At 46.2% G+C, this 144,179-nt stretch overlaps 3 protein-coding genes across 3 annotated transcripts in view; all 3 read right to left on the bottom strand.

Annotated features, from left to right (window-relative positions):
- LOC8039608 (dual specificity tyrosine-phosphorylation-regulated kinase 1B) overlaps nucleotides 1-49,625 on the bottom strand; it is a 161,128-nt gene extending 111,503 nt beyond the window's left edge. The window contains exon 1 of the mRNA XM_042293046.1: nucleotides 49,425-49,625. The gene's annotated coding sequence lies outside the window, so the exon portion shown is untranslated. The remainder of the gene's footprint in view (nucleotides 1-49,424) is intronic.
- A 270-nt stretch (nucleotides 49,626-49,895) lies between these two features.
- LOC115322203 (rRNA 2'-O-methyltransferase fibrillarin) lies at nucleotides 49,896-75,130 on the bottom strand. Its single transcript, XM_040208215.3, has 10 exons — nucleotides 75,025-75,130; nucleotides 71,187-71,375; nucleotides 69,002-69,157; nucleotides 66,449-66,499; nucleotides 66,246-66,340; nucleotides 65,329-65,499; nucleotides 64,417-64,549; nucleotides 60,186-60,298; nucleotides 58,447-58,592; nucleotides 49,896-50,039 (listed from the first exon to the last, which is right to left on the bottom strand). The coding sequence occupies exons 1-10, from the start codon at nucleotides 75,035-75,037 to the stop codon at nucleotides 50,015-50,017; spliced, it is 1,092 nt and encodes a 363-aa protein (XP_040064149.1). The 5' UTR covers nucleotides 75,038-75,130; the 3' UTR covers nucleotides 49,896-50,014.
- A 2,895-nt stretch (nucleotides 75,131-78,025) lies between these two features.
- LOC8034069 (transducin beta-like protein 3) lies at nucleotides 78,026-132,975 on the bottom strand. Its single transcript, XM_040208214.3, has 22 exons — nucleotides 132,828-132,975; nucleotides 132,162-132,213; nucleotides 130,991-131,086; nucleotides 125,767-125,892; nucleotides 123,242-123,390; nucleotides 122,522-122,692; nucleotides 120,704-120,779; nucleotides 120,527-120,593; nucleotides 118,823-119,004; nucleotides 113,743-113,946; nucleotides 113,016-113,119; nucleotides 110,960-111,179; nucleotides 108,812-108,901; nucleotides 107,346-107,414; nucleotides 99,428-99,498; nucleotides 91,282-91,438; nucleotides 89,647-89,705; nucleotides 88,589-88,692; nucleotides 84,163-84,234; nucleotides 82,644-82,802; nucleotides 79,112-79,205; nucleotides 78,026-78,130 (listed from the first exon to the last, which is right to left on the bottom strand). Exons 1-22 carry the CDS (start codon nucleotides 132,854-132,856, stop codon nucleotides 78,109-78,111), a joined length of 2,373 nt encoding a protein of 790 aa, XP_040064148.2. The 5' UTR covers nucleotides 132,857-132,975; the 3' UTR covers nucleotides 78,026-78,108.
- Nucleotides 132,976-144,179: the final 11,204 nt, after the last annotated feature.

Raw genomic sequence — 144,179 nt, 5'->3', positions numbered from 1 at the left:
ACTTCAACAGAGCAAACTCCAACGCCGAAGTAGAGGTCAGCAAAGGTAGCACTGTCCCTAAGAACAGCACACTGGAGAGTTATTATAATCGCCACAATTGCACTCATATTTGTTTTCTTTTAACAAATTCGTTTAAAACGGGATAGCCAAATGGACCATTCCAACTATACAGTCCAATGACTCGTCATTTTTCGCCCGGGGTGACAAGCGCTGGCAAGGTGTACGGAACAATTCATGCTACTTGTAATTTGGCCCTTTCAAAAGACTGCCCTCGCGTAGGCAGCCCCTGCACCAAGGTGGACTAAAAGCGCAACGTCACGGCACACTTTACGCGTTTGTTTGGATTAGAAAGCAAGAAACACACCCAGAGGAAAAGGTGATGGTCGCAGCGACGCTCCACTTTCGACGCTGTTTCATTGGCTCGTCGACTCCTATCGTTGACCGGGCTCCGACGTTCGCTGACTTATAGAGTGACATGCACGTTCCACGATGGTCAGTTGTTCCGCCATTGTGCAGTGGTTCTGACCTTCTAAATGATCGGCACGCGACTTTTGAAAGAGGTTTATTGCTGTAAATGACACGCGGCTTTTGTTCCCGTTTTCGCAAATTGTTCACGGTGTCCCTATCAACACCTCCGTAGTGCTGGATTCTCTGCGTACCTGGGAGCCAGCGCGCGCGGGGGGTGGTGGGGGGGGGGGGGGGGGGGGGGGGCAAATTGTATGACTGCCGCTTCAGCGTTCAGCACTATACGGCCTAACTATACCGAGACCTTTGCATCGCTTATCACCCGGGCGAAAAATGCTGAGTCACTGAGCTGTGGACGCACGCGCACCGCCTGATATACAGCAGAGCAGACGAACAGCGCGCTCATAAGGCGTTCCACAGCCTAGCAGACAAAGATGGCGACAGGCAAGAGATTTTTTTTGCAAAGGTCTATCGGTTCAACGAGGGCGCAGCCAAGGGCTAGAAGACGCCGTATACAAGCAGAGAGACACAGACAAGAAGCGCGAGTTCACGGCGCATACATTGCCTATGTCTGTCTCAGCCGCGGTCACAGCTTACACGCAGACGACAAACGCCGCGACGTTGCTCTTTTCATGCCGCTCGGCTGAGCCTCGTCGGTTATTGGTAGCATCTCGGACTCTCGGGAAAATGAAATATGCCGGGTCCGATGCTCAACAAAACAAAACATGGCGGAAAACAAAACAACGTGTTCGTTTGTTCGGTTTTTGTCTTTTTTCTTTTTTTTCGGCGGGATTTTTTGTTTGTATTTTGGCGGGGCAGCGTCAGACTCGGCCACCAAGCGCACGCGGCGTCAAAGAACAGGTCGGCGCGGGCGAGGTCCGGTAGCCCGAAGCAGCAGCAGCAGCAGCGGGACGGGGACTGTAAAAAAGGCGGCCCACTTACGGGCGACTGTAAAAAAAGGCGGCACGACGCGGTCGGTCTCGCCTCGGCGGACCCGATCAAGCACCGCTCTTCGCGTTTCCACGCCGAGACCAATTGATGAAGAACGAGCGACGGCACTCCCCGCCGTATTTTTGTTCCCCCCCCCCCCCTTTTTTTTTTTATGTTTTGGTTCAGGGACGACAGCAACAACAACAACAAGAAAGAGGCGGCCGTTCCCGATCCGCCTGGTCCGGAGAATTCGCTCGCACCGACGAACACGTTACCCGTGTCTGCGTAATGCCGAGGGTGCCGTCCTCCAGCCTAGAGCTGCTGCAGACGCCGGGGTCAGCGTTTCCGACTGCCCCAGACTCTTCGTTGGAAACCGAAGGAAAACAAAAGAAACACACAACGGCATCCGCCGATCGCTGGAATCCGAGAAGCCCCAGTTTCTTGAGGTGCTCCAGCGTTCTCGTGTCCAAATTGAGCAGAATGTTACGATCACAGCAATATATATACTGTATATATAAAAAAAAAAAAAAAAAAAAAGCACACCGAAAAGCAGCGTCACTCGACGAGACCGTAGCCAGTGCCAAGCATCACCCACAAGGCTGAAACGTAAAAGAAGACTACGTGCTAATCTAAATTAAAAAAAAAAAAAAAAAGAAAGTGTCTGATACGGTCGAACTCAGGGCAGTTTCAAGTTCGCGTGAACTCCTCTATAAACTGCAGTGCCGAAGGACTCAAAGTTTCGGAAAATCTGGAAACGCGTATTTGAAAAGCGTACAGGTAATAATCACCAGCAACCTTTATCTCCAAGGTCCTATATAATGCATTGAACGCGGTGTTTAAGGACAGATCGTCTAGACATATTTACGGGGCATTATAATTAAGCAGCAGTCGTCTCGAGGAGAGGAAGAACATGTCGTTTATGAATTTCCCCGCTAACTATATAGGGAAAATTAGCATCGCCTGACCTGACGTCACGTGCGAGATGATATCACGTGACTTTCACACCGTGAAATCACACCGGCACCTGACGTCAACTTCACCGCTAAATCTAGCGAAAAAATGTACAAACAAGCAAATTTCCGGAAAAAAAAAAAAAAAGTTTCCGATTCAAAAAAAAAAAAAAAAAAAAAGCGTCCTATGCTTTAATATTCATTTCATTCGTTCGCTTCATTTTCAGTGCAACACAAACAGCTGTACGCCTTTTTAGAGTCGCACTACGTCGAAATAATAGGAATTTACATGTCAAGAACAAATGTTGACATGTCAAACCGAAAAGAAGACGTCAGTGCAGCATCTGTTCACCTAGAAAAATATTTATATTATATTTATCTAGACTTTGATTCGAATTGGTTAAAACCCAGTTGCAGACAAGTAATAAGATCAGGTTTTTGTAAAACAGAAGGATTAAACAATGAGCGTACACGACTATACTTCGCCTCACCCTACGATGGACTAAAGGCAAAACCTACGGACCGCCAGATCCAATCACGAGCCACTTAGGAATTGCGTGCTATTTCGCTCCGATGCACGCATCGGTGCCCGCGTCTCGGATCACTGATGGGATGGGCGGACAGTGGTTCAAATCGAACAGCAGTGAATGACTAAACAATTTAAAAAAAAAAAAAAAAAAAAGCCACGACGTACAGGTTTTCTGCAGCTAATCGGAATCCGATTAGCTGCACTGTTAAATACGAAAAACAATTCATTCCATGCAAAGAGAAGAAAATTTACTCCATCCCCTTGGGAGATGCGGCCATCAATACACAGGACAGACCGGCAGATGCACCAATCACAGACTCCGCGAACATCACAACGAAGTTTCTAAGGCCTCTCCAGATTCGGTGTAAGATACGGGTAACTATAGCCCTCATATTTTCGGTGTAAGATACGGGTAACTGTAGCCATCAATAGCGCGACTGACCCACGTACAGGCCTGTTCCGTGTAACCGGAGCCGAGGTCTAAAAATATTGCGGGTGCATTTTAGGAAGACGAAACCGAAGGAATACGTTTGTTCAATGCTTGAAGCAAGTCACGCTATTTTATTTTGTTTGACCAATGAACTAATTAACATTATTTCATGGATTCCTGAAATATTATATTTAGAGCAAACGTTCCAACTATGAAGCTGACAGTGCCCCCGGAAACATTCAATTCAGTGGTTTCTCTCAAGAAACCTCTAACACAATTCGTTTTTCCAACCCTAAAAAAAAAATTCCCGCAAATTACGAAAAAAAAAAAAAAAACACGGCTTCGCACGACTTGTATTGTAGTGATTGTATGAAATTGTTTGTGTCCCATTCTTGTCCTTGCCTTTTGCGCTGAATTTGCTGTCAAGATTACCAACTAGGTCAATTATCAACCCTAGTCAGCTCCAAGCAATGAACAAACTTTTTGTTCAAATTTTGAGACGTTGTGTTGTGTTCGTCCCCTTCTGTGTTCCTGAGTCTCGGGTTTTATTACCATGAACAAACTCATTCCTTTGATTTTGTCTTCCTAAAAATGCATCAAAACATCTTTTAAACCTTGGCTTAAGTTACGGGAAATACCTCGTACATGTTCATCTGCTTCTATCCACGAACACACCTTCATTCATATTCAAACAAAAAAAACAAAAAAACGACGTGTTGTTTTAGCCGTTTTCTTCTTCGGGAAATTGGGCCACGTCGCTCACGGCAAGAAGACCGACGGGCAGACGTCGTCGTGGTGGGCTCGAGCGCCGCCAGCGCCGGTAAGTGGCCGCTGCGAACGGAGAGCTCAAGTCTGCGCAGAACTGCCAGAACCGCAGGACTGGCGGCGAGACCCGCAGAGCCGCGCAGAGCTCCCGAGCCGTCGCCGGCACTCGTCTGCACCGTCTCTCTCTCTCTGTAGGTCGGCGGCGGCGGCGGCGGGAGGCGGCACCGACACCGAAAATACCGCGCGAGCCTCAGTGATCAACTTTCGCCTCGGCTATTTTTAGCGCGCTGAGGAAGAGCGCGAGCGGAGCGAGCGAACGAACGAACCACAGGATGACGCCAGAGACAACGACGAAAACGAGCGTCGGACGCGGCACAAACGCGCCCCCTAAAAGAAACCCGAAACAAAGGGAAGACCTCGTGAGCGGCAGTCAAGGCCGCCGAATCACCAACGCCGCCGCGTGCTCGCTCCACGACTCGACACGCACGGATAGCGCGAGCGCGAGCGTGCCCGCTGACGACTCGCTCCCTGCCCGTGTCCCCCAGGCCCCAGCCCAACAGAGAAAAAGAAAAAGAAAAAAAAAAAAAAAACAATCAGGGGAGTTTGACGCCAAGAGCCGTGTGGCTTCGCCGATCGGGGTCGACATGCACCTCGGGTTCGACCCCCGGGCCACCCCGCAGCACGCCGAGACGGCGTCTTTCCGCGGCCGCTTTGGGAACACAACAACCGCAACAACGCAGCGACGGGGCGCGCGAGGAAAGGGAGGGACGACACCGGGCCGGAACAGACCACCACCAACGGCGGCGGCGGCAGAGAGAAGCGCCAGCGGGAACACCGGGAGCACCACCGTCGCAGTCCCGAGCAGAAACAACAAGGCGCAAAATAGCAGCAATCATTACCGCGGCGCGCTGGCGGCCCCGACTCCACTGTGTCTAGATTTCAGGGTGTTTCGCACTGTTCCATCCGGGTCACGTGGTTTACGGGCCTTATTTGCGCTAGAAGCCACTAACAGGGGACGAAAGCGTTGGTCGCATACGTCTGTCTCTGCCTCCGCTTTCTTCCTGGCCAAGCGACAATGCAACGAACGCGCACTTGCGATCCATCTGCGTGGTAAGCGTCCGCCATTAAATTGCAAACGCTCTCCGCGGTTGGAGTTGCCCCCTCTCCTAAATCTGGGATCCCTTTCCGACTCAAACGCCGCCGCCGCCGCCGCCAACGTCGTCGTCCCTTGACGTGTTCCCTCCGTCGCAGTCTGGGCCGGCCGGCGGCTCTGGCGGCGGGGCCAAACGAGCTCTCAGCGTGGCGTAGCGTGGCTGGCGGCGGCGAAGAGCCAGCCACGCGGTTGCCATGGCAACGAAAAAAAACTTCCGTTGCCACGGAAACCGCGCATGCCCGCTGAGGCACGCCGAGCCAGCCAAGCCGCAAGCCAGCGTCGTCGGCTGTCCGGCGGCGGAGCCAGGTATCGCGTTACGTTCCGATCCCCCTGTCCGGTGAGAGAGTCACCAAGGCGGTTCAAGGGCAGAGTGCAGGAGACAACGCGTCCCAGATAACGTGGGGGGGGGGGGGGGGGGGGGGGTCTGTGGACTCCGGCGAGGTTGAACAGGGCGCCGGAAGTTTAATCGGAGGCCACTCAGTGCCCTCTTGATAAGCGGGTAATGGTGACGACGCGACAGCGGTCACGGTAGTAACGGAGCCCCGCGTTGTCTCGGTGATGTGAGCCTTGCATCACGTCACAAAGGTCACAAAGGCCATCGTGGTCTTTCGACGATACAAACATACAGGAAATGATGACGGGAGTCCGCAAAGAAAAGACGGCTGAGAATGATAGATATAATGCAGAACATGCAGGCGAGCTGATGACCTTGGAACATCTAGAAAATACGAGACCTGGGAACAAAAGAGTGGACAACACGCTGATGTTGCTGTCCACGACTGAGGAGGCGCTTTTTTTTTTTTTTTTCGACACTTCGAGCGGGTATTTGGTACTGCCGGAAGCTGGATATGCTTCAGCTATAGGATAAATAAGAGAGGAAACAGACATCTTCATTCAGCCCTTTTCGATAATCTTGGGTGCTCCACGAATCCTCGAGTGGTAACAACCCGACACGAGCCGAAGAACCTGACGACTTACAGCCTATCGGGAGATGGCGATAAGGCAAGGAGGCGCCGTGCGACGATTCCTGCATTGTCGGAGAACGTTCGGACTGTCAAGACTCTACCGCCGAGATCAGACTCAGCCAAAAATGGGCGCGTCGCAATTTTCGATCACGCTGAGCAATATACAGGGATAATTTCACCTCGTCCGGTAAATTTCTTAATAAAAAGTACGAATTAAGATCGGTATTTTGATCCAAACACATGTTTAGTTATAATTATTACTACAGGAAAACGGGCCGCGCATGCTCGCAATTTTGGAGAATGCAGGACGCTCGAGGGCGCGGATCGAGTTATTGTCTCGAAGGCCAACGTCGAGCGTAGCAAACGCGGCGTAGTGCAACGCACACAGATACTGATTGGTCGCGAATATCGAGTTCCTGCCCGCCGGCCAATGAAACGAGCGCGCGTCCTGCGCTACGCTACTTCCGAGGTCCGCGTTCTGGCACGCAGGCAGACTCCCTGTTTATAAACACAGGCGTATTCCCACGGAAACCGTAGCTATTGCGCACGCGCAGAGGAGCCAATTCTCAAAGACTGAAGCAGACGCGCGGCCGGCACTGCCGCCATCACGTGACGTCAGAGTTAGCGAAGGAATGCCGAGAGGGCCCTGCTTTCCGCGGAGGAAGGTGGATGGAGGTTCGCTCTCGTCACTGCGAGGGATCACCGTTCGACCACGGAAAGCACGTCGGGCTCGAAACGTGGACTGGTGGACACACATACGACGCGACTACTTTCCGGCATGGAAGCTTTCTCGAAACCCGAAGTGTATTTTTCCTTTCGCTCATTTATCTACTGGCTTAGGCACTATACCAAAAGAACGTCGCAAGAATAATTAATGCAGCGATGGGGAAAAATAAAAATAATAACAACATTAAAAACTTTTTTTTTCTTTTTTTACCAGATTGGGTTAGGGTGCCTCAACATCCTTCTGTTTAGGGTGATGCCACCCTTTGTTTACTCTGTTTCATACTTAGCGTGCAACGCTGTCAAAGCTACTCGCGCGAGCGCGTGGCTTCATCTATGGTTTTGTTTGAGCGAGATCGCGTGCAAATGATCAAAGATATCGAGCCCCACGCTCGCGCCAGTAGCTCTGAAAGCGTTGCACGCTAAGTATGAAACAGAGTATAGTAGCCGATGCCGACAGCACGCGCTCAGAGGTAAAACACAAAGCACAGTCAGCGCCACAAACGCATGCAGGGACTAGACTGCCTCAATGCCCTTCTGTTTTTAGGGTGATGCCATCGTTTGTAGTACCCGATGCCGACAGCACGCGCTCACAGGGAAAATACAAAGAAATCGTAGGAAACAAAATGTCACCGTAACACAGTCAGCGCCACGAGCGCGTGCAGGGACACGCTTTTTCACGCGCTTCGGAACAAAACTAAAAATAAGCGTTCGAAACAAAATGGCCAGATGTCATCACCCCAAGCAAAGCGCACATGAAGGCGCCCTAGCAGGGACACGCTCTTTCACGCGCTTCCGAACAAAAAAAAAAAAAAAAGAAAAAGTGTGAGACAAAATGGCCAGATGTCTCCACTCTAAGCAAAGCGAACATGAAGGCACCCTAGAATGTTTCGATATTAAACTTCGCCTCCAGCGCGGAGTTTTCCACCTTTGCTAGAACTATGGCTGCTCGCGAACACGCGCTGCCAAAAAACGACAAAAGGCAAAGTGTGCGTCCTCGAATCACAACTCAACAACGTCGAAGTAAAGGGAAACCTAAAATCTGATTTAAAAGTACAGGCAGCCAACCTACTTGCCCAAGCCGGCCCCCTCCCTCCTCATCCCTTTTTTTCTAATTATTAAACGATGTATATGTGCAGCGAAAACAAAAACAAAAATTGGTAAACGCTCACGCTACCCGTAAGGTAGCGTGAGCGTTTCAATGAATTGAATGAATTTCGTTTCAATGAATTTCAACATTTCGACTGTGACGGCTGAGGCGTGACGTCGGAGAAGGTGCCATCCCGAAGCAGATGGACTGAAGGAACGGTAAAGGTGCGAGCCCGCAAGATTGAGTCCGCATAGGCGTTTCGTATTATACTCCGTTTCAAACATCGCGTGCAACGCTGGGAAAGCTACTGAAGTAGTGCGCATGAAAAAACACACAAAATTGTGTTACTCCGCGAGATTTTGTGGACGAGCGGTACAAGGCGCTGCTCCGGCGATACCGACATCTCGGTGGCGGTGGTTCGAATCCACTTAGGGCGCAAAGGTTTGTTTTTGTTTTGTTTTTTTTTCCTCGACCGATTTTTTGTGCAAGATTGTGCGTATTGCGGAAGTGCACATTTCAATTCCTCTTTTCTTGTTGATTTTTATTTATAAGAAGGTAGACTAGGGGCTGGTGTTCCGCTCGAACTTGCGCCGGCCTCGTCAAAACGGAAGAACGGTCGAGATCGAGGGCGTCTCTACTTAAAGCCGTTTATTTACATGGTAGCGTGAAAATCAGAGAGTACCTTGAGAGTGTGGTGGACGGTCTTTTATATAACGAATATTGTGATTAGGAGACCGCACTGCCATTGTTCAGACGGCTTGGCATTCTCTCACGTGATGTGACTTCATGGAAGTTTCCTTCAGAGTCAGAATACTCGCCGGTGTATGGAAGAAGTCATCCAGACGGCAGTATCTCGGTGCTCTGGTGCCGGCGCCCCCATGAAGCGGGAGTGATTCACAATAGACGCGTACACAACACACGGCACTCGAGATCAGGATCGAGTGTTGTTTCCTTTTCGAGGAAAGCAGGGGCCTCGGAATACAGGCACGGGCATGTGCGTCGTTTACTTAGCCGACCAAGGTTAAGGTGCCTCAGGCAGACGGAGCCGACCATGGTTACGGTCCCGCAGGCAGAAAAACCCAGACGCTTCGGAATGCAATCACGGGCACCGCCTGCTGTAAGGTCCCGCAAGCAGACGGAGCCGTAGGCACGATTCATCACCGACACAGTTCCTTCTTGAGGCTTGTTTCACTTTGAAGCCATAAGGCCGATTTCAACACCAGAAATAACAGGTGGCAGTTCACAACACTGTCCGCGTGCTCGGAACTTTCACGTTGCGAGGTCTTCGCTTCGGGGACGCCACCTTTCCAGACACTCCGGTGTCGTTACTGACCGTCTCCAGGACCTCACGGACCGACGTCTCCGGGAAACACGTTCTTGAACTCGCGTACACGTTGGCGATCACCTGCTTGCACTTTTGCGAGATCTTCACACTACGAATCTTCGAAAATATCCGAGCAGGAAAAGAAAGCTTCCCGCGTAAGACGCCATCTTCACGAAACCGGCGAGGCAGGGGCAGCCGCACAACCCGAAAACCCGAAGCGAGTGCGAGTGCCGCACGAACGAAAACAGAAAATAATTTGGAGTAGTTTACATTATCTTTTCCTTTCTATTGAAAAAGAATCGGTGTTCCCTCGAAATCATAACGCCACTATTAGTTACTAGCTACAAAGATGTATACTTTTCGACTTTTTTTTTTTTTTTTTTTTCAGGGGCCGTACTATTTTGTGGAGCGAACGTAGTCGCGGTCGGCTGTGCAAACCGGCGCGCTAGCTTTGACTACGTTGCACGCTATGTTTGAAACGGAGTATAGTTCGAGTAACACACCGGACGAAAATTCCCTAGAGTTTTGGAACCATTGAGATTGTGTTAAGTGCTCCGTGGACCTGTTAAACTATTTTGTTGGACACAAACTAGGACTTCTTCGAAGTAATTGAGGAATACTTCAAAAATCGCGCGCCCAAGTTTGAGATCCAGGAAACGACGAAAGTGCATGTGAAGCGACCCCTGTCGTCGGTGTGGCTGCCTGAACGTCTTACGCGATGTTATTGGACACAAACTAACACCGCCTTGTGGTTCCTCAAGAACAATTCCAAAATCGCGCACTCAAGTTTCGAGCGTGCAGCTTCACCTAATTTGACGACCGCGGTTTCGTCTGCTCAACACCCACCTGGCTTTATTCGTTTTGTCGCCCGATAACCTTTCTGGCATAATTAGCGAAAACGCTTCGTTTTTATTGTTTCCATTATCAGCAGCCTCGTGTTTATGTTTCTACGTGAAGTCATGGTATCACGTGACTCACAGTGTCCCCCGACGTCATTAAATCGCGTGACGTCACTCTGCAGACGTGACTTGACATGACAACGTCACGTCATGGTGCCAGCTGACGTCAGGTAACAGGCGACGTGATGCGCGGCGTGACGTTAATGCGTAACCTTTTGGCGGAGTGCTGAAAATGGCCCGCGTCGATCGTGGAGCGCGGTCGGCGGCGCCAAACCCGCCCAGTGTCCCACTAAATGCTGACGCAGTGAAAACGGACGCAGTCAGCGGCCAAAGCGTGACACGAGGGAGTGGGGATGGAATGCACGAGTTTGGGGTTGCAACTATACTCGGTGAATAAGGGGGACACACTTTCAGAACCTCGCTCTCGTGGAACAATCAAAAGTACCGTCTGACCACGCGCTTTTCTCCGTGGTGCGCAAGGCACGCGGCAGAGAGTGAAACCAGTCAAAGACGTCGCCGATCAGTTTTATATAAGTGCTCATGAAGGAGCAAACGCTCGCGCTGCACAGCCCAGCTGTCGTTCCTGGGTTCGATCTCGATGAACTTGGCACCGGCGTGCGGTCGTGTAATTGCGACTGCGTGAGGCCCGAGCTTACAAGTCGCACTACCCTGACCAAGTCGCCCACCTGCGGCGGACGCACCATTCTAGCTTCCAGCTGCCTTGGTCAACTTCCTGTTTGTGCCGCCTTTTTGTTTTCTGTTTCAATCACACAACTGACTTTTGGGTCATCCCGTTTTCGTGGCTTCGTGCGTGCGACCAACTATGGGTTCGCTCTGTGCTTTCTTTTTCTCTCCCTTCTTTTCTTTTCACAACGTACAAATGAGCTGGTATACGCTTTATGTTTGCTCTTGGACTGCAGGTATTCAAAAATAGTTCGTCTCAGAAACAAATCATTGCTTTCTCCTTTCGTGAACCGTTAAAGGCGCATTCACACCGGCGATGTAAGCAGTCGCGCGAAGCGACTAAATCGCATCGCAAAAAAAAAAAAAAAAAAAAAAAAAAATTTAGATGGTCACATTGGCGTGCGCGGTGAGCGAGTCGAACGCCTTCGTTGGCGAGTCGTTTCTCAAAAACTCTCGATCCGAACGCCGTTCATTGGCTTACAGCTCCACGACTAGATCGCATCGCAAAAAGTCGGGTCGGCAAGCGACTGCTCAAATCGCGTCGCTTTTTGCCCGCGATGGTCGCTTTTGCGATGAAAGTCATCGCGCGACTATGTCGCATCGCCGGTGTGAACTTGCCTTATGGCCTGTTCACACATGCAGCCCGTGCTGACGGGAGCGTTCACCAGCTATGTATCGCACTGTCAAAAATGTTGCTTATGGCAGACGATAAGCGGCTGACAACACGTGAGCAGCTCTAGATCAGCACATCGCTGCATGTGAAAACAAGACTTTAATCGCAAAAAAACAAACAAAAAAAACGTTAACTTTTTTTTTTTTTTTTTTAATTTGGAGTTGTTATTGGAAAAACGAGACCCGTTGAACATGGTAAAAGAGTTCCACTCGCCTCCGGAAATTAACGTTTAAAATTAAAAGGACTCTTAAACCGGAGCCAACGCAACGTAAACACGGCTTGCCCAATACGCTCTTGGCGCCAGGCAAAGCGCTCACATCCTGGCGTTCTTCCCTTCTTTTCTTGTCCCGCTGGAACACAGCGAAAACACAACTAGAGTGCCAGGATGCCTCAACGTCCTTCTCTTTAGGGTGGCGCCATTCTTTAGAATCACTTAATGCCCGACACTCCCAACGCGCTCCCTAGAAAAAAAAAAAAAAAAAAACACGAAGAAATGGCCCGTAATAGAATGCCGCCGCGCTGCCAACGCCAAGAGCTCGTGCCGGCCGGAAACGCGCTTCACGTGCTCCGGAATAAAAACCCAAATGATCAGGTGTCATCACCCTAAGCAAAGCGCAAATGTAGGCACCCTAAGGGTGACTACAAGTCCGCCTGTCACAGGGTGAAGACGCCCTTTGTTGCACCGAGTGGGCGAGCGCGCGTGACGCGCTAGCGCACCCACTGCGCGACTTGCACGATAAAATGGCGTCTAAGCATTAGCCGAGGCTACGCGCTCCAGCTGAGTCACACCGGTCTGGGCGCCAATACATGCTCAGGGTACGTGTCCAAACAACGGCCGACTCGGATAATTGGCGCAGCAGCTACTAGATGGCGCGACCCACCACCCGATTTGCCGGGTTCACCCGCATCCATCCATTCATCCGAACGAATTCACACAACGCGCGTGAACAGACCGACTCTCCAGCCATCCACACTGCGTGCGGTACGCGTTCATTCTCAAACGCGTTTGCAAGCAGAAGTTGATACGCGAAAAGAGCAGAAGCACTAAAGACGAAAGTGTGAAAGAAAGAAGAGGGAAAAAGGAAGCATGGAGCAGGAGGTCGTGCGGCTGGCCGGTGGCGAACGTCCTTGTGCGGGCAGCCAGGTGATCGATGAGGGTCCGTTGGCCCCCGGGTCCCCGGCCGCCAGTCGCGCCGAGGAGACCGCAGACGTGCCTCCGGGAGCATCGGACACTTGCCCGGCATTGCGCCATTCCCCGTTCGCACGAGAGAGCGCCCAAGACGGAAAGAACGGACACTCGGATGGCGTATTTCTCATGTGCGAAAAGAGGTTTCCAAACGATCTCTCGCTCTCTCTCTCCCAACACGAGATAGGGGAAGTCTGTTTTCTCTCTCCTCGCGCCGCGTGCTACACAAAGGGTCTCATCGATACGCGTCATGCGGGATTTTTGTCTTTTTTTTCGAAGCTGAGTGAATTTGGTTAGAATGGACGCGCGCCGGTGATCACAGCGTGCTCCCAGTTGTGCTTGACCAGGTTACCTTGAGATAAGAAGGGCAATTAGCTTTCGTGTCCTATTTGTGCCAGACACACACACACAAAATAAATAAATAAATAAACTGTTGTCACGTTACGAGTACTAGCTTCAGGGTTTGGGTTGATAGACGAATGGATTCTGGTTTTCCGTCTGCGTTGTGGCAACCATTTCTTAATAATAAAAAAAAAACGGTTTATAAGAAAAACATTGTGGTTATTCTGTAATCTTAACAGGCAGTTCACAAGCTTTAAAAAAAAAAAAAAAAAAAACGTAGAAAAGTTTATACGGGATTTCGGTAATGTTGCTTTATATGGAAAGGGAGGGGGGGGGGGGGGGGGCACGTCCCTAACCCCCCCCCCCCCCCCCCCACGCACACACACATAAAATAACTAAGTTTTATTTTTACCAGACATTAACAGGAAGGCTAAGGCTTCCAAGAGGCAAGTGCGTCAAAAAGCACGCCGAGCCATTTGTACCTCGCACATCAGAGGATGCGCGCGGAAAGTGTTAGTTTGACGAAAAGAGACGTCTGAACGACAGACTCGGAGAAGAATTTGAAGCCGGTGTCCAGCTCCCGCCTGTCCGAACCTTGCTTCCGCCACGTCACGGTTATGGACAGGCACTGAGATAAAATGACAACTCACGAGGAATGTTCTCGAGGCCTTTTATATCGATAGCCCGGGACAACGACGCGTCAGTGAGGCGTCGGTCCGTGGCATTATCGGATAAGAAATTCGCTTTTCTGCGATGGACTACGAGCGGCTTTCCAGACCCAAGTCGATGTCCCAACCCTTGCTATCCCTGTGCCGCTCGGCCGGCGCACATCGGGAAGCGAACGTCCACGAGGTGCCGCCGGCAACTACAATCAAAAGGTTTAGCTCTCGGTGACTGAAAACTTTGTGCATGTGATGTTTCAGTCGCGCCAATATTCAAGTGTAGAATAAACGAACGTGCGCTCCAAATCAGGGCCGACTTGCTATACTTCGTTTCAGCTTCGGTCCAGACGCAGCCGATGCTACAAGCGTGAGCATGTGGCCCAGAACAGTGCTTGCACTGCACGAGCGCGCGTGCTTGGCAGGGATGCTGAAAGCCCGGAGCTCGCGCTTGTAGCTTTGGCTGCGTCTGCACCGAAGCTGAAACGAAGTATAGAAACAGCGTCTCAACCGAGACGGGGAAAGAAAGCACTGCCAAAGCCAGCTAACGAGCCGAGCGGGGCTTCGCGCCTCAAAACGCTCGCGCACCCCACCACTGTTTTTTTTGTTTTTTGTTTAGCCAGTCTCAGCTTAGACCGCAGTTCTAGCAAGCCGGCCCAGAGCACCGTGGCCCAGAGAGAACTGTCACCTACACTGTAAAAAATTTCCGTAATTTTACAAACAATTTGTCGTAATTCTGACGGACAGTGTGTCCGTTTCTTACTTAACGGACATAAAACCCGTTTTTCGTTAGGTTGAATAAAATAGTACAGTTGTGTGCCAAAGAGTACCATAGTAGAGGATAAAAGCGTTAGAAGTGCTTTTATCGTCTAATCCTGCTAAGAGCAATTCGTTATAGTAAAGAGGCCAAAGACTATACCAAGAAACCCGCAGTACCCTGCAAAAGGAACAAATAAAAGTGGGGGAAACATAAAATAGAAATTAAGTAAAAGTCTGCAATTCACGTTAAAGCACATAGGCACTCCTCTACCTCAGTGGGAGTGAAGTTAGCGAGTTTCCTGTCTACAGATGTTTTCGAGCTTGTGATGATTGTTAGGGGGGTTCTGCGTGAGTGCAAATAAAGGGATTGCCAGAACAGTGAAGACCACACCAAGAAGGAAGGCTGTTGCTCTAAAGTATGAAACGGTTGAAAGGCACCAGCCCAATTCTTGCAAACAACTCCCTTCAGTGCTGTCTCATGAACTTGCAGTTCCACAACGCTGTTTAGGAGGCATAATAAGACAACCCGCTGGAGGGCCACACTTGAGATCAACTCTGGTCGTCCATTGAAGGGCCAGAATTCTAGCCAATGTCAAAGCAGTGAGTGATCCGGAGTGAGCTTGGCTGCCGAAGAATAGTGTATAGTTGCCCTTCGATGAACACTTTCAACTGATCTTACAAGATCAACCTCACAGGAGTCTCATATGGAGCTGCAATACTTTAGGTGTGGCAGGACCAGGGCTGTGAAAGGCATGGGCGTACCAACCGCTTGTCCCCCAGTTCTTAGAGTGTGGGGGGGGGGGGGGGGGGGGGGGCAAGTCATGTGTTTTGCCCCCCCCCCCCCCCTCCCTAAAACAGCCACCACTGGGCAGGGCAAACACTGGCTGGCAGCGCCCAAGGGATACCAAGGGCACCGCTCCTCGGTCCCGGGGGGGGGAGGAGGGGAGGGGAAGGGGGTTTAGTTTGCCCCCCCCCCCACTCAAAACCAAGTTGGTACGCCACTGGTGAAAGGCACGTAAGTCTGTTATGGCCTGGTCTACTGGACACGCTAAGTACAAAACCCAGTGTTCCGCACGTTTGAACAAAACTGTCGTCAGGCTGTGCGAAGAAGCATAGCTGGCTGTTTATAGTAGACCTTGTCGACGTTGTTCTGCAAACCCTGGTGGTTTCTTGGGCCACCTGATAAGCGGCACCAGTATCAGGTCGTTCGTAACAGCAGTGGAGTTGATTGCAGGGATCACAATTAATAAACATGTTGAGAACAAGTGGACTGAGCACACTGTACCGTCGAACTGTCGAGTATTTGGGGCCACTGGAAATGGTTCCATGGTATACACTGCACTCCGAGCGACTCAACTTGAAGACGTCTAGTATGCACACATTTAATTAAATCGTGTTAATGAGCACCAGTGGCTCGCTGGGCAGGTCATAGGACTCAGCTTTCACGGAAGCCAGGTAGCATGCACTGTATAGCAGCCCCTTGCCATGCTTGTGAGAGGTTCCAGCTCCAGGTCGTGGCGTCGCCAAAAGAGTAGTAGAAAAGGTACCACGACCAGCACACCCCTATAGTTCTTAGCACGATCCTTTCTGTAAGCAGTGTGCTCCACTGCAGCAATTGTCAAGGTGACTGCCATAAACCGAATCCTGCATTCACGCTTTACATGCCGCTAGAAGTGTTCAGGGATGCGTCTCATGGAGTGAGTGAAGGTGTAGCAGCTTATTCGGGACCAAGTGCCCTGCTTGAGAACCACACTGCGAGTTGAAGCAACGCAAACCAGGGAGTACAGGGTTGGGGTTCGTCTGGGCGGGCCAGGGTGGTGGAACACGGGGGGCAGCGTCGCTGGTTGCCCGGGCAGGCCAGAGTGCGGTGTCCGTACTCGACACAGCTGTTGCAATGATGGGCTCGAGGTTTGTGGGGACGGCAGCGAAATTCAAGGCGGCGGTAGTACACTGTGTAAGGGACATGGGTTCCGATGAAAGTGATGATGGCTGAACCTGTTGTGCCTACTCGCCTTGCGTGAAGGATGTCACCTTGATAAGACTCCAGATCATTGATGATCTCGTCGGGGGTAGGTAGGAGTGGACGGGAGGGGAAATGTTTTGTAAGGTGATATTGGTGATGCGAAGTAGCCAGTTGACGATCGCTTCGTGATGGGTGCGGAGGACGGTTATTTTGCCGGAGGTGGAGCGACACGTCGGTACATGTATGAGCAAGGAGCTGTGCGGCTTGCAAGAACGCCGGCAAACTGTCAAGAGGCAGCGCAGCTGCGCCAGCAGGACGGACTGGGAGATGCACTATAACTACGTGAAGTTCGGGGTCAAAGTCGGCCGGAAGACGAGATTTGCGGGGCTTTCCAGGGGTGATCCATTTCCCACCTTGGTCGTCTCGCTCTAGAGAGATTTTCATGTCCTGTCTCAGGATGGACGCAGAGATATTGGTGAGCTGCGAAGCGGCGATGTCGGCTGTAGCCATATTCGAAGCAGAAACGGGCGTGCCGCTCGCAGAACGAGACTCGAGCGAACCGATCTCTCGGCGGACGTGCTGCGGCGGGCCGACGGAGCGCGGCGATGTTTATACCAGGACCACGTACAGTCGCGTACAGTTCTCTGGGCTTTGCGGAGCCCGGAGAAGACGTCCGCTCTCGTCGGAGGTTTGCAGCAGTCTCCGGACACTGAAGGTAAGGGCGCTCACATCGCAGAGTTCACTATTGAAGGGGGGCTACTGAGGTTTTAAGAGCCACTGATCGTAGCAATCGCATTCCAAAGACACCGCGTTGTCGTAGATTGTTTTTCACCCGCTACGTCCCGTAGGGCTGAGGCCAGGGCTGGGGGATCCATCGCCGGAAACGCGGAGGAACCAAGCAACGACGTGAGGCTTGCCGAGTCGGTTCGTGGGTGCCGACGACATTCGAGCAACGCTTCCAAGAAGACTGGATATTCTTTCCGGCGAGGACACAATACTTAGACAGCATGCTTGGGGCTGATGAGGATCGCAAGAGGTGGATAACAGGACAACCAATGCACAGCAAATAGGTCGAGCACGGTACACGGCACAATAGTGGTCGCCGCCATGTCAAATTGAAACGAAGCTGACGAAGCCAAGCTCCAGTTTAGTACACATTGCGCTTCAACATGCTTTATTACAAATAATTTTATAAATCTTAAAACAATTTTTTTATATCTTAAAGTTTTAATTTAAGTCGAATAAAACAAGCAAATTCACTTTGCGTCAAATAAACTTGGTCGGAACTCGAAACCAACGAGCATCGCCGCGTCGCCATCGCCATCGTAACAAAACGCAAAAACTTTCAAAAACGAAGCGAGTTTCAAAACTTTCGCAACTTTCGGGCGCTTTCAGACTCTAGGAACAAACATCGAAGAACGTTCTTGGAAAAAGGAAGTGTCCTAGGTGCCGGCGTGCCCATAAAACCAGCTGTGGATATGAGTCTAATTGGTGAGTGCTCGCTCACTCGTTTTACTTTTTGAGTCCTTTCTGTTCGGAGCGTTTATAACGTGATCCTTTTGTGTGCAGTCGGCGTGAAAGCGAACGTGTGCGGTTCCTTGTCGCACAGGTGCTTTCCGCATTGGATGACCCTCGAGCTTTTGCCAAGGAAGCCACGGAACCGACCTGTCACTGCACGGGCACTCAGATTGCGGGAACGCAACCAAAGGCAAAGGTCCCACCGGAGGCAAGGGGGGCCAAGCGAGACACTTGGTGAGTGTATCAGGGAGCTTGATTTCTGCAAATCGGGTGGCGGCTTGGTACCAGACAGCTAGGCGGTGTGTTTTGCGGAACCCATGACTGCTAAAGGTACCCGTTAGTGTGATGGCGCTTGTATTCGCTTCCACTGTGCGAGGTTAGATTCAAGTTCGATTTTCGTCCTCGGAAACTACTCGAAACATTGCGTGACGTGCGCCTTTAGAAGTAAGGTCTGTATTGATGATGTTGCTTGCGAAGAGTATAAACGAGTTCTCTCTCGACTGGGGCACTGACTTCTTATGAAAAAAATTCTGTGTATGGTGCACTTATTTACTAACCCTCTGGCAGTACTTCACTGTAAAGATTAGGAGAGAAAAAAAAAACGCGCATTGACTAGTGTCAAAAGAAACAGAAAAAAAAGTGTTTTAAACTACTTCCTCCTCAGCTCATAAGCAAAGGGAGAAATCACGTGGTCGTATTTCACTGGAACCCAAAGTTATCCCAGCAGTCTGAGAGTCAGCAAGGGCAAAGCCCTGAATAAAATGCATGCTTCACATTTTGGCAAGTGCCAACAACTATAAAGCATAAAACGCATGTAAGCAATTTAGCGAGCAACAAGAAAAGTGATGGCGACCCTTTTTGCTATCGCTCGATCAGCTGCACGACGAGGCAAGCCACATGAAAGCGACAGGAGCAAGCGATTGAGGCGATGAGCAAAGCTTTCTAGAAATCCAAAAACCGAGCAATGAGAGCTCTCCATCGCTCATTGCCGTCGCTCGCTAAATCGCATACATACGGTTCAGCTTGAATTGTATGAACGCGAGAGACACATGCAACTCACTTCCAAATGCCTTTCATTTCAGGGCTACACTTCCATTTGCGTCCAAGTGCTGCACGGGCCTCGTGCACTGGCACTTTGACACCACTTAAGAAACTAACACAAACATATCCAGGGGTTTTAGGTTGGGTTAGCCATCCTACAGAAAGGTGCTGCTCAGTTAATAGACGATTCGCTATTTTCCCGAGCGCCCCGGCCCGCCCGCGAGGAATTGTGGGAGAGATTGTCCTCGCCTGGCCGCTCTGCCTTGAGATCGCATTGCCTTGTCGCTTGCCTTCTCTTAATCCTGTTTTTCGATTCCATTACATATTTTTATCTATTCCAGTGTATTTTTTATCGCTTCCAAGGGTTTCTATTCTCTTCTGTGCACAATATTTCTTGTATATATATAGTATTTGTGTCTTTATTTTGCCTTTTTCGATGGGAGTGCCGACGGACAACACGCCGCTTCGCGCGTCGTTTCCCGGTATGAGTACTACCATTGCTACAGATTCCTATCGCACTGTTAGCTGTTTGTGTTGGTTCAATTAGACCCGCGTACAGTCGAGAGAAGCCGTTTATGAACAGCCGCGCACATGTCATAGGGATAGGCACAGCTCTGAATCAACTATCGTGATGCGAGAGCCGAGCGCGCTGTGATTTGGCCACCCACGCTCGCTCCATTTACTCGCACTGTAGCGTATGCCTTCGACTGCCGCTTACTTAACTGAGATACAGCACACCGCTGTATCTTAGGGGGGCAGGGCCCGAGGGTAAGGCCCTGCCCTGCCCCCCTCTCCCCCCTGCGGATCTCACCAGGGGGGGCACGAGCCTCGATGCCCCCCCGAAGTCTACGCCTATGCTTAGAAGCAATAAAATATACATTGGAATAGATAAGGACAGGTAATGGAATCGAAAAACAGAGGATTAAGAGGAGGCAAGCGACAAGGCAATGCAATCTCAAGGCAGAGCGGCTAGGCGAGGGACAGTCTCGCACAAATCTTCGTGCTTGGGGGATTTTGCAAAAGGGCTATTTATATCAAGTTCAAAATGAACAGCACTCTTCATTGATGGCTGATTCACACGACGAACTGATCCACAGACGGATTGATCATGTCCGCGGTTCGTCCGTCTCCCAAGCGCATCCACACGAAGGAGCAGACACGCAAATGACAGCCAGGACGAGCCGAACATGTTTGTGACCACACTGTGGCACTGTTGTCCAAGATCGAAATCGACATTTGCTGCTTTGAACAAGAACTGTGTGCCACTGTTACGTGCGGAGTGAGACATAACACCATGATAGGCTTAGTGCGAAGCGCCACTAGCCTTACTAAACCAAACCATGGCAGAGACAGAAGCATGGTTCTGCTCGAGGAGACTTTGGCGTAGAGGCGGTGAAGTCCTGGGCCCGCTAAGTGGCATTTGGAGATGCCTTCACTCACTTTGCACTTGCGCTTTCAGTACACCACAGCCACAAGAAAGGGCTTGCTGGGTGAAAGCTTGATTGGAGATTCAAAGTGATTGCGGCGTGGTACACGCGTCTTTACAGAAGCTTTTCGACGCAGATGAGTACCAGATTCTGCGTCGTGTCAGTTGGGCAAAGTTCCTCATGCCAACCTTTTCGGTATGAGAAATGAAAGAATATTTTGTTGCAATAGTTTGGGTCATTTTTCTTTAAAAGTCTTACTTGCAACTTTCAGGAAAGCACAAGCATTACAGACCAGCTGCCCTCACAATCATGACCCCCCCCCTTTCTCTTCCTGGTAGTTGCTGTCGGTGAGTAACCTGATAGCCTTGGGCTTTTCCGCTTTTCTAATAGAAATTAGCGGTTCTTGTACATGTGCAAAAGTGAAAAGTATGCTACTGCCATGTTTGTCAGTTTTGTAACTCTTTATTCCCTCACACCGCAAATTTGCCTTCAGCTTGGTTCACATGCACAGCACATTCATGGCATCTTGTATCCAAAAATATCTATTGTGGGTTGGATGTGTGTTGGGGGGGGGGGGGCATTACTTTGCTGGTTGAGTTGGTAGGCAGGAGATTGCGAGAAACAAAAGGGTAGATAAAATACAACCGTCACTTTTACTATGAAAACCTTTTAATACAGGACTGGCGAAAAAATGAGAACATGAAAAGGTATGACGTCCCGTCCTCCTCTTACTCTTTACTTTCTGTAACCTAGTCTGGTAATTTAGGATCATATACTAATACATAAGATTCAACAACGTGGAAGGTGTTGGTGCACCTTAACCCATTTTGGACGAGCCTCGCTCGTCCACCTAGGGTTGTTCCTAAACCGTTTAGGATGGGTGTAGCTCATCCGCGCACTATACCTCGCCCCTTGGCTCTTTTTGGACATCCCAGGCTTGTTCCGAGCATAGTTTGCGGTGCTGCTCAGAGGTGGTGGCATGTATTTTTTTTATTGTACACATTTTTAAGGATGGCGACTGATTGTGGAGACATGTGCAGCTTGGGCTGTACGTGCAATAAATATAGAAAAAACAACTTAGGATCAAAAACTGAAGAAAAAAGAAACGGTTAAGGTAAACAGTGTGCGACATTATTATGCAGTTTCCTCGTTCCTTCGACAATGTCTAATTGGATACGAGACACACTTTTATGACGTGCAGGCAACGTCAACGAAAACGTTTGGCGTGAAATGACACGCCAAAAATACAATATAAGATAGCTATACTGCGCTGGAGGCTGGCTTTGTAGCCAGCCTCCAGCGCGATGTCTCCTTGCACGCACTGACAGATTTGGCTATTTTGGCGTCTCGAGCTTCAGTTTTCTCGTTTACCTTCCACGTTTCGAGCATGCGGTTTGTGATGATTACGTCTACGACATCGCTCGCCTTGTCAGAGTGTTCGACATTGATTGCAGCAGCGATGAGCATAATTGCTATCAAGAGATGTTGAAAGCTGTTCATTTTGACTGCGACCCGCTGGCGACAAACTCCAGTGACGGCGAGTTACGGACGAACTCGTTGTGGTCACTGTCGCCCGGGAATATCTCGCAGGCGCATGCAGGGTGGAAGGTCAACGGGCCGGCGGCGAGAGCGAGAAAAGCATTTGGGTTACCGAGTTGCGCGAGCGGTTTTGATCGTACCGCGGCGAGGGGAGCTTGGGCGATCATGGGGGCCCCTAGAATGAAAGAGCGTTCATGGTCACATGCTTTATGGGCACCATGATGTGACTAACTTGGGCAGTGTTGCCTGGTCGCCGGATGGAAATGATACAAATTCGTAAATTGAATAGTGGAATTACCAGAGCTCTGAAATTGCGTAACTTGGTGTATATACTACGTAGTCTATGAGCAATCCATTTCAAGAATAATAGATCCGTTTAATTTTCGTGTTATAACCCCTTTAAGTCACCGCAGACTCCGCTGTCCACTTATTGCCGATTCACATGAACTTATCCGCAGATAAATTGATCAAGTGACAAGACGTCCACGGAACATCAGTCCTCCAAGCACATCCATACGGAGGAGACGAGCAGATGACAGCGAGGACAAACTGAACCTATTCCTGGCCCTGCATTTCCGCAAAATGCCAACATCGCACTGTGACACAGTTTTCCAAGGTCAGAAGTGATGTTTGCGACTACGATCACTGTGCTATTATGAAAAAGTATTGTGTGCTGCTGTTATATACCGAGCAAGACAAAGCATCATGACAGGCTTAGCGTGAAGCGCTACTAGCTTTACTAACCATATGACACAAGTATCGTCCTGCTCCAGGAGGCTTCAGCGTCTAAGTGATGAAGTCCTGGTGTTGCGGAGGGGCATTTGGAAATACCTTCACGCACTGCTTGCTTGTGCACCACTCTTCAGCACACTACAGCCGTAAGAAAGGTCTTGGCTGGGTTGAAAACTGGGTGGACATGCAGGGAAGCTTGCAGCTTGCTAGGCAAGTTTTCACTGAAGCTTCTTGACACCAACCCGGAGGAGTACCAGAACTTGCGGCTTGTCGGCTGGGCAAAGTTCTGGCAGCTTCTTTCACAAGTGGAAAATAAGAATGGTTCGACAAAATGAAACAGCGAATGGACAAAGTACAGTGCACTATCTTTGTTTGGTTCATTCGAAAACCAAAAATATTGCTCTGCTGTTGGTGCTCTACCGTAAACGCTTTTACTGTTAAGGCCCGTTCACACTCTTGCGACTGACTTCGACCGAGAGAGACCAGACCGGTTTTTAAGCCTTTTGCGACTTCTTAGGACCGGATGCGATGCAGCGGAGTTGGACCTAAGAAGTCGCAAGAGGCTTAAAAACCGGTCTGGTCTCTCTCGGTCTAACTCGGTCGCAAGAGTGTGAACGGGCCTTTACTCACCCGCTAAAAATCTGGGCATGGAAGGGCACTTTGCCCTTAAGTCTGGGCGTCTGCTGACGAGGTGCAAATCGGAGGAATAGCCGACATGATGGTAACGTGACAAACGGTCCACGGATGAAAATTGCGATTCAATCCATCGCGTGAATCTGCCATTATTTGACAATTGTCCTAATATGATTAATTGATCCCTATTAAAAAAATAACAATTGTTCTCTGAAACAATGTAATGAAGCGAAGTTTTTATGAACAATGCCTGCTCCTTTGACAACGGAATAGTACGAGCCTTGGTATAACAGGAACTTTCCGTAGATCAGGCATACATTTATTCCATGCTCAAAGTAAAGATATGAGTTTGTCTTGGCGATGCCAACCTCCTGTGTATGATCTGTAAAAAGTCCTTAATGACCGTGGTCAAGGGAGAGGATTTTCTGCTTTCAAGAACAGGATGGGGTGAAAGAAAAAGTGTCTCAATGAACAATGAACGCTCCAGCTTATCCACTCAGCCAAGTTTCTGCAACATGAACTAGGCTCTAAGAGAAAGACGTAGGATAAGCACTTCGAAATCTTTAGGATTTGCCAAGGGATGAAATTAATTAGATGCACAAAAAAGTAGACGAAGGAGGATGGCAAGAAAATTTTGGGGTTTGTGTTCTTACACTTGAATTGTTTGTGCAGGAACCATTACTGAAGCAGCACTTCATTCCTGAGGCAATAATTTATTGCTAGTCAAAGCCTGTTTCCAGAAATGCACATCAGGTGAGCGGCTTTTTTTTTCTCTCTTAAACATGAGGTGCTCTTTAACATTGCCCTCCAATCCCAAACCACGGCTAGGAGATTCTTTTCGGCTTCTGGTTGGCCAAGAGATCTTGTCAAGCCCTCTATTTGCATCCCGGTGTTAGGCATCTGCATTGCCCTAACTTCGTTTGCGCTTTCTTCTCTGTTCTAAACTCCCAAACTTAATTCAAGCAACAAGCATCGATGGCGACAGTCCCTCGGTCATCGGGACACCATTGCTCGGTTTTAGGGTACACGAATAACGACAGAAAGCGTTGAATACAGTCTGAGGACCTATGTATCTTGCACGGAATCCGGCAAGGTGAGTGCGGCTGTTTCTACATGACCCCAATCTCCGGTGGCAGTGGTTTGCTTCTGTAAACTGAAAAGACTTTTCTCCAACGCTATCCTCTCGACCGTGCTCGTAACATTTTGTGAATGGAGCGCACACCGAACTTAACGCTGTACCGTCGATGAACATGGGGTACGCTCGCAAGGTGCGTGCAAGTTTTCTCGAGATAATGACTGTTTCAGGTTGTAACATTTTCTAACTGAATTTATCTTAATATTGATATTTCAAAGTGTTGACGATGACTCAATTTTATCAACAACGCTGAGTTGAAGGCTCATTTCTGCTGCCGGGTGTGGCTGAAAATTGTCGAAAAGCTTGTTCTATTGGTCTTCCTGAATCACGATCACCTGAGCAATACCAGAGAGCCGTGAACCTATGTTAACCGTCACAATGCGACTAGATACTTATTCTAAAAATTAGTACATAATGTAGCCGGGAAGAAGCCTTCAATTTCTGTTGCTGAAAGTTGAAATATGCTCATGCATCAATTTCGAATCGTTGAATCATTGACCGACTCGCTCCGGCAAAAGGCCCATCTCGACTTTGCTGTTTTCAGTTCTCGACAAAAGACACACTCGTTGGCACGGGATCCTCAAATAAAATGTTTATAAACACCGATGCATGAGCATGTTTCTATGTTTATAAACAGTGATGCATGAGCATGTTTCAACTTTAAGCAACAGAAATTGAAGGTTTCTTTCCAGCTACATTATGTACTAATTTTGAAAATAAGAAGAATCTAGTCGCATTGTGACGGTCAGCATGGGCTCATGGCTCTCTGGTATTGCGCAGGAGATTGGGATTCAGGCAAAGCAATAGAACTAACTTTTTGACAATCGCCAGCCACACCTGGCGACGAAAATCAGCCTTCAACTAAGTGCTGTAGATAATAAAATTGAGTCAATGTCACCACTTCGAAATATCTATATTAAAATAAATTCAGTTCCAAAATGTTACAAGCTGAAAGCAAATATCAGGAGAAAACTTGCACACACCTTGCTAGCGCACCCCGTGTTCATCGACGGTACAGCGTTAAATGTGATGCCCACTCCATTCACAAAATGTTCCGAGCACAGTCGAGAGGATGGCGTTGGGGAAAAGTCTTTTCGATTTAGGGACGCAAGCCACTACTGCCGGAAATCGGGGTCATGTGAAAAGCGATGGAGCTTAAAGACACTGCAGCCGCACTCGCCTTGCCGGATTTCGTGCAAGCTACACAGGCTCTCGGACAGTATTCGACGCTTTCTGTCGTTATTCGTGCACCGTATAACTGAGCAATGGTGTCTTGATGACCGGGGGACTGTTGCCATCCAAGCCCGTGGCTCTAATTAAGTTTGGGAGTTTAAAACAGAGAACAAAACACGAACGAAGTTCGGGCAATGCTTACACCGAACACTGGCAAAGCCTCTCATCTGGGGCTTTCACTGTCTTTAACGCTCCAGCAAGGGGGAAAGCGCCGGTAGCCCTTTCCCCTTTTATCTCTCGCACTCTTTTTGTAAAACAGTTTATACACGGTTCTGCTCTGCTTTAACCCCGTTAAACAAACTTCTTACCAAGCACCGGTGCACTGCGGAAAAGCAACACCAGCGGAAGCAAGCTCCACGGGTGTTGCTTCTCCGCAGCGCACCGGTGCTCCGAAAGAAGTGCGCTCAATGGTGCTGCAAGAACAAAAAGTATGAATTACACGAAAACATTGTTCGAGTTAAGCGGCTTATAAATACATTGAAAACGTAGCTGGTCAACCAAAGTTTTGAAATTTGTTTGACTTAACCAGAAGTATTAAATATCCGAGTTTGAATTATCGCGAGCCTACTGTATATACTAAGGGAGATCTGGCTCAATCAATATGCTTAACATCACTGAATAGTTGTGTAATTTTAATTGGCTAGTTCTATTTCTCAAGCACTTGATATGTTTGGTATTCAAATCATTGCAAATTTTTACTTTGGTTCAATTTATGAGGGGTTTATTTTATATGTCATGTTTAGTAGGAGCTAGGCTAGTTGGTAAGCACGTTGCTTACTTACTTTAACCATGCATGTCATATACAATTTGTTGCGATTGTGTTTGAATGCAAATTCTCTTCTGCTCTTTATTTCAAGCTGCCCTTACATGCACCATGAAGATACCGAGGAGGTCTTCAATTGAATGACAACTTCAAGCACAAACATGGAGGGGCATCTAAATGGCCAGCACAAGGACAACTATAATGTAAATTTTCTCCAAAGCTAAAGCAAGGCATGCCTTCTTCCAATAAAGGTATTGTGGCGAAACTTCTTAATTGGTTCGTTTGTTGAGCTGTCATCTATAGGAACAGCTGAGCTCACACAAACAAAATCCTGGCAGTGAGAAGTACAGGTTGTGTGCTCTTTCTCTTTTGCAAAACATTAACTTTTTGGCTGAGGATGAAAGATTATTCAAGTTCATATCTACAATGACGGAGCTATGAACTCTCCATACCAATCTACCCCAAAAGCTTCATGTGACTTAGGCTTGCTTGAATATGGAAGCTTTTTGCACTAAATAATGAAACACTTGACATTTACGTCTTTTTGAACTGGACTCTCCGTAAAAACAAGGCATATAATTTTGTAGAATGGCGAAATTTCTGTAGCCCACATTACGGACAGCTCTCCATAGGAAATGTGAAAGCTGTCCGCACTAAATACCGAAGGACTATACCTTTCCGAATTATATAAGGCCAAAGCTACGAGTCATCCGCGCCAGTCCTGCACCTCTGATAAGTCAGGTGACACCCCTGGCAGATCTAGAGCTCTGCCAGGTGAGTCGCCTGATGTATCGGAGGTGCAGGTGGTACGGATGGCTCGAGGCTTTGGCCTTATAAGGCGGAAAGGTATAGTCCTTCGGTATTTAGTGCGGACAGCTTTCACATTTCCTACGGATAGCTGTCCGTAATGTGGGCTACAGACGTTCCGTCATTCTACGAAATTATATGCGTTGTTTTTACGGACGTTCCCGTTTCTAGATTACGGCAAACCATACCGGCAATATTGAACCGGCAACTTTTACCCGTAAAATGGAAAACGGATAACTGTCTGTAAAGTGAACTACGGACGTTTCGTCATTTTACGGAATTATATGCCTTGGTTTTACAGACAGTCCCGTTTCTAGATTACGGCAAACCATACCGGCAATATTGAACCGGCAACTTTTGCCCGTAAAATGGGGTGAAAATTTTTTACAGTGTATACTCCATCTGCATAAACATCAGCAAAGCAAACAAAGGCATGGGCACGACGAGCGCGTGGCTTTGAAAAGTGCCTCCTATGCACGAGTTCTCGTACAAACAAAAGCGTTTTGCTGAACTAGGCTCACCCGCCTGTGCCTTTGTCTTCACTGCAGACATTTGTGAGATGGAGTAGAGAGGCCGAGATGGCACGCTTCTATTTCACGCTTTAAATGTCGTTTGCAATATTGTGACGTCGCGGTCTCCTGATTGGTCGACGCTGTGTCACAAATTTAGTTTACGCTCTAAGCGCGGGGGGAATATCCGGCGCTGGCGGCGGTCTTTGCTCCGTCTCTTGGCCAAACTCTCCCAATACACGGCTCTGCAGAGTGACAAGGGCGTGTCTTTCGAAACGCCCGGCCTCCAGCACGCGCTCCGTGCCTTCCGTCGTGCTACGGCTGCGCGCGCGCGTTCGAGGTACAAAAGACGCCCAAAAGCGTCGTCGAAGGAAGGTCTAGCGAACTCGCGCATGGCGACGGGACAACCGAAGCTTCTCTCTCTCACCCTGTGAGTGACTGACTATACAACGGGTCAGAACATCCTCCGTTTCGCATCAAGCCCGACCGCAACCGACACTCCGACGGAGCCGATCCAAAAGTGCATCGTCACGACTGTTGTCTTCGGCCTGTTTGATATCACCGACTAAACCAATATGGCCGCTGCTCGGGGGCCCCAAAGTCAACCGGCGCACAAACCCTCCTCCGCGATCCATCCCCGAACTCGTCGCAAACTCGCAGCGCAGCTCGCAGCCGAAGCAGACGCTCTCCGCGAGGCGCTCGACGACGAAGCACGCGAGCGAAACGCGAGACGGGCACGACGAAAACGCACCGCGTCATAAGGGCATAATTAGCCGCCTTCGAGAGCGTGCCCCCGTTCCCCCCTCCTTCCCTTCGCCGCCCGCTTATCGTCGACGCGCTCACGAGCCGAATCAGTGAATGAACGAGTATGTGCCCGCCGCTGCCCACGGGGACGCCGCGAGTAGCGCTTTCGTACGACCGACGCCAACGCTCGTCGGGGTCGCGTGGGCGGCATCTCTGGTAGCAGTGCGAAGGGATAGGACCGCTGACTGACGCGGCGCAGTCGTGACGCACGTACCGCACCGTTTGAACGGTCCGAGCTAAACTGGCCCCGTGACGGTCTTGTCACTGTTCCTCCGCGTCACCAGCGACTCGACCCTACACGGAGCAGTGGGCGAAGCTCCACCGATACGTTAATGTATATATTCCTGAAAGAAACTAATGCGGCGGACACATGATGCAAAAAGCGACCGAATGTACTGCGGAAATTGCAAAGGAAATTCGGACGGCCGCTAGGCTCCTCCCCTTCTGCGAAAATCGGAAAAGATTCGAGAGATCTGGAACGCCAAACATTTTTCGGACCGAGCCTCAGATTTTCGGACTGCTCGGCGCGACAAAAGGTAGAGCATCGCGATTTCCGCGCGGGAAAAAAATTCCTCTCGGGGCTCGCCTTCTGAAAGTAGCGTACAAGGGGTTTTCGCATGATCCGATTCTGGGTCTATATTTTTTTTTTTTTTTCATCATGTGTTTCAGGCAAACATTTCAGTGTGTATAAGTGGCGCACGATCTTTCCATAAGCCAGCAGCCGCCGGTATACGTGCGCTAGCTCACGCAACGAAATTGACGTCATAGTCCCCCAAACAAAACAAATTAGCCGTTAGTTGTTTATAGACGCTTTACAGCAGCTGTGCATGGGCGCCGCCATAACTGACCTTCAGTTTTTGTTCCCTCTTATTCCGTTCGCTTCACTTCATCATTACCACAGCAGGACAGGTTATTGCCATTTTAGATGCTACTGTATTCTTGTGCCCAGCATACGCCCTTGTGAAGACCCGTCAACACCCGCTTCAGTAGCTCGGCATCTCGGTAAGACAAGAGAAGGGCGGCTATGGCGGCTCAATCTGGCGCGTGTGTAAAGCGTCTATACAGTAAAACAACTAACGGCTAATTTGGGTAACTATGTCGCCAGAACATGGCGACATTGTTACCCACTATTAGCGGCGAGATTAAAGCCCCTCGATGTGTTTGCGTTCGTCTTGCAAGTAGCGTCAAATGCGCGAGTGCACGAGGCCCATGTCTCGAGCGGCCCTTGGAAGCAAATGGCGGCACAGCACTGAAATGAGCGGGTCTTGGAAGCGAATGGCGGCGGAGCACCCGCTCATGGCACGTGTCTCGCGCGCTTCCACAACAATGGTTGGCGGTACTTGTAAAAAACGCTTTTATCAAGGGGCTTTAGGCGAGATGTTTCGGTGGCGCCCTCGTTCGGTTACCTTTCGTGACGTCATTACCTTGTGAACAGCAAGTTCGATGCTGTTTGTAATGGCATGGTGGAAGCCCGATATCATAGCGCTCTCAAAGCAACACTGCAAACACCATTAAAATTGAAATTCTTACTTTCCTCTTATTTCCGTCGATGAGACATCCTTTGCCGACGTCACAGTCAGCATTCGGCCAATTTTGGTGGGCCGACCACAGCGACATTTTCGATCGCTCACGTCACCAATAGATAAGCAGCCTAGCCACTGCAGTACGGCTGCTAGCCTGGGCTCTTTAACGTGCATCACTCAGTGGTGATCACACTGTGGCGGTGACACACGACCGCGCGCCGGTACGATGCTCATCCAGATCGAAACGGGAAGGGGTGGGGATTGAAACCAGGATCCCTGGGTTCTGCAGCGCGAGCTTTCGCTCCACGTGCTCCGAGCTGGTGTGCGCTAGTCCACTCGGCCACCGATTTCCCCATACTGCTTTCAGGCAAGAGAAGCTGGAGTGCTTCTCCCCCAAACATTTCGTTCCCTCTTCATTTGTTTACGGATTAAAGATACGTGGAGAAAGGGGATATAACTATCTGCACTGCGCGTTTGTTACTTTGTATTTATCTTAAGTGTACACTTGTGTTCTCATTCTATCCTCAGGAATATTGTAAACGAAGAGGGGAGAGAGTGATTATTAAATTTTATAACATCAAATTTAGGGAGAGGGAAAAGGAAAGAGAAAGAGAGGTTAAAAGCCGGAAGGTCCACGGTTCGGTCGATTATGAAAACTTCCACAAAAAGGAGAGACATATTTCATCTTCCAAGCGACATAAAGACAGGTCATTGCTTCAAGGACGGCTTCGTTCTTGAAGCAGAATACGTCTCTTCAAGGACGAGGATACACTCTTGAAGCGACGTACCTTCGTCCCTGCACCTGATAATCACAGGTTTAAGAAAAAAAAAAAAAAATTGAAATCGGTTTTTCCGTTTTTTACTGGCCACATTAAAAGCACAAATCGGCGGTTACTATGGAAAAAAATGAAAAAAGTAGCGGCGAAAATAAAGCTTCTTACTACGAGTTCCAAACTTCGTAGGAAAAGAAAGGTTATAAATCATAATGATGATCATAACACTGCTATCCTTCCGGTATTACAATAAAATCATTTCCTAGATCAAAGATTTCTACCGCTCAACTAGGCAGCATTCGATAAAACGGCGTTCGATGACGCGGTGCTCGACGAAACGGTGCTCGACGAAACGGCGTTCGATCAAACGTTCGGGCCTAAGAAAACCCGACCTGTTTGGATAGCCCTCGACTGAATCCGAGTCAACGCTGACGCCACCCTCGTGTTCAGTACATGCTCGGGGTGCGGGCCCAAACAATGGCCGACTAGGATTCATCGTGGAGGAAAATAGGCACAGATTTTCAAGAAGCCCACACTAGAGACTCCCCAAAACGTCATCACTAGAGGATCCATGCAGAACCACCTACAGCTTGAGTCAGCATTGCCTCCGCCAGCGCGTTTGCCGCTAGGGGTCGGGGATCAACCTACGATGACGTCATGAGCGGGCCTTGTTTTCTAGGTGACACCGTCTACGCGGCACCCGTCAAGGTCGCCTCTTCCATCGTCGTCGCTCGTCAAGTTTTGGTTCATGGGGGTTCCTGTCACGCCGGCGAGACGCCATTGAGCGGACCAAAGCCAGCTACCGTGCCGACAACGCCACATGATCGTGCCCACTTTTGCAGATCACAGCAGTCACCGCAGGGCAACGTGCACGCTTGTTTGAAAAGAAAAAACACCGCGGTGTGTGCGACAGGCGATCTTTCTCGATTCCGCAGGACCTCGGAAAAACTATACTCTGTTTCATACTTAGTGCTCAAACGGTGTTATCAAAGCAGCTGACGGGAGCATGGGCTTTCATCTCGCAGATCATCCGTACGCCTCTTCGCGCAAACGAAACCGCCACAGATGAAGCCACGTGCACGCGCCATGGAGCTTCGACAGCGTCGCGTACACTGAGCAAGCACGGAACCAGGATTTTTTTTTTTTTTTTTGAGGGGGGGGGGGGGGTTTATGACAAAATGCTGTATGAGGGGGAGGGGGAGAGGACGCCCCAGCAAAATGGAAGATTTCGGGGGGCGGGGGAGGCAGTCCGCATGCCCCCCCCCCCCCCCCCCCCCCCCCCGGCTACGTGCCATGACACTGAGTACGAAACGGAGTATATGCACGCTTTGCAGTAGCTCTGCATGGGCGCCGACATAACCGACCTCCAGTTTCTTTTTCCTCTTATAGGGGGTACTCAGAGGACGCCATATTTGGGGGCGATGTTTAGAGTGCGTGCTCAGAACGAACTCACATTACTACGTTTATGGTTTGTATGAAGACACCCACCGGTAAGTAACGGAGCACGAACAGCGTCTGCTGCATCGCATTTCGCATTATGTCACGCCATGTTTGTCACTTTAAAGCTTAAAACCCCAGCGTACTTTCCACGCCAAGTTTAAAAGGCACCTTTTCCCCAGCAACACTATGCCCGCAACTTGGGAAACAAGAAAAACAACAGAACATTACCCGCTTTATTTCACGTACGTGTTTGCTTTTCCCGAGTCACCAGGCAGCACGTGGCGGGCCCCAAGTTACCCAAGGTTGTTTCATTCAGAAAACGTGCGCCTTCCGTTCGGTCTCTTCTGCGCTCGGAAGTCCGCTGTACAAACGAACGGAAACTTTTTTTCTAGTTGTACACGCGTTTTCGAAACCCCACCAAGAAAACGAAGAAAGAGAGAAAGTAAGAAAAAGAAAAGGCAGGGACAACCTTGAACACCGTGTGCTTACTACATCTAGATGACGGCGCTTGAGGCAAGACTAAAAAAAGAGATCACGACGGGGAAAAAAAAAAAAAAAGAAAAGCTATCATGATAATCCTCAAAAAAAAGTATCTCGTCAAATCGCCTATAAAAAGTCTGCGCCAAACTCCAGCTTTGCGAAGCGTCGTGGAAGGCACGGGCGCAAGCGCGTGCGTGCAGGAATGGCCTTCCCTCGGGCAGCGCTCGCTCTCTCGCAAAGCATTTGGTAAGAGCTAGGCGCTACGGTGGCGCGAGTGCACCTTTCATAGCGCTGCACACCAGTTGCAAGACTACAGCTGTGTCGAAAAAATTCCGAAAGATCCGAAAAATGCCAAAGCGAAGTGCCTAGCGGCGACTAACAACCGAAGCAAATTGAACGTCGTAAATGTTCATAGAGCCAAAAATCGGTCAGCCATCGAAATATGGTAATACTAGTTAATACCCTCAGGGCCCAGGTGGCAGCCTAACATTCTAAAGAGTACAGTGCTCGAGTAGCCGTAATATTACGCTATATTAATCATTTAACGAAACGCAGGTTATTACGAAAAGTAGTCGAATGACAATCCTCCGAGATGTGGCGACTTTATTCCGGTGATCAAAGCGCCATGAGAGTTTAATCGAGACAGTGAAAGTTCAACATAGAAGAGGAATCTGGATAGTGAACTACGGCCGATGACCCCAGCCGTGGATCGCTGCCTGTTTCGACTTAGATGAGAGCACAATTAGCGGCTGGATGGATGGATGAATCCGGCTGAGCCCTTTGGATTGGGCGCTAGCTGACGCCACCTAGCCATTTTGTTCTACAATTTAAGCTTCGAATACATGGTTCGATGGCGCCCTCTTACGGATCCTATGGGCGACAGCACGATGAAGATTTACCTCGCCGTGACGTCACGAGTTGTGATCCTGGCTACTTATCGTCAGTTGCGAACAACAAGTTCGATGGTATAGACGCTTTCAGGCAGCTGTGCAAGGGCGCCGCCATAACCGACCTTCAGTTTTTGTTTCCTCTTATTCCGTTCGCTTCACTTCATCATTGCGACAGCAGGACAGGTTACTACCACTTTAGGTGCTACAGTGTCCTTCTCCCCAGCCAAGGCCGTTGTGCAGGCTTGTCAAAGTCCGCTTCAGTGGCTCGGCATCTCGGTAAGACAAGAGAAGGTCGGCTATGGCGGCTCAATCCATGGCGCGCGCTGAAAGCGTCTATACGTGTAATAAAAAGCTTGGGGTCATCGCATAAAATTGACAAAGTCAAATTTGAGGGTGTCACGTGCCAAACCCACCAAGGGCATCTGGCACGCCCCAGCAAAGGCCTGAAGATTAGCTTAGATCCCCTGGAGATCTTTTGACGTGCAACCGAACTCTAAGTTATACGGCGCCTTTTAGGCAATAAGCCTCCGTCAGACTTGCAGGCACAGGTCGGCCGGGATTCGAACCCGCCACCTGCGATGTCCATCCGTAGCCTGGCGCTTTGCCTCGAAGCCACCGAGACGGCTGTTAAACTTTTTTTTTCTTTTTTTTCTTATCGCGGTTGTCAAAGCTGACAGGATGACATGCCTCTTAATTCTGTCCACGAGAGCATAATTCATCCCCTTAAAGACGTCGTTATAGCGAGCGATTTGCCAGTCGTAGAAATCCGACCACAACGACGATTTGATCACGCACGTCGCGCCAATACCGGTGTGCGGTCGTGGAACCACTTTTTTTTTCGCGACGCACGTTCTGCGGCAGAACGTGCCCCGAGTCGTGGTTATTCGACAACCCACCCGTCGCACGGCCCTGCGTCTTTCGAAGCTGGCGCCCGGAATACCTCGCCGACGAGTCTGCCTGAGGATGTCCAAATCTAGGTACGCACACTTCACGACGCTGACGACAAGCGGGAACCCATTACAAGGTTCCAATCTGCTCCTCAGTTCCTGGTAAGACTAATATTTTTCTTCTTTTTTTTTAATGCGAAAGTATTAACTATTTTATGGAGCGGAGCCGGCGGCGTCTATAAGCGAAAAAAAAAAAAAAAAAAATGCGGGAGAAATGCTTTTTTCCTATTGGCTGAGCAAAAGGGCTCCTAGATAGCTATTGGTGGCCGCTTCACGAGAGCGCGCGCTCGGCAACCTCGGCAGTAGCGAAACGTGGCCGTCCACGCCAGTACACCGCAGACGAACTAAGGGAGCGGAAGAACGACATTCATGCTCGCATTCACAACTCATAAGAAGCGCTTAGGTGTCATTGGAGTTTTTCTTCTCTATCAAAGATTTGGGAGAAACTAAAAAAAAAAAAAAAATGTTTTGGCTAGGTGGCGCAAGCCGCCGCCTAGTCATGGATCATTTCAAAGATGGTTAGCGGTATGATCACGAAACAGGTGAGTGTCACTATTGGTAGCAACCAAACAGAGGGTTAGGTTAGGAAGGAAAGTTAATGAACAAGGGACTCCAACTTTATGCTGACGAACAACACGGGCGGAGATGTAAAAAGGGGATAATTATCGTTTGATCGCGATGACTGGTCAAAGTCAGTTTTAAACACTTTTTTTTTTCTTTTTACAACAGTTAAAGGTCCGTTTCAGAGCAGTAAAAATAACTTTGGGAGCACCATAATATAATTCAGCCTCATTAATTCAACCGGGAATATACTATCTTAGGATTCGTGGGCTGGCCAGTTCAACTCACTTCTCCGCAGTGCACCAGTGCACGGTAAGAAACGCACTCAACGGAGCTAACAGTAACGCACTCGAACACGCCACAAATAATGACAAACATAGAGCAACGTACGAGCACTGTCATTGTTCAGTTGATGATGATGACGATTAGGAGTTTAGTGGCGCAGCAACAGCGAATTTTATTGAGCACCAAACTAAACATAGTTGGAACAGACTAAAAAGAGAATGAATCCAGTTGCAACTGGAGCAACTATCCAGTTTAAGAAAATGTAAACGTGGATGAGTGGAGCTAAAGTAAGAACGTAGCGTGAAATGGAAGATGATCCTTAAATCGTTCCGGAATACATGATCGACGTAGTAGATGATAGTTAAAAGTTCCCCACAAACGGAGCAAATGTGTCGAACGGGAGCGAACTACTTTCAGGCGGCACAGGAGAACTTCCATGCGACATTTCCTGTCGCTGTTCAGTGGGAAGATGAAATCAAACAGTAGATTATTCGAAACAATAACCGACTCTTTTTTTTTTCTCTATCTCTCTCTTCTTAAATTCGCACAAGTTTACCATAACGATCCCGCGGTGTAGTGGGGCCTGACTCCTAAGCTATTAGTTACGGTACTGCAAAGGAGATATTAACTTTCGGCGCAATATCTTGCTCAAAGTCATCTGTGAAATGTAGATGGACGTAGAACAGGGTTACGTCAGTGCAGTTTAGCGCAAATGACGCAGCCATGACATCACTGTCATTAGAAGCCGTATTGCGTAGACAAAACGATCGCAAAAACAACAAAACCTCCGGGATCTCGACCCGCGCCCCCTCGTTCAGCACTCCCGGAAACACAAGAGTTGCCTAGAGATGTACAATTTCCGGAATATTAAGACGAACAAAATACACATTTTATTTCTTGTTTCCTTTTCTGTTCGAAAAGAAAAGAAAAAAAAATGAAAGGGCAGTGCACTGAACACAATTAATTTCTCAACAGTATTAAGGCGTGGTAATTTGTAAATGCTTTAACATATGGCACAAATCTCTCAACAAGCATTAAGGCATAATAATTTGTAAATGCTTTAACATATGGAACGCTTTACATTCAAAAGAAACAATAAACCAAAAATCAACTCCCGAATAGCACCAGAGCATTCAGGGGGATCAGATTTTCTTATACCTCGCTCACGCTCGTTTCGTGCCAACGGCCCCGGCTACTCAACGCCTCTGAAAGTGATGCGTTAGAAAAACCGGCTCTTAAAAAGAAAACGAGCCAAATACCCCTGACAAAATAAACTGATTGGCGAATGAATGCTCAGCCGTCTAAACCGGATACCGTAAGGTTCGGCTCAGCCGACGCGGCTCCGTTAGAAATTGTATAAAATGTTCCACTGGGCAACATTCGCCCCCCCCCAGTACAGGGCAAACAACGCGCAGTTACTCAGTTGCAAGCAAAACGTGTCAACACGGCGGGGAAAAGTCAACAAACGCTAAAATTAAATCCCCTCGGGCGAAGCTGGGCGAACGGGCCGGGACGCGACCGAAAGAACCCAAGTCGACGCGGGTTTTGATTGGTTAGTAACACGTTTAACTTCCCTTGTTTCTGCCTTTCATTTGTTACTTTATTTAAAGTTTGAGGCTGCGGCCAGGAAGGGCGGAAGAACAAAAATTGTGTGTGTGTGTGTGTGGGGGGGGGGGGGGGGGGGGGGGGGGTCGAGTTAAAAATCGAGAAAGAAAATTATAATAAAGTTTGACTTTTGTTTTAAAGACTTCTCAGTTAAAAAAATAAATAAAAGAAGAATGCACATTGTATTATTGAGACTTCATTCAGAGTTTACAAAACAGCGAGTTTTCGAATAGCGTACCCCAAAGCTTTGCGCACGCAAAGAAATGGCGTCGTAGACGTGAGCCAATCCAAAACGCGGTTTGGGATCGGTGCATGCGCAGTGGCGACGACGTTAGATCTTTCCATACGCAGAGCCGGAAAGCAATGGGCCGCTGCCGTCGCCAAAAGTGCAACGTTTTGACGCTAGGTGCGCCACTGGAACAGAGTCGTTTAGATAGATAAATGGATGAATGATCCGTCCTGGTCGTTCCGCTCAATGTTACCAGGTCACCCGCGCATTCGGATAGGTATCTGGCCCTAACGGAATTCTGGTGCTCCGATTGTCCTGATAGGAAGAAGCAGACGGCATGCATTTCGGTGCTCGGTGCGTACCTTAGTGTTGCACAACGTCGCATTCGGTGACCAGTTTTCTAGCCGGATCGCAGCAAGCCCCTTTTCTCTTAAATCAATGTCAGCGGGGACTTCACGCCAAGAAAGCCCTACAGGGTTCTTTTTTTTTTTTTCATCCGAGTGGCATCGGGGCTCACAACAGTAGGCCATTTTAACAAATCTTTAAGGCGAAGCCCAGACAGACGATGTCTAACGTCGACTGACAAACGCATAATGGACCGAGGCAGCCGAAACAAACGGGTCGCAGAGGAGGCGACTGGCAAGATCCAGAATCCACTGTTGATCATACGATACAAAGGAAAGCAGCAGAACCCAAATTCCTCATCCGAGAGCGTCAAAAGCGCACCATCATGTTCGTAATGTTGCTCTACGGGTTCTATCACCGCTGAACCAATCCTAAACAGAAAAGGCTTCCACACAAACGGCTTGCACGTGACGTCATGCAAAGGGCGCTCCGATAGCCACCAGTGAAGATGGGAAGGAGCTCCCCTCTTACCAGGATCCTCTTTTGCGTCTCCCGGATTTTCACAAAGGTCGCTATTTTCCTCCCTGAAGATTATAAAAGATACACTCGTCACTCAAAATTCTTACAAAAGCAGCTTCCCTCTCTCCCTCTTACATGGTGGTCAAAAGTACGTGGTGTGACGCCGGTGAAAGCCATGTATAGTACGTGGTGCACGTTGAAAACCCGAGGTTAGAGCCGTGTATAGAGAGAGTTTGGTCAATGTGAGGCGCGCGCAGAGCCAGGGCGTGCACCAGACGCAGAAAGAGGGCTTGACATGCTCTCTTCGCCAACCAGAAGCCGAAAAGAATACCCTAGCGGTGGTAACGAGAAACAGTTTTAAATAATAGGCATTTGGTTTTAATAAGCGCGTAAGAGTTAAATGTAGTAACCCTTAAATGGTTGAAAATGGGGTACACGTGATGTTTCGATCATGACCATGCAGAAAGATGTAATAAAGGAATGTGCCGCTCAACTCTCTTTTGCTCGGACAGAGTGTAACCTAGGGGAGTCGCGAACTTTTGTCGAATCGGATTTTTAGGTCCAACTTTTGGGGTTCGACTGGTTCGACGGACCTTCGACCTTTTAACCAGACTCAACTGGTTCGACTTTGAGGACAGTGTGGCCAGACTTTGATAAAGGCATGTCAGGGTTGGAGAATTTTTTTTTTTTTTTACGCAAAGGGCTACTTTAATTTTATGAACAATTGTAATTAACAGAGACTAATTCTAATCACTGAAGTTAACAACTTAATTTTTGTTTTACCGTATTAACTTGAATAACCGATCAGCGCTGCCCTTAATTCGTCCCTTAGCCATCACCATCCAATCGGAAGCCAACTAGCCAGCCTGTCGCGTAGCAGTCGAACCTTTGTCGAACTTTTCACGAGAAGTTAGAAAAAGTCGAACCTGATCGAACCTGATCAAAGCCGAACCTCGACCGGTTCGCGACATCCCTAGTGTAACCGCTCGGACGGCAGATTCCCGGCCCTCGTTGCCTGGCGTACGAATTATGTCGATCGTTTCGCTAGCCGCACTTTTCCTCCATGACTCTAGATGACCGTGACTGAAACATCAGGTGCACCATATTTTCAATCACCGAGAGTTACTTCGATGCATTTATTAAGTGTGTTTCTCGCGACCACCGCCAGGGTATTTTTTTTTTTTTCGACTTCTGGTTGGCCACATATTCGAATTTGCAAAGACGCCCTGGAACACGCCCAGCCCCCTTTCGGCCAATGGCGCCTTCTGATTTGTCTCTATACTTCCCAATGAATGGCCAAACTCTCTAGCAGTCGTACTGCAATGACTAAATTTCTCATCTAGAGCATGTAACAATGTCGCCATACCCTATGGCAGGCTAACCACACGCTGTATATGTACCAACGAATCACTTGGTTTTGCTAACATGACCACGGCGTAAAGGCCTGTAAAAAAAAAAAAAAAAAAGGACTACCGGAAATTGTGAGGCGATCATACCTCGGCAAACCTCACTCATCCTCATCTTTACAGGCGAGGTGAGGGTGAGTGAGTTTCTGAACGAGGAAAATTCATGTGTGTGAGGATGAGTGAGGGCCGGTGAGGGCTGTGAGGAGCGTGAGGGAGTGAAGAGTATGAGGGCCGTGAGTGTGTGAGGGCCATGAGTGCGTGAGGACCATGAGTGGCGTGAGGAGTATGAGTGCGTGAGGGCCATGAGGGGTATGAGTGCGTGAGGGCATTGAGTGGCGTGAGGGCCATGAGTGCTGAGGGGCACGAGGGGTATGAGTGCGTGAGGGCCATGAGTGCATGAGGGGCGTGAGGGCCATGAGTGCGTGAGGGGTATGACTGAGTGAGTGGCGTGAGGGGTATGAGTGCTGAGAGTTGTGAGGGCGATGAGTGCGTGAGGGCCATGAGTGTGTGAGGTTCAGTGAGGGTGAGTGAAGGGCTGAAGGTGAGTGTGACTGTGAGGGTGAGTGAGGGGCTGAAGGTGAGTGTGGCTGTGAGAGTGAAGTGAGTGAGGGCGACCTAAAATGCCGACCTCTGGAGGCGATACGACTCTGAGCCAGTGACAAATGCGCCATGTGCGCGTACCCAACTGGCTCTCTCTCTTCTTCTCCCCTCCCACCCTCCCTCCCTCCCTCCCCTCCACCCCCCCTCCCCCCACACACACACACAAAACCTCCATTCACAACGCCTACACACACACGCACTCCGCTGCTCTTCAGGTCTCGAAAACGGGAAACGGAAGGGCTGTGTTCAAAATCATAATCCAATGGATCCGAACTACTTCGGCGGGTCGTGTCACGTGGTAACACAGAGCTACTCTGGACGCGGGTAGGTTTTTGAACGCGAACGTACAAAACGCTTGCCCTGGAGTAAAATCGAGCAAATTTTGGAACACAGCCAAGGATTCGAAGGCCCCGCAGAGCAGATGGACAGCATTGGCAGGCGGCGTGTGACGTCAATTTTGACGAGAACAGAGGTCACCGAAGATCAGAGGAAGCGAGAAGGAAAATCTTTACGTTCGCTTGGCCGGTGTCTAAACAGACCTCGGACTGCCGGACGCTTCAATTTCACCGATTTTTGACGGAGCCGTGTCGCCTCACGTTCCTTGTAGTATCTTGTTTGGACAAGCCTTTACAGGACGCAAACTATACCGACGTAGCACAAACGGGGCATCTACACTTTTTCTTGTACTCGTGCACGCCACAGGCAAGTATTTCAACACCAAATCGCGACGAGCTTGTCACCATTAATATACCTCATGCAAAATCGAAGCGATACTAGCGCCGTTGTGCCGCGCAATGTATCTTGGGAACCCAATGGTCACGGTGTTGGTTTCGATTCGCTTTCGTTTTTACGACAACCCGTCACGAACAAATACAGTGCATGCATTTTCGAATATGTGACTTTCCTTGAAATTTAAAGGGATTGTCCGGTCAAATTTTGTATTCGAAAAAGCAATTGAATGTCATCGTTATTGCCTCGAGACGCGTCGTACGTGCAATATCTGCCCTCTGCATGAGTAATTGAATTTATACTGCTCCAATCGCATTCTAGCGTAAACGCTGCTTTCGTTGGCAACATTGAAGCTCTGACGTCACAAAACACAAAGCGAGCATTTTTGTCTCGTTGTTTGCCTGCGAGTAAACGCCGCAGCGTGCTTCGTTTTTGTTGTTGTGCTCGACTTCTTTCGTGGTTGGGCGAGATTTTTGTTGCGCGGTTGGCTGCCACCATCACCGGGCAGCACATGCGAGCCCAAGACATGACGTTCCACATCTTTCCGCGAGACGTGCACTGTCGAGCGAAGTCGATCGTCGCCGTGCGTAGGGACTAGGTTCCCGTCAAGATCGAGATCCCGCGTATGCAGCAATCATCTCACAGAAGAGAGCTACGAGCTGAGCTCTATCCGGACAGAAGGCTCGTAAGCTGAGGTCTGATGCTGTGCCAACGACATTAAACTACGTCCATCCACTCCTCGCCCAAATCGGATTAATCAATTAGTTTATGAAGCGAAACCGAAACCAACAGCTAGGCCACCTGGAAGCGGTACCAAAAGTTGTATTTAGCACGCGATCAGCCGGATTCTGTTTGACCCACGTGTGAAAATGGAGCGTGGCTACGATTCACCAAGCTCGTCCAAGTCAAGTGACGACATGCATTCGAACGATTCGCCGTTTGCCTTCGACCTACGGACATCGCCTCCTAGGGAACGACCCGCAGCATCATCACCGATCCAGTGGATCCGCCGACATGTGTACCCAGATGCCGCTTCGTGTACCTATACTTCGTTTCAGCTTCGGTCCAGACGCAGCCAAAGCTACAAGCGTGAGCTCCGGGCTTTCAGCATCCCTGCCAAGCACGCGCGCTCGTGCAGTGCAAGCACTGGTCTGGGCCACATGCTCGCGCTTGTAGCATCGGCTGCGTCTGGACCGAAGCTGAAACGAAGTATAGATGCCGCTTCAGAGGTAAAATCTGCATCCTTTGCTTTGCAAGTGCCCCTAGTTCGATCGGTGGCTGTCGCAGTTGTGTTTGCGCGAAACGCCATACGCTTGCTCGAAGCTTATGGCTGTCTGCGAGTAATTTCCTCCTAAAAGGCGTGACTTTTTTTGCACATGCTTGAGAACTGCATTAAAAGAACCGTATCTCAGTAGGCTACAGCCTAGAAGACTACATAATTCGAAACATAATACAATACATCCATTTGACCAACGCTTGTTATCCCGACCATCCACAAACCTTTGCGTTTTGTGACGTCCATAGAGTTATTATAATGTACTCTAGAGGTTCAACTGGCGCTAGTGTCTATGCGACTTCCGTGGCGCAAATTGAAGCAGACAGCAACCAGTCTACTTTTGCGGTGCTGCTATGCATTCCTATGGGAAAACGCGCGTGCATTTTGTCTCTTCGCCGGAAAATAACACGGAACGCTTTGGTTATTAGGGTCGTACCGAATAGTATATAGCTTGATTAACATGCTAAAAGTGTAATTGCTTTAGTTAGCGCATTGTTCTTCATCGGTGAACGATGTTTTTACCTACGCTACATTTCAGTCCCAAACACCTGTTCTGCAGCAGGTGTGTAAAGACAAACGACGATTCAACGCAAAATCACAATCGAAAGGAATATAGAGTGTGTTCAAGGCTCGCCAGCATCCCGGTGACACTTATATATTGATAATATGCCAGTCCTGTAAAACATTAGAATAAAGAATAAAGTATCGGGGCTACGACAGGTGTCTCTTCGTATTGTTTTCTCTGCCGGACAGCTTTTGTCGGGCAGTTGTTCTCAAAGGTTTCGAGCGTGGGGGTGATGTTTCCAACGCAGAACAAACATCTTCGCATATCTTCACGAGCAGAAAGAACAAAGCGGTACTTATTGAAAATCGGAATATATTACGTGGCCTTCAATTTATTTTGATCGTACATGCACGGGTAGTTACTGATCCAGTGTTGTTACTGCGTAGTTCTTGCCGTCTCCCTTAATTTCCAGATGTCCTTCGTTGGTTTGGCACGTATATCCCTCATGCTGAAAAGTTCTGACGTCGTGTTCGAGCTAACAGTGTCCGACAGTGCACATAAATACACGTAAGGAACCGTTAGAGCACAGTTTTTAATGCAATGAATTTGAAAGATAAACGCCGTAACTGACCAATTATTTCATCGGCCTGACTGAGAAATGTTACAAGCTACCTACTACGTAGGAATTATTCGGGTTATTTGCTCTTATGGTCGAGCGCAGGGAGAAAATGCACTCACTCTCTCCCATAGAAATGCATTACCGGACTGGTTGCTGTCTGCTTCAATTTGCGTCAGCACACTAGCGCCACTTGAACCTCTAGCCTACATTATGGTTGTGTTCCAAATCCTACCCAAATGGATCATCAGAGTTGCAATAAGGTGAGCTGGCGGGCTAGTTGGTCGTTCATTATTAGTAAAATAGCGCAAAACAACAAGGAAGAAAGGGCGAGATAGACAGGAAGGGCGCTAAACTGACAACTGACATTTAATACAGTCTATAAAGGAGGAGAAGAAAGAAGCAAGAAGTTACTGATGCTGTTGCTTAAAAGAAAGAAACGTACACCCTCAAAGTTGTTATACAGAAAAATTTTAAAATAAAATGTATGAAAAAGGTGAGTTGCTGATGACATTTGTGAGTGAAAAAAAAACAAAAAAAACGCAAGAAATAAGAGAGAAAGAAAGAAGGAAGCAATAATTTTGAAACAAAGGAGAAAATTGCAGAGGTGCAAGATCGGTAATCGTAGATGATAAAAAAGATGAAGTTTGAGACCAAAAAGGAACCCGAGGTTGCAGGCTGAATACTTGTAGTCAAGTCATATGATTGAGGTAGTAAAGTTCCTTAGGAGATAAGGCGATCGATGGGGCACTGACGCACACCGCCCCGCGAGACACGATTGTTTGAGCTTCATACAACTCTCGTGTTCTTTTGGACCGAAAACGTCTTAGGATTTTGGTTTGGCTAAACAATGCTGAGCACATACAGTCCCTTGCGTGTATTGCAAGATGGCCGGCTGGTGACGATCTCAAGGCTAAGGCATGTTCTCGCAAGCGTTCATTGATGCATCGGCCTGTTTGTCCCACATATATTTTGCCGCAGGTTAAAGGTATTTCGTACACCACTCCTCGTTGGCAGTCGACGTATTGTTGCTGGTGTCTTACTTTGCACTCAGCTTGCTGTGGTTGGAGATGGTTAATTCTCGGACACAACCGCCTAAGTTTATCTGGTGCAGAGAGTGCCACTTGGACTTGATATTTTGAAGCAATCTTTTTTAAGTTGTGTGTAATCTGATGAATGTATGGCAGCACTGCTGGTCGTTGGTTCTTCTCTCGTGTGCGCACTCGTTGTCCACTGTTGGTAAGTAATGATTCGGCGACTTCAAACAAAATCGAACTCGGGAACCCAGATGACTTGAGGCGCTGCACTTGAGCTTGAAAACTCTCAGCCGCGGAATGTGTGCACGACTTTTTTAAGGCTGCACTCATTGTACTTTTGACAATTCCTCTCTTGATGATTTTGGAGTGAGCTGAGTCGTACTGAAGCAGGCCTTTTTTGGTTCTTGGCGAGTATTTCCAGCAAGTGTGCCTGTCTTTGAACATCAGATGAAGATCTAAAAATTGAAGGCTTAAATTCGTTGGAGTCTCATGGGTGAAATTGAGCCCTTGCCCTTCGCTCCAGAAAGTGGATTTGATGGTGTGGATTGTTTGAGCTTCATTTTCCATGGGTCTCATTGAAAGAAGCACTAGATAATCATCCACGTATCTGAAAATGCGTGAGACTTGCTATCTAATGAAACATCTGTCTAACCTCAAACTAAATGATCCATTCCTGATCCCTAACTCTGAAGTGGTCATACATCACCTACAACTGAATGATGCAACGGTACGATACGGATTTTCACTTGATGTGGAGGAACTTTTTTACTCAATCCCACACAACAAGCTGTTTACAGCTGTAAACGAATGTATTGAGGCCAACGGGATTACGAAGTTTCAAAATGAAAGTGGAATACAGGTAGAATCTTTCCTAGAACTTTTACGGTTCTACCTAACCGCCACCGTGGTAACGTACGAAGGTACGTCTTACCTACAAAGGAAAGGCATATGTATCGGGTCCTGTGTGGCACCAGTCCTCTGCGACATCTTCCTTTCAAAATGTGATCGGGCCATCGATAATGCACTCACCAAAGGGCAAGTCTCACGCATTTTCAGATACGTGGATGATTATCTAGTGCTTCTTTCAATGAGACCCATGGAAAATGAAGCTCAAACAATCCACACCATCAAATCCACTTTCTGGAGCGAAGGGCAAGGGCTCAATTTCACCCATGAGACTCCAACGAATTTAAGCCTTCAATTTTTAGATCTTCATCTGATGTTCAAAGACAGGCACACTTGCTGGAAATACTCGCCAAGAACCAAAAAAGGCCTGCTTCAGTACGACTCAGCTCACTCCAAAATCATCAAGAGAGGAATTGTCAAAAGTACAATGAGTGCAGCCTTAAAAAAGTCGTGCACACATTCCGCGGCTGAGAGTTTTCAAGCTCAAGTGCAGCGCCTCAAGTCATCTGGGTTCCCGAGTTCGATTTTGTTTGAAGTCGCCGAATCATTACTCACCAACAGTGGACAACGAGTGCGCACACGAGAGAAGAACCAACGACCAGCAGTGCTGCCATACATTCATCAGATTACACACAACTTAAAAAAGATTGCTTCAAAATATCAAGTCCAAGTGGCACTCTCTGCACCAGATAAACTTAGGCGGTTGTGTCCGAGAATTAACCATCTCCAACCACAGCAAGCTGAGTGCAAAGTAAGACACCAGCAACAATACGTCGACTGCCAACGAGGAGTGGTGTACGAAATACCTTTAACCTGCGGCAAAATATATGTGGGACAAACAGGCCGATGCATCAATGAACGCTTGCGAGAACATGCCTTAGCCTTGAGATCGTCACCAGCCGGCCATCTTGCAATACACGCAAGGGACTGTATGTGCTCAGCATTGTTTAGCCAAACCAAAATCCTAAGACGTTTTCGGTCCAAAAGAACACGAGAGTTGTATGAAGCTCAAACAATCGTGTCTCGCGGGGCGGTGTGCGTCAGTGCCCCATCGATCGCCTTATCTCCTAAGGAACTTTACTACCTCAATCATATGACTTGACTACAAGTATTCAGCCTGCAACCTCGGGTTCCTTTTTGGTCTCAAACTTCATCTTTTTTATCATCTACGATTACCGATCTTGCACCTCTGCAATTTTCTCCTTTGTTTCAAAATTATTGCTTCCTTCTTTCTTTCTCTCTTATTTCTTGCGTTTTTTTTGTTTTTTTTTCACTCACAAATGTCATCAGCAACTCACCTTTTTCATACATTTTATTTTAAAATTTTTCTGTATAACAACTTTGAGGGTGTACGTTTCTTTCTTTTAAGCAACAGCATCAGTAACTTCTTGCTTCTTTCTTCTCCTCCTTTATAGACTGTATTAAATGTCAGTTGTCAGTTTAGCGCCCTTCCTGTCTATCTCGCCCTTTCTTCCTTGTTGTTTTGCGCTATTTTACTAATAATCATCAGAGTTACTCCGGCGGGTCGTGTCACGTGACAACACAAACTGAAAAGCGCTGAACGCGGGTAAGTTTTGGAACGCTAAGGTACCAAACTGTTACCCAGGAGTAAGATCGAGTAAATTTTGGAACACGGCCTATAATAACTCTATGGTGACGTCACGGAGCACCTACGGATGTCAGCCATTAGGGAGTTTTAGTAGATCGTTCCGATACCTCCGATAGCCCCGATAACGATACTATGCATGCACAAGGGAGGCGGCGGCGAAGTATCGGGATATCGTTATCGGAGTCATGGGAACGATCTACTAAAACTCTCTATTGACACTGGCGAAATTCGGGGTGCAGTTCGGTGCAGAGGCTCATGAAAGGTTTAATTAATAACGGGAGATCATATATCAATAAAAATGACGTTTGTCTACATGAAGGCTCCCTCGACGTAACGAGCGCAAGAACTTGAGTACTTTCGGTTTCGACCGGACAATCCCTTTAAAATTATAATAATGTAGGTGTTACCTACCAATACAAATAAAAATGCTAGAACAATTTTTTTTTGTAATGACTTTAACCAATTTACACAAAAACGCCGAATCTGTAAAAAGCATTAAACCCCCCCCCCCCCCCAAAAAAAAAAAAAAAAAAAAAACGCCGAAAACACAGAACCTTACGCACAATGCAACGCGCGAATGCATGGAATTAAAAAAAAAAAAAAAAAAATAGTCTATTCTCCCTATGCGTGTTCTCCACACGTTTTTTTTTTTTTTTTTTTTTTTTTCCGAGCGTATTTGATATTGATACATTTTTCACAATACAATTTTTTTAACCAGCTGTTACACGGGAAGTTTAGATAAAGACGCGGACGATGTTTGAGTCTGTCCTGGCCGCTACAGGCAATCTCGAACGCTTTTATCTGCAACAGCTGCTCCACACCAATCCGCATGAATACGAGCAACGGGCTGATAATGAAACAAATAGTATCCACGTTGCCTGCCTCGAACATACATTTTTTTTTTTTTTTTTTTTTTTTTTTTTTTTGTTATTAGAGTTACGTTTTAGGCAGCAACGGCCCGCCCAGAAGCCTCGTCCATTTCCCGAAATTACCTCAGCCTGCACATGCCGCACACCCACGCCGCTTTGTTGACATCCGACGCGGGTGGCGGAGAGGGGGAGGCGCCCTCAGAAACAGCCAGCGCGGTCAAACCGACCAAGCGTCGGACAACGGAAGTGGGACAGCCGCCACCACACACCAGCCGTCAAAACAAATCCTCCCTCCCTCCCCTCGAGACAGCCAAACAGAGAGAAAATGTTCCAGGCGGCCATTGAAGGAGGAAAAGAAACAGCCGACGGGCGGCAGAGGTACACGCACAAACGTGACGGAACCGAGCTCCGCCCGACCCAGCAACAGTGCGTCCACCCCCGCTATCAAAACGGACCACAACATCGTCTTCTCCGCCGAGCCAAGCAGGCGCCATTGTGTTTTTCATGCAAATATGGCGTCCTCGGCGGCGGCAGACGACGTCGGCGGGCTGCGTCGGCTCGGGAGAGAGGAACAGATAGAGAGAGAGAAGAGGAACGAGAGAGGGCGAGAAACGAACCAACACGACGCGACGGTCGGATATGCTGCTTGAACCAAAGCAAAAATGCAAATAAATGCTTCAAATCGCAGTTGGTTAGAGCACTAATAGTTCCCGAACGGTCTAAACTTAGCCGGAGGCGCGAATGAAGAACGAAGTTTGGGATTTTCAGCAGCGCCGTCTGCGTATGTCGGTTCTGAGTCACCCGGATGTAGAGATCTCCGAAGCGCCGTCAGCTGATCGCGTGGGGCGCCTTGTTACTACCCGCCGCGAAATTCCTCACCGACCGGAATACGCGAGGCGCTGGAGCGCGAGAAAAAGAGCCATAGTTTTCTTCTTCGCCTCATTCCGGCAGTTACCACGCGTGAGGCGAATCGGGCGTAACAGACCACCCAATAAATAAAATTGCGAGCTTACTGTAGCACGTCCTAATCTCAATCAACTTCGGGTGCCGTTCACCCCAATCCCGTGGACGCGCAAGGTCAGCAGTGTGTTTCTCTGGAACGCTCCGAGCCATTTTCGCGACCACCCTGATCGAAAAAGTGGGTCCCCGCGCGCAAATAACGCGAACAGCGCGCACATTTCCCAAAGTAAACAGCGTCTACGAGGCTTAACAAATCATGCTGCCCAAGATCAAGACTTCTGCTATTACGCCCGATGGCTTTTAGACCCTAATTTTTTGTAATATTTGCCCGCCGCGCTAGCCTCCGCGAGTTAGAGAGCCGGCAACAGAATTACCTGCGAGCGTTTGTCGTACAGAACACGAAACATCAACAAGAATTCACATGTTGGTGGACGCATGGTGTTCGTAGCGTTCACGGGTCTTCGGTTGGCTAGCGCGAACACACAGAGAATATCGTATAGTCTTAACGTAACTAATATAGCGTGTACCACATTATGGCATGTGATGAGAATACCGAAACCTGAGGAGAGAGCTCAGACATTCGTAAACATTGCGCGTTCCCAATGAAAGGACAACGCCATAACCACATGGCGCGTTAGCTTGCATAGGTTGCCACGCAGCCAGAGGAAAAAATATTCCACTCACCTCCCCAAGAGTTATCCAAAGTTGTTTCAATCCGTAGCAGAGTGACGGTAATCCAATTAAAAATAATCCACAACGCACACACACAAAATAAAATCCGCTACGCGTTAAAATGGCGCGGAAAATCTTTCAATTTGAATTCCGTTCATCCATGGCCGTTGCGTTTCCTCCCGCCAAAATTGACTCGGCCGAGGCATCGGTGCTGCAGTTTCGTACCCGTATTCGATTGCTCGGAGTACGTGACCTCACTTAAATCTAAAATTTACAAGCAATATATAACTAATAGAAATCATAGCGCAAGATAAATCATTATTATAGGGATTCACTTCCACAATATTATATACGAAACCACGAGTTCACAAGCTTGTGTAAGCGAGCAGTACACAACTCATTTCCGGAGCTTCCGACTTCGCGTGAAATGAACGTTTTCATAACAAACGAAAAAGATTAAAAAAAAAAAATGAAAGCACAACCTAGACCAGAATTGTTTTATTACAAGAAGTTACATGAGCCGAGCCCTTCAAAGTCATAGATGTATACACAAAAAAACGAAGGTGATGAGATAAAAACAAATCTTGCGCTGTGCCCGGACCTCAACCTTCGGACTTCTTGGGTGGTCTGAAAATAAAGAACAGTATAAGCATGTTAAAAAAAAGCGAACACATAACGGAACGAATAAGAAAGCAATAAATGATGGCAAGGAAAGAAACCTTAGCTGCCTAACTATAATTTCATAATGAAGCGTCTGCCTTGTATACTAGCGCCATCTGGGGTGTCAACCGGCAAGCCATTTGCACAACCATTTTCAAAACCCTCTATTCTACGCATCGAAGAGGCGATTAACTAGTGATGCCACTGATTTACTGGGCATCATAAACCACCTCGTTGACCGCGTGCAGTGTGCGCTGCAACTTTCCACAAGGACATAGTCCAATTGCATACATACATTTCTAAAATCCCACCATTTGTAATTACCTAGGTCAAGAATGATATGCATGGAACATTTTATTCTAATGAATAGGTGTCATTAAAGTTGTTTCTCGTGGAAATAACAATTCTAAAGTTTAGGGCGATTGATACATTTATTTTGGCAGGACCTATTTAGTAAGCTCGACAGTATGGTCACCTTGGGCGTGATCGAAAGTGTGGACGAGCCCACACTAATGCTCAGCAATGGTAGTCGTGACAAAGTTGAATGGAAGCTACAGAATTTGCGTTGACTTCATAGAGCGGAACAAAGTTTGTAAAACAACTGGGACAACTTGGGAATGCAAAGTTCTTCTCAAAAATCAATGCAAATTTTGGATTCTGGCAGTTTGAGTCTGCTCAAGTCTCAGATTCTGACCACCCCTTCATCACATCATTTGTTTGGAAACTTTAAGTTTAAGCAACTTCCCTTCGGTATTACATCTGCTCCAAAGTTCCTCCAGAAGATGAGCCAGCTTCTGAGCGAAATCAAAGGACAAGTCTGCAACATGGACGACATCCTTGTCTATGGACCCACAAAAGCAGAACACGACAGAAACCTGCGAGACGTCCTCTCTTGACTCAGGCAGGCAGCAATTACCTTGAACGAAACTGAACGTAGGGTCACAGAAACTAAGGTAAAGTTTCTTGTACATGCCATCAACCAAGAAGAGGTTTGTCCAGATCAAGAGAAGGTAGAAGCCACCGTGAAGATGAAAGCTCCCACACTTGCATCACAGAGCGGAAGAGCTTCCTTGGAATGGTTAATCACCTAGGAAATTTTTTTTCCGAGTTCGGCCCAAGAGTTACACCAGCTGGTCGCATTACTGAGTTCCAAACATCAATGGGCCTGGAACCACGAATAACAGACGGCTTCTGAAAAGCTAAAGCTGACATCAGACCCGCCACTCGTTCTGTTTGACCCAAGAAAATCAACCACATTGTTGACAGACACCTCTTCTTTTGGCGCCCGCACAGTACTGCGCCAGAAGCAAGAGATTGGGATCTACAGGCCAGCGGTGTACGTGTTGAGAACACTCAGCGAAACGAAAAAACGATACGCCCAGATCGAAAAGGAAGGACAGGCGTTGGTCTGGGGGTGCGAAAAGTTTCGAGACCTCATAATCAGGTTGAAAATCCCCCAGATCGAGATAGACCACATACCCTATCTCGGTCTGCACAAATCCAGATCGAAAGAGGGTTTGGACGAAATATTTTCGTCCAAAACCTTGGAAGACATCACACCAAGACAACAGCAAATGAAATTCTGGATGATGAGGTTTTCTTATGACATCATACACATTCCCGGAAAAGACCTGGTGGCAGCTGACTTCCTCTCCAGAAATCCCCTGGAACATACACTAGACAAGGAGATGGAGGACGAGATATCAGCATACGTGCAAGGTCTTACTGCAAATCTTTCAGTAACACTGATGCAACATGTCAATTTCTAATGCACTTCCGTACAGAGGGCTGGCCAGCCAAGAAAGCGTTAGACCAGGAGTGCAGTGCCTACCGGCAGCACAGAAGTGGCATAGCAGTGGAAGACTGCCTTCTAATGAGGGGGTCAAGGATAATCATTCCTAAGGCAATGAAAGACCAAGTCTTGAACAGCATTCTACAGGATCACCAAAGCATCGCTAAATGCAGAGCACATGCCCGTGAATCTGTGTGGTGGCCAGGCTTGTCTAAGCAGATAGAAGAACTGGTAAAAGGGTGCACACAGAGCATTCAGAAAACAATCAACCGCCGAGAGTCTTTGACACCAACTCCGTTTCCTGAATGGCCTTGGCAGCAAGTAGCCAAAGACCTTTTCTACTTGAAAAAAAGTGGTACTTGCTAGTGACGAATTATTACTCCAGATACCCCGAAGTTGCCCCCTTGGCCAGCTTGTCAGCTGTTTCTGTCGTCGACCACATAGGACGCCAGAGACCGTATGCAGCGACAACGGACCACAGTTCGAGATTCCTTGGATCCGAGTTCTCCAAGTTCTCCAAAGAATGGGGTTTTGTTCACAAAACTTCCAGTCCAATGCTTCCACAGAGCAACAGTTTTGTGGAAGCTGGAGTAAATATCATCAAGAGGAGCTGGAAGATGGATGGTGCATACGGTGCATTAAAATCGTACTGTGTGACCCTCCTTGCAAAAAAGGTTTAGCCCAGCTGAACTTCTAATGGGCCGAAGAATTCGCACATCTGTCCCAATTGTTCCTTCTTTGTTAAAACCTGTTACTTCCAAATCTCCAAAACTACGGAAGTGGGAGGAAGAAATCAAGGAGAAACAGAAACATAACTTCGACACGAGACATGCAGCACGTCCGTTGGAACCTCTGCAAAGTGGACAACGCGTCTGGATAATTGACCTAAGGGCAAGTGGAACGGTGCAGTCTCAAGCAGGTCCACCTCGTCCCTACCCGATCAAAAAAGGACCGTGGGATTGTAAGGCTCAACAGATTCCATCTGGTACCATCAACTCCAGCCTTTTCTGGGGTTACGGCTAGTCTTGTGCGAATAGCGGATTTTGAGTTTGAAGCGAATTCGAAGCGATTAGTGGTTTTGGTTGAATATTTTCGATTCGAATATTGAATAGTTTTTCCACGCCTTTCACTACCCCTAAGATAGCGATTTGGACCAGTTGGTCCATTATTATCTAAAAAAGTGCCAAAAAAAAAAAAACAAGGACAAGGAAGCAGACAGAGCGCTCTTGTCTGTCTACTTCCTCGTCCTTGTTTTTTTTTGGCGCTTTTATAGTTGCTTTTACTACCACTGCATAATGCTCAGATGAAAACCCAGCCAAGTGAGTGAAGGTTGTTCCACTTGTCCATTTATAAGCTAAGTTTAATCTATCTATATTTATGAACTGTGACCTCAGAAGGTCTGGTGTCTTGGGATGGCAAGTAAACGACGGATTTGACATAAAATGAATCCTATAAAGATGGCCAACTATACCCAATTGAGTGAATTTACAAATCTTGCTCTATAAAATATTCATTATTTAATCTCAAGTTAAAAAAGGATGAATCGTGCATGGTGAACGCAGCTTGCAAGGGCCTCTCTGCCTAACATAGTGCACTCTTGCTTAACAGTTTAATTTTGAAATTTTTACTACAATGTAGATATACAGATTCACTAAGTTTCCATTTATTTTCAAATACAGTTGGCACGGGTGCACCATCCCGCTTTGAATGTGTGCTTTTCCTCCAAGCACACGATTACGATATTCCTACTTTTCCAAGTGTTTATTGCGGCGGGCTACCCCGTTGAGTGCGCTTCTTACCGAGCACCAATGTAATGCAGAGAAGCAACACCCACGGAGCTCGCTTTCGCGGGTATTGCTGCTCCGCAGCGCACCGGTTCTTGGTAAGAAGCGCACTCAGCAGGCCTAATCCGCCGCAATCAACACTTCGAAAAATGCGAATAGTGCAGTTCTTCTCGAAGCGAATATCGAATACAGTCGAACCTCGATATAACGAACTTCAATGTAACGAAATCCTCGATTTAACGAGGTATTTTATTTTTCATAATTTTTTGCCCATAGACCCCATGTATTTTTAGTCTCTATATAACGAAGTCCATTTTGCTGCTATTTCAATATAACGAAGCGCCATTGCCATAGAAGGCAATAAATAAATAGACTCTAAAAAACAACTTCGCAAAAAAAAATTGTGGTTAAAAAAAAAATTATGCGCAAACGCGAGCGCTTTGAAAGGTTACTTCACGGGGACAGGCCTTCCAACGTTCCTTTATAGGCTGCCCGAGGATGCGGCGCCGGTAGCGCCGGCGAGGCATGCGGCAAAGCGGATTCTGCGGGGCTGGCCAGAAAATGCCGAGCAAAAAGTTTACACGGCATAACAGCATCACCACTGACATTCACTGATCATCATAGTCCACTGTACCGCGGGTAGCGCGGGAGCCAACTTCAGCGGGGGAGCGACGTGAGGGCGCGACCGCACGGGCAGTGCCATCTAGGAGAAGACCGAGAAGACCGATTATCGTCTTGCGACCGTGATGTAAAGCAAAGGCGCAAGCACACTGTGGGCGCAAGGGGGCAAGTAAACTGTGCGGTCTAGGGTGCCTACATGTCTGTCTGTCTCAGGGTGAAGACATCCATTGTTGCCCTGAATGTGCCAGCGCGTGACGCTCTCGCGCACTCATTGCGTGCCTTGGGTGGTAAAATGGCGTCTATGCATGAGCCAAAGCTACGCGCTCGAGCTGAGTGACACCAGATTGCGCGCACTTCAAAATGCACAAAAAAAAAACATTGGGCGGAAAAATGGCTGAGATGTCACCACTCAAGCAAAAGCGCGCGTGTGTATGAAGGCACTCTAGTGCGGTCAAGAGCATCAAGAGTGCTGTGTAGGTTGGAAACATTGGCACCGCCTAAACTAAACAGCTTTATTTTTTAACCGGGCAGTTCACTTACGTGCTTGCTGCCATAAGGAAACGTAAAGTTCTTTTTTTGGATGAGAAAGCGAACGTTTTAGACGCCATCCTGAAGAAAGTGCTGAGATCACGAGCACTCGGGAAGTGCTCGACGCAATGGACGTACTGAGGAGGTGCACGGCGTCGCACGACCAGCACGATGCCGTGCAAGCGCTCGAACGCCGGATGACGCCGCTGCTACTGTTGCTACTGCGCAAGCAAAACTCGCGGACTACTTTGCCCCAAAATAAATGTCATTTTCGGTGAGTTTTCATACCCGTAAAATGTTTCGGAATTTTTTTTTTTTTTTTGCATGCTAAAGCCAAATTTCGGTTTAGCGAAATTTCAATGTAACGAAGTAAATTGCGAATTTTACCGACTTCGTTACATCGAGGTTTAACTGTAGTGCATTATTCGGAACTACTATTCGAAATTTCGAATATTCGCACAACCCTGGTTACGGCTACCAGTGACAGGGTACAGCCTCTACCAGAGCTACCAGCAGCTCCTTCTAGTGGGCAACAAGGTCCGACTATCGCTAGAAGTGGATGGATAGTAAAGCCGGTGAATAGATTGAACTTGTAATACCATCCACCAACCGACCAAAAGGGAGAGGTGTTCAGCAAGTCAGTTACGTGTGTTATTGCGCGCCACGAGTGGGAGGCTGCTAGAAGACGACAAAGTAAAGGGCACTCTTTGTCTGGGCTTGAGAAGGAATGGTCTTGTTCTCGTCCACATGCTTACACAACAGGACCACAAGACAGTCAGAGTGCCAATCCCGTGACATGTATCTCGTCAAAATAAATGCCAAAGCAGCCCAAAGCACTACATTGTAATTTCGACCAAAACAATTTTGGTGCACACGAAAATAATTATTTTTATATTTATCCTTTCCTCAGAGGCAAAAACAAATCCACAAACATATGTCCACCAGCCGTGGCACTTTGTGGAACACGCTGAAATAAGTATATGATTAAAGAGGTTTGGCAAGCAAAAAATTAAATCTCAGACAGCTACCGTAATATCCAAAGATCAACCCCACCCTCCCAAGATAGTGAACCCTGATTTTAGGGGTACCTTCCTGTCAATGTAAAAACACCAAAAGGTAGCATACTCCAATATTCCATCCACTTTCAAGCTGACAGTGTGGTGGAAGCTATGTGCTGTTGTGACGGCCTTTGCTGGGGGCTCTAAACTCAAAAAGAGCATCTTCCGGAGGCAACGAGACCATCTGGGATCGCCGGCCCTCGCAAGGAGAAACACCGGTGTGCGTGTGCATGCCTGTGTGTGTGTGGGTCTGCCGGTGTTGGGTTTGAGCGGGAGTTGACTCCTCACATCAACCACCGGAGCGGGGAAGAAATGTGGAGGTATTGCATCATCTGCTCCACGCTGAAAGAACACCCGGAAATCACATCAGCCGCCCCCGCACTTCAGACACCTCGTGAACACTTGAACACCGGGGAAGGCTCCTCTCTCTCAAAGGGCTTCTCACCCTCTGAGGGCTTATAACATGGGGTCAGGGAGCCTGAAGTCACCGACTGCCGATTAACCAGTCAACCATGCTACCTCTATATTCACTGTACGTAAAAGTAATACTTCAGTAGCCCCACTCCAGACCTGATTCCTCGGGGCCATGCTAGCAGCGAGCCCACAGCCCCGACTCTTGGTTCTGTACCCGAGATCGTCGCCTCCCAAACGCAACAACTGGTTGGCAGCGACGGGATTGACTCCATGCAGACCATTGATCGCAGTTGTGGGCAAGTGTCTGGCTTTTCCCTTTGAGTACTCACCAGGCTTTACCTTCGGGGCTTCATAGTGTAAAGCGGGTGTTTTGTTTTGTGGCTATCTGTGACGCAGCAGTTGTTGCACGTCACAAAAGTAGTTTTGGGATTTAGCCAGTGCTTGGAATTCGCTGCGTAAGCCAGAATTGATACATATCTGCGAGGAGTTTGGTGTGAATATCAGGGGAGTAAAAAGAAAGCCGCTCATTAACGGTAATTCTTGAGATTGGGGCAGATGGGGCCGAGTTATCCGGGTGTTGGGAGGAAGTGCAGAGAATAAACAAAGAAAAAAGGGACCTAGAGGAACAGGAGCGGAGCGACTGACTCACGTCGCAAGAGGCGGATTTGAAACGCCAAGAACAGGAGCAGAGCTACAGACTCAAGTTGCGGCGGAATTGAAACGCCAAGAGCAGGAGCTCGAGATGAAGAGGTTTGAACTCGAGCTAGTGAAGTCAAGGGGCGATCAGGAAAGCAGTCCGGCATCCAGCACAGGAGAAGGCAAACCATTTAAGATGAAGAACTTAATGCAGCCTTTTAAGATTGGAGAGCACGTTGGTTTGTTCCCAGTAAATTTCGAGCGCACTTGCAAAAAGGTCGGGTTCGCTAGGCAAACCTGGCCGCAGTGCCTCTTAACGCTTCTTCCTTGCTCGGCGGTGGCCGTGGTCGCAAGGCTCACGAAAGACGAGTAGGAGGACTATGGAAAAATCAAAACAAGCCTCCTTAGCAAGTATTGTCTTTCCGCTGAGAACTTTCGGCAGCGTTTTCGTAGTACTGAGAACAAGCCGAACAAGTCATGCCCGGAGTTTTTCTACAATTTGAGAGCAAATCTAGTGGAATGGCTCAAAGGCATAGACGCGCACGGGGACCACAATAAAAATAAAGTAGTGGAGTGAATTTTCCTAGAGCAGTTTTTGCGTCGCATTCCTGAGGAGACCCGCTTTTGGGTTCAGGACAAGCCAGACGCAAGGACTGCTCGGAGAGCCACGGAGCTGGCAGAAGTGTTTGCGACTCGCCATGCCTTAGACGAGAAAGCGTTCCTGCCTGGCAGAAGGGACGACGGGAGGTGGCCAGGGGGACGCTTTTCGAGTGACGGGCGGCCAAAAAGGGTGGAGGGCAAAAACTGGAAGGAACGAGAGCGGATGAAAGGCGAGGCTGGCGCCGGCGCCGATAGAAGGGAGGATCACGAGAAAAAGAAGTTGTTCGAGGCTCGCCGGCCCCTAACATGCTATAACTGCCAAAAGCCCGGTCATGTCGCAGCCAGATACAGAGAGCCCAAGGTGGTCTTCGCCTACATAAATGATGGCAAACAGAACCTCCGGTTACTAGAGCCATATTTGCGCAACCTGAGGGTGAACAGCAGGCAGCGCAAAGTGCTTTGTGTAAGAGGGGTGAATCACATCCACAATGGATGTGATTCACCCCTCTTACATGGGCTCTACCCAGTTCACAGGAGAGTGCGTGTGGATTGAACAGGTGGTCGAAGAGCGTAGCGTGTGCCTGCCGATCGGCAGGGTGCGCATCGAGGGTCCTTTCGGCGCCCTTGAGACTGAGGCGGCCGCGTTAGCCAATCTCCCGTTGGGTATCCGTACCTGTTTTCCAACAGGTCAGAGGACCTTCTGAGGGAGAGAGGCCAAACGTTGTGCGAGGGAACCGTCGTGGCCTTAACTAGGGCTAAAGCCCGAGACTTTAAGCAATGCTAGAGTACGGAAATGGAGCAGACGTTCCCATCAGAACCCTATTTTTAAACGCCTCGCGTTCGGTTGTTGAGGGTGCCGTTGGCGCTGCCGATCCAGAGAGGCGAAAAGAACTAGAAACACCGGTAGGGGAAACCTCGGACGCGAAGGCAGCGCTGCTCACCTGTAGACCCCCACGACAACGGCGTGGTCCCTCTCATAAGGCTCCAGGGTGATCTGTTCCTGAGGCTTGAGGCGTTCCTGCTTCAGCTTCTCCACCTCGCCAGCAAACACAGCCTCGGGCTCCGCCGTCGAGTCAATGCAGTTCGCCTGCGCACGACGCACAACTTCAATCAAACCGAGTACATTCCCTCAAACAGTGTCCCAGGCTAGGGGCTCTTCGGGTGAAATAAATAGAGTTGAATAAAGGTGAAGATGCTCGGAGTGGCAATGTTTGAAAAGTGTGGAATTCAGCTTGCATTCGTAATCAGGCTACGGTGTTTGGAACGCGTCTCCAACCGGCATGTACCGCATCCTAAAAAGTGGTCCCTCACTTCCACCCCATGACTTTGCGAAAGTGTCATGCTGTTGCCGGCCGCGGTCTGGCGGTGTCACGGACACCCGATTCTGCTGCAGGTTGCTCTCCAGCCCAACAGTCAACGGAAGCAGGGACGCAACGACGACGGCAACACTCACCCTCTTTGGTGCCTTTTGTCAGAACTTCTACATCGACCCACCAGGATAAGGACATCCAACAGCGTGACATTCGGCCTTTTGTGACGGCATTCGTTAATAATTCGGGGCCACTTTCGATACATGGGTGGGATAGCACACTAAGCACAACCGTCGGAGACGCGTTCCAGGCACCATGCTTTGACTAATTTCGAAAGCACCTCACAAGTAAAAACGAAAGGCTTTCCAAAGTTTTCGGTTCAGAAACCGTGCTGAGCACATCGGATTAACAGAAGACGAAAGCTTCAGACACACCACGACTTAGCAAGCATGTAGAGGATTTTTATTGAATGACAATCTACCAAATTTATCTGTTTTTTATAAGAACGATCTCACCAGACTATACTACTACTGCTAGGATTAACATATCACGAAGAAAATCATTCTGGTCAAAAGGCTAGAAGAGAAGGAAAAAAGTGAAAGCCGTTTACAACTCCCTGTAACACCGAATTAGAACGCAGCTCTTGAGGAGCAGGAGGGAAGGGTACTGGGCGGTGGAGTGACCTGGGGGGGGTCACGTGACGATGCCGATGATGTCATCAGTGACGTCACTGATGACGATGACGATGCGGATGCCGTTGAGGTCATCAGTGACGTCACTGATGACGATGCGGATGCCGGTAACGTCATCAGTGACAATGACGTCGTCGGGGAGGTCACGTGACCTCGGCGGGGTGTGTGTGTGTGTGTGTGTGTGTGACCTTGGGGCGACCTTGGTTACGCCGACGCCGCTCAAGCCGGGAACAAGCCCCTAAAAGCTGTGCTCTAAAAAAAAAAAAAAAAAAAAAAAAAAAAAAAAAAAAAAAAAAAGAAAGTTGTTTACAACTTTTTGTAACGCCGAATTGGAGTGCAGCTCTTGAGGAGGAGGAGGGAAGGGTGCTGAGGGGAGGGTATATTCCTCCTCCCTCCTGATCCTGCCTGCTACTCCTGAACGAAAGGGCTCCGGTTCGAAGCTGGCCGAGGGACAAGAGATACAAGTCTTTTAAAATCATTTTTCGGAGCAATGAAAATTCTGATTTTCACGTAACCTCACGGTTACGCAGACGGCCACGTCGCTCAAGCCGGAAACAGGCGCCTAAGAGCTGCGCTCTAAAAGGTCAAAGGCCGTGTATTACCAGAACAAACGTTGCAGCACTTGAACATGCGGCAGGTAAGCACTGCCATTTTGCCACCAGTGACGACCTCACAAACCTTTATGGAAATGACGAAGTGGCCTCCATTCTTGAGGAAGTGGTGAGCGTTGATTGCAACGATTCTTGCTTGGTCGGGCTGCGCGACGTCCGCAAATACGGTGTCCACCATGCCTAGCCAAAGAGACAAGTGGGGCAGCACAATTAGCCCATGCAAATAGAAGATTAAGTGAAGACACAGTTTGAAAACCAAAGTAACCAGACAATGTGTTAGAGCTCGCTTGTTTTAGGATGGTAAAATCAATCAAAGGAAGACACTGTAAATCCAAAAATGACTGAACTGTTAACAGGCAAGTACGGATAACAACCAATGAGCACCTAAATAGCTCTTCAAAAAAAAAAAAAAAGAAGACTGCATCTCCAGGTGGTGAATGACGTTGATTGGGGCGAAGCTCTGGTGGTGCTTGTCTGCGTAGACGCTGAGCCGCAGCATGCCGAGCCTTTCGTTCGTTTTCATCCATGTCAGAAAGGGAATCTGAGGTATGGAACGTGGTTATATACGCATTTGAGCATTTGACCGCAGCACCCTCTCATCTATAAACATTGAGCCAATGCATGCAAAGTTTAATGAGATTATATACGCATTGGACCGCAGCGCCCTCTCCTGTAAAGACGTTGAGCGGCTACATGCAACGTTGCATCAATGACAGAAACCCCAGCTCTTGAGTTACTACCACATCTCAGAGCCCCCTACTCGTCCAGCAGTCGTGGCCGAGTGGTTAAAGCGATGGACTAGAAATCCATTGGGGTCTCCCTGCACAGGTTTGAATCCTGTCGACTGCGCAAACATTTTTTTTCTTTTTAAGAAGACAGATGGGATGGCAATCGATGTGAGCATGGACGCCGGACAAGGCTAGACCCTAAAGAGCTTCGCCCCTAAAACGTTTCGAGAATGTCAACACACATGGAACACCTGCAAGCAAATGGACACGCCCACTGCTAAGACAAAACTCTCTCAGGAACAACAGTTACTAGGCGCAACAGTTAAAGAAGGACACTACCCAGAAAATTAAAAAAAAACAAAAAAAAACAGAAGTTGATATTGAAAAATGCCATGGTACATCCAACATCTAGAGAGTATTCCCACAAAGTTTCACTCGTTTACACTACATATTTTTTATAAATTATTTTCAGTCCATTGTTGCTAAAGAAAAGGTAAAGGTCTGAGCGCTTTGAACGTGTTTTTCTCTGTTCCACTTTTTGGCATAAATTTCAAATTAGGAAAACTACTGTTTGCAACGAGACAAAAGGAAAGGCTCACTCATTGTTTTTCTTAACTAGAATTTAATGGGCAATGGAACTGTGGCACTGCTTTTTTTACTTTGTGGATGCCTTTCAAGAAAGATGTTAGAATTTTGTCAACAACATATAAATTAGCTATAATAAAGTATAAACTAAATAAACATAATATAAATTACTTTTTTTTTTTAAATATTGTCACATCTGCAGTCTCCAGGCATTCTGCAGAATATCTAGTGAAAAAAAAAATTGTGTATTACATTAGTCTCTAAACAAAGTGAGTGTGTTCCTGATACAAACAGCCATAATTCCTTTCACAATTTATGTACACAGATGAAACTCTGCATTGCATTCTGCCTCAAAACTCCCAGTATATATACCGTATTTACTCCCACAATGAACGCACTCGCGTAATGAACGCACCTCCCAAGTCGGCTGTCGAAATTTCGACTTTTTTTCACTCGCGTAATAAACGCACCCCCAACTCGGAGGTCAAAATTTTGACCCCCTCCTCCCATGCGCGCGAAATGAACGCACTTTTCTATCCTGGTGCAGCGAGGTCAGCGAGTTCGCGAATGCATGGGCAGCGTGGTCGAACAAAACGCCTTGCAAAAGACGTTAAAAAAATTCGCAAAGATCCAACGGAAGCAAGAAAAAAAAACATGCGAGATGAGCTTTCTTTTTTTTTGAACAGCGCAGTCTGGACTTTGGGTTCGCGCGCCGCCCCGCGCAAGGAGGTAAGAAAGAGAAGCGCTCTAAGCGAACGAAACAGCTTGCGAAAGGCGGCAAAAAGAAAGAAAAGAAATCCACGGAACTAAAAAAAAAAACAAAAATAAACGAGCTTTTTTTTTTTTCTTTTTTTGCACAACGCAGTTTGGTTATGGGGGTCGTGCGCCGCGCGCAAGGAGGTAACAAAGAGGAGCGGAGAAGCCCTCTAAGCAAACGAAACAGCTTGCGAAAGGCGGCAAAAAGAAACAAAAAGAAAAACAACCCACGGAACTGAGAAAAAAAACAAGAAAAAGGAGCTTTTTTTTTCTTCTTTTCTTTGCATGGCCCAGTTTGGTTACGGGGGGGGGGGGGGGGGGGGGGGGGGTCGTGCGTCGCGCGCCGCGCGCAAGGAGATAAGAAAGATAAGCGGAGAGCCCTCGCCTAAGCAACACCTAAGCAAACAAAACAGCTTGCAAAGGCGGCAACAAAAAAAAAAAAAAACCCAAAAAACTAAGAAAAAAAAAGTATTTTTTTTTTTTTGCACGGTTTAGTTCGGTTATGGGGTAGGGCGCCGCGCGCAGAAAGATAAGAAGTTACTTCGATTTTTTAGGATAAAAGGTCCGTTCATTATGCGAGTAAATAACCGACGCAAAAATTTTACTTCGCGTAATGAACGCCCCCCCTAACTTTGCATCGATTTTTCGGAAAAAAAAGTGTGTTCATTCTGCGAGTAAATACGGTACTGTAAATTTAAGTCATATTGAGCCAAAGGTTTAAATTTTGATCTTTTTGGGTACTGTCCTCCCTTAAAGGACACATGCTAAGGAAAAAAAAAATTTTTTAGACAGCTTAGATGGAAAAAGGATGTCATAAAACAATTTTACAACGAAGAAACAAAATTTTTAGAGCTATATTTACGGCGCTATACGAATTTGTAGTTGGCGCTCGCGGGAGCCGCCGCTGGTCACGTGGTAGGCCCGCGCGCCGCCGCGCTGCGTCGCCGCCGCACGCTGAGCGTTGTGCGAACGCCGCTTCAACGCGTTTCTCCACGCCGCCGTCGCCGCCGCCGCACAAGTTCGTCTGCTTCGGGGCGCCGCCGCCGTCGTCTGACCGGCGCACAGGTCTATCACGTCTGCTTGCGCTTTTTCACCTTTTTCAGGAGTTTCCTTTGGGCTCTAAAAGTTACTTATTCGTCTTGGTTTTTTGTTATACTTCAAACAAAGATGAATAAGTTACTTTTAGAGGCCATAGGAAGCTTCCGAAAGAGCGCAAGCACCACGTGATAAATAAAGACCAGTCACGTGATAAATAAAGACCAGTCACGTGATAAATACAGACCACTTTTCCGCGGTGCCCGCGGGCGCCAACTACAAATTCGTTTTGCGCCGTAAATATAGCTCTAAAAATTTTTTTTCTTCGTTGTAAAATCGTTTTATGGCGTCCTTTTTCCATCTAAGCCGTTTAAAAAAAATGTTTTTTTCCTTTGCATGTGTCCTTTAAAGCAAACAAGACACAGCTAGTTCTTTTTTCTTTTTTTCACCACTGAGAGGCCAATCAAGGTTGCTATGACTGGGGATGACTTTTAGAGGCAACAAAGTCAAAGCTACAGGCACCCATACACATTGATAGCCAATCAAAGCTATGCATGTTCACTCTTCACTTCCAAAATGCAACAGAGAGTTGTCCCGCAAGCACAGCGTAGAGAGAGAAACCTGCTTATGCGAGAGACCAACCTAGCCAGCAAAATTTGCAGTAACATGCAAGGGTAAAATGTTAAAAACAACTTGTGTTGGGATCACGCAAACTGTGTCCTGGAGCACTAATTTATATGGTGGGACGAGCAGGACCAGGACATAGCCACCTGTTGGTCCTGCCTCGTCCCACCGTGTAGATTAGGGCCCCTGCAGTGTATTCTTTAGGGACGACAACATAATATAGAAAAAACTTCCATGCAAGAAAGGAACTTGCATATTTCATTCAGAGCACACACAAGATACTGTCTTTCAGAGGCAATGCAAGAGGCTGGGTAAGGCATCATCTTAGAAATAGGACGTTTGCTCGGAACTATTCATTAATATATGTCACAAATCTATTGAGCATCAAATTTCTTCGCTAGCATTTAAAGCACATATGATTTATGGGTCACACGTGTTTGTGCCAGCACATCTGCATTTTGCACATTTATGCCAGCGTCGAAGCATGTGCACAGAAGGTTAGAGGGTTCTTCGGGACTTTCGGCCAAGAAGTTTCCAAAACCCCTCATATTCTGGGGTACCAATACACACCTACGAGCATCCTGTACTTGTGTGGGTGACGAGCATCTTCAATGATGGGGATGACGTTGGTTCTCTTCTGAGCCACACCAATCAGGTCGCGGCCTGACCTGTGAGAGAACTCCACCGCGTACACCAGGCCCTCCTGGAGGGGAAAACAAAGATAATCAATGCCAAGAGAGCAAAGCAACCGAGGACAAAACGGTAACGGCCATTTGCGGAAATACTTCCATAGATGGCACCGAGCGAGAATTAGTGTTCCAGAAAACAGCACAAACTTTACAAAATGTACCAACTCCAAAGAGACAAGGAACTAGCAAAGCATCATAACCCTTCAAAAGAGGTGCTAGGAATACTGCACGACAGGGCAGAACATTTTGGACACGGTGCAAGCTATACTCATGGACAACTTTCTGTGGCACACATGTGCATACGCATCTCGAGCGCCCGTCGAAGGCAGCACGTGTACTCTTCACTTCCAAAATTCCGCAGAAAGTTGACTGCAAGTATGGAGAAACATTAGGGCAGTAAATCGTTCCGCGTCGTGCCAATATTTGAGAGTAAGGACACCGAGGAACGACATTAAAGCATCTTTGCGCATCGACCCTTCCCACCACAGGCCTTGAGGCTCTTGAAGGGATGACAGAGAGACGCATTTGCACGTCTTTCTTTCTTTCACAGCAGTAACGTGGCACAGAGCAGGTCACAGTACGTCCTTTCTCCAGCTCGTGACGAACAACATCCTCTCGTATCATTAGCAATGCAACTGCACCAGCTTGCACGTATGGCCTACTCGGTAATGGCGGATTCCCTCTCTTATCTGCAGACTGATGCTCTTTGAAAAAACAAAGCCAGTCTCTTAACAAAATGCGGCCTATTCTCCGGCTCTAGTCGAGAGTTGGGGACCCCAAGCGGGTGACTCACAGGGCCGACGATGTCGGCGACATGCGAGACTGTCGTGCCCGACGCTGCTCCTAAGTAGAGGACCTTGGAGCCGGGGGGCATGTGGATCTTGTCCACACCGCCCAGGATGGCTGCCGCAAGCTTGGACCGGAAGGGGTTCCAGACCCTGTACTCCAGCTTGGTCTCTCCTTCCTGAAGCAGAAGTAACGTCCAAGGGCTCTAGATCAACCCTGCTTACCGACACAGGAAAATTACTGGCGATGCCATGGGAGTCGTACGAAGCATCACAAATGGTTGTGGAAGACACCGGTTCAGATATTGTGCGTCAGTGGCGCTTAACTGTCCACGCTTCGGGGAACCCTTGCCAACTGACAGAAGTGATAAGACATGAAGTTGGGCAAGTTGGCAAGTAGCGATAACGGCAAAGAAAGAGAAGGGGAGAGGGGACCAAGCACTTCGTCCTGCCCCTTCACACCCTTCACCCTCATTTCTGTTCCCATTGTTTTCACCAAGGAGTGACGTAGCAGCGAGGGGAGGGGGGCACGGGTGATCATGACGATGACAGGACGGACGAGAGCAACTAATAGCTAGCGTGAAATTGTTGTATATAGAAGAAAACTTGAACCAAAAGCGTGAACCCTTTGTATGACAAAACAAGATTTTTAATTTACTGGCCAAACTAACAACCAGACCTTAAAATCGCCTTTGTAAACACCCATTTGAGAATCACTGTCATACATGAAAGACCCCATCAGGGAGAACAAAGCATACACTTGCATTAAAGGTCACTGGGATGTTGACTCTTAGCAGCCCTTAAATTTCCAAATTTGCAGACCCCATAAAATTTAAGAAACCAACAGTCTCATTAATACCCAAAGCTTCAATTCAGCCTGCCCTCTCAACCGCACCAATTCTAATGATCAGGAAAACGGTGTTACCTCTACAGAGACCCTCTTTTCTCCGTACACGGACTCTCCCACTACAAGGTTCTTTGTGACCAGTGCGTCCTCCTTGCCACGTGCAATGAACACACCTGCGAGAAAGAGGAAGAATGAGCATTACCAAAACATGCCACTATGCTTCACATTCAATACTCACTCAAGGCCACATGTATGCACACATGCACAGAAACGAGTCTCACCTTCGTGCCTGTGTGGCTCAATGAAAACTTTCTTGCCTCCCCTGAAGCCTCCTACAAGGAGAATAAATACACAAATGGCATAAGAACACATTTTGAGATCCAAAGGAATATCCCCTTTTCTACCAAGAAGTGTAGATGAATATATAGAAATATCTAAGCAATCTGCAAGCACACCCCTTTCGGTCTTCATTGTTGAGTTTCACATACTTCGTATTTTAAACTATCTGCCTGACCGAGAAAAAAAGAGAGATAGTCAAAAGTTTGTTAACAGAAAGCCGAGTTGTGCAAACTTTTGCCACATCTGGAGGTACAGAGGTGCCAAAGTTTTCTTTTATAAATTAGGCCAGGAAAGTTTGTTCGTGTTCCATCCCATTCCTTTTCAAACCCCAAAATTATTAAAGGATATTAAATTATTAAAAGCATATTTATAATCTAGTAAAACTCTGCAACTTCAAAGGGATGCGAGCACATCCGCGTAAAACAATGTGCAAGCTCTGCATACAGGCATACTGAATGCACCATCACTTTCCTTGCCTGTTATAAACTGTTGGTCGGATACTTCAATAACAGACACCATAATCGTTGAAATATGCATATCTTGTATTCAGAAAGAGTATAAGATATATGTGCACACATGGTCGCAAGCAACAATGCAACCTTTGGTTTCTAGTAATATAAGCACCTTGTGCACACAAGACATGCATACAGTGTTGGAGTTCAAAGATGAGCTGTAGCGCATAATTTTGACTAAGCTAAGTTTAGCACAGACCAAATAACATTGCTTCAATTTGGATTTTGATGTCACTAGATTTATGTTAAACTTGAAGAGAGATGATGAAAAGGACAACACAAATCATGATTCACTTTGCAGCAAAATATTACCATGCAGGAGCTCTTTCATTGCTGCTCTCTGCACTCTCCAAACATACTCCAACAATATCAAGCACCTGACATTATCACAAGTGCAGACCTTGCAAAGAAAGACTTTTGACTGACCCTAACTTCAGCCAATTACTAGTAGTACAAAAAAGCCACTAAAGTTACCTGTTTTCTAAAACTAACATAAGTCGTGAGCTGTTCTGCTCCTCACAAAATAATTGACAAACAGTTATAACCTTACCATAATACCTGGAACCAGGGTGGAGAATAAAAATCAAGAAAATTTAAATCATGATTTAAATCACACCTGTTTTACTGTGACGATTTAAATCAAACCTTTTAAACACAAATAATTCCCAAAAACATTTGTTTAGATAGTTTGCCCTTTATTAAAAAAAAATTATATGTGCAATTGTTACAAAGAATTACTTTTTTTTTGTGGCCACAGTGATTTAAAATAAATTAATCTGATCTAAGGGGAGACACTACCCAGAAAAAAAGATTCTGCAAAAAAACACAGATTTTGAAAAATTACATACTGTAAACGACTTAATTTCTGCGGGCTCAAATTTTCGCGAATCGAGCCAAAGCTGAAAATTTAAAATTATTTCTTGGGTCCTAATTTTCGTGAATCGAGTGTAGCCTTCGTAGCATTCACATACTGCCTGAATTGTTCGCGGGACGCATTTTTCGTGAATTGTAGGGAATTCGCGAAAATTTTGTTGTTTACAGCATTGACAGCAGAAAATGTCTGGGAATACTAGAAAGTATTCCCAGACATTTTCACTAGTTTACACTGCATAATTAATTTTTTATAAATTATTTTCTGTCCACCGAAGCTAAAGAAAAGGTAGGGTTTGGAACACTTGAACACATTTTTCCACGTTCCATTTTTTAGTATAAATTCCAATTTAGTCAATCTATCGTTTGATAATGGCTATACAGGGAAGGCTCTTTCTTCACTTTTTCTGACTGAAATCTAATAAGGAATGCTGCTATGGAATGTTTTTGTCATTTTACGGATGTCTTTTATAAAAATGCTGACATTTTGTTGACACAGAAGACCAAAAAGTTGACCAATTTCGCAGATGAGAAAACTGGTAAAATAAACGACTTTTCACTAAAAGTTTCCATAGCCACACCTCCTAGGCATTCTGCTAGATATCTAGCAAATAAAAATCTTGAATATTGTGATAGTTTTCCAACACTAGATTAACTAAACAATGTAGGTGTGTTGCTGATAGAAGTTGCCCTAATTTCTTTTCCACTTAACCGACAGACTGAAATTTTGTTATGCACCCTCTAGCATGACCACCAGCCTACCCTGTAAATTTATTAATGTTAAGCCAAGGGATCAAAAGTTGACCCTCCAAGGGGGTGTGCCCCTTAAATCAAATAAATCTAATTTATTTTATCTTTTCACAATTATTTTTTTCCACCCTGCTAGGAATTTATATCAACAATGTAAGTGCCCTCTGGTCGCCCCTTAGAGCAAGTTCAGATTTTGAGTAAATCAGTCGAATAAAACTGTTTTGTCGAAGCTCTAAAAACAAGCCCTAATGTAATATGGTCGGAATTGTTCGGTACCATATCGGATCGCTTGCCCCAAGCAACTTAGGGGCGAACAGACGCTGGCCACACAGCAAAGAAGTGTGAGAAGGGAGAAGTGCTCACCTCTGCCCCCTCTTCCTCCTCCTCCCCTGCCGCCCCTCCCTCCCCTGTCTCCCCCACGGCCTCCTCTGAAGCCGCCACCTCCCCTGCCGCCAAAGCCGCCACGGCCCCCTCGATCTCCGCCTCGCCCGAAGCCACCCCGGCCACGGCCAAAGCCGCCTGCAGGGAGAAGGTGAAGGTCAGGTATGTCAGCTCTCTAGGTCAGAGAAAGTGCACGCTCGCGGTCAATGCGTAAGTCGGGGGTTCTGAAACGCTCACATCTCGAGGAACCAGAGAACCCCCCCCAGTCTTGGCACTGACACAGTACAGTAGTGCAGGGGCCTTGAGAGTTTGCTAACAGTAATGTGCACGCTAGGGAGTGTATGGCACAAAATTGAACGGCTCAGAACTGCTCAAACTGTGATGAAACCGGAAGAACACGTCACTTAGGGACGGTTGGGGAAATTCGGGAGCTTGGGTAACCCTAGGGAGCACAGTGGGGTACCCCCGGGTTCTTGGGAACCCACTTTGAGAACCTACGGCGTAAGGGAAGGACGAATGGCCTTGAGCTGTCATGAGGGGAAGCGTCAACATTCCTTCTTCGCAGGTTAACAGAAGGGAGTTCCGAAAACGCAGACCCCGAGTGAAAGGATAGCCTAGACGGCCCTCGTCGGATTGGGTGTTTCAAATGGGTTAAACCCAGACGCAGTATTTAATGCCCAGGAAACATAGTACTGTTCCATTTACTGAGACTGAGTATCAGCACACACCGACTGCTTGTATAATCAGGCAGAAGCAAGTGCGACTGCTTCGCAAAGCGTCCAGTGGCTACACCCTTCCAGAATATCTCCATCTATGCAAGGGCCGTCCTGACGGATCGACGGCATGGCGTTGAAGCATGGTTCAATTAAAACTCACATGAATGACGAATCTGCACGCAGACAAGGTTTGAGACATATGTTTGTAAGCCCAACCAGAAGTAGTTGCGTGAGCTGGCCTCTCTTTGTGCCTAAGAGGCTGTTGAAAGCAGCAATAAAATGCGAGCAAAACTTCAAAGCTTTTGTATAATTGCATTTGTTGCAAAACTGAACCGTATGAGTCAAAACGTGATGGGACTTTAAAGGGACGCTGGAGAGGTTCATGAAAAGCGTATTTTTGTCTTGCGAATTCGAACGTCCCAAGCATTTGACCCGAACATATCAAGTGATGTGAAAAAAAAAAACGGAGAACCAACAGCTGGATGTGACGTCATACTCGGAGGTTTCAACTGCCTTGCACGTGCTGCTTGTGAAAGAATGTGTGAAGTGTTTTTGACTAGTCGACTAAGGCTTGCGGAAATGTTGAGATCTCTGTATATTATGTCGCAATTGTCTCCTATCACCGAACGAGCCAAGAAGGAGGGGCTTAAACTCTGTTTTTTAAGTTTGATATTCTTCCTCCTGGAGGCCAGATGAAGACAATTTAAGCATTTTTCCTCAAGTACAGAACTGCTATAGTTTCCCTTCAAGCAAAAATGGCAGCTGCAACAGAATTCATAAGAAAAGACAAGGGGTGTAGAGTGAGAAAAGAATTTGACACAATAACCAAAGGAACAGTGCAAGTTTGTTCAACCAAAGTAGCGACAAACATTGTCCCAGCAACCTGCCCCATTTCGCTTATCTTTTTCCCTTGTGTGTGGCAAAAGCTGCTGTAGCAGTAGAAATATTACACAACAGATTGCCTCCCAAGAGAAAGAAATCAAGGGCAAGTAAGACTGTGGGGAAACAACCCAGCCTGGCTTCTAGGCTGAACAAGAAGACACCAGTTTAATGATTTTGTGGTAACAGAGCAACACAACTAATAGGCTTTGGCAAATTGTGAACACCCCACTATTTGCATCGTGACAACATGCCAGAGATTTTGCACACACAAATTACGACGACTCTTTTGCAGATAGTCTCACACACCTGCTAGTAATCGGAGGAAAGCAATATGGAATTGCCTTCTGACCTTATCTTGCTACAAAAGCAGAGACAATTGTCTGGAAATGCCCATGCTGCCAGTTAGGTGGAATAGTTAGTAACCTACAGCTGTTGGTCAACCAAAAACTACCGAGTGCACTACCTGACCCAAGTATTGTTCAGAAAGAGTATACTAATCAATGAGCTCGGCTGTTTGTGTGGCAGAGCCCGGCTACATTCCAGGTCAGAAAGGAAGCAGCGACACTCACCTCTGCCCCCGCCGTCTCCGTCTCCTCTGTCCCCTCCGAAGCCGCCGCGACCCCTGAAGCCGCCGCCGCCCCGGCCTCCACCGCGCCCCCTGCCCCCAAAACCTCCCCTGTCTCCCCCTCCGAAGCCTCCACCACGGCCACGGCCTCCAAAACCACCTCTGCCGCCTCGGTCACTACGTGGGGCGAAATCTGCAAGAACACAAGACAAACGGAAACTGTCAGTATTTACGAAAGGCTGTCATGCAAGTTGCTTGCCTTTCCAAGAGGTGCAACTCTGAATAGGCCGTTTGAACTTTCTTTGATGCCGTAGATTAGCCTGGTTCATTCGTGGACGTTTGTTCTGCACCCCCTCAGCAGCTTTGAGCATGTGTTCACACCTTAGAAAAATTGCTTTTTGCTTGCATAGACATGTGAGGGGCAAGACCTGGTACTAGCTCTTACTGACTTTGTAGACTGCAGAGCACACACAGCATACCAGTCATTTCCCAGAATTAAAGGGCTTTAAAAACAAGGCCATAGAGTGGCCTGGTATGACAGTATATGTTGTGCTAAGACTGCATTCTTTTAGAAAAGTCAACTGCCATTTTGAGAAATTCTAAGTGGTACCTTCCTCCTGGCATTTACAAACCTCAAATTACGACAATAAATGACAAAGTAATAAAAACGACTGACTAGACATGTTTTCAAAGTTGTCTCGTACTGTCTTCGTTCATTTTTGTCCCCAATCCTTGGTACTTACCCAGAGTGCTTCACTTCATTGAACTCTGGCCTTGTCTGAAAGTCTTGAAGGAAACTATGCCCAAAGCAAAGCATAGCTATTTCTGGCTTCACCTTTGTCAAGAAATGTTACTGGGGTTAAAGGATATTAAAAGGTTGGTGCTAATCCAAATATACAAAGGGTATTAGGCACTGCTGAATGAGACAAAACACCACTGTAATTCAAGTGTCATGCTAGCTTTAAATAATTCGTAAAATTACAAGAAATAAAAACACGGCAAAACAACTTGACACGCCTAGTTGAAGAAAATGCGACGTTTCCAATGCATTATTTAAAATAAAAACAACATACTGAGGTCTGCTTCACGAGTTTGCTTTGTTTTATTTTTTTATAACTATAGTTAGTGACAGGTTAAGAGTTACAGGAGAAGCTCGTCCCACCTCTTTCCACTTTAACGAAGCAAACACTGGAGAGGAGGCGACCTCCTCTCTAGGCTCTGCCAAAATCGCAATGGGAGGAACTCCCCTGACCTGTCAGGCCATTGGGAAGGAGATTCAACCCACTGCAGTTCAAGCGTCTGACTTTAGAAATACACCCATAGAGACGATGACGCAGCACTCAGCTGCCATAGCCGAACACTGCGTTAACGTTCGGGTGGGCCCGTCGCCCGAGGAGGGGCTCTGTTGTAGCCACTCCAGCCTACGTGAACGATGCAGCATGCACCGCGCACGTGACCAGCACCTGCTCAACACAAAGGCCGAAGTGGGCCAAGCTGCTACCCTCCTCCGACTGCTTTTGACAGAGATCCGTCTTCATTTACGGTTTTCTGAATTGCTAGTTCGAATTTCGAGAAAATAAATAGAGTACCGTGAAGACTAATGTCCGGGCATTCAGAAAATGCAATCTGTTTGGGTAGCTAAAAAAACGGCCAGGGTACCCCTTTAAGTTTCAAGTCATGCGTGTGTTCACTAAAGGTTGGGGAACCTCATGCCAGTGTCCTAGTTTACTCAATATGAGCCCCGATAAGCAAAGATTTTTTCGGCTGACACTAAAAATTGGTACCGAAAAACAAAGACCATGGGGAATAAAAATAAACCCCGAAAACAAGGGACCCTACATGCGACCAGATGTCAACGCTGGCATCCATTCACCAACAACACTGCCAGTCCCAGTGTGTTCCTTGATAAAGCCCTGTCTTCTATCTGGGTCCAGACAATTAATCGAACACCTCCCAATCCAAAAATTCTGTGGTATCTATTGTCATCTGTTTTGTACTAGAACTGCACTAGCTTTGCAAACTGAACAGCACTAGCTTTGCAAACAAAACTGCACTAGCTTTGCAAATGAAACTGCACTAGCTTTGCAAATGAAACTGCACTAGCTTTGCAAACAAAACTGCACTTGCTTTGAAAATAACTTGTGTCTCAAGTTTTGCTTTTACATACCAGGTGAAGTAGTGCGAGTGCATTTCTGTGCATGGAAGCTCAAGCAGAAGGAAATAGGAGGGTGTGATATGAAAAGAAGCACATAGAAGCAGATTTGTTTTAGCATGCATAGCGCGCAAACTCAAATCCTTCCGATTAATTCAGTTTCCACAAATAGACCGCGTAGCATCTCAAAAGCACCCTGCTCTTGCACGCTCACACACGACCAAGGTATCGAATGGGTGGCCAGTTTACCTCAAAACAATTTGTTTGCAATTTTTGGTAGTGAGGGTATACTCGATTATTTGCCAATTGCATTTTACCATCCTGAGAAACGTTCCTGTGACCCAAGCTTTTCAATGAGTTGGCTGTTTGTTTGTTTTCTTTGTGATCGAAACACAAAGATTTTATACACAACTTGCACGTGATGTCATTCGCGGCCGTGCTAGTATTTTATGCGCTGCAAGCGTTCCGTGTTTGTTTCACACTGCAGAAGTTGTAGTTTGAAGAAAAATTTAAATAGAAACGCAGAGAGAAAGTCGTCTGCTTCTAGCACAGGAGTTGCAGTGACGTCAGAACGACGCTGAGCTGATTGGCTTTGACTGAAAGGATAGCGGGTAGACCTCAATGCTAGATGCCTTGAGGTCTACGCTTTTTTTTTTTTTTTCAATCAACTAATAAGAGCTCGGAGTTCTGACATCATCGCAACCCTTGCATAGAAGCAGACAACCTTGCGCTCCGCATAACCGTCAGCACCCAGCAATGGTGATGCTTGCAAGTTATGAAGTGTTCCCGTACAGGTGAAAATGTAAGCAGCACAGTGATTAGTTTTCGAGCAAACGACAGCACAGACAGAAGAAAAACTTCAAATGTCTCAGAGATACAAAGTTGATAAGATACACTTATGCTACCAAGCTCAGTAGAGTGAAATTGTATGAAACGTCGTCGTCGTGCGCTTCTATAAAACTCCGGTCGGTTATATGTCCGCGTATTCGAATAAAGCACTTGTACCCGTGCTAAGCATATGATGACAAGGTATGGGCACTGGTCTGGCTTGTTGACATTATGAGCACGCCAAGGACATCAGCGCTTGAATCGCAACCGTCATTCCAGTCGTACCGTGCACACAAAACCCAAAGGGAACATCATCTACAAAATAGCCACCACACAAAAATTCTAACGATGATGATAAAAAAAAAAAAAAAAAGCGATGAGATTCACGTTGTCATGACCTACACTATGAAAAGTCGCTTAACTTTTCATAGTATAAGCACTAGAATTGTTACTTGGCTCTCGCGAAGAAGAAAGCGCGCTCTTGTCGGCGTGTTACGGTGACGAGAACACTTATCGGGGGTAAAATGGTGTCCGACCACGCTCCCACCAAAACACATGGCACCGGCATGACATCGTCGTACCGCTCTACGTGTAATTGATGCAACAACGTTTACTTGACGAAAATACGCTTCAAAGGCGATAAAGGTCCGACTCGGTGACAAAAATGGACTTAACGCAGCTAAAGATCAACAAGTACGGTTTCGCGCCGCAGGCACCAAGGTGCCTTGCAGTGAAGCCAGTCGTACAACCTGAATTCCTTAAAGCTACACGCCTCTATACTTCATAGATGTTTTGTAGGTATCCAATTGGAGCCTGTTTACCGCTAGAAAACACAAAAATGGTAAAACAAAAGCAATATTACCTGGACGACCCATCCCCGCGACCACGTGTTTTTGAACGCGAGCTGCTAGGATAGATCACGCTTGCGTACGTTTGCAGATGCCGGAGAGAGGGAGACAGGGACCCAAGGTTGCGAACTTGGCGGCCAGGACACCAGGGTATTTTTAGACGCCAAAGACTAGCGGAAAGTAACAAGTGTTTAAATAAATAAATTTTAATTTTAAACTAAAATGTTTGCATAAATTTTAATGCTCTTCCGCGAAAGCATTTTGAAACCCCGACTGAGTCACTACTCTGGGTTACTAGGTTTCGGTTCGTTTTTCACGCATAGCGTAAATATTCACATGGTTCAGCGGTTCAGCTACAGTTCTGCGCTATTGTTCAGCCCTAGGGCCGGATACCGTACATTTCATCGAACGCCATTTCATCGAAAAAGTGGACCTTTCATTGAACGCCAATTCATCGAACACCCTTTCATCGAGTCGCTTGACACCGTTTCATCAAATTTTACTTCACCGAATTTTGGAGTATTATAGTGTGTTTTGTGTCATTTATTCTCTCTCGTCCGAGTTGTTTCAACGCTGCTGTCGAATCACCAGAAATAAAATTAGTACCCTGGTCACTATTTCACCAAAAATTTGATTACTCAATCATAGAACATAACAAGAACTTCAGTGGGCAGTATTTAGTGTTACTTTGTTTCCATGTAAGATAAGCGGTTATATTTTACTAGATACTTTGTTTCCTACTTATTCAAGCCTAAAAGAAAGACCCGGAAAGGACTATTTTTCACTGCGTCTTTTTTTTATTATTTATCTATTTACTTGATTTTCCATTATGTCCTAGGAGAATAGCTTGCTTTCTAAGAACAAAGGTTGAAAAGCCGGTCCACGATTCTGCCGATGACGAATAATAAACAACGAAGACACGCCTTTCTTTTTTTTAATTTGGATATTTGGCACTCATTATTAGCTCCCCTCTCTGTAGGGAAAAAATAAAGTCTGCCAATTCTTCTGGTTAAGACAAGACTCTAACATGAGTCTGCAGAATTTATAAATAAATGAATAAAAAAAAACTATTTCCTAGATCCAAAGTTACTGCTGCCTAACTTGGCGGCGTTCAATCAAACGGCTCCGATGAAACGGCGTTCAATGCAGTGGCTTTCGATAACATGGCGTTCAATGAAACGGCTTCAATGAAATGTCCGGACCCACCTAGGGGCCATGGGAAGTTGTGAAGAAATATTTAGGAAATACGTAGGGGAATATGTGGGAAAAAAGAATGAAAACTGAAAAAGAGGAGGAGGTGAAAGCGCACGGGGGCGTCAGAACGCCAAGCTCTGACCTAGAGCTCTCTGCCTTTGTCTCCACTGCACTCGTCGAACGGGTTCGAGTGTGAAAGCCAAACGCCGGACGCTGGCATTCCGAGTTCTAAAGCGTTTGACGAGTGCAGTGGAGGCAAAGGCTGCTAGCTTTAGGTCAGAGCTCGGCATTCTAACGTCCCGGCGCGCTCTCGTCTCGCCGCATAGGGTTCTGTGAAATGTTTTTGGTAGTCATTCCTTGATAGAACTGGGGGGCTATGTTGCACGTTTTGGACTCCCAGGCGACTAGGGAGAAGTGACGTAGGTGTGAATGAACGTATCTTAGCAGCACCCAACGTTAGCAGCACCACACAAAGCGTCATCAGCGACTCCACCAATCAACATCCAAAGAGCGTTGTTGACGTCACTTCCTTCTTCCTAGTCTCCTGGTAGTCCAAAACGTGCAACATAGCCCCCCTGGTTTGAGAGCTTTTGCTACGAGCTGATACGTGTGGTGAAACCCACCGTGCATTCTTCATGTAACCAGTTCGAGTGCATTCTTCAACTCTTATTTATGATACCAACCAATTAAAATCACACAAAAAAGAAGTGCAATAAATTTTGTGGAACTGCACACTATGGCCTGCAATATGTGTACATAAATGAGTTTACCAAGAGTGGGCATGCTGTTTCGGCTCCTTTTTTTCGTGTCTGTTTGCAACAAAACGTCAACTTACCGTGACCGCCAGACCACAGCAGCCACTGGACTCATCGAAGGCTTGTGTGACTTGACAAGTGGTGCTTTTTTGAAAACAAACTCTTAAAGATAACACACTATCTTGTTCTCTTTGATAGCCGCTTTATTTTGCACATGTCAAAAGTTAAAATACTTGCTTATATCTAGTATATCGCTCATATGATCAAGAGTGGACCACACTTTTGTCATTTCAGTCCTCACAATTATCCTCAATGAAGCAAGAACAATGTTTTCTGCTACAAGCTTTACTAGCATGCAGGTGCAACACTGATAAGTGACAGCTTTTTTCAAAATCTCTTTCACCTAATTAAGTGTTCTTCATCTAAACCTGCCCCTCAAATTTTCTCCTTTCATCGCCGTTTGTCATGTAACCACCGCCTTGTTACTCCTACATTTTAGGCAGCAAGAATGTTCTTTGAACCTCCAATTTTTTTTCGTGGCGTAATAGTTGCCTTGAGCCCGAGTCATTGTAATATTTCGAATTGTGTTGGAGGGCTGCGGTCACATGTGCAGGGTATGGTAATATGAGCCAAGTGGATGCAGTTCAGGTTGGAGAGCTAAAGATTCCATGCGGGGAGCCACTATTCCCTATTGTCATGCAGCTTTTGAACGAGCAAGGTACCTCTCTTGGAGTCTAGGAAGATTACAAACTTTTCCAGCTACATACCTTGGAAAACACCTAGTCTTTCCAAAAGACAGATTAAAAAAATAATTGGTTTGTGCATTCAAAAGTTATGCAACTTTGGTAAATCTTATAGTAAATCCACTTGACACCAAATTGTTCCTCACATGTCCACATTTATGTTTTTATGCACCACCCAGGACTACAGCCCCCTGAATAAAGAAAAGAACAGAAAGTGTGAAAGAGTAGAGTTCTATTGAGGAATTAATGGAGCATAGGTAAGAAGCGGTGTAAATATCTGACAGGCCCAGAAAACTTGTTTGAGAAAGAAAAAGGACTAATAATAACATCAATGTACAACGGTTTATTAAAAATGACGATCTAAAGACGCATGAATGATCGGGCCCATGTTGATCCGATGGGCGGCTCACTCGGTTCTGTTTACGATTCTGCAAAAGAAAGCAAAGATGTAAGTAAGAGCTATTTAAGAGAGAAGATATGTGTAGCCAATCAAAAGTGGGATTAGCCAACAGGAGGTCCCCACCAGGAACATTTCGGAATAATACATAATTTAAAACCTGGGCAGTGTCCCGCTCCAGCAGCCTCTTGCATGCGACCCCAGGTGCAGACTGGGCATTGAGGTCGGCCGCTTTGCGAGAATGTTAACAGCAGCTGGGCCTTCGCAAGAGCGGGTGGCACAGTATACCATGTTGGTACACGGCAAACTCTCCCATGCTTTTGTGCAAACTAACCTCTAGGAAATTACTACCAGACCAAATGAATCTCGTCGTAAACTTCGCTTTGTTTCAAGAGTTGAGAGCAAACCAAAATTCTTTTGCACAACTAGCCTAGCCTGCATCTAAGCAGCAAATTAACTCAGCAGCGCAGATGACTTATTGGCCACACACTGGCCCTATTCCAAGATTTTTTATGAATGAATTCTAGGGCTTTCAATGACGTGCTTAGGCATTTTGAAGATACAAAAGGACATATGAACAATCATGTTAAAAGCAACAGCGCTTTCAATTATTCTTGCACGAAAGCGGCCTAGCCAACACTTCATTTCAAAGGGTTCAGACTCAACAATGGGCAGCCACTATGCAGATTTGGGGTGGGAGGAGAGCCACATTGAACATTACAAAAATTTACATGAATTTTCCCATGCTAAAAGTGCCAAAGGCACATTCGCATCGGCAACGGCACATGCCGTCAATACAAGGACATAGATTATACGGTTTGTGGTTCCACTCACACCTGTAATGGGAATGCAAGATAATGTGTACTAATGAGAAACAAATCCTGTACGTCAAAGTGCCACTGCATTTCTTTTCGTCCAACATCAATTTTTCAACCAGTTTATAAAAGTCATAAGCTGGTAACTCTGTGGCATATTTCGGCCAGAAGTTGCTGATCGGTAAAAGAATGCTTACTCTGTGTCTGCACCTGCCACTTTCATGTTGCACCACAAATACTCCAGGAACATTGCTTGCTGCTTCAGGCGGCTGATCCTTTGGAAGTGGCGCTCTGCACAAAGTGTCAAATTATGCCGTAAAGGGGCACTCAAGTGGATTCTGAGATCGTATGGTGATAACTCACTCTAAGGTTTCAAAGCATCCTAAAAACCTAAAATTACACTCATGGACGGCGAATTTCCCTAGTAAAAATCTAATCAAAGGTCGTGACACACCCCTCTCTCTACGCCTTAGAGCAGACACCTGGGGGCGCCATCAGACAGCGTTTTCAAACAATGATTGTTGTACATCTTCTACACCCAAAGATTTTACAGTTTTGTCAAAATATAATGCACGATATACCTAAAAAGAGCAACGATTGTAACGTTCAGAATCTTCGCGCAATAGACCGATCTCACAAGGAGTTGCACGACGCCACCGCTGCCGCGGTGCATTCTGGTACCTGTAGTTCTCCCCAGTTTTCTGGCCGCGTCAAGGCGCGTTGTACGTCCGGCGTTTGGGAATTTTCAGGTTAGCACGAAACTTTTAGTCGGCCGTTTAGTCACGGTTTTTAATGGGTGTCTTTACCCGTTCTGTGTCAAGGTGCTACAATAACAGCACCAGGCAAAAAGGTATCGGATTTTATGTCTTCCCGGAAGAAAGCAGCCCACGAAAAGAGTGTCTAAAACAGGTAAAGAGAGCGGTAGAAGAGCGACAGGAAAAAGCGTTTTTAGATTTGTTTCGGTATTTGATTCACAATTTATATTCACCCCATTGCACGATAACTAAAGAGTGTAAGCTTACTCAGGGCATGAGACGTAGTAGGGCGTACCAAAGTGTTCCGTACGTTGGAATCTTTCAGAGCACTCGCTCCGTAGCGGCATATCGGAACTTCCACACTGCCTTGCGGCGACCGTTTTTAATACAATGTTTGGTTGATGCATTTTGGTGGTTACAACTGTTATTGATACGACATGTTTTGAGCACAACTGTGCTTCAAAAGATCAGTACAATCACCGAAGAAAGAGCAGCGATTCTCAGTATGCATATAAATATAACTTGAAATAAAACGGCTTTTTCAATGTCAGACTTAATTTTTTTTAGTGGGCTATTATGCCACAACCTGATTTTGCTGGCGTTACTGATCCATTCTGTATTAACACCAATCGACACAGCGGAAAAAGCATTCTCCGTCGGTCAGCTCTTACCGTTCGGAGCTTGAGCAAACCAAATAAAATTGAATAGAAACTGTACACAAGAGCTCATCTCTACCCGAAGTTCTCAGGCATCTCTCATGGTTACGTTTCATTTTGACAAATGCGAGTTGTTACGGCTCGTCAGGCAGATTCTTTTTGTAGATCGTTTCTTTGTGTGCACGCTTCCCCCCCAGCAGTTCATATGTTCCCTGTCGCAAAGGCTCTCAACCAGAATAGAACGAGTTTTAGAAAACTATTGCTCTCCGAGAATGTCTATTGAGCTCGTCTTACTTCATTGTCGAATAAAAGTTATGCCCAAGCCTGCGCACAACATAGCTCAGTGTTTCACCGACACGTTTGACGCTGTTCCGCGGTGCTACACCGAGCCGATGGTCCCTCGAATTTTGTGCTCTTTCACGTTGAGGTAGATATTCACTTGCTTCCAAGTTTATTGAGACGTAGGAGCACCCGGAGTGCTCGAGGGAGAAGGGGCCTCGTTGTTTTTCCCGCTGTTGCAGTAAGACCACAGCGCGAACGCAGTGGGTTCACGCGCGTTCACGAAGGCGAAGAAGCGGACGACGACGAAGCAGACGACAAAGCGATTCTAAAGCGATAAGACGACTGAAACTTTTTTTGCGCCTGATGACAAACTAAGACATCACACACGACACAATCTTATAAACTACTGATATGCAGGAGAATCCAAGCTAACACCAGGGCTTCCCAAACTATGATGTATGCCCACATGAGCCCTTTTCAGCCGGGAAGCCGGAGAGCGATGACTACAAGAAGCATGGCGGCGGTAATACTTCCGGAATGCGCGCGCCTGCGCAGTTCGCTTGATGGTATCGGTCTATTAACTATATTCATTGGTCAAATTTTAGGGAAGCGGTGGGGACCTGGGGATAACCCCCCCAAAAGAGAATAGAAGAACAACACGGACTTCACAATATAGAAGGGGTCTGAAACCACGCGGGCCCGCAACTCGCTGGGACGTGGCCCACCGGCAACCGGCTACGAATCCCGGTTCCCATGCCTCGAGCACTAGAATCGGCATGCACCATAGTGATCTCATCTCGTCGATTACTTTCACTCGAAAAGTAGCTCTGCTTTTTTAACGTATTCTAATAGTTTAGACTTATCTCTGTTCATTTGCCCTTTGTTTTGCTTTATTTCTTGCCCCCCCAGCTTTTTGTAATGTACAACAATTCCGCTTCTAGACAGCAAGCGCAAGCTGTTCGTTGAAGGATAAATCTCGGCTGCACGAACTTTTGATCCGCAGGAGCAACTGCCAAAGATAAAGCTTCACCCTCAAGATTCTTGCCTTAAAAAAAAAAAAAAAAAAATGTCACCATTAAAAGACGAGTGTGTGTCTGGAGTGTTGTAATAAAAATCTCCAGAAAAAAAATAACTGCCAAAATTGCTTTTTAGAGTAATGCCTTGATTAATTCCTGAGTGAATTGAGAAATGGGAACGACAGTGTACTTGCTCTCTTGTTCTAGTAAAAATGGCAGAACGTTGGCGGGTATCATTTGAATCCCTTTATCACGCCAAGTCACGGTCGAAAGTAGTCATATAAACAAATCAAATCTAAAGATGTGACTGGCAGAACTGTGATTTTACAAAAAGCATACCAGCACAAGGTCTCTTCTCTTTAACCTCTTTTGAACCCCCCCCCCCCCCGCCTTATGTTAACCCTAGACCTTCCGAATGTGGGCTATCTGGCCCCCACACCCAAATGAGTTTGAGACCACTGCTACATAGCATCAAACCTCGTGAGGCTCAAAAAGCTACGCCAAACAATGTGCAAGGGTAAAAAAAAAAAAGAAAAAAAGATTGCAGCACTATCAATTTTATTTAGGGAAATACACAATTTTTTTCATGTGCAGAGCTTTTTTTTTTTAGTTTTAGACGTGTTACAGATTGCAATCAAATATATCAAGTCGCGCTTGTAGCGCTCGCCGCAACATGTCCAGATGAATATCTCAAATTAAATAATTAAATAAGAATCACAAATTTTCTATCTACATCTCCAGAGCAGCTGTTCAACGTTCTACTGCAATACACAATAATTTGTAAGTATAAGTTGCAGTAACTCGACGTAACAAAACTTTTACTTGAACTCTTCCGCCTCGCGCCATGCTGTCGTTGACTGGGTTGAGAGCGCCTCCCCGCGGAGAGACGCCGCCTCCTTCTCTTTTTCCGATTAAGCCCTCGCTGCACGAATGGGACGGCCGGAGAAGCGTTCGCGCGCTTCGGGATCTCGGAGGTCATGATACCGGGAACGGTATCAGCCGGGCTTGTCCAGTACTTACCCGTGTAAGGAAGCAGAGCCTCCAGGGTGCTCCTGCTGTTGGGCATCCGGAGCAGTTCGTCGGGCAGGTGCGACCGCAGCGCTACGCCAAGCACCGCCTGGGCCGCGGCACTGTGCTTGCTGTTGGTGTTCCAGGTGGCTGCAAACCTCAGCAGCACGTCTGTCCGGACGGGGCGAGAGGTGCACGATTCTAAAAACTCCCGTCCCGTTACGAATGCATGGAAGTGAAAGGCCCTGCCGAAACCAGGCATAATGTGGTGTGTGCCATGCTGTTAGCTCAAATGTTTCATGCTTGGTTCGTCAAGTATTTTACGTGTGGCAGATACATACGACACTGTTCTCTGCAGGGAAGTTTGGTGCTCGATGCTAACCGTCAGTAGAGCCTGTGGTTTTTGGCAATTACTTCCAGCATATAATGTCTGCCTTTATTGGTGTGTGCTCTTTCAGCACATAAGATTGGTGAAAAGAATGATTTAGACTGGCAACCAGCAGAGCACAAAAGCAGGCGAGAGTGTGGCAGTGACAATGCAAGAAATGTTTTTTGTAAGTTCATGAGCCTGTCATTGCATGTCCATGAAGGCGTCTACGTTCCTATCGACTCTACAGTCACTGACAGAATGAGAACAGCAGGGCATGTTTTCCGAGTGGGTGGCCTCCAGCGTGTGCCCCATGCCTTCCACTGTGCTTTGGCTGCATGCACGAGGTGCACACCACACATAGGTGCTGTGGAAGGTACAAAGCTCACATTAGAGACGAAACTACTGAAGCCCCTCCCTGCTGCTCTCACCTTGTCAGTGACCATAGCAGCAGTATTTACCTAGCATCAGGAATAAAATGATGACACATGCCATAAAGCTGATTGAAATTGTGGTGTTTATCTTTTTACACTGATTCACCAAAATATTATTTGGCATACATCTATCTTACATATATCTGTTTTTAGCTCAATACCAAAGATCAGGAACCCTAACCAAACTAATTTGACAGCACATCACCAGCGTGCAGGACTAGGGGCCAACTGTGTCACAAAGTGCACAACAAAGCATGCAAGATCAGTTGAAATAACAATTGCCACTACCTCGCTTGATACACTACCAAATGTGTGCGTTCCTGGAAAATGTTTCGACAAAAATTTGTTAGACGAGTGTTTAAACCTACTTTTCCTAAAGGTAGAAATTAAATAATTTCACACATGAAGATAATCATGCAATAAGGTGCATATTTTTGTAATATCAGTCTTTAATCTACTGAGGTTTTATTGAAGTATGAGACATTTCCATCTAATAATTTGCAACAGTCAGACTTTAACGGCTGCATTAACATTCTATAAGTTGTTGCCGAGTCTTCCCAAAGTTTACCCATGGTTCTGAATACAAGAATATGAGCCAGAAAGGCAAAATTCGAGTTGCTTACAAACAAAAACATTTTTCACATGCTGAAATAATTTGCATATGCAGGAACTGACACTATGTAAGGAATACACTTCTACACAACTCAGTATAAAGTGGGGCAAAACTTGCCTATTTGGTCTTCTCTCAGAGGAGCCAGAGACTTGCCGAGTTTCTCTTCTCCGTCTTCCTCCAACAACATTTCTAGGAAGTAATAAATCATAGTGAAAAAAACCTTGAGACTAGGGACCAAAAACGGGTCTCCTTAATATAGGTTACAACTCCTCAAATAATGCTGACGCCAACAACCATCAATCCCACATGACAATCAGGTGGACAAGGCCCTGTGGTGATTGTTGAGTGACCCACGTGCGACGTGGCTGGCACGAGACACGTGCGGATGGCTGACGAGATACTAAAGACGTTTTTTCTGCCTGGGAGCCTGGACTGGATGGTCGCTCATTTCACAGCTGTTGTGGGCACCCCAACCTATGAAACTCGACATGGTGCCAGAAGTGGGATTTAAACTCTAACAGAAGTTTTGTCAAATACTTTGCACCATATATGTTTGTTGGCCGAGTTGTTGTTCGACAGCTAATGTGCTATTTAGGCTTCACCAGGTTCTCTGTACATATTGTAAATTACTCTGTGATGTGTTTAAACTTGGCCAGTAGTTTTGTATAAATTTTAAATTACTTTGTGGTGTGTTTAAACTTGGCTAGCTGTTTTGTATATGTTGTAAATTACCCTGCTTTGAAAAAAAGGGAGATGTGGTGATTGTTGAGTGACCCACGTGCGACGTGGCTGGCACGAGACACGTGCAGATGGCTGACGAGATAAAGACGTTTTTTCTGCCTGGGAGCCAGGACTGGATGGTCGCTCATTTCACAGCTGTTGTGGGCACCCCAACCTAGGAAACTTGACAGCCCAACCGGCAACAAACGAACCCCCTTTCTTTGCCTTTGCAAAACCATTAAAGAAAACTCCTGCACACTGCTGAGAAAGATGTCCAAGTCCACACCAATGCTCACAAACAGTCGAACCCCACTGAGCACCTCCTTTAAAAAAGGCTCGAGGGATACCTAAGTACTTCTTATGAGTTGTAAATGTGAATGCATGAATGTCGTCAGGCCAAGCGCACACCCTCGTGAAGTGGCTGCGCTGCGCTGACATCGGCCGTACAGCTGCTTCAAAGTCTGCCTGAGCAGGCTCTGGGAGGCCCCGCAGCCAGCTGCTGCCTTTTACCAGCGCGCTGCGGTGCAGGTCTGCAGCGCCATGGGGTGGTGCTCTTTGAAACTGACGTGCGCCGGCCGATGGGAGCCTCACTCCTTGAAACTATGATGTGCACCAGCCACCGAAAGCCTATCTTATCAGATTTCGGCTTCACTTAGCTCCTTTTGGAGAGGTGAATTTACCTGTCGTTTTGCGTGTTTTTTGCGCGGCTTCAAAGCTAGGAGCCTTCAGATTGCAGCTTCACTTTTATCCATTGGGAGAAGGGAGTTCACCTACTGTTTGGCGCGGCTTCAAAGCTGATGAGGTCGGCTCACTTCATGGGACAATTAATGCTTTTGCATTAGAAAAAGAAGCATATTACCCACTCACACGCCAGCAATGTTTGTTTCTCTTAAAATTACAAAATCATAACAGCAACACTGTTTACTTTTTAATGCGAAAGCATAAACTGTCTCATGGAGCGAGTCGACGTCATCAGCTTTGAAACCGCGCCCAACAGCTTTCTCCAAGTCAACTTGACTCCCAGCTATGAAGCCATGTGCAAAGCTAGTCAGTGGCACCTTTCACACTTCAGTGCCATTGGCTGGCGCGCACCGACAAGGCCCCCATTCGCCGGACACACAGCGTGCCAACACGCGGAGAGGAAGCGTGATGAGCATGCTTTCGCATTCACAACTCATAAGAAGTGCTTAGGTGTAGCTCGAGCCATTTTTTTTTAGGCTGCTATAGTAATTTTGAAGGTTGGCAGAAGAAAAAAGAAGAAAGCTAAAAGTATTATGTACACCTATCTTTCCAATAGTACTACAGATCTGGCCATGCAGCAGTGTGCTTTTGACAAGATAAGTACTACCTTGACAAGATAAGTACTACCTTGACAAGATAAGTACTACCTTAAAATTCCAAGAGAATGCCCATCCCGTTTTTCTGGCTAAATACAGTGAAACCCGTTGAGAACAAACCCACGTACAGCGAATTATTGTCAATATCGAACTCGCAGAAAATTTAAATAAAAATGCATGTAAAAAGTCCTTTTTATAACGAACAACCTATTGGCTATATCAAACTTTTTACCCTCGGGCAAGCTTCCAAAAACACGCAAACAATCCTCTTATAGCCTGTCCCTTCGCCCAAAAAACAAGTAGAAAAGAAAGAAAATTCCAAGAGCTCAAGTTGCGAAAAAACTTGAAAGAAGAGAAGCGATTCAGAAGGGGAGAAAGCTAAAAAATACACTGCAAGCACGCAGAGTGAAAGAAAAAAACTTTTCATCCCAAAGCGTTTGCTCATGAAGAGAAGCAATTCAGAAAAGGAAATAAACTAAAAAAAAACTGCATGCATACAAAAAAAAAACAGTTACAGCGCATTGTTACAAGGCGGAAACGAAGAGATGAGAAAGAAAGAGAAGCTCTCGCCTTACAACGAAAGTATCGTGGAAGTTCGCTGTAAATGGTTTTTGAAAGTAAACATATTCGGCAGATATCTGCCTGGTTGGGTGAGAGTTAAACTCCGAAAACGTCGGGTTGCCTTTCAAATTTTGGTTGGAGCTTCATTTTTGGACTTTAAGTGGTTTTCGCTATATCGAACTGATTGTAGCGTTTCGTGCTGTTCGTTATAAACGGGTTTGACTGTATCTGTAACATAGAAATTCCGAAACATTGCCCACCCCCGATTTCCGTCGGAGGTCATGCAATGTCCGACGGGAATCGCATAAACTGCACAATTTGATCTACCGGCATGTCTGACAAGCAAGTTCACAGTGGGTTCCCTTTATTTTTGTCCACGATATGCACGCGAGATATTGGCTCCCGTAACGTGCGAGTAGTTCCCGCGTGTATCTTGCACCGTGAAATGTGAATCTGCTGCGTCCGCGATCTGGGGTATCCGTTCTCGTGACATAAAATTTGTAGCGGATTCTAGTTTTTTTGTACGCGATCTGCGCGCACAATCTTGATTCCACGTGAGTTGGTCACACGTGTATATTGCTTCGTGAAATACGATTCTGCTGCGTTCGCGATCAGCGATGTTTGTTCCCGTACCATACAAGTTTGTAGCGGATTCCCGCATTTTCGTCCGCGATGTGCGCATGCGATATAAGTTCCCGTGACAAGCATGTTTGTGGCATTTCCCGCGTGTTTATAATAAAACTTGAATCTGCTGTGTCCACGATTTGCGCTATTCATTACCGTGAGATGCGAGTTCTAGGCAGGTTTCTGCGGGTCCTTCGCACCATGAAACGCGAATCTGCTGCGCCCGTAACCTGCAGTATCCTTTGCCGTGACACAGGAGGTCATAGGGAATTCCCGCGTGTTTATCGTACCGTGGAATGCAAATCACAGTGTCCGCGATCTGCGGTGTCAGTTCCTGAGTTACGTGGTTTGTGGCCGGTGCCAAAGTGATTATCACTAATTTTTGATAAATTTTTTCTGTGTCATCCTTAAGGATAGCCCACCCCATGTTTTTCACTATTTACCTCTTCATTTTGGGTGGGCGTTCTTTCGGAACTCAACGGTAAGTGTAATTAATGGTTAGCAAAAAAAACACAAGCCATTTCTAGACTGTGATAATTTAAAGGGGCTGTGCAACGATATTGGGTAGGAACGTTTCTCACTTTACACCAGCTTAGTGGCACTCATGGGACCCAAGAATACTCGAATGCAATGCCACTGATCAAGAAGCGTCCCCGTCACGGTGGAATTCCAAGGATAAAAGCGGACCTTTTCTTTCAGTCTCTTCTTTGCAAAACTTGATGACCGAGCTGTGGGGACAATGCCAACAATGCGACCCCCAGGAGCGCGTCATCAAGCTTTGCGATCCCCGTTGTGACAATATTTGAATGCTGCTCCTACAATGACGAAAACTGCGTAGGCATGCAATTTTGGCTCGTGACAATAAATGCCTCGACATGCATTCGGGTAATGTCTCGTGCTTAATCGCTGGTATGACGGGTATAGCTGAACCTTTAAAATGCGTGGAACTCAGCGTGCGCCCTGTGCTCTGCCAACACCAACGCGAGGTTGTGTTAAAAACATTGGCGGCATATAATCGGCTCCAGATTACGGGGGCCACTTTTTCTGGCTGCGAGTTGAGAGGGTAAACAGTGTTTGTTTTTTTCGGACATTTTTGCGACTGCCACTGCATAAAGAAAAAAGCAATGTGTGTTTCATAGTTTCTAAATGTCAAAGAATAATTATAAACTGTATTTATTAAAATTAGAAAAATTGTTGCATCGCCCCTTTAAGATCTGTTCACAGTGGCTCGTAAGACTACATTAGATGTGCAACCTGGCCTTAGAAAGCTACACAAAGGGCAGCTAAAATGATAACATTACCTTTGATAATTGTTAGTGCCCTAAAAGGATGCTCAAGCGTCAGAGCCAGTTTGAGCGCCTTTGTCCACTTCTTCTCCTTGACTAAGTTGCTCAGCTGCTGCTCACTGCAATAAATAAACCAACCAATCAATAAAGCATTTCTTTCTAAAACAAGAATATTAATAATGTCCATCGGGCAGAAGTGCCAACATCTCCATATTCCTTCACTTATGTTACAACACCTGTGAAGCTTGCCTCTAGATTTGAGCATTTCCCAAATTTCTGGTTCGAGATAGGTTAGATTAGAACGTGTGTTTTCCCAGGTGATGGGCAAGTAATCTAAATCTTCAGAGACCCATCTAGGCCTCCTCAAAACATTTCTTTTGTTATTACTATAGACTGTGTCCCTCCAACTTTGCACAAAGGCTACTTCCCACTCCCATTGATCAGCATATAGAAAAAAAAAAAAGAAATAACTCGCAAGATGCCTCAGTCAGATAACATAAATACCGCATGCAATCCAAACAAACTACTTTCGAACTGCCAACCTCGAAAATAATAATTTCTGATAGAACCACGCTCAATCTTTGGAGATGTGACTTTTTACAAATTGATAAAAATAAATTGTTCATAGAATAGAAGGCAGATTGCTTCGTTTTTCCCGAGTACTCTGTCTGTAAAACCCTGTAGGATCATAACGCTACAGAACATTAAAAAAAATTCACACATAATCTTTCAGAACATGATTGTGCTTCAAAGTTTCAGTACCAACTTGCCCAAGAGTTCGCATTACACACATAATCCTTTGTTTTCTGTCCAAGACTCAAAAATAAAATAAAAAAGAAAAAAGAGTAGGGCAAACTATTTTTACCATAGATCGCCTTGTGTATATGGGCTTAGATGAACTTACTATGGATACTGCCCATATCTATGGATAAAGAACTTATACTAGTAACAATATAGTAAGTGTTGCCCTGGAGATCGGAAGAAATAAGGAGTGAATGTAACAGTTATTTGTAAACACTGAGATTGGTATAAATTGAAATTTCTCCAGACGGCACATCCACAGCTGCACTTACTGAAGTATGAGAGTCTCCTGCTTTGCCAGGGTCTCCTGTCGCTCTTCTGAAGTGCAGTCCTAAAAAAAAGAAATGAGGCTGTGTGAGCAATTGAGGATCTATATGACACAATGCAAACCAGACTAGTATATGCAACAGCGGGTAGGAGTTGGGGGTGCCAATGTCTCTTTTGATGAATCCTTATATTGCCAGCTGTTAGTCATGCACAGATAGTAGATTCTGAGTTCAAAGCAATGCGACGCGAAAAGTGGTTTTGGCCTAATATTTTCTAATTGAATATTGAATAGTTTCTTTAAACCTCTCGCTACCTTGCACCATTGTGAAATGAAAATTCAGCTGGATTTGTGAAGATTGTTCCCACCTTCTACTTGTCCACTTCTAAGCTCCAATAATTTTAATATAGCTATATCTACGACATAATTATATTTATGACATAATTGTTACAGCTATGATAACGGAGATTTCTAAATCTGCTTGCTAGATGAAAATATTCTTTCTTCAATTATTACAACAAAAAAAACAGCATGAATGATGAGCACAGGTTGTCAAGACAACCTAACACATGCGCTGGCATAATCGCATCAATTAGCCCCGTTAAGTGCGCTTCTCACCCAGCACTTGTGCACTGCAGGGAAGCAATACCCGTGGAACCTGCGAGCTCCAAGAGTACTGCTTGCTCACAGTGCCCAGGGGTTCGGTGAAAAGCGCACTCAACAGGGCTAACTCACCACAATCAACACTTAAATGAGTACAGCAGTTCAACACAAAGCAAATAGCATATTCGAAACTAACATTTGAAAATTCGAATATTCACACAACACTACCAGCTATAGTCAGTGACAGGTTAAGAACCCAGTAGATGCTCTGCTTTAAGCACGAGCTTTCTGCCTTTGATAGCACTTTGTCGCATGTGCAGCCAAAGCTCGACTAAAGTTAAACTTAGAAAAAATTAATTAGCATCCAATTTATCATATCACAATTATGTTTTGAAATCTGCCGTACCTAAAACAAGTGAATTATCGCGAGAGCCTTTATTCTCTAAACTTTTGTCCATAAAAAGCCTTGGCACGGGGCTACAATTAGACCACAATTAGGTTTGTAGTCTAGGATTCAGCTTAGCTTGAAACCCTGACAAAGAAAAAAAAATGCCGCCATTTATGTATGTAACAAAAGATGCTATAATGTAATCCTACATTGATGGACAGGTCAGACTCTTTCATGATACTGAGAAGTGTTACCAGTTGCAATGACTGCTTACCACCCATTGCTTCCCATAATTTGAATAAACCTTTCAGCTTAGAAACAGTGCGGAGAGCAAGTCGTCTACTTCTTGCGCAGGAGTTGTGGTGACATCAGAACAATGCAGTTTTTATTGGCTTTGATTGAAAGGATAGTGGGTAGACCATGTCTTGAGGACTACCCACTATTTTTTTCATTCAGGCAATAAGAGCTTGGCGTTCTGACATCATTGCAACCCCTGTGCAAGAAGCAGACAAACTTGCACTCCGCATAACTTTCATTAAAAGCAGCATGTAAGGCACACTGCACACACATTAACATTCTCTGTCAACAGCCCCATTTGAGCAATTCCCCAGAACTTGGACAGAGAACGAGGATGCAGAAGTGCCCACCCACCTTCCAGACCAGAATGGCAGAGTCGGCGGCACCTGTGACGAGTAAGGACTCGTCCGCATTGGCCGTCACGGCCCACACTTTGTCCTGGTGTTCGTCCAACGTCTGCACACACTCGTTGGCATTCACATTCCACAGCTTCAAATTTCCATCTGCCCCACTGCAACCAGAGACATCAAACATTCAGATGTCAAGTCCATGTTTACTTTAGTGAAAATTAAAGTTGTCAGGTGCGTTTATAGCAATGAACATGGCTAAACATGGACTAAAAGCTATGATAATTTTCCCAATAAAACTAAATTAAATATCACATGAGATAGTGTATATACAAACACACTTCAAGTAATACAGCTAGCTGAGATGTTACACATGGCTAGTCAGAAAATTAGTGGCGTCAGTAGTGGAAATGTAAGTATGTGCAAAATAGCGAGTTCTTCCATTTGAGGAAGAAGCCATGCCTTATAAAAATGAAGGTGCTGTACAGACATATACATGAAAATTTATAACAGTAGAAACTCTTTAACCTATCACATTGTCCACGGAAATGTGGACAATGTGAAATAGGTCCGTTCGCATTGCCTTTTCATTCACTTCTCATGATCTTCCTGCGAGTGAGCGTGAAGTGCGGCAGACATGGACTAGTCAGTAGCGGGTCTGATTTGCAACCGAAGAGTTGTGCGCCTTAAATGCTTGAAATTTTTTCTTTAAGGCAAATTAATTACTTTATAAAGTGGAATCATCTGAGACATGCAGCGACCTTCAATTCACATTACATGTCAAGTTTTAATCCCTTTCATTCCACTTGTGACGTCATGCTTCACATGAGCATTGTGGGCTGTTTGAAATTCCTGCGCGAAGTCACGTGGCTGTGATGTCACGACCCTATAGCACAACCACGATTTTCCTGTCACAACGCCGCTGGCTTTTCTGCGACACAAGCTCCTCAGCACTATTGCGTTAAAGCTGGTTTGGAGCAGCCACTGATGCTTTTAGAGCAGACGCCAACATCTGCTAGGACCAGGGTGTCGAACCGAAACTCTTTTTGGTTCGGTTCAGGTTACGGTTCACATTTCGGTTCGGTTCAGGTTCAGCTCCAAAGCAGAAAAAATAATGGTTTGAATCAGTTTCAACCAATTCATATAACGGTTCAAGGAAAAGTGAAAAATTTAACCGAATATTCACACACCTCTACTGCCATAAAGTGCATTACTACGGTATAAAATAAGCACTCATTTATTGATTTTGTGTACTCCATCTGGTTTATAGAAATGATCTTCAAAACTTCAAGACGTAACATGGGACTGGGTACCAACCTTTTATTCACCAAACACAAAATAAATATATCTACTGCAAAAATAGACGAGTGCCTCTCCAAAATTGTTATGTGCGCACGCCTTATTAATTTTACTGATGTGTATGCTCTGCCTTGGCAGCGTGAAATGACCGGAGGAAAAGGACATTATTTAATATGTCCGGGCTCAATCGCGTTCATTGGCATGATAGGATGTAATTTAACCCCGAGAAGGACCTTTCCATGCTGACTTGCATGGCTGATACTGCAAGAGCAACGAGTGCAAGCAAATATAATTCGGGGCACCAGGACTCTTCCTTTTCCCAAAATTCCAAGACACTGCTACCTTTGTTAATTCGGGGCACCTTTTCAAAGCCGTCCAGTAGGGTCTGCATCTCCCCAAAGATAGAAGAATGGTCGCTAAATGCTTTCAGGCAGCCATTTTCCTTTTCCATGAGGAACGCTTCGAGGACGTTATCAGCGCAAGTGGAACTCCCTGTTGTGCACGGTGCTTGAGGTTGCTGAAGCTGGGCATGTTCTTTAAGTGCGCAAAGCTTCCTCCATGCCAGTAGCAGATGCTGCTTTGCTCTGGACCTCTCCTGGCTTGTTAGCATGACATGGTGTCGAGGATCCAGAAATATATCCACACAGAATATGTCGCTTCCGAGTAACACCTTCTCTCGCCTTTTCATGGCAGCGGCCAGCTGCTTCGCGACCAGGGTGCCAATTTTTGACAACTCAATGTGACATATGAGTCATGCTCCATAGAAGACCCCTAAAATTAGTTGCTCCCACTGAAGCTGCACTGTTGCTTTCCCGGCCGGCCCCAGGGAGGCCTACGTTGCTTATTGGTTGCCAGTCTTCTTAAGTAAGGTGGTGTTCATCATCGGTCTGCAACAAACTCGTCGCAAAACTCTCTCAGCTCCAGCAATTGTCGCACCATGGTCCCGGTGGACGTCCACCTCGTTATGCAATCCAGGATGGGCTTCTTCAGATTGAGCTTCCGAAGCAGGGACAGCACAGTCTGCAACCTCATTTTTTCCCCAACTTTTAGTGCCTTCTGTACGATGCCGCTAGCAGCTGTAGACTTGAGAGTGTCATGTACAGCGATCTGCAGGCGTGTGCGCAGCACACCTCACTCCTTGAAGAAGAAGTCCCTCATCTGAAAAAGTAAACGCTCCTATTCCTTCGAGGTAGGAGGTACCATCTGAGGTGCCACTGTACTCATGCGCATTTTCCTCTTACGATTTGAACCGGTCGGATCTTGCCACGACCGAGCCAGGAGATTTGTATGCTAGTGATACATACGCGAAGTAGGGGATCCTATTTTTAAATAGCGTTCCCTTTTCGATAAACGGAATTTCTCTAAACAGGCTTCTCTTTCTCTAAAACGAGCCCGTTCTCTAAAACATGTTTTGATGAAATGGAGTTCGATCAACTGTAGTGAACCCGAATTCGATGCTGCATTGTTGTTTCCGCGGCGGCTCGATGCGTCATCCCATGGGCACGTGGCGGCGGCTTTTTGCCAGGCGCGTGGGTGCAATGACTTTGAGCGGCTCAGGCGGATTTTGCAATAGTCTATAACGGCAGTTATTGACCCTCATATTTGTAAAATATGCTTTAAAAAATATTTACATAAATGGAAACAGCTTGCATAGCAGCGCAACCTAACCCTATCAAAATTTCAAGCGCACAGCGCACGGAAGAGTAGCACGAATGCACGCCCGGATTGCTTAGCGAACCGGTTCTGAACGGTTCTTTTGTTTTGCTCTGGTTCAAGTTCAGCTCCAAAATGCTGTCAAACATTTCGGTTCGGGCAAAATAAGTGGTTCAATTCCGGTTCCAGTTCAACACCCTGGTCAGCACATAATTTTAAAGTGAAAAAGCAATTGCATCGCTTAAAAATTTCATCTATGATAATAATTGAGGGTGTCTCTTTGGACCATATTACTTATTACATTTTGCAATAAAAATAGATAGCATTCAAAAAGAACAGAGCCTATTTTTTTAGAAATAAGGTTCTGGTCAGAGTACCGCAAAATACCAGGTAAGCGCCCACTCAAAATTTAGAGATAATCGCAAAAAAATGGAAGGTCGGCGCTTGTCCGGTCGTCAATTTCACATATCAATGTACTGCGCATATTTTCTCAGATCTTACAAATCTGGGAATGGGCGCTTAGTGTGGTATGGGCGGATGCACGGTATTCTACGGTAGGTTCCATTTACAACGGGTACTTACAAAATGGTTGAAAAAATGAATCATAGTGCAAAGCCCCTGTCCCCTCCCACTTTTACACCCAATAGTTTATGTTATGTATCCCGGGCGAAGCTCAAGCCACGACACCGAGGAGCGTCCAGATGTGATTTTAATGGCGCCTGGAATTGCAATGCCCGAGCACCCGTCCCGTGCCCAGGTCCGTGCTCTTGAAAAGCGCGGGATAAGCGCGTGTGCCCGGTGACGCCATCTCTTGGCTGCCAGCGGATACATGACACTTCCCCCTCACTTGGCTGAGAAACCGAATCTTTCTGGCGGCCGTCGCACGCGAGTGCTGGTGCGTATGATCGGCTGGGTGGAACATGAAGGTCCTGTAGGTTGTGTAGGAGTAGTAGCCGGCCCTTGAGGGGTGATTGACACCTCGCAAGGCTCCATGGCCAAGTCCCACACAGGTGAAGGTGTAGTAGTCGTTCTGCGCGGTGGCATGGAACTTCTAGGTCGTATATGTTCCATATGTCGCCGTGTCTGCCCCTGATCGGTGTCGATCATCCACGACCGAGGGCCCAGGCGTCTAGTGATGGTACCCGCCATCCATGTGCGTCCACTTGGAAACTTGCGAATTCACACTGCTTGTCCCACCAAAAATGCTTCCGGGACTGTCGAACTCGTGGGTTCATAGTTGGGTCCGTGGAGGAGTCTCTCGAGCGGAGACGGCAACTCGCGGCCAAGTAGCATCCACGCGGGAGTTTTTCCCGTCGCTGTGTGTACGGTAGTGTGCTGCTTGTATAAAAAGCGTGCCAACGTACAGTCCAACGTTCCTTTTCCGCCCTTCGCCAACGCCTTCTTTAACTGCTGGACCATTCGTTCAGCTTGGCCGTTAGTTGCAGGGTGATAAGGGGCGCTAGTGACCGCTGCGATGCCGTTGGAGGAGTAAAAGCTCTTAATTTCTTCCCATACAAAGGCGGTCCCGTTGTTGGACATTACTTTCCGTGGTATGCCAAAGGTTGCAAACACGCTGCGCAGTTCTGAAATAACCGTAGACGACGCCATATTCCGAACTGCGCGAACTTCTAGCCATTTGGAATACGCGTCAACAATTATAAAGTAGACTTGTCCCTCGATCGGCCCGGCAAAATCGATCCCCAGATGAGACAACCACGATGAATTGACAATTCTGCTGCCTTGAGCTTGTATGCGACGAAGCGATCACCGTCCAGCTTTCTCACTTCGCCATGTTTGACCGCTTGGAACACCTTAGCAAGTATGGGATCCTTTGCTGTGTTGTCCGCCAGTTCTGTTGCAGTCATGGGAGGTTTCGTGAGAGCTTCCAACATCAAGACATCGCCTGGAGGATGTTGCTCGTCGTCAGCTTCCGGCAATGGCAGTCCGCTTAAAGCATCGGCGTTTTGATTCCGTTTTCGTGCCCTGTAGATCATATTATAATCGTAAGCGGTCAGCTTAACACACCAGCGTGTCATCCGTGGCGAAAGCACAGTTGGTACTGGAGATTTTTGGGCCATGGTCCCCAACAGCGGTTGATGGTCTGTTGTAATCGTCACGTAACGTCCCGCGACGTAGCGATGAAAACGGTCCATGGCGAAAACAATTGCCAGCCCCTCACGATCCAACTGTGAGTAATTCTTTTCGGCTCTGCCGAGCGTTCTCGAGGTGAAAACGATTGGAGCTTCGTTGCCATCGGCATCGAGTTGAGCTAATACCGCTCCCACGCCGTAGGGTGATGCGTCACATGACACAATCAGGCTTTTGTTCTCGTCGTAATGCGCGAGAACAGTTCGCTGTGCGATGGCATGCTTTAACTGTCGAAAAGCTTGCCGATGCTTTTCTTGCCATGTCCAAGGGACGTCCTTCTCCAGCAGTGCATAGAGGTCCTTTGCAATTGTTGCCCGGTTTGCCAAAAACCGGTCGTAAAAGGCTAAAAGTCCCAGAAACGATTGTAGCGTTGTTCGGCATGTTGGCTCGGGCATTTCCTTGATGGCTTTCAGTTTTTCATCTGTCGGGTGTATTCCAGCAGCATCAATGGTGTGGCCGAGGTATTCTACTCGTTCAACCGCAAAACGACACTTACATCTCTTGAGTCGAAGTCCAGCCTGAGCGAGTCGCGTCAGTACTGTGTCCAGTCGAGTCAGGTGTTCGGCTGCGGTCGCACCGCTGATGATCACGTCATCGAGGTATACCCCGATCCCCGGAATTCCAGCAAGTACTGTTTCCATGAATCGCTGGAAAATTGCTGGTGCCACGGCGATCCCAAACGGCATCCTCTTGACTCTGTATAGGCCTTTTATAGTGTTAATGGTTAACAGATCAGCTGTATCTCTTGTCAACCGTAGCTGCTGATACGCTTGCGTGAGGTCTAGAGTAGAAAATACCAATCCTCCTTGCAAATTGGTTAGGATTTCTGAAATTGTTGGCATAGGATACACGGTTGTTTTCGCTTCCTTGTTTACTGTACTTCGATAGTCACCGCATAGTCGAATGGTCCCGTCTTTCTTCCGGACCACCACCACAGGTGTAGCCCACTCGGAATGCTGTGTTGGTTCTAAAATACCTTGGCTCTCGAGACTTTTCAATTCGGCCTCTACCGCCGGACGTAGTGCGAACGGCACGGGTCGTGATTTGAGGAAATGAGGAGTAGCGCCCTCTTTTAGTTCCAGGTTTACTGGTGGACCACTATGCCCCCTGATGTTGGCGTCAAAAACATCCTCATGAGCCTTCAAAATATTCGCAACGCTGTCCTTGGTGGCTAGATGGTGAATTCCACTGACCCGAATCTTGAGGTCTTGAAACCAGTTTCTTCCCAGAAGACTGCAGCCTGTTCCGCGGGTGACGACCAATGGCAAGATGTAGTCTTTAGACTTATGTCGGACATGCACGTTCGCCGTTCCAAGGACTTGTAAACCCTCGCCTGACCAAGTATGAAGGGTCAGCCCGTCCTGGTTCAACGTTGGAGGGTTCTTGGGCCACAACCGACGATACGTGGCTTCGCTAATGATTGAGCAAGCAGCTCCCGAGTCGACCTCCAATTCCAGCTCGCGGTTGTTGATCTTCAGGGTGACCATGAACTTTGGCAGCGTGCTGGATGCCCGTACTGCATTCAGCTCGTGCAGGTTCCATGACTTGTCCGAAAGATCATCATCAGAATGCAGAGTTTCCTCGTGTTGTTCCACGTGGTGTGTCGTCTGCGATTGGTGATGCACCCTTGACTTCTTGAAACAAGCCTTTGCGACATGCCCCTTCTTGTGGCAGAAGTTACATCGTGTATTTCGGGACTGGCACGAGAAGGCCGAATGCTGTTCTAGGCATCGGTAACATGTCAGTGGTACTGACTGTCTTTTCTCCTTCTGTTCCAGGTGCGCAGGAGGTAATTGTGCTTTTTTAACTGCGTAAATTTCCGATTTTTGGGCTTTCATGTCCCTTTGATGTTGTGCCGCACCTTCTGTCCTCACAGCCATGTCGTATGCTTTTTTAAACGTCAGGTTGGTTTCCGCAAAGAGACGTTGCTGTAGGTGCTCATCCATTATGCCACACACGAACCGATCCCTGAGCATTACGTCCAGAGGCAGCATGGTAGGGTTGGGTACTGGTGGACTCACGGTGACCGGAGTTCCAGGGGCGTCCGCGCTGGCGGGGTTGGCGGTCGTTCCAGTAGCGGCCGAAACCACGCCGGTGGAGCTGGGCGATGGCGCAGCCGTCTGTGTCGCCAGTATCCCGAAATTGCAGTCAGCGGCTAACTTCTTTAGAGCTGCCGCGTAGGTTGCAATGGACTCCCCGGGCTGCTGGTCTCTCCGCTGGAACTTTGTTCTGCTGAAGAGCTCTGACGGCCGGGGGTCGAAGTGCTTCTGCAGCATCTCCATGAGTTCGTCGAAAGGGACGCTTCCTGGTGTCCTCGGTGCAACGAGTGCTCGCACTACTTCGTATGTCTGTGCTCCGCAAAGCGTAAGCAGTAGAGCCCTCTTCTTTGAAGGCTCAGCTATCTCGTTTGCCTCGCAGTAGAAACCAAAACGATCGGCCCAGGACGTCCAAGCTGTCAGGTTGAATTCTTCCAGCTTGCCTTGGGTGGTCATTGTTCCCGCTGTAGTTCTTGTATGTTGACCGACTCGTCGCCAAAATGTTATGTATCCCGGGCGAAGCTCAAGCCACGACACCGAGGAGCGTCCAGATGTGATTTTAATGGCGCCTGGAATTGCAATGCCCGAGCACCCGTCCCGTGCCCAGGTCCGTGCTCTTGAAAAGCGCGGGATAAGCGCGTGTGCCCGGTGACGCCATCTCTTGGCCGCCAGCGGATACATGACAGTTTATTTAACCTGAAAATATAATTTCTGTAAAATGACTGCACAAAAAGCGTACTGTAAACAACTTAATTTTCGTGGGCTCAAATTTTCGCGACTCGGGCCAAAGCTGAAATTTCGAAATTATTCGCGGGTTCTAATTTTCGCAAATCGAGTGTAGCTTCCGTAGCGTTCACATACTGTCCGAATTGTTTGCGGTACATATTTTTTGCGAATTGTAGGCGATTCGCGAAATTTAGGTCTTTGCAAAAATTTAGTCGTTTAGAGTATCCACTGAAGTATGTCAAAACTCTTTAAGCTATCGCATTGTCCATGGAATGATGTAAATGCACATACCTTGAAAGCAATTGCATTCCATGGCTTAGGAAGATTACCTTCAGTACAGAGCACTCATGGCCCTCAAATGTCTGCAAAAAAAAAGAAAAAAAAAAAGCTTGCATAAAACTTATTATTTAGTAACACAGATCCAGTGGTTCTCGGCAAAGCATGCACTAGCATAATGGCCCTTGGTGCACATCTTTTGCCTTGGACATTGACATTACAATTCCTCACTTTAACATACACCTTACTAAATGTAGGTATGAATTGTAGTCTTGACAAACGGCTATCCAGTGCACTAAAAGAAACCAAGATTCATTTTCTAGTGTATTTCTCTCCATCAGTGCCCATGCATGATATAATGAAACCTTTTCTAATGACATCACACATGACTGGGCCAAGTCCATCAAGCTAACAAATCTGATCACAAACATTGGCTTCAAAAACATTCTGAAATACTCAGAGTATGAGCTTGATTAGATATAAAACAGGGAAGTGTGAGTTTAAGAGAACAGTTACTGTCACAAAATATAATACATACTGCAAGACAGTGAGCAAGTGCCCACCCGAAAGTTTGAGATAATCATGAAAAATAGGGGATGGGTGCTACTTAGGAGTGACATTGGAAAAGCAGAAAGGGCACATGGTAAGGTAGCCTCTGCTCGATCAAACATAACAATATATGAGCGTTATAGGGGTCCGACGGAACTTCTAATGCTTAAGGCATCCATGCTGCTCTCATCAAAGTCATTTTATGCCTGCCATCTCACATCAGGCTTCGCACCAGAGCATGCGATTAAAGCTTCACCACTTTGCAGCAGTGTGCCCGGAAAAGCCACTGATGCAGAGCACCTCAGTTGGTTCAGAGAGCTCAGCTATTTCCTGGGGGGGGATCTTTTAGGTATGTCCCTTGCACATATTTCAAATGCAGTGATTTAAGCGGCATTTGGCCTTTTGTAGCAGGTTCTGTAGCAGGCAAAATACTAGTTTGGAGCCGCCACTGATGCTTTTGAAGCAGATGCCAACATCTGTTAGCACATCACTCGAAAATGAGAAAGTTACTGCATCGCTTAAAAAGTTCATTTACTGTATGATAATGACTGAGGGTATCTTTAAGGACCTTATTACTTATTACCTTTTGTAATAAAAATAGATAAGGTGAAAAAGGAACACAGAGCCTTCTTTTTAGAAATAAGGTGTTCTAGTAACAGTAAGTTTTATTTACAATGGCTACTTAAACAATGGTTGAGTGAGTAAAACATCTTCATTTAAAAACCAAAGGGGTTAGTGTTTTCAGTGCTATGCTGTTTGTGTTGTAAAATAAAAAGAAGAAAACGTGGAGATGCCCGAGCCGGGAAGAGGGAAGGAAAAACGACTTCGAAGACGAGCAGAAACCAAGGCACCAGCCCCTTTCCGGGAAACCGGGGAGAGGGACGGAAAGCCGCGGGGAGAGCGCGCCCCACCGTGGGGTCATAAACGACGAGCCCCCCTCTTGGACCGACGCTTGGTGCAAGCGACTTCTCCCTTCTTGTTGGAACGACGGTCGAAGGAGGACGTGCCTTCTCTAACTTTACTTAAATGAGTTTTCAATATAATAAACCATGTTCTGTTACTCTAAAAACGAACGAGTCCTTTTCCTAATTCCACACTGTTAAAAGTTGGTGCCGAAACTCGGGAATGAAGGAAATTAGGACATGACTTCAACGCAGAACATCCAACGACTGGAAAGTGAAAACGACGAACGAGAAGAAGGCAAGAGCCATCTTGGATAGCCATCTTGGATTCGCCAACGGCTGAGGAAACGAGCTCCGGATCATGGAACGACTCAAGGGGAAACAAACTGCACTGTGAACACAGGTGACCAAACTCCTTTCTGAAATTGATTCGTACATCGAAAGCAATGAAAAAAACGAAAAGAACCTCAGCCTCTCCTCCGCAAGGCTTGACGCCCTCCAAGCCCAACTGAACGAGGTGGACGCCGCCATCGAGCCACTGGTGCCAGAAGGAGAAGCTGAGCAAAACTTTGTGTGAACAATTGAATACAATGATTGGGTCGTCACCTGTATTGCAACACTTCAGGAAGAGCTGAAGGAAGTCCGAGCAACGGCACTACGAAATTTGGATTCATCCCCGATGAGCAACAACGGAAACGCGACAACGACTGCCTGCCGAGTGAAGCTCCCGAAGCTCGAGCTACACAAGTTTGAAGGCAAAAGCATCTCTTTGCAAGAGTTGTGGGAGCAGTTCGAGCAAGTAATACACACCAACGACCAGCTAACGACTTTGGACAAGTTCGGGTACCTCAGGGCTGCGGTGACTGGCGAGGCGTCAAGTGCCATCAGAAGTTTGCCTCCCACATCACGGTGCTACGAGGACGTCGTGCTTCTGCTGAAGAAACGCTTCGGAAGTGAGGACGTCCTCGTTCAGACACACATGCGGAAGCTCCTAGATCTACAGCCAGTGCGAGACACCGACGACGTCCGGAGTCTTTGTCGACTCTACGACACCATCATCTCCCATCTCCGACGACGTCCGGAGTCTCCGTCGACTCTACGACACCATCATCTCCCATCTCCGAGGACTGGAGGCACTCGGAGAGAAGCATCAGACCTTCGGTGCTCTTTTGTTTCCAGTGGTTCAGCGTGCACTGCCAAAGGAAATCCTGCTGGATTTTAACAGAACGATCGTGAACGAGCAGGCATCGGACGTGTTGACGCTGGGCGCTTCAGCCGGAGGGATGTCCACGACTCTCAGGAACGACCAACAGAGACAAGCACCACTGAACGAGGTATCGTGACACTATTCTCACGACTGCTTGCCTTTTTGAGAGTCGAAGTCCAGAGCCGCGAGAACCTAGCTGCACAACAATCTATGGACACGAGGCAACAGCCGCGTGGATTAAGGGCAGAGAGGAAAAACGAGAAGAAGGGAAGTCCCAGAGAACGCTATCAATCCTCCGCAGCATTACTGCATCAATCAACGAAACCTGATAGCTGTTTCTTCTGCAAAGAAAAAAAACACGCGACAGCTGCCTGCCCTGCTGACATTTCAATTGAAGAGAAGAAAAGACTGCTGCGCTTGGAGAGACAATGCTTCCGTTGCACGAAACCTGATCACCGCTCGAATGAATGCAGAAGCAGCATGCAATGCACGAAGTATTCGAGACGGCATGCGACAACGATGTGCGACCCAGGCTACACGCCAACCAAGGTAAAAGCAAACCGAAATGCGATAACGAGCGTCCCAGTGAATCTGGAATCCGCCACAAGCGAAGTTGCCGGGCCAGCCGTCCTTCTCCAGACTGCAACGATCTGGTGTGTAGGAGAAACCAACGGGGTGTTCGTCCGAGCTCTCTTTGACAGAGGGAGCCAACGTTCGTTCATTACAAAGAACGCGTCCGAATGTCTCGAGTGCAAGATCTTGGGACAGGGGACACTGACTGTCGGAGTATTCGGCGGACACCAATCAGAACAAGTATTTAACAGGGTACTGGTTTCATTAACGGCACAAAGCGGCAAGATACATAAGCTTGAAGTTCTTGAAACGGACGTGATATGCGATCAGAAGATCCCTATCCTCGAACCCAACCTGAAGAAACTATTTGGGCAATTGAAGATGGCCGACTCAACTAACAACAAGCAACGTGGTGATATTGACCTTCTCATCGGCTCAGAGCACTACTGGAACCTTGTGACGGCGAAATCCAAACCACTAAAGGAGAAACTAAGAGCGGTCGAGACCGCATTCGGATGGAGTATCCAAGGTCCCGTGAGAGCAACAGTTCACGACGTACATTGTACGCAAACGATCGCCCTCAAGACGTTCGTGGCAGAGGCTGAAGCAACAGACTGCTTAGAGCGGCTTTAGACATTGGAGTCAATCAGAGCGACTGAAGACGAAGGAGTTAACTCAACAAAACAACGACAGCTAGACTCCTTTGAGGAGAGCATCAAACGAGTTAATTCCCGATTCAAAGTTGCTCTTCCCTGGAAACCAAACGTGAATCTCGACGACAACAGGGAAATAGCAGAAAAACGACTGACCCAGCTGACGAACCATCTCCAAAAAACACTGGACCTGCTTCGCGAGTATGACGCTGTAATGAGACAGTACTGTTCGGAAGGAATGGCGGAGCTGTTCCTTCCGAACGTGCAAAGCCAGAAACAACGCCAGGGAAAACTGCTGTAAGAGGGTGATCTGGTTCTTCTCCGTGACGGCCTGCGGCCCCGACAGCAGTGGAGACTTACTAGGATCCAGAAGGTGTTTCCGGGAAGAGACGGCAAACTATGATCGTGCCTGCTCAAGATGCCCGGAGGGTCAACGCTAAAAAGACCCATACAGTTATTGTACCCTCTAGAGATCGCATAACGGGGCAAAAAAAATGACGCTGTCATTTTGGGGGGGAATGTGTTGTAAAATAAAAAGAAGAAAACGTGGAGATGCCCGAGCCGGGAAGAGGGAAGGAAAAACGACTTCGAAGACGAGCAGAAACTGAGGCACCAGCCCCTTTCCGGGAAACCGGGGAGAGGGACGGAGAGCCGTGGGGAGAGCGCGCCCCACCGTGGGGTCATAAACGACGAGCCCCCCTCTTGGACCGACGCTTGGTGCGGGCGACTTCTCCCCTTCTTGAAGGAGGACGTGCCATCTCTAACTTTACTTAAATGAGTTTTCAATACAATAAACCATGTTCTGTTACTCTAAAAACGAACGAGTCCTTTCCCTAATTCCACAGTTTGGTCACAGGCGAGGTGTCTAGCTCTCGCTGGTGTCATCAGAGACAGCTTGACAACGAGGCTACGGCGATAAATGACTTGCAGGGCCCGAGTAGCCTGGAGCCAAGTGAGGACGCTTGGGGGGGCTTCCAAGTACTATAGGAGTGAGTGATGCCACGAGGACCTAACCGTGGTCGGGTGAAGAAGGGTGGTAGAGCCACTCGGCGAGAGTGGAGGGGGCAGCTGAAAGAGTGCACACGAGAGCAAGTTGCTGAGTAAAAGGGACAGTCCCATCGACAATGTCCTAATGTAGCGGGTACGTGGCAGTGGGTGCACTCAGGGTTCAGTGGAATTTGAGGGTAAATCTACTCGAGGAGGACGGGAGCGAGGAGGGCTTCCACCTGTGCTTGGTGTAGGAGGCAGGTCTGAAAACGAGTCAGGGGGAGGTGAGAGAAAGAGGGAAAGTCCAGAGGGTTAGCCTGACTTGTCAGGTATTGACACTGTTTGCTGGTTTGAACCTGCCGGGTTTCTTGAGCGCCATGACAGCAACCCGGCGTAAGCTCCAGTGGCGTGGGGGACGTCAAGGACCCGGCTTGCACGGAAAGAAGTATAGTGCATGCAAGTGAGTGAGCCCTTTCATTACCAAGAAGGCAGCAGTGAGCGGGTACTCAGTTGGCTAGGAAAGAGAGACCAGCCATCCAGATGGAGAGGGTGGCCCGATGAATTTGAAGAACGATTGTCGATGACGGGGATCGGTGTGGCCCGATGAATTTGAAGAATGATTGTCGATGACGGGGATTGGTGTGGCCCGATGAATTTGAAGAATGATTGTCGATGACGGGGATCGGTGTCGGAGAGCGTGGAGGGCTTCCTAAGAATCCTTGTACTATATCGTAATGCTGGAGGAGGGTGCCAAGCTGGCAATGTCGATGGAACTCAAGTAGTGATGTATTGCACAAGGTTCAGCGTAACACGAGGAGCAGGACGACGTAAAAACTTGGGTGCTGCACAGGTAGTTGTCGACATCGTACCGTGCAGTGCTAAAGATGGGCATGGAGCTCTCAGAGTTGATGGCAGCGTCAGTGGAGAAAGTGTGGCGCGCCAATGAAGACCGAGGTTGAAGACAGTGGAGATGTCGTCGAGCAAAAGCCATTACGGCGGATAAGCACCGCTTAAGCCATGTTTAGAGGCAGAGGGAGGGATGGCGTGATAAAATGGAGCTTTCAGGCAGGAGTGAAGTGGGTAGAGGCAGCGGGTGACAGGTATCATAACCAAACTTTTGTAAAGTCTAGCGCCCTGCCATAGTTGCTTTCCAGTTAGGAAAAACAATGAGTGAGCTTTTTCTTTTGTCTCGTTATCAAACGACAGTTTTCCTAACTTTCTAGGAATACACTCTAGATTTTGGTGGAAATAAATATGGCATTTTTCAAAATCAATTTAATTTGCAGGAATTTTTGTTTTCTTCTTGGTAGTGTTCTTTTTCAAAAAGGAGGAGGCAAAGGAAGAAGGAAAATGAGGGAAGGAGGAACGAGAGTAACTGGCTTGAAGCAGAAGTGAGATGAACTGGATACAGTGACCTATAGACCTTCGCAAAAAGAGCTCTCTGGCCACCGCCATTTTGCGATTCAAGCGATCCCTATCGGCCAGAAATTTCCGCCACTCGCCCGAGCTGTGGACACCCAATCAGCAGGACTCCCCACCTGCACTGTGCATTCGGAATTCGCCAGCTTTCCATGAAAGTTTTTACCTTATTTGCCTGTTCAGGGTGCTTACCCTTTATGTGTTATCTTCCACTGTGAGAACCAGGGAATACCAGGGCTTGTAGCCTGCTCAGGCTTTGTAGGAAACGAACGAAGAAAGCGAATGTCAAGTAGCCAGAGACGCAAGCCGTTTGACATTCTTCGAGGACTATTTCTACTGAGATAATCTCCAAAAAGCCTTCCCGGCTATGGTCCGGGTCCTTACGAAAAATATCTGATAGGGCCGGGTCCGGGGTGTGAGGACGGAATGTATAGGTTCCTTCATTTGCTTTGGTGCTGTGCAAAAAAAGCAGCTCTCTTCAACATGTGCCCTAAAACAAGCCGGACTCCATCCGTTCATCGTGAAGTGACTATTGTCGAGACTGTATATTGGATATGCTGTGTTATTTGAGACTTTTTCAAATCCTGCTTCGATAATGCTGCACTAGGGGGGTCTGTGCAGTATATGTTGTTCGATTGATGAGACTCGCTGAATTTCATGCTGCGAGAGGGGAATACCCATGCAGTTTGGCTTTCCTGTGTGGTAAAATTTTTATGGATAGTAAAGATTTTCGTAGATTGACACGGTTGAGTGTATGGGGCCGCAAAATATCAACATAAAATGAAACAAACACTCCAGTTGGATTTGTGCTGTCGTGGACGGACTCACCAAAACAGCTTTCATTTGTTTGTTTTCATTCCCAAAAATAGTACAATGCGTTCTTAAAAACCTCGAGAAATTCTATTCGCCATAGAACACGAAAGAAAAAAATAAAACGCGGCAATTTAGCTGCCACCAGTGTTCGGAAGTGCGCCCATGCAGGCTGGCACAGCCCACTGATGAGAAAACCCACAGCCCAGCGCAGTCGGGCAACACTGACATACACTCTCAAAACCAGAGACACACGCTGTAAATCACTTCGTTCGAGACTGCTGCTGGAAAGGCCTATACTGTTTGAACAGATCACCAGGCTACCAATCCATCCAAAATCGACAAGTTTACTTCCAAGCAATTTTTGAAGTTTTCCGCACCCTCAAAATCATTTTTAAAACACCACACAAGACTTCCCAAGAGTATTTGAGGAGAGTGCACCAGCACACTCCCATTGGTAGGTGACATTTTTAGTTATTATGCATTCTTACAAGCCATCTCACAGCTGTTTTCATCCAACCCCAAATTTCAATTCTCTATCCCTTTATATCAATGAAAACATTCCAACAAAGCTCAAAAGCGCAACGAGCTGGTGGAAAGAACTGACAAAGGAGCCTCCCGAAAGTCTCCTATCGGCAGCTGCCATTTCGTTAGAAAATTAAGCTTCTTAGCGAAACATCAGCTGCCATTCTGAGGCTTTCAGAACATTCATTTTTGCGATCAAGATGAGTGCACCTTACTCTCTCATACAGTTCATGCAATGCTAGCACAAAAATTGTAACACAAATATTTTTGGGAAAGGGGGCAAAAACCTTGGCATTAACTCCACCCACCTTAGAACAAGTAAAGTCTGAAAGTGACCAAAGTTTGATGGTAGCATCAGCTGAGGAGGTTGCCAGCACCTGCGACATTAAGAAAGGTGCACAAGAACACTGAACAAGCTGCTTTGACTTGCTGCAGGAACCGAAAGCATTTGCAGTGCATTAAAGAAATAAAACAATGAAAGTTCACCCTTAGCACCGATCAATTCCCACAAGTGACAACTAAGAACATAATACAGTAAAACCTCGTTATAACAAAACGGGATATAACAAAGCAATCATAATTCCCCTTGCTTGCTAATAGTGGGAAGAAATGGACATTGGCTATAACAAACTAATGGTTATAACGAAATAATTACGACCGCTCCTTCAACTTTGTTATAACGAGGTTTTACTGTACAACCATCACTTTCACTCATTTAGTTATATCTAGTTTTCTTGTGGCCTCGGAGGGCAAAGCCAGCTTGAAAGAAGCACAGATGCTATCCGCATAAAAAAGGTGACCATCAATTAAGAGCCGAGAGCTCTTTGACTCCATGGCGAGTTTGGAATAAGGGGAGACACTACCCAAAAAAGTCAACTTTTGAATCTTTGGCTTAATATGAATAAAATTTACAGTATATACTGGCAGTTGCGAGGCAGAATGCAGTGCGAAGTTTCATCTGCGTACATGAATTGTAAAAGAAATTATAGTTGTTTTTATCAGTAAAACACTGACTTTGTTTAGGAAAACTATTGTTCGAAAACTAATGTAACGTGCAACTGTGAAAACAAAATTTAAAAAGAGTAATTTATTTTGCACTAACATTGCGGTGAAAAATGACATGAATTTTTCCCTTTTATGTCGTCGACAAAATCTTAACATCTTTTATAAGAGACATCCACAAAGTAAAACACAATGCCACAGTTGCATTGTCCAATAAATTCCAGTTACGAAAACAATGAGTGAGTTTTTCCTTTCGTCCCGTTACCAAACGATTTTGCCTAAAGTGAAATTTATGTCAAAAACTGGAACAGAAGAAAAACGCGCATCGAAGGACCGAAAATAATTTATAATTAACTATTTTGTTTAAACTAATGAAACTTTCCATGAATACATACTCTCTAGATGTTGGTGGATGTAAGTATGGCATATTTCAAAATCCACCATTTCTGCAGAAATCTTTTTCTTTTTTTTTTTTTTCTGGGTAGTGTACCTACATAACAAGGACACAACCAACATCAATAAACTTGAGAATAAGCCGAGCACTGCTGCTAGTCTAACACTTACTTCTTACACATAGCGAGCGAGTTCCATATATGATTCAAAAGGTAAACAAAAAAACATTATTCAAATTGCTTTCCTAAATACTGCTGAAACTAGGTAGTTTAGCTAATTTCAGCTTCACTCCAGTATTTGCCTCAAAAATTTGCGAGTGACCAAACTGTCTTTCCCAAGCAAAATTAGTTACATAGCCGTGCATAAAAAAAAAACTCACCTGGTCGACAGGAGAGAACTGGACGCACCAGATGCCTCTTCGATGCCCCCGAAAAGTGCCCAAAAGGCTCAAGTCAGCAGCACTCCAAAGCTGCAGGCAGCAAGGTAAGATTTGTTTAAATTCAAAGACTCTTGCAAGAAAGCACCCTACCAGTTTAGTTATTCAAGGAACATCAACAAAAAAGCTAGCCACATCAGCCTAAAACCTGTAGCACTTCACAAACATGTTGAACTAACAAACTAAAGACACTGACAAAATGTGGTAACATACTGCAACCAGAGACACATACAAGAAAACGTTGAGCCAAATCCAATAAGACCATCTCATCTGTCCCTATCTGTTCTTGTCAGTTCTCCTCCAGTTTGGTACTACACTCCTAGAACAGGTGCTTTTCTTTACAGTTAAAAAATTAAATATGTTATGTCGGACCATTGCAAGCGTATTTAAAACCAAAAAAAAAAAAAAAGTGCAGAAAGTGACATATTTTCACATATCCCTTTACATCTGGTTTATAACCAAAGGATGCAACGATTCTCAGAATTTTCCCACCTCAGCGCACCAACGATTTTTCATCTTCTCCGCTCATCTTGAGCCGCAGTCACACTGCTAAAACGACATACAAGAGACAATCTGTAGGCACTGTCCGAGTCTTGCTTCTTCCTTGCATGAAGGATTTGTTACACTGTTGTAAAAAAACTGTCTGCAGACACAATATATAACGTGTCTGCAGACACGTTATATATATACGAGGTTGGATTGAAAACTTTCTGGAATCACCGTGAGGGGGCTTTTTTTTTTTTCAAAAATAATTTTATGCCGCTGTGTTCGACAGCCATTCGTATAAAATGACCTCAAAAGTCAGAGTGATATCTAAAAAAATCTGGCTTTGAGAAGCATTCTAGTCGAGCAATGATCATTTTCGATGATGGATAAAACAAAACACGAGCGGACATCAATTTTTTTTATTTGGAGGGAAAACTGTATTGAAAATAAAATATAGGTTGAATGCTGTTTTTGGGGCCTCATCACCTCCCTTTTTCATCGCGAGTTTTTGGGTCTCCAAATTCAAGCGTGATCATACGGACAAGGGATAAACCACATTCAGGACATCAAAAAACAGCTATCAGACCAGCAATTGTGGATCAAATTCAAAACTTGGTTTTGGACAACCGCCACATAAAAGTGTGTAAAATTGAAGAAGCAGTGAGAATTTCTTCTGAACGAGTTGTTCATATTTTACACAATGAATTGAGATTAAAGCAACCTTCTGCAAGACAAGTGCCGCATTTGCTCAATCTGGAGCAAAAACTCATTCGAGCCTGAACGTCAGCCGACAGTTTGCGCGTGCTTTAGGCAGATCCAACAGATTTCAAGCAACAATTTGTAACTATGGATGAGACCTGGGTCCACCATCACGCACCAGAAACAAAAAGTAAATCAAAACAATGAACTGGGCCCGGTGAATAGGCTCTGAAGAAGGCAAAGACCGTTCAGTCGGCTGGCAAGGGGATGGCATCCGTTTTTTGGGACGCGAAAGGAATTTTGCTTACTGATTACCTTGAAAAGGAAAAAAAAAATGTTACTGGCCAATACTACATAACACTTCTGGATAAGCTGAAACAAGTAATTCAAGAGAAACATGCGGGAATTGTTAAGAAACAGGTGTTGTATCACTACGACAATGCACTTACCCATTTAAGTGCAGTCACTGAACAAAAACTGACAGAAGTGAAGTTCAAAATCCTTCAACATTCACCGTATTCACCTGATTTGGCTTCCTCGGACTTCCACCTATTCCCAAACCTCAAAACCCTCCTGGCTGGAAAGAGATTTCTGTTGAATGAAGAGGTGATGGAGGCCATGAAAAGTTATTTTGAGGACCTTGAAGAAAGTCTCTTCCGGGAGGGAACCAAGCTGAAGAAACGCTGGACCAAGTGTGTCGAGCTTCGGAATATGTTGAAAAATAAAGTATAACTTGAATCAGATTTATATTGTTTTCCTTTTCATTTCGGAAACTTTTCAATCTACCCTTGTATGTACGAGATTAACATGCTTCGAACATGTCTGCGGCGAACACAGTGCCTTTTGTATGACGTCCGAGCGGCTTTAGTAGACAAGCCACCGCGAAATACAAACACGTGCTCGGACCTTGGCCGTCTTGTCCTGAGAGCCTGATGCAATGAGCTGGTCATTGGGCGATACGCTGACCGAGTTCACATCCTTCTCGTGAGCTGCAACGGTCAGCTTGGAGGAGAGGGGCGCCCCCACGTAAGGGTTTACCACCGTCACCAGTCGTGGCCTCTCGGGAACCTCCCACAGCTTCAAGGTCGTGTCTTGGGAACCGGTCACCACGAATGACGACGTCAACCTGGGGAAAGAACGGCACATGGCTGCGACCACAATATCTCCTGGGACAAGCTACTTGGGATGCCTCCACAACTCTTAATGATCATACGGTTATCCTAATTTCGGGGTGTCCTACATATTTCCTCATTTTCGTTTCAGGCCGATGGTGCAAATAGCTGGGATGGGATACTTATCTGTGTGATGAAGCCACACAAGCAAACCAAAAACAAATAAAGAAAAAAGAACATAGTGTGCAATACTGTGCGTGGCTCAAAGTGAATCTGGCATATTCAGGAGAAAACCTAGACTATCTATAGCTCCTGTCCTGATCTTAAAACCTCAAGCATGATGCTCAGTCACCTCGCACTTCTTTCTGATTAATCCAGCGTCACCATCATGAGGACGGTGGCTAGACTCCTCACTACGAAATTCAGAGTATAATTCCACAAGTGCAATTGCAAAGAAACTTCTCAATACGCAAGTTAGCAGAATTACTACCTTAATCTGGAGGCCTTTATTCTTATGGCGAATTCCACTGGTCCTTTTGGAGCTCGCTAAGATCAGTAGACCAAACCCGAGATGGAGCACGCAATCCGAACAGAGTCGCTCCGCCTCCGGATCCCCAGTCGAACAGCGGATGCTTTCCCGTCATTCACCTTCCCGGATATTCCCTTCCCACAGTCCTGGATCTCGAAGCCCATGTTTTTGCAATCGTGGCGCACTCAAAACGCAAACACAAAATGCAATTGTGATTTTGCAATTGCAGCGTGTTTAACGGACGAGAGAAATTAATCATGATGTGAAAGATGAGTGTCGATAAGCGATGTGCATCAGCGTAGTCCACTTTCTGCTTCATCGGAATACTCGTGAACGGTGTCTAAGTATGTCTCGATTTTCGGCCTCTTCTGCGGAGGTTCGAAAAGGCAGTCGAATTCACATGGGACATACAAGCAATCCTTGTCATCGCTGCTACTCGACACGCTCCTGCTGGAGGAACTGCTCGAGCAACTTGACGACAAACTGTCATCAAGCATGACAATAATAATCCCTGGAGAAGGGGAACAAAGGGGAAAAAGGACAAACACAAATCTCAAACACAGCTAGGTGACTGGTGCGCGACCGAAAAAATTCGCCTGGTCCTGATCAAGCAGCAGCAGTGAAGGTTGTCACACTCTTGTGATCGAGTAAGACCGAGAGAGACCAGACGGTTCTTAAGCCTCTTGCGACATCTTAGGACCGAATGCGCTGCAACAAAGCTGGTCTTAAGATGTCGCAAGAAGCTTAAAAATTGGTTTGGTCACTCTCGGTCTTACTCGGTCGCAAGAGTGTGAACGGGCCTTCAGGCGGGCGGCACTTCGCAAGCGGCCATTACAAATTCTTTTGAGGTAAGATGCCCGGCGGGGAAGGACGTCACGTGTGCACGCCGAGGGCCAGCCAGGCTGGCTTCTGGTCGAATCTGCCAAAATCGGCGTAGCGACTTTCCTCGGATCTGGATCAAGATCTGGAGTGGGAGCTAATCTAAAACGACAAGTGGAACATGTCCGTCCCAGTCCCAATCGCCTAGTGAAATAGGTGCGCTCCACAAAAGTCGATTTTGGCGTGCTCCACAACAACCATTCGCCATTAGTCATACCAGGGTTTGGGGTACTTTTCAATCCCACTTGAGGGGATCTCATGCAAAAGACCTTCCCCTCCATTTAATTTTTTTCACCCTTCAAACTGAAAGCCTAGATGAACATTTGCATAGTATTTTAAAACAAGACCAAAGTAGAACTACACCTGGCTCTTCTATGTGATAGGTGCTTTGTTACCGGCGTTTAGGAAAAGGGAATTGAAATGTTGACGGTATGGGTCTCACCGTGAGCAGGCTACAGAGGCAATGGCTTGCGTATGGCCTTTCCCCGTGAACAAGCACTCCACATGGTCATCCTCATGAACCCTCCACAACTTCAGAGTATTGTCCTAATAAAGATAAAAGTAAAAATTTGACATGCCACACAAAGACACTGTGCTGTGGAAAGTGCGAGTTCATATGTCATTATACTCGGTTGCCATGTGTGTCCACTAGTTCGAGTAACGAACACATCTTTAACATAAATTCTTGGGCAAGGCCGCACCTGTATTGATGTCTGTAATGTAAATTAGGTGCCGAAGGCAGCACAATCCCCATGCTTTGTGTCTAATCAAGAAATGCAATAAAGTTTCAGTAAAGCCTGCTCACAGATTAGATTCTGAAAAAACCCAAAGGATCCATTCCAGAGTCTATTTGTTTATGGAAGATCAGTTGATTCTGGTGATGATTTACCATACTAGCCACAGTTGGCACACGCTGGAAAAAAAAATTTCCCAAACAACATAAAAAGCCTTGGCACATATGGCACAGAATGCATGATCACTAAAGCTTTCTAAATGAAACTTGAGAACTTGTGCTAGTAAGTCATAGCTTGTGGGCCAGAACGAGGACTGATCCTTGAGATCATAAAGCAGGAATTCTGATTTTTCAATCTGGTCACGGGTCAAGACCCATAAATATTGTTGGTCTAAAGGACTAAAGTCTGTTGCCCGATTACTGCGAGAAAGTTCACCTTAGAGACGGTGACCAAGAGAGTTGGGTCCGAGGCGAAGGTGTCCAATGCCACGACGATGTCCGAGTGTCCTCGCAGCAGGCGGCAGTGGAAGGTGGACAGCTGGAAGAGGCGCACGTGGGGGCTGTTGGTGGCCGCTGCCAGGGTGCCTTCCTCCTTGCCCACCAGCCGCACATCCAGCACTTCGTCGTTGTAGCCGACAAACTGCAGAGGGAGGAAGCACACTTGTCACAAACAAGGTGTGCAATCATGTCTAGGAGGTCCTGTGATAACAATTGCCATGCTAAGCCTAGAGAGCCTAAGTTGAAGAAAAGGTCTATCTCAAACCGTGGAAACCGTTTGCAAATTTAATGGAGGAGACTGGTTGCAAGTGCGCATTGCGCTGTGTTTTCGCACGGCAAGGAGAAAACCGGGCAGAATAGGAGAGACGTTTGGAGACGATAAACACTTTCAGCACCTCCTTGCAGCTCATATTGCACATGCAGCTTATTCACGACTTCAGCAAAACGGACGCCACCAAGCGGAAAAACCGGGAACCAGCCGGGCCAGGTCGCTCCGCGCCCCTCCGCGTCTCGGGTGGCTTTCGCGGACACGTGTTGTCGGCGCGGTGGCGAACATGTAATTTGGCGAAGGTCCGAATATTTCTAAAGTTTGCTTGAAGTGTTCATTAGTGTGGTGAAGCCTCAGTAGATTGCTTCTTTCCATAACGTGTTTGAAAGCCCGTTTACTCCACAACATGCGGTCACGTGCTTTCGATTTTTTTGGATGGAAAAAAATCACGGGAAAACGTTTTGATTTTTTGTCTGTCTCGAATCACATTCAAAGTGACGACTGCTTGGTAACTGATAAGTGGTTTCTTTATAAGGATGTATAACAGTGGACTGACGACGACAGACGAGGCGTTCCACTGGAGGAAACACCAATATTGCAGTCAAGTGAATGGGAAGGTTCGATAGCTGCTTTTCTTGAGTTTGGTTGTGTTCGGTTAGCTTCAAGTTTGAGCCACCCACGCCGATCGGTGCGTTGGCTATTCATCTTGGCTGCTTTTCGCCGAAAAAGCCTCTGGACCACACTGAAGGAGTTGTGCTGATTTTGCAATTACCTGATTCAGGAAAACCTGCTCGCTGCATATGATTAATGAGGGAAATTATCTGCTTTCAAAAGGTGGGGGACGCGTCTCGCAAAGTTAGAAGCCGTCACGGCATTATGATCTATCGCACCTTCAATATTTATATTATACCCCCGTCGAAGCCATCAGCAATATATGTCTACATTGCTCAGGTTGGCCAGCCACAAAAAGTACTAATTTTCTCCGTTCAGGATTCAAAGCAAAGTTCAATGCAGAGAGGTTCAGCGTGAATCTCCGATGAAGACTCTCCAGTTTGTCTCCGTGCTGCCGGCTAAAACCATTTGGCTAAGTTTAAGTAGTATCTCTCTGCCTGTCAAATATACTTTTATTCAGCAGTTCACCTATTAGCTAGTCAACTAAGCTCATATTTCAACCCAAAGAATATACTAATATCACTTTAGTCGGACATAGTACGTAATATAATACAAAACCCGCTCGTCAAAATGACTTCTCGATTGCTACTAAAACCTGAATTGAAATACGAGTATCAGCTGCTTAGTGGGGCGCCGGCGGGTTAACATGATCCTTGGCTCAAGAAGCGCTTGCTTAATTTTCGTAATTTTCCTGCAGCATGTGTTGTTGACCGAGCAGACGACTGTAGCTGTTTCTTAAACGCGGATACGCACAAAAGCTCGATTTCGCGGACAGATAAGTCGCACGGGCAAGGCATGCGAGTTAGCTGTGAATTACTCTCGGTGGAACAATTCTGTAGTCATCGCCACTTTCCTTAGGTGATCAAAACTGATTAGTATATTACCATCTCTCCGGAGCCCATAGTTTCAGTTTTGAACTAAATCTCCGAAACGAAAGTTTGACATGAAAAGAACAAAAAACACCGGGAAAACAAAACTATGCTTTGCAAGTTTATGTGCACCGGCTAAACTTAACCGTCTCAGTTCAAATACCTATAAAAATTGGGCATTAAACAAAAGAAAATCTGTTAAATTGAACGTGCCACCTCTTGAGGCGGCCCGGCCGAGCCGACGCGACCTGGACTCAGCCACCATGTTTGTTTGGTGGTGGCGCCCCCTATAGGTCGCTAGAGTCGCGAATAAACAATGTGACCCGGACCGATCAGTTGGAAGCTCTCCATAATACAGGCTATCTAGTAAAGTCTAACAACCGCAACCGCAACTGTTCCAGCACAATCGGCACTCTGTTCACGTCTGTCAGTGCTTCGGAAAAGAAGATTGGGTTCTTCGAAAATGTTTACAAAACAAGGGGATATGGCCCCGAGAGTTCAGTGATGTGCGACATTGGCCCGCCGACGATACTTTTAAACAATGAGATCTGCCCCACTCGTCACGAGTGTGGCTGAGAAACGTAAGGGATTTTCATCGTCCCTCAAACTACACTTAGACATGAATGAGTGCCACAAGTGGGTTCTTTCTTTTGACGTTTACATCGAAACGTGCCGTGTCAGATTTAGACGTACACACAAAGCAAAGATACAACAGTGGGAGCTCGCGCAAGTTTTGCCGTTCAACAACTTGAAAGTCGTAAACATCCGCACTTCAGCGCGATTCTCAGCCTGCCAACGAAGATTCATCGCAAAATCTTCGCTAACAAAAAAAGGTTTAAATTGCACCCACGGAAACCGCCGGCCAACACTTTGTGAAGACTGAAACATTGTTGTGGGAGGGGCAGCTATTGTAACGGTGCAAGAGGGGCCAGAAAAATCACAACATACAGGGAGGGATGGTTTTGGTGACTCTAAACGATTCCTAGACACCCTACCTATGTCAAGTTCCAATTTCATGTAATTCCAGCCGATTTTTGAAGAGTATTTATTTTATGAACTTTTAAATACCGTATTTTCCGAAGTATAATCCACATCCATCCTATCATATGAGTAATATACTCTTCTGAAAAGATAACGATCATAAAAGATTTGAACAAATCTCATCTGTACTCGTTCCAAAGAAAGTGGCAAGTAGTGAGGAACAGAGTTCCATACCACTGAACAGTACTATAGCCGAGAGCACAGGATAGCTCGAAAGAGTGACAAATAACAGCTAGGATTAGTGAACTCCTTCGAAATGCGTGCTATGAGACCAACGAACTTCACTGCTTCATTGGCCGCTCTTTCAACGTGGTGTTTAAAACTCAATGACTTATGAGTGTACACCCCCAAGTCTTGGACTGCGGCGGAGGTTGACACTTGAGCAATGGGATGACCGTGCATTAAAGCAAATAAAAAAAAAAAAAAAAAGTTTCTCAGACACATTTTTTTTAGATACACTCTTCAGGAGACAATAATTTAAAAGAGCATGATCTGGGAAAATGTAATACCCGGTAACGCGACTGAAAGGGCCATACATGAATCAGCAAGCAACCCTTATATAACAATTTATTTCATGCAGACCTTCATAGCTTTGAAGAACTAACTAATATTCAAATACAAATCAACAATTTTCCTTTTTTTCCTCCAATTTTCCTCCAACAACTACCACAGAGAATTGACTTCTGGTATAGTGGAACCAGGAAAACCGAGCACAACTGACACACAATAGTCTGTTGCAACTCAAGAAGGTAGGGCAAGGGTAAGACGGGCCGGGGAGAAGGAAGCAGACGAAACGCTCGAGAAGAGAGAGGGGAACCCCCTTCTTTCTTTAGCATTCCATGTGCTTCCTCCTGCCCGGTCCAGGGGTGGATCCAAGGGGGGGGCAACGGGGGCAACCCCCCCTTCCCCCTTCTCGAAAGGCAATTTGACATGGGTAAACCCCCCCCCCCCCCCGCCCCCCCCCAAAATAAAACTGACTGCCGGCCTGCCAGGTGGTAGAGGGCTCAGACGAGGGTTCAAAATAGGGTAGGTCGCACCCTAGCAGGCACACTTGTACTCTGAACTTGGAGAACACTCCATTACTTTAAGTAAGACTGAAGACCGCGGCGGGGGTTTCAAAGCACGGCTTGAAGCCAATAAGTCAGCTCAGTGGTGCACATCTAGGGGCTGTCGGCGCAGTGTGGTTCTGCGGCGGTTAAAACAAAAGGCGCAACCGGAGTCCTGTTTATCCTACTTTAGATCCCCCCCCCCCTCCAAAACGGAGTTCTGGATCCGCCCCTGCCCCGGTCCGTCTTACCCTCACCCTACTTTCTTGAATTGCAACGGACTATAGTGTGCCCAAGCAGGAGATGGAAAGATGAACAAGCTCTTCCAAAACCCTAAATCACACTCAGGCCTAGTCCAATGCCCTGACCAACCAGACAGAAAGAGGCACTTGAGCGTCAAATAGGTGGAAAAGGAGGTGGAATGGAGCAAAAAGAGGGAAATGGCGGCGCGGACGGACGTAACAACCGGGAAGGCAAATGTCAACAAATCATAAATTAACGCAAATATATTCCTATGGAAGTTCAGGGAGACTGGCACTCACATACATGTATGTAACAGCTGGGAAAATGTATGAACTAGGAACATACAAACAAGTTTTACTTACACACTATAATTTCTTTGTAGACGCCCTGCACATAGTATGTCTCCCGAGCTTAGAAATACTCAAAAACGAACACCCAGCACAGCTCAAAAAACAATGCACATTCTGTCTCCCAAATTTATCCGTAGGATTAATATATATTAAATTTATTCTGGTGCCGAAGAGATGACGTCTTCAGCTTTGTGCAAAGCATCGAGGCAAGTTCAAATTTTTGGCACTCATCATCAGATGGCGTGATCTCCTATGTCATCGGTGACGATGGGTCACATGATCATGTGGTTGGTCTTACAAGGAGTGGCATAGCTGCTGCAGCTATGGATCACGTGACCATGTAATATAGCATTCCTAAGTAAACTCCCGGCGGAAAACTATGCATGGCAAACTCCACAAGATCCCTCATTCATATAATCATATGACGTCAAGCAGGCAATCGAGGAGCTCCAGCATGTGGATGCCTGAGGATCCTTAAGAATGTCACCACCAGTACTCTTTGGCACCCAGCAACTCAGTACCAACTTGCCTGTTTCTGGATACCGAAGTCGTCCATGGAGCGCAGGGTGATGTTGTGGTCAAACGTGACCACTGACAGGGCTTTCCGGTGAGGGCAGTGCAGCGCTTGCACAATGGCACCCTCCTCGGCTGGCCCCTTCTCCTGCTCTCGCACACACGTCGCGGTGCTTGTGTTCCACGTACGAAGGACTCCTGTGGTGTGGATCAGGGGTAAAAAAGAAGGCTTCAGCTCTCTGTCTTAGACCTTTCTTCCCTTTTAAATTTAAAAGGGTCGCACATGAGACTGTCCCTGTTCCTACAGCCTCCAGCCGGCAGAGAACGGCCCGGCTAACAGATCGCGTGACTCAGCTAGTAATGTTAGTTTTACAAGGCATGCATCAGTTCTCGTTTGTTTTTGCTACGGAGGAAGGGTGTTGGTGTGAACAACACTGATGACTCCATTTGAATATTAAAGGGGTGGTGCAACCATTTCTGAACTTTGGCCAATTAATTGGAGGAATTGGTCTATTTCTCTTTTAGAACGAGAAAAAAGAAAAATTCAGCAGACACTAAAGATTGTTGACGTGTAGGAATGCAAAAGCATTCCTACATGCAGCACTTTTCTACAAGTGGTGCGCCACGTCTTCTTATTGCACACGGTGCTCTGGCGGCGACATCACGCTCCCCCACTGAGCAGGCACGGCGAACACCACCGGCTTCACACCTTCCATGACAATGCATCTGCGTCACTGTGCATTTCTTTGTGTTTTATTTCTGAGGCGCGTCTGCTTAGACTTTGAGTGCACCCGTCGGCCTCGGTGACGAAGAACCTGCATTGCTGTGCTTTTCTTTGTTTTATTTCTGAATGCACGTGCTTGATGACTGGCATTTAGGTGCCATTTCGCTCAGCCAATGGGCATTTAGATGCCGTTACACTCAGCCAATGGGACTAGGTGCCGCTTTTCGTGGTTACTGACAATGCCGGCTGCGCTCCATGGGACAGTTAATGCTTTCGCAAAAATATTTTCTTGCGCATGCTAGTTTTTAGGAAAATAAATGAAACAGATCGAAGGTTGGGGAATCCCTCAACTCACGCCGTCTTTCAAGTGAGAGGCACAGTGACGTCACTGAGAGTACTACGTTTGATTCTTTCGTTGGGGCTCCCAGTCCTCCCATCCACCATTGTCAACTTTTCAAGGCCTGATTCGGCTACAATAGAGCACCGCATCCCGCCCGGCGTTGTTGAAGGTCGCGACAGGCGATCGAGACAAAAGACAGTATGCCGTGAAAACTGGGGAGGGTAGTGGCAGGAAAGAAATGATTTCGCTGACTTCCGATAGATGGCACCACGAAAACTTGCATACTCCCAATGACGCGACACTGTGGGCCCTACGACTGATGTTGTCAGAATTACACGAGCAGTCCTATTGCAGTCGAATGCAGTAAAGTGCAAATGTGTGAACCAGTCTTCATGGGCATTTCACATGCACGTTTCCGAATGCAGTCATTTCTCTATGTTCATATGACTGCTTTCACATCACGTGAGCCTCAAAGATGCTATGAGAACACATTGCAGTCAACATAGTGGCCTCATTCAATAAAAAAAATTGTTGCTATTGTTTCGAAGATGCAAACATAGAGTTTTGACTGTTACTTGTGAACTTCAAATTTCCTTTAGTGTTCTTCTTTATTTTTATTTTTTTAGTAATGATTTCCAATCAGAGAGCCCACATACCCTTCTCTCCTGCTGTGATGAACTGAGGAGGCTGGGAGTCTGGAACCAGCACAAGGGACTCTATAGACTGAAAGATCCAAAAGGATTAGAACATCTTCCCTAAATATGAGCAAGCAGAGGGTACAGAGGCATCCAGGTCATTGTAAGTAGATGAAAGGCTGCTTTCAGCCCACTCACCTCATATACGGGAATGGTTTTGAGCGATTTTAGAGTTTTTGTGTCCCAAAGCATGACCACCTTGTCTCTGCTCGAGCTGCACGAAAACAAAAAGAGAGCGAATTAGGATGACAAGGGTATGCATGCCAATTGTGAAAACAATAAAAAAAATTATCAAAAAGTTTCATGGCTCATTTTACTCAATGTGGGTCTACCTAGTACACTCTAAATGTGCCAGTGTGACTACAATTCAGCAGAGAACTCAGAGGGGCCCACCACTGGAATCTACAAAAGAACCTCAGTAAATGCAGAAATTAAAAATTTGCCTAGAGGTAAAAATGAAGTCTATGATGAGCTGCTGAGCAGTGTGAAGCATCACGCTCTGCACCCCACCACCGACTTCAATCTTAGGCCTACACAAATTTCCAGCCTTGTTGTTGGTCAAGCTCCCTTCATAGACTGCAGTGATTCGCCCTCAACAGTGCTCTGTGGAAAAGTTTGTGCATGGGTAATTTTTAGAGTGTAGAATTCTAAATTTGTTCTAAAGACTACTAATTTGAAGATTTGTTGCTTGAGGTTGAATAAACATTTTTTTGTGACCCTAAACAACACTCGCCTGTTGTTTATTGTATCTGCAAAAAGCTATCAGATCTGATGTCACCTTTTTAGCATCCTAGTAGCAATAAAACAATTTAAACTGGGGTAGCTATACTCGGTATCTATTATTTTGTGCTACATCAACCAAAGCTAGCATAGCTTCCACACTGCTGCAGCCCTGCACTGCTGCAAGACCATGTGGCTTCCCTTTGATTCTCATTCACAAGCACTCTCAAGCATAGGAGGTGCTAAACAAAGACACACACTCATTTAAGTATATTTGACAGTGTTGGAACACTGCAAAAGCTGTGGTAGCCTTGACAATGTAGCACAAAATAGTTGTTTCGCTGAGTATGGAGACAATAAAATGTATTAATGCTTCATAACCTTCAGGCTGGTTCTAGGTATAGAAACATTCCCCTAGTACTATAATTGTGAATGGAAATAAGTTATGCATTTAAATTGACGCTCTTCCTAGTGCACTCATCGTAGCACATCTTGCTTCAATCTCCACCAACAACCCCTGGTTAATAGGGCCATTTCTCCTCAGGCGGCCTGAGGTGTAACTAGTGTCTTCACTGAGAGAGTGTGATCCATTTCTTATTAACCTCCTTTGTGTGTCAGGTGACTATAGTGCTGTTTGCTTTTATGTGTCGTCGCATAGCTTCCCTGGTGAGAGGTCATTCTGGAGCTACGATACCACAAAACAAACAAATGGCGTGAAGTCACTTCCGCAATTGCTGCCGGCATAGGAAGTTTTGTGTTTACATAACATGCAACTCATGACACAGCAGGTGCCTCTAGAGAGGAAGCATTTGCTATTCTGCTCGGTCATTCACATCATTCTTTTCCCATCATAATTTTGCAGCTGATGACTAGGCCTCCTCTTTGAAGAATCAAGCAATTTCCCCAAAAGAGCCAGATCTATTCTCTGACAAAACAAAATTGTCTCCCTTTTTCATTGGTAGTACTCCCTTCACCCAAAATTGCGGGCCCTGCTCACATCGTGAAACTCATTCTTGTAACAATCAGTCGCTAACTTGACTCCTTCGTCACACCAAACATTGTTACATTAATGAGCACACCCCTTAATGCACTTTAGGTGCACTTTGAAGTGCTCCCATTGAAGATACCCCGCCACAACTTGACACACACTGTGAAAAGGGTTCTAGGTCAAGTATCTGATCTCAGAGAAATTTCAAAGTTGAAAAAATGAGGCAACGTCCGGTTGCCTCGACTTGCCTGAGCAGCCGGTCACCTTGATCCAGGAACACAAGGCTGGTGACCACGGAGAAGTGTCCCTCCAGGGAACCCACAAGGCCACTCTTGGACAAGTCCCACACATGGATTTTGTAGTCGTCTGCCGCACCAAACAGGCGTCCCACCTGAGGCTTTGGGTGGAACTGCACGACACTGCAGGGGGCCGCAGAGGGTATGGAGTGAGGAATGTAGGTTCTGACAAAGTCCTTCTACAGAATGTACATAGTGCGAATCCCAGTCAATAACAAGCAGCAGTATATCTTCGTCAGGTGCCGTTGCCTATATATTCGACACATGTTCTGGCAAAACTTCACACTCAATTTGCGCAAAAATACTCGGGCAATGAAATGCCTGAGTACCAGGCATTTCATAAAGTCAGGCAATGAAATGTCAAAGTAATGAATTAACAGATGCACAGACATACACACATACACGATAGAAGTTGAAACATTTCATCATCAATATCGGCGGGTGCAACGCCTAACAGCACACTAAGATACTTACGCACAAAAACCTACAAAACTCTGCACAAGGTATCGTGTAACATTCTTGAGAAAAGAGCTCTGCTCAAAAAAGAACAGGGGCACGAGATCTCTCCTCTACAACGACTCGCATAGCTCTACGTACCTCCATTTTAGCAGTGGCATATCTAAATCATGTAATGTCAGAAGCAGGGCCAGCATTAGCAATAAGCACACCTACCTGAACACCCCCTGAGCACCACGCAAGTGATGTGTGCAGTACTGACGGACAACATCCCAGACCTTCACGGTGGAATCGCAGCCACCACTCGCTAGCAGAGTGCAACTCGAATCAAACACAAGGCAGGAGATTGGGCCTGTGTGGAAAGACTGAAAAGGACAACCTCCACTTGTAATCAACATCAGCCAACAAACAACAACAGGCACCTCAGAAAGGTAACACGAAATAACCACCCTATGCAGTGGCTAAGACCAAAGCCGCCTGTATACTCTGTGCCTGTCAGAAGCGCGCCTCGAGGCCGTCGTGTTTCCTCCTTTCCCTCACTCACCCCCTCCTCTCCTATCGCCCGTGTCAGCCGCGAGACGGCGTCACGCACATTTGGGGATCGGCGTCGTTCGGCAGCGGCGTGAGTGGAGCTGCGTGTGGCGTCGGGTTCTTCCCGTCGGAAAGTCTTGCGTTCACGCCTAGAAAAGCGTGTTGTTTTCTCTTCCCGATCGTTCTCCGCTCTGCTGCTTTTCTTGTTGGCCAAGAGTTAGAATCTGATGCCCGTTCTGCGTTTCTACGTCCATTGAAAACATACTGCTTGAGCCAATAAATAAAACATTGCCTTTTGAATTATGAACTATTGAATTCAAACCCATGCATAATTGAGGGATAAATAGAGCAATTTAAAATATTCCAACTGCCGATTCATACACTTCTGTTTTCTGTAACAAGTGTTCAAAGAAAACAAAAAAGGGAATGCTAGAGGAATTCAGAACTACATTTGTTTTATACTTACTTTAAGCATAAAAACCTATTTAGGTCTGCCATTACTAACCCATCGCCGTAAAATCTTTCGCTTGTGTCTTTTCCATAAAATATTTCATCAAAATGCTGACGTTCGTCGTAAACTAATTATCACACCATTCTATATCTCTGCTCGCATTGATCATAGTCATAAAGTCGGTATGCCAAATTTGAAAACTCCGTTGTTTCAACATTCTTCTATTCCCCAAACATCATTAGATTGAAACCACCTTCCCGTCTTCATACCTAATATTACTGATATTGTTCTGTTTAAGAGAGTTCTTACTAACACGTGCACATTGTAATTATTATTTTGATGTCCACTCCCCTCTTCAATGTATTATTACCTTGAGGGTATTTTAAATAAATAAATAAATGAATAAATTCACTTAGACGCATGTGCGCGTAGTTCAAAGAACCATTGCGTCATGCGCACTGCTTAAACTTCGTGATATTGGTGCGCGAAAATTCCGAAAATGACCTGTCATGTAGTTTCTCTCAACAAGTATTAACTATCGCAAGGGTTGCATGCTTTCACTTTTTAACTTCAAATTTGATTACTTGACGGCACCCGAAGATAGCGGCACGCTTCGACTTCGTTTCGTTCTGGCATATTTTTGCGGTTGTAAAAACGCAGAGCTTACACAAGAGCCTTGCTCAGAACTAAACGGAAAGAACCCGGCTCAAAAGGATGCTGTGCTAAATTACCCAAGCTTCTACACTTCGTTTCAATTTAGCTGCGAGCGAAGCCAAAGCTAGAAGCGCGAGACCAGCGCGTTTGTGTGTTTCTCTCAAGCTTGCGCGCTCGAGCAAAGCCTGAACGCACGGACCTTCCGTGCTCGCGCTTCCAGCTTTGCCTTCGCTCGCACATTAGGTGAAACGAAGTATAGGTGCATGCGGGGACTGTAAGTACGCGCGCAGCACGTGCTAACGTCAGCACCAGTAATTTAAAAAAAAAAAGTTCTAGATGAAATAGAATGTTGCACGCGCGTTCGTTGGTACCTTTTTTTTTAACGTACTTCGAATCTTTCTTACACGCAAGGCGAGCGCATGCAGATCGTGTAGCTACACTCGCCGTACGCCCGAGGGAGCTAAAACTCGTGTTTTAAACATTTTGGCATGGCTTGCCAGCGCTTCTAAACGCGTTGCGCCTTTCGCGTCGTCTGCTACGGCGGCAACGTTGGTGGCGCCCCCACGATCGGGGGCGGCGGTGGCGCGCGACTTTTTCGACGGCGCCCGCTATTGTTCTCCCCTCCGTCTGCCAGGCACAGAGTATACAGGCGGCTTTGCTAAGACACATCCGGTCATTACATTGTGATACCCAATGTTTTGTAAAGCAATATTATGGACGGAGTGAGCATGTTGTGGAAGCGAACTTCAAAGCAAAAGAATAAAAACATGCAAGAGATGGAGCATAGATGAGAACATTCTTTCAGCAAAAGAAGAGTGTAGTCTTCGGTGTTCTGCCTCTTGCATTTTTATTCTTACGTCTTGAAGTACAATGCTATGCTAATGGCTCAATCGGTGGGCTTCACACACACAGTTATGCTACAGTATAATCTAAATACATGCACTTACCTGAGTTAATATTTCATATAGAAATATACACCCAAGTCATCTAAGTCCACCTATCTTTCCAGACCAAGTGCCAAGCTATCTGCGGCCAAAGCCCAGCACTCCACCCCCAGGCGGAGAGACAGGCACCCAAAGCCCAAGCTGTCCAAGCTGCAACCCACCTTCCATGTCCTGGTCAGGGAGCCAGCCTCCAGGTCCCACTGCCTGAGCAGCCCGTTGCGGCCGCTCACGGCCAAGCTTCCCTCATCTGGGCTCACCGCAAATGCTGTCACCTCCTCCTCTTCTCCCTAATATGCAATATATACTTTGTAATCACATAATGATTACAAGATTAGCTGTGCCCGGAATGCAATAAAATGCACATCCATGTTCTAGCTGACAGAAATAAGAGGTCCTAGCTTTAAAGTTGAAAAACTATATGTGCACAAGACCTGTTTATAGTTGATCAGCCACCCACACCAGCGAACAGCATAGTTTATGCTCTGTTTCACTGTTCATAATATGTTTGCTGTATATCAGTAGCGGAAAATTAATTTTGCGAGAAGGGCCTCATTAGATCTACTATCGATGCATAGAGGCCGTGCAGACACTGCCTCGGCTCATGCGTGGTTGTAGACTGACCGTTCACTACATAAATACCAGTGGACACAATAAAGTAGCATAAAATCACTTTGCTTGAAGAACTACTCACGGATACTTAACTTAAAGGCACAATAAAAAATTAATTTTCATATTTGTCGTGAGCAGAAAACTGGTATCTTCTGCTTCTAAAACTGGCGTATGTTTGAAGCAAAAGAAATTACTGCAGCAGCCACTTTCTAAGTTGCATTCAAATTACCTGGAAGTTACGAAATTTAGAATTCAGGTTTGTCATCGAGAATATTGGCTCACGTCCACATGCTTTTCAAGACCTTGAAATGATTCGTTGTGCAAAAATACAAAGGTTGCCATTTACAATCAGTTAATCACAAGTACTGATAGACCGAGAGAAAGATTCGCAAACCAAAAATAGAAATTCCTTTGCAGAACCTCTTGAAGCCTGAGGATCCTGCCTGGAATTCCATTTAGGTTGCTCATATTACATTTGAATCTTTTTGCAGAAGCGGGCAAAGATGCAATATTGTCACGTCTGAAAGCTAACAGTAGGAAAGTGCACTACCTTACGTTTCAGCAGCAACTTAAAATCTAACATGAAAAAGTGTTCCTTGCCCAGCTGAAAACCAATCGCATTTGGCAGTTTCATTCTGGCACTTTGCCTTTTTTCTCATCTAAATTCAGCGAGTTCGGGAGCTAATTCCAGCAAAATGAAAATTGGGAAGAGAAAGGGAGATTGGGGAAGGAGGCGGCTTCTTTGATTGAATACTGGGGTTCAATACCAGATTGAAGTTTCATTTCAAATACTCAAATTCAATGGAACGACCTAGTGATTACTTGATTTTATGCCTTTGGGTCTTCAAGGGGAACTAATTATAATAATAATTAGTTCCCCGGATAGAACAGCGCTCTGTTCTATCCGGTGTGTCTCTTCCCTTTTTGTCCTTTTGCGCTGTGTATTTGTCATTATGTATAAGGGAACTAATTAATTTGTCTGTCAGTACCAGGATATGGTTGTATCTCTGAACGATAAAGACCTGAACTTCCAGCAATCTTGAATTCTTTTTACATGTAAAGCAATAGCTCTGTTTCTCTGCACAGCTATTCACTTTAATGTTTGAAACTGCATATGGTTATGAGTGCATATTCTCAGTAATGAACAAATTATATTAGGTACACATAAATGCCTAGAATTGGTAGTTTGAATGTAAGTACTGATTCATTGTAAAGATATCAAGTTCCCAAGATAGACAATGAGAATATTAAAGTCTGAAGCAATCAGACTAAGCTGAGAGTTCTTAATTTTTTTAGCATAACAACATTTTTTTTATATTGTTCATTGTTATTTTTTTTTAGACAAGTCTTTTTTTTTAATTTTATATTCTATAAAGTATTGACAATTTAACCTCAAGCAAATAAGAGCCAATTTCGTGACATTGAATGCTGCCAAAATAAACACTAAAAAGTCTATCTCCACCCAGTGGCACACCCAAAAATTATTTTGGGAGAGAGAGGGAGGGAAGGGGGGGGAGGGGGGTTTATAATGCAGGTGTATTCGCGCCTCCAGCTCGTTGCTCGCCCTTCCGCGGCGGAAACAAGAAGTGCTCTGGTGAGGGTCCCCCGATTCTCCAGCCCAGCGGGCACGACAGAACTGCGCGCGATCATGGTTCGCGAATGTCATTTCCGTATGCAAACAACACTCTTCACTGTCCCAATGTAGTGCTGCAGCCGATATGGGATTGTATCTTACTAGAGACTTTTAGTATCGCATGTAGAAGCAAACAAAAGCACTGTGCATTTGCATTTGAGTTGCATGCCCCACGCTGTGCGTGCGCCTCACCGCCATGCGCCAATCCAAGACCTCTATCTTGGGCTCAGGCAAACACACAGTGCTTGTGTTCGCTCGTATATGCCATACTAAAACTCATAACTGTTTTACCAGCTTCCAACGCCAATGCAACATGCTACAGTGAGCAGACGTGCAAGCAGGTAGGCGTTCCTTCAAACTGGAAAGGCTAAGATTGGCAAAATGACGGCGCATAAAAACGAAAGTAACTAACTGCTGTAAAAAAACTAATAATTAAAAAAAAAAAAATTATTTTTATTTTTTTTATTTTAAGGTTTTTGTTTTGGAAGGATTTTGGCGGCAACTTTTTAACTCTTGCCGATTGTCAAAAGTCGTGACTTTGATAGCAAGATACGTTTTATCCACAATTAATGTAATTTTACATGAATTTCTCACATTAGCAAAAATGTCTTCATTGATTTTAGACTATTTTTATTTTATAACTTGGCAATTAAAAATGCTGCATTTGGCACCAGTGATGATAATTAGCACACTTTTCATTGTCAAACTTGTTTGCGCGTTTGAAATTAGATCATAAGCAACAAATTATATTAGAGTTCGAAAAATTGCATATTAAAATATCTGAATTCTAATATTATTATTATCAATACAAATACAAATGTATGCCCCAATTAATGCCACAATCATAAAAATATGCCATTTAACCATAATGGTCTGTCCAGAAAGGTATAATTTTTTGTTTTTCTTTTTAGCATATGAGAAACTCTGACATCGTTATCAAGGTAGACAAAAAAACAGTCAAACACTAGATTCAATATAAAGTCCTATGAGTCACGTGTTTCTTTAAAAAAAAAACACAATTCAGCCGTCTGACTCAGATTCCGTCTTTGGGTTGTTGTAGTGAGAACAGCCTCTATTAATTCATATGTTTTGTGGACATACTGTAAGAATTTAATTTATTCTGTTATTCTTGTGCTAAAAATATTGTGAAAGCAATTAATCATCTAAATACCCAAAACCCATTAAAAGGCCCGCAGTTCATTATTTGCGAGAACGCAGAAATATCAGCACTGATTTTTTCAACAACTACAATATTCTATGTTACCTCGAAGGTGTGTGAAAGACCCTCTCTTTAAAGGAACACTGAAATCTCCAAAATATTTTTAATTGCCTGAATCGAACATGTATGTCACAAAATAAAGTCTCTGCGAACAACTTCTAAATAATCAGGAGGTGAGACACATCTTGAGGTATGGAAGAATCCGAATTTAAGACCTACACCAAGAAATTAAATCCAAAGTAGATGTTAGTCTTAAATTCGCTCCAGAATTAAAATGTGCCTCCTGGCGTAAATATTACGCTAAACACCGTTTCTGTTTTTAGGATAATGAGGTGACCTGCACTCATAACACCCTAGTTTCCTCGTATTACCAGAAAATATTTGAGTTGCTCAGTGAAGCCAGCACACTAGACAGGCTCAGCAGCGGCACACATCTCCGACCCCCACTATAACCGCCACTTTGGATAACGAGTGGCACCACCTATACACGTTTGCAAGTCCGGCTTCAGGGCGCTGCCATCTTGCTTGGCTGGGTTGCGCTTGGACGAGTCATAATCCGATTACGAAGCCTTGCTAAGGCGTCGTAATCGGATTATGGCAGCGCCCAAGAGCGCACCCCACTGAGGAAGATGGCGGCGCCCTGAGACCGGACTTGCAAACGTGTATAGTTCGTTGGAGTCGCGAATATTGTATCCAACTTAACTTGTCCTCAACACATACAGGGTGTTGTTTTATTGTTGTTTTTTTTTGTTGTTGTTGTTGAACACAGATAAAAAAAATTTAAAAAAAGTTGTGAAAGTTACACAAATGTGGTCTGTGCAAGTGAGTTATACGGCCAGGCGGACATTATGTTCAAAAGAAAATGCAACTAAAAAAGGACTAATTAATGAAAAATCCCTAATTAAATTTCTAATTAGACATTTTAGGGTGCGTGTTTATATTATAGAAATGGAGGCAATAAATGTTTAAGCCCAGCCCAGTTTTTTAAAGATTCTGTATCAAGCACATAGTTGGAATTATTTATTGTAAAATTTTGATCTGGAAATCTGTCCGTACCGAAACCACATGCACAATGCCCGCCGGAAGGACAACCCTCATTTGATGCTGGAGAGCCACAGTGCGCAGGAGCTAATTGCAGTCAGTGCTTCATGGCTGTGGCAAGCTAAAGCGATAAGACACCTTAGCAGCCAAAACAAGCAAAGCAACTTGACAGGGTCGACAATGTTGTTTATCGCTTTAGCTTGACAGCCACGGAGCACCGGCTGCAATCAGCTCCGGCGCGCTGTGACACAAATTTCGTCATTAACATGTGACCCTCCAGCATCAAACAAGGGTTGTCCTGCCGGCGGGCATCGCGCATTTCGTTTCAGTATTGACAGATTACAAGGCAAAAACTTGACAATGATTAACTCTAACTGCATGCCCAATCCAGGATATTTAAAAACTGGACCGATCTTAATTACCGTAGAATACCGTGCATCCGCCCATACCCAAATTTGTAAGGTCTGAGAATATATGCACAGTACATGGGTATGTAAAATTGATGACTGGACAAGCGCCCATCCCCCATTTTTTCGCGATTATCTCTAAATTTTGAGTGGGCGCTTGCCCAGTATTTTACAGTAAGTTGTTTTAAAAAACTGGGCTAGCGTTAATTAGTTATCTCTTAGTTCCACTCTCTCTTGAACATATACGTCCACCTGGCTGTGTAACTCCCTTGCACAGACTGCATTTGTCTAGCTTTCACGGCTTCTTATTAGAAAAATTTGTTTTCGATAAAAGAGCATACCCTGTATACACAAAAAACATACTTGCTTCCCCAAGATTTTTAATCTGATCTGCATTACTACTCGAGAAAAGAGTCGCCAAGGAGCAGGAAGCGTCACACCAAGAGTGAAGGAAGGCTGGCTTTGCGGTCACTTACCAAGTCAAAGCATTTGTCCACTTTGCCGTCTTCGACGTTAAGAACCTTGACACTGGTGCCATGCTGACAGTAAAGATGGTCGCCCTTTCCTGGCCACTAAAAGCAACGTATTCGAAAGTTAAGCGTGACAGCGCCTCTATCCCGCAGCCAATTTACTACCATGCAAAAACGTGTTTTCTTCGAGATTAGAGATCACACATACAAAAGCGCTGGCATTTTCCTCGACAAACATTAGGAAGCAGGAGTAACATTAGTTGTTGAGGCATGGTGCACCAAATAAGTTAATTTAAACACTCCTACCTCATAATCCTCGGTTCCCAAAAGCCCTGTACGCCTACCCTCTTACCAATTCCCCACTGACAAGGTGAAAACAGCAGAGCATCTCTTTCGAACGCCCGGCCTCCACCATGCACTCATTCCTTTTCGCCGTGCTTTGGATGTGCGTAGACAACTGAAACTCCTCCCTGCAGTTTTTATCCCGTCAGGGACAATAGCTTCAAGCCTCTTTATTACTGCACGACTGTTTCAGGTCAAGCCCAGACACCTGCACTGTCTTTCTATTCATTGTTCAGACCTTGGGGTCACAGTTATCGACACAGAACTTCTGCTGCCCGAGCGAGGACATTTTGCCACGAAATACAAAGAAGTATTTGTTAAATATACTTAGCAGTGGTGAATACATTTCGCAACATGATCAAAATTTGTGGTTATAAAACTTAAAAGTTAATCAGCCGATATTTCTGACCGTTATGATGAAAGACATTGGTAACGCCCCCTGGAAAGCTAATCTTAATATTTACACATTCATGAAGCACTTTTGTGGGATCATAGTAGTGTAGATAGTTTTGCGAATAGTTTATCAATCCCTATCTGTACATAAGCGTCAAACAATATTGCAATGTTTGAAAAGATCAAACTGATCCAGAATCACCGCAAGAAAACAGAGCGTTTGATCAAAAAAACAATGCTGGAAGGGAGGCAGGCTACAGTAGTTGGGCACGGGGATTTCGTTGCTTGGGGAAGGTGAGACCGGGACTTTTACAACGGGCTTTTTAATACTCGAGGGGAAAACTGCCAGTTGCATTTGGAACCGGGGAACTGGGGAACTACTGGCAGGTGAAACACTTTGTGTGCAATTGCGAACATCGCAAAGAAAGGGGACTCCACTGACCTCTACGTGTCCGCCGGTGTAAAAGGCATCGTATTTCGCCTGAACTTTGAACCTGGAAATGAAGAGAAATGTCATTAGCTCCAATGGCCATTCAAAAAGGGAGAAGATTGGAGTTAGGAAAAATGTAAACTTGTAAACCTAGAGGATGTAGAAGTTCATGCAGTTGAACTGTCTCACACTGTAATGAAAACTACCTTATACTGCGACCCCGAATACTTGCTGCGCGTACTGTTTATAGCACGAGTTGTCGAACCGATTTTCTAGAAACCCAGGAGTTTCCCAGAACACCCTCCAGCGTTTCCCAAGCATTTAATCGGCCACCCCTGCTCCCAAGCAAAGTGTCCCTACTACCTAAGCATGATTTTAGAAGATTTTAGTCATCTTTTGACGCACGAGTCATACCATTCAAAAAGTATGTGTATTACTGTTTACAAGCTCTGTACGCTTCTGCACTAAGTCGGCGCATAAATGCCGAGTTCGAGAGCGGTTCCTCGGCCGTCACTCAAGAGATAGGCGTTTCTCAAGACCAGAAAGATTAGGAACCCCTCGTTTACAGAATAAAGTATCGTCAAGCGTCGTGTTTTGCAAAGCGTGTAATCACGTCGACCGGATGTTTACAAGGAACATTTTTTCTTTAGTTGAGAAAGAAAGTACCAGAGGACTTACAGTTCCTTCAGATCTGCCTTAGAAGCCATTCTGAAGCAGAGTTAAACATCCGTCCCGATAATCACGCCGTCAAGATGCCGTTTTGAAGCACCCATGTGCTTCTCGTCGTCAAGTTCGTCAAGTCGTCAAGAAACGTGTTGTTTACTGCGCTCCGTCCTTCCCCCACTTCCCCTAGTAAATTAGCTGGATTAAATAATTCGTACTAAAATAGCTTTGTAAATAACCTTTTATAAATATTGTATAGCAATAATTTGTCTTTATTAAATTTATAATTTAGCAGTTTTCTTTGGCTGCAGTAACTCTTCCGGACGTCCGTCCTGAAGAGTTATTACAGCCAAATGGCCATCGAGGTAACGGCGAAATCGCGGAACCGCGGTTTTTGATTAGGTTTGTTTACCTCTCAGCGGGGTGGTACGTGCTCTTGGGGTTCAAGTCCCGAAAGACCTGAAATTAAAAGGCGGTAGGGGTTATCTGTTCTCTGCAACCGAAGCTCAATGTCTGACTCTGACGACTTTGAAGTCCATTGTGATTTCGAGGCGGAGGATGTATCTTGGATACGCTGAGGTGGGCCCTGCACCTCCTGTCCTCGTTGGCTCGTCGCTCGGTATGCGTGACGATATGATCTCGGTTCGGCTGTCAGCAATCGAGGCAAAGGTGGCACCGGTGGAAGAGGCGCTGCGCCATCTTGAAGTGACAGTTGCTGGTCTACGTCGCCTGCTGGAGTCCATACTTGTGTCCAGCGGTCCTGGAAGCCCACTGGTTATCACCAAGAGGCCCCTGTGAAACGGCGAAGAATAAACACATCACCTGGTGAAGTCTAAAATGTCTGATTGTGTGTGTTAATTAATAAAAAAAAAATAAAAAAAAACTTTGTTCTTATTAGCTTAGTATCTGATGACGAAAATAATCCTTGGAGAAGGATAAAGGACAAACACAAATCTCTTAACACAGCTAGATGACTGGAAAGAAGAAAGGTAGACGCTTAAATATGATTGCAGGGCCCCCTTTAAGTTTTTGCGCTCGTTACGTCGAGGGCGCCTTCATATAGACAAACGTCATCTTTATTTTGATATATAATGTCCGGATATTAATTAAACTAGTCATGAGCGTGTGTAAGAAACTGCACCCCTAATTTCGCCAGTGTCTTGCACGGAAAACTGGACTCAAACGAACTCGCCAAATGCACCGAGTGCAGAAGACTGACGCTGCCGCCATCTATGTTGTAGAAAAGGTACCGACTTCAAACCGAAACTAGCGCCTTTCTGTTCGGAGTGATGCGTGGGAATGCGAGAATGCAGTCGCTACCAACGTTTATCTACGAACGTTGGTCGCTGCAACCTGTAGTTTATAGTTGCGATGACTTCAAGCAGCTCGGCTGCCGTAGAGGTAGTTACAGACGGCGTAAATTTCCGCAACCAGCTGTCTACAAAGCAGCTGGTTATTCTTATAACCGTTTACACTGAAGAAAACTGATGATGCTGTCCGAGCAGAAGCTTGATCCGTTTGAGCATGGTATTATGCGTGAACCACTGAAAGGGTACGGCTTAAAACTAGCCTGTTGGAATATCCAGCAAAACTGGGACTTTCGATTTGGATCGTCATTATAGGTGGATCAGATATTAGCCTTGGTGAGGGCGTCGAGAACGAGAGCTTTCTCGAACAAAATACGACGGGGCAAGTTATCTGACGTAGGTAAATGTTAAGCATGATGATGTTGCCCAATCCTCGGGTAAAGTTACCATCTTTAGCTTTCTCTGATGCTTATTGGGTAGTCAGAGGTTTCTGCTGGGGGAGTTTTGTCGACAAATGTTAAATTTTTCACCCGCACACGGATGGTGATAGACATCTCGGGGGCCGCTGTTACGTTTGTTTTGAGCATTTCTTTACACACTGGTATATTTCAGCGTTTGTACGGCAACAGAGCGATTTAAAACCTGCAAATAAATCACGGGTTGTCAATTGCTTTCTTCGGGAAATAGCAGACGCTCACAATTCAAGCTCGCGTTTGATTTCGTGGCCCGCGGGACCCGATTTTTATCAGAAAATCTACTTTTTTTCCCGTTCGGTTCCGCGACACATCGTAGCAGACGAACCCTCGTCGTCTGCTCCCGCTCCTCGCCGGCCCTGCCGGAGCGAGGCATGACGGGATTGCATTTTGGCGCACTCCAGTGTTGCCAGGTCTACTGATTTATCAGTAGATCTACTGATTTCGTTCCGGGTCTACTGATTCACTGAAAAAAACGAAAATCTACTGACATTTTTTTTAGTAAAAATATTAAAATTTATTTTTTGGCCCCTTCAGTTCCCAGGGTCGCCCATCAAAGGAAACTCATATTCTCCCAGAATTAAAAATGAAGCACTGGCTAGATGGCCCAGAAGCCCGTCCTATGCGAGTGACTTAGCCGTATATTCATCTAACTATTCACCCAGAGCAGGTTCGACGGTGGCATCCGGGCCAGAGACATATAGGGGGAGAGTTTGGCCAGTCGATGATCTCGCCGCCGTAACGTCTCTCTCCCGAGTGAGCCAATCAGCCTGCGGCGCAGAACGAGAGGTGTGAGCGCATGCGCGTGAACTCTCGGCTGCTCCCAGCTGAACGGAGAGGGCTGCCATTTTCATTCATTCGCCCGGCGGAATGCAACGGATCGACATCCAAATTTCGGTTCTTTCCTTTTATTGGCAGGCTCTGGCAAGAAAATTATATAATGTTATTCCTCGGTGGCTTAAAAACCTAACGAATTAAGTATCTCCACGTTTGAACGCAAACTTTGAGACAGGCGAAAAAGAAATGTGCCCGTAGCAGACAATGCGTACCCTCAACAGTGCTCCGCGCCGACAGCGTTGAGTCAAAAACCTTCCACAGCCCTGGAAAGGAAAAATGGCAGCTTGCAGAGGACTTCCATCGGACATGTACGGACTCACTTGCCGGAACGTCTTGTTTTGGTTTCGTTTCAATATTAGCGACAGGTGGATGTCGCACTGTTGCCCTCATCTGTTAATCCCAAAAGTGACTCAGTCTCGATTTCAAAGAATAATCCTCGAAATCGCAAAACTAATCAATGCTAATAAAAAAAAAATAAACATTTGCGGTGCCATTTTATTTTGTCCTTCATAACGAATTACTCGAGAACTGGTCTTTTTTTCATTTTTATTTATGTTTATTACCATGTTATTTGTTACTCCATACTATTTCTATGAAGTATGGTTTAATGGAAATAGCAAAACATGGCAAAACGCAGATTTCGTAGAATCTACTGATTTTTGTGCAAATCTATTGACTTTTTGGGGATCAATCTGCTGACTTTTTTTTTTCTCCGTCTGGCAACACTGGCGCACTCCCGATTTTCTCGGTGCAGCGAGTGCATGCACGCGTGGGGTGTCAGTGGTGTGAGCGCTGAAACGAACTCGGAGAGTGCAACCACTCGTGGAGTGCCGGCCGAAACGAACCCGTTCCACGCTGCGAGTGGGCACGCGTGGGCACGAGTGCCGTGAAACGAACTCGCTATAAGAAACTGCACCCCGAATTTCGCGAGTGTCAATGGCTGACATCCTGCCGTTACGCGTGACGTAACATCAGGCATGAGATCGTCGGCTATGCAAGCAATGCCTGAAGACGCGGGGGTTGGAATATGTTCTTCGATAAGCGTTTTGTATTTTGTGTCTTCAATGGCGCCTTGCAAGTAGGCACGTTTCGGTCTTCAGCGCATAAAAAGGAGGTGTGAAGGTGGGAGAGGAGGTTGTACTAAGCTCCGCCTCCTCGGGGGGGGGGGATCGCGGATGTAAACATTTCGGCGACGGCAATGGCGGACTTGCTGTAGCAGCTGTGGCTGTAGCCGTAAGTCCTTCGCGTAATTGCTAATTAAAAAAAAAAAAGAGAGAGAAAAGAACGTTTTGCTTTTGTCTTGTATGGTTTAGAGGTCGGCTTTGATCAAGCGCTGTCCAAGGGGCAGTGTTACCAGGGGAAATGAAAACGTGCTGCGCCTTCGGATGTGGTGGGCGCAATCACGACGGTGGGTTGGGTGTGTCGCATCCAGGGTGACCAGTTCCGCTTATTATAAGCGGATTTGGGCTTCTTTTTTCACTAAGTCGCTGGTAAATTTTTCCAGTCGCTTGTCGCGTTTTTTGGGCTTTTTCGCGTTTTTCCTGCAAATATTGTTATTTTAGTGCTCGTCGCGCTCACTGACAGCGCGTTTGTCGTCAAAAACGCGATAACAACATGACCGTTTGGCGCAGTGGTTAGGTGGCGCAAGCTACCGTCGGTCACAAAGTACAAAACTATTACTATCCATTCACAAATGTTTTGGTTTGGCACCTTGCACACCATGGAGAATAGAAGGGTAGGAGAGGGCATGACGTCAGCCGCGTAGAAAGTATTTCGCGTAGGCTCCACAACCCATGCTCCCTTGACGCCTCCGCCTCTTTCTCATTTTCCTCCCTCGGCATCGGAAAACAGAACCGAACTCAGGACGGAAGGCACCCAGGCTGCCGGCAGCAAAACCTGCCTGTCTTGGACGCAGTTCCTGAGATTTCCATAACGTCAAAAACGTCGACACAGTTCCTCGTGGTTTCACTGCTGTAGGTCCGCGTGTGTCCCTAAAATCGGAGACGGCCGTCTTACCCAGTGTATGTAGCGCTGCTGGCACTGCTCCGGAACTTGGCTGTTTCTAGCGGCTTCGTTTGCTCGTTTGATAAAATTAGTGATAAAAACGTCAACGCAACCGAAATGTTCTGCACGTTTAGACTAGAAGACGGAATTACAGGCGGCCTTTGCTGCCGCTGAAGCTCAATCAACTCAACAGCTATTTATTAAACAACGTGCGCGACCTGCTCGAAAAACGAAACCGAAAGAAGATGAGTCGGGAGGGCGAAAGCTTTCTCCCGTCTGCCTGGAGAAGGAGAAAGACGTTTCGTTCCTCCCTGTTTCTCGTTTCCGCTCGGGGGCGCGTCAGTAGAAGGGGGGAAGACGCGCCGTTGCTACTTTTTTCCTCCATTTTTTCTTAGAGTGTAGTGTACTCTCTGTAGTGTTAATTTAAATGCGATACCTCACACAATTTAGACGAAAGAAAAAAAAAAGTTTAGGGCATAATTGCCCGTAGATACATGTTGGGACATTTCTTCGAAACTCATCTTTAATAACAATCATCACATCTTAAGACGACACTTTCCTAGGCTATAAATAGATCATTCTTAAAAAGTTTAACATCTCTACCATAAATAGCTTCGGCTATAGCGCGCTTCAAATATGGCACAAACGACAATCGTCAAAAAACTGTCGTCCTTCCTCGCCCCTTCGGGAATTTATTTCTTTAAAACTAAGAAAACCAGAACATTAAAAAAAAAAAAAAAAAAAAAAAAAAAAAAAACCGGCATTGTCTTTCGTAAGGAACGCAGCACCGCATGTAAAAATTCGAGAAAAAAAAAATTACAAATGTACCTCACTACTTGAATTCAAATAAAACCGTCCGCCGGTCTTTCGAAGTTCGACGAACGTCGAACTTTTACCCTAACAGGTCGAAGTTCGTCGAACTTTTGACATTTCAGGATTCGAAAGTTCGAAAAATTTTAAATTCTCTTGATAGCAGGTTCGAAAGTTCGAAAATTATCGAAATCCTTAACGTAGGTAATTCGAAAATTCGAAAAGCTTCGAACTTTTTACAGCAAAAAGTTCGAAAGTTAGAAAATCATCGATTCGTTTAGTCTATCATGGTCGAAAGTTCGACAAGCATCGAATTTCGCAGCGTATTAAGTTCGTAAATTCGAAAAGGATCGAATGTTTTAGCGTACTAAGTTCGACGATTCGAAAAGCGTCGAACTTCCTAGTTTAACAAGGTTGAAAATTCGACTTTCGTCAAATTTTACGATATAGAAAAATCGAATATTCAAAATCTTTTGAACCTTTCGAACCGCTTGAAACGATCATCGAAACTTCGGTTCGAAAAAAGTTCGCGGCATCCCTAGTGTCAACGAGTGTACGACATAACTTCCGCGATGCGCTCGACGCCGCTCGGGTAGCTCGATCGACCTTGCTCGAATTCTCTTCCACGGATCAGCACAGCTTTTCAGACTTTTACCACTTAGGTTTATGTCAAACATACATACCCGAACACGCTAATTGAGAATAGCATTTTAGTCGAGCGAAAAAAAAAATCTGACAACAAGCAGTGATCGAGCACTTTTGGGCTATGATGTGCTCACAGTAGCCATCGCACAGCCGCATTTGTTTATTTCCAGTCATTACATGGGCTGGCATCTGTCTTTAGCTGATTATCTTTGAACAAGTCATCAAACGCAATCGCTCGCTCGCTCCTTGTACGTGTCTGCTATACCCGTTTTCACCTCAAGGACCGCAGTAAAAAAAGTCCGGCTCCTCGCGGAGCATCACTGATTTCCTCCGTTATGTAGAGAATTAAGATATACGAGGGTGATTCAATAAATAAGGTGAATATTTTTGTATAAGGACTTCTAATACAAATAGAAGCTTACTTTTTTTTTATTTTTCTACGTAGTCTCCCAGCACTGTCACACACTTTTCCCATCTGTGCACAAGCTTCCTTATTCCCTCAGCGTAAAAATTTTTAGACTGATGTCTCAGCCAGTCGCTCACAACACTTTTGACTTCATCGTCACTTTCAAACTTCGTGCCTCTCGTGAACGCTTTCAAGGGACCAAAAAGGTGAAAGTCCGAAGGGGCAAGGTCTGGGCTATAAGGGGGATGAGGGAGCAGTTTCCAGCCGAGCTCGTTGATGGTCTGCACCGTTAAGGCTGCTGTGTGAGGCCTTGCGTTGTCATGATGCAAGATGACTCCTTTTGACTGATGACCTCTGCGGTTGTTCTTCATGTCTTTCTTGGCCTGCCTCAGCAGTTCACAGTAGTTGGCGCTGTTCACAGTGCTTCCTTTTTCAAGGAATGAAATGGTGATTGGGCCTTGCATATCCCAAAAAACGGTGAGCACCACCTTCCTAGTGGACCGCTGGGACTTGAACTTCTTCTTCACTGGAGAGCCTGCGTGCTTCCACTCCATGGACTGTCGTTTAGAATCAGGCTCATAGTGCCAAACCCATGTCTCGTCAGATGTGACCCCCTTCTGCAGAAACTCATCACCATCCTTCTCATAGCGGGAAAGACACTGCTGGGACAACTCGACCCTCCTCTGTTTGTGCTCCGCAGTAAGCATCTTTGGCACCCACCTGCTGCTGACCTTCGAGTAGCCAAGGTCATCATGGACAATTTTGTGTGCTGTCCCCACAGATAAGCTCAAAGTCCTTGCAATGCCATCCACTGTCACCCTTCTGTCAGACTGAATGAGGTAATTGACTGATTCGATCACCTCAGGAGATCTCACTTCTGTAGGCCTCCCAGGCCTGTCTTCATCCTCAACACTGCTCCGTCCTTCTTTAAACAATTTAGCCCACTTGTATACATTTTTCCGGCTGAAACATGTGGCACCATACACAGTTGACATTCTCCTATGAATTTCAAGGGGTTTTCACCCTTCAGCAACCAAAAACTTGATAACTGACCGCTATTCAATCCTGGAGCATGCTTCTTGGTCAGCCATCTTTGTTACTCGGTTAAATTCTCACAGTGTTGTTCGTAATCTGCATAAGAAATTAAATCCACGTGGAAAAGTAGTAAAACAATAAAAATAACTAAAAAGTAAGCTTCTATGTGTATTAGAAGTCCTTATACAAAAAAATTCACCTTATTTATTGAATCACCCTCGTATGTAGGGTGAATGGTAGATTAGCTGTATGTTATCTTAATAAGACGTACAGGGTTCCAAACGCCAAAAGCATCTGCTTTGTTCTCTGTCAACCCAATCTCGTAAGAACTATACTGAGCGCCGCGCATAGAACAATATGCAAAACTTGCTTTTTTTTTTTTTTTTTTTTTTTTTTTGAGGTGAAGACCGGTATGGTTTTTAGACAAAAACACAGGCACCCCAAGTAGCACAACTCGCCGGTTTGGGACTGGGGCGGTACCGGTCTGCCGGTAAGATCCTACTGGGGCGACGCTGGAAATGCACCGCGGGGCGACAACGGGCCAGTGAGATTGCCAGTTACCGGCCAGTGACTGGAACTGACTGGGACGCGCGTAGCCGGGGGGGGGGGGGGGGGGGGGGGGGGGGCGGCCCTTAAATTTTTTATTTTGCTGAAGCCTCCTCTCCCCCCCTCTCCCCTCTCCCCCCCCCCCCCCCCCCCCCCCCCCCTTAGCAAAAAGAGGCCGTACTTGAAACGAAGTTGAAATATATTGAATATGAATAGTCATTTTTTATTCATTCTGTATTATTTTGTCCACATTCGAAATACAAGCGTAGTTCATTTAAAGTATATCATAACTATTAATCAGAAAAGTTTTTAGATATAAAAAAATATAATTCCTTCCCCTTCAAGATGCCACTTGTTATAAAAATCCGGCTACACAATTTTTTTTTTATTGTGTTAGTAAATGGTGTCCCTGTGGTATTTGAAGGCACTACTAAATACATTCCACAACTACACATTAGAAACGAACACAAACACCATGACGCACTAACCACCTGAATCACAATCCCGTGGACTGCTCTAGAGCCTTCTATACTATAGCCTACATATTGAAGGTAATCATTCGGCCGGTGACCACCTCTGCACTTATTAAGGTTCCAAGTATTCGGTCTTCTCCTCGGGAGTCTGTCAAAGGGTGTCAAAGGGGAAACAGTGTTTTGAAGTTCGTGGACGATATCTCTTACTAAAAAGTATTGGTAGAACTAATAATCATTCTGCGCAGTCGCTAAAACAATATCCCAAAAGCGGCTCCTAGAAGAAATGTTATTGCTTCTCTGCATAGCACCACTCAGGACGAAGCGAGTTAAAAGTTTCTTCACTTTAAAATAGCTATTTTGCTTTTCTTTAATAGTTGACTATTAATTATGGTCATTAGCGTCACTATATTAAAGTCACTACTCACATCACGTACAATGGTGAGTATACACATTCAGTGAATTAACATTGTGCTAAGACAACCACTCCAAACATATCTGCTCACAGCACTTCTTGAGGCATTCCAGCATCAGCAAGTGTTGTGGTTGTAGTTCCCGAACGGGCCCGTTTGTGACTGGCGTGCAAGAAACTCGTCAGGTGTGTTCTTGATAGAAAAAAAGAAACAATAACATAAACTGGGCTGATTTATCAGTGCGATGCTGCACAACTCAATTGACAAACTAATCAAATGTTGTATTTCGGCACTTCAGTGTCCGCTTGAAGTGAACTTCTAATAGGCGAGCTTTTCAATACTTTGGTAGTTTACGTCAAACAACCAAAGCATTGCAGTCCAAAGATACTTAGAGTATAACACAACAGCATTTACGATTTTCATGTATTTTATGAGTATTCTGCACATATTTTTGACTGCTACATTTTTATTAGGGTTGGAGTATATTTTGCATGAAATAAAAAAAAAAACATTTTAAGAAATCTATGTGAAAGGTATTTTGTGCCTACTAATTTAGTATTCACATATTTCATAACGCATGAAGGGAACTTCAAATGTAGTTTAAATAAAGGTATTTAAAAAAAAAAAGATTTCCAGAAATATACTTTAGTACTAAGTAAAAAAAAGAAGTGTGTATTTTGATTCGGTCTATTTTTTGTCTACTTACAATTATGAACTGTACTTCAAATACATTCAAATTAGAATGTGGTATATTTCAAACGTCTTAGTTTTCGCTCTTGCAAAATTTTGTCATGCCCCCCCCCCCCCCCCCCCCCCCTCCCCGAAATAAAATCCTGGCTACATGCCTGCAAAAGCACATCGTACCACTCGAGTTATTTCGTCTGCCCTCTTTGAAAGCCGAAGTCGATAGCAGAAGACGTTGCGAAGAGCAGACGACGCTCAGATAATGAGTCGCGGCGACCCACTATTTTTTCAATCGAGCCAATCCGAGCTCGGCGTTCTGACGTCACCGCCACCCCTCCGCAAGAAGCAGACGAACTTGCCCTCCGCATTGCGTTTCTTGTCATATCAAGGAAAACAACAACTACAAAAAAAAAAAAACGACTTTTATTGAAATATCATTCCAAGACAACCGTGAGCGTAAGAGCAAATATCCATGCGTTCCTCGGACTGACAGATATATCATTCTTTGGAAAGAGTTACCACACCTTTCCTAAGAGGATTGCCGAGGCTGTCTATGTTTCTGATGGTATCTGTAACCGACCATTGCCATGTAGTAAAGCTAATCCGTAATTCCAAGCCATTAAATGTCTGGCAGTCTCTACGCTGCGGCAAGTGTTCAGGGGAAATTCTGTGACTATGCCGTAGGACATGTGGTCTCCGGACGTGCGCGTATCCGCCTTTTATTATTCCTTGTTTCTGAAACAAAGTTTGAAAACCGATAACCTCCAGGGGAACCTCATTTTTGCAAAGTACACGTTATTCACGCGGCACTTGTGTGATGTCCACTGTCGCACCAACCCACTCCACCGTTTAAACGGTGATGTCGCTGATCGACTCTGGGTGGAGGAGGGTGAGTTCTTGGCTTGTAGGTATCGCGGAATGTTTACCGATTAACTCTTTTACCTTTCTTAGGAACTGAAACCTTCAAAACGTTAGAATGGTAAGTGCTCTCCAGGCCTCCGGAGAGCAATTCTCTTACTGTCCTTTGGAACATAAAAAAAAAGTTTTTTTTTTTAAACTTGTTGGTTGCTTAATCGTTCCACGAGCCAGTTCTGAAATAAACTTTGTCTGTACGTATTTATCTGGTTGGAAGACTTCAATTTTTAGTTCAGGATAGTGACCTTAAAATGTTTCAGCTCAAATGTGCAATGTTCCAGCCCTGATGAGTTGTATATCAAACACAAAAGTGTTGAAACTTGACAAATATGGGGCTCCCTGCTGGATGATTCCCAAGACGTCTGAGATGTGGGATAAATATAAACACCTGGTTGTTATAGGAACATCAGCACGCTTTTAAAAAAGTAAGAAATATTGAGAAGGGGAACACCAATTAATGGGGAATACAAATTGCAGAAAATCATGTCAGCCAGGCAGGGACCATGATCCTTTAAGCTCATTGGCGGGTAAATAAACGCACGAGATGCACGGAAATTATTTTCCTCGACGCTTGCTTACTAGCAGGCGTACTCGCACGTCATATAAATTCATGTTGAGGACAAAGCTGGAGTCTACGAGATCACTCACATCGATTAGAGTCATTACTGTGGGAGACAGAGGATTAAAGAAGATGCCCTACCGTCAACGTAGACATTTAAAGGCAATGTCTTGCGAGATCATGAGGAATTGAGCGTAGAGCAGCAGTTACACACACACATACACACAAATGGTCTATGCGGCGCAACCGAAACCGAGACCATT

The sequence above is a fragment of the Ixodes scapularis genome, unplaced genomic scaffold, assembly GCF_016920785.2.
Source record: "Ixodes scapularis isolate PalLabHiFi unplaced genomic scaffold, ASM1692078v2 PGA_scaffold0__279_contigs__length_252992795, whole genome shotgun sequence".
Taxonomy (NCBI): Eukaryota; Metazoa; Arthropoda; class Arachnida; order Ixodida; family Ixodidae; genus Ixodes; species Ixodes scapularis.
The sequence above is the reverse complement of the archived record's forward strand: the minus strand, read 5'-3'. Positions and strand labels throughout refer to the sequence as shown.

Excerpts from the sequence above, each read along its gene's own strand:
- LOC115322203 (XM_040208215.3), bottom strand. Across the intron at positions 69,158-71,186 it reads CGGAGACGGCGGGGGCAGAG|GCGGCTTTGGCCGTGGCCGG; the intron begins GTGAGTGTCGCT and ends TTCTCCCTGCAG. Across the intron at positions 60,299-64,416 it reads CAAGTACAGGATGCTCGTAG|GCATGGTGGACACCGTATTT; the intron begins GTGTGTATTGGT and ends CTCTTTGGCTAG.
- LOC8034069 (XM_040208214.3), bottom strand. The coding sequence starts at position 132,856 with ATGGCTTCTAAGGCAGATCTGAAGGAACT. Across the intron at positions 107,415-108,811 it reads AGTTCTCTCCTGTCGACCAG|GTGCTGGCAACCTCCTCAGC; the intron begins GTGAGTTTTTTT and ends TTAATGTCGCAG. Across the intron at positions 79,206-82,643 it reads GGCTCTGCTTCCTTACACGG|AGCGCCACTTCCAAAGGATC; the intron begins GTAAGTACTGGA and ends CACTTTGTGCAG.